This window comes from Trachypithecus francoisi, unplaced genomic scaffold (assembly GCF_009764315.1).
Source record: "Trachypithecus francoisi isolate TF-2019V2 unplaced genomic scaffold, Tfra_2.0 Lachesis_group6, whole genome shotgun sequence".
Classification (NCBI taxonomy): domain Eukaryota; kingdom Metazoa; phylum Chordata; class Mammalia; order Primates; family Cercopithecidae; genus Trachypithecus; species Trachypithecus francoisi.
Genome location: NW_022681471.1, coordinates 42,986,684 through 43,130,862, shown reverse-complemented (window position 1 = coordinate 43,130,862; position 144,179 = coordinate 42,986,684). Strand labels below are relative to the sequence as shown.

The 144,179-nt window shown below is 40.0% G+C and overlaps 1 protein-coding gene across 1 annotated transcript; it reads right to left on the bottom strand.

Moving 5' to 3' along the window:
- Positions 1–34,741: 34,741 nt before the first annotated feature.
- On the bottom strand, positions 34,742–131,743 carry GUCY2F (guanylate cyclase 2F, retinal). The gene is given in 23 exon segments (XM_033201145.1): positions 34,742–34,829; positions 34,922–34,994; positions 34,997–35,009; positions 40,947–41,041; positions 43,980–44,078; positions 47,263–47,437; positions 52,118–52,310; positions 53,107–53,254; positions 53,257–53,269; positions 55,497–55,645; positions 58,760–58,906; positions 64,547–64,703; positions 69,185–69,339; positions 69,342–69,360; positions 91,175–91,264; positions 99,678–99,809; positions 104,077–104,173; positions 108,006–108,090; positions 109,487–109,841; positions 120,614–120,915; positions 131,016–131,189; positions 131,192–131,227; positions 131,230–131,743. Coding segments are annotated over 23 exon segments (3,309 nt in total).
- Positions 131,744–144,179: the final 12,436 nt, after the last annotated feature.

Here is a 144,179-nt window from a genome sequence, read left to right as displayed (position 1 = left end):
TGGCTTCCCACCACAGTGGGGTTTTTTTTTTTCTCTCTCTCCAGGCCAGCAGTGGTTTGCAGAAATGCGTGCTTCAAAGGCTTTTTAAAGCGAGTCACACTTCCCGTGCTAGTTTCCTCTTGATACAAGAAGCTCTTGTGTTTCTCAGTGGAAGAAGGAATGAGAAAAATGTCAGAATTCTATTCCATTTCCAGAGGCCCAACAGCTTCTCTCTTTTGAAGACAAGGAATCCCCTTGGGAACTCAGGAGCCTTGCTTTTGAGTTCAAGCAGCCAGTATGCCTTTCACAGCAACTCGAGTTTGTATGTGTTATTGAATCCCCAAGATGAACTATTAGAGAACTATGTTTCCATGGGGCCCAGAGCACACGGTCTTGATTATAATGTGCAAGAGCAAAGCAAATTTCCGCGTGTGAACGTCTGAAATAACTTGAAATCCAGCCAATATTGTTCCAGCAGCCAATGCCTGGCTTCCAGCTGCTGCTTGGTGAAAATTCAAAACTCAAGATGATGCGTGGAGGGGTAGGTAGAGGTACAGAAAGCCAAATTGGGGAACAGAACCATAGGAGGACTGTGGTCAAAAAAGTACTAGGTCGTAGCTTCCCCCAGCTTCACCTCTGTCCCATTTCCAGATCTCAACAAACTCAGGAAGAGCTGATTGCAAGCCCATCCCAGTAGGGGTTCTATAGTGAGACCCACTGGACACCAGATCAACTCCTACCTCCTATATAAAGTCTTTCCAGACTACTCTAGCTCACAGGAAACCCTCTTGGCCTCTCAGCTCTTTCAACAAGAATATGATTAATCACCAGGCACGGTGGCTCACACCTGTAATCCCAGCACTTTGGGAGGCCGAGGCGGGTGGATCACAGGGTTAGGAGATGGAGACCACCCTGGCTAACACGGTGAAAGCCCGTCTCTACTAAAAATATAAAAAATAAGCCGGGCTTGGCGGTGGATGCCTGTAATCCCAGCTACTAGGGAGGCTGAGACAGGAGAATGTCGTGAACCCAGGAGGCGGAGCTTGCAGTGAGTCGACATCATGCCACTGCAGTCCAGCCTGGGCAACAGAGCGAGACTCTGTCTCAAAAACAACAACAACAACAACAACAAGAATATGAGTACTCACCATTGAGTACATCTTTCCACTATTATATCCAATTCTTTAGTCTCCAGTGGGTGTGTTACCTTCTTCCTTTTCAGCTATATTGCAAGACTCTTGAGATCAGAATCTCTCTCTTCCTTTTTGCATATTCTATAGTGCCTGACTCAATTAAGGCCTTGCAGGTGACTGACCACAGAGAAGAGTTTGGACAAGGCACAGAAGCACAAATGGTCCTCTCATCTTTTGCTGACCTTTTCCATCCAGGTTGCCACTCTGATCTGCACAGCTATGCTGGACATGTGAACTACAGGAAAGGCCAGCCCCTAAAGAAACCACCAGAGATAAGGCAGTGGAGGATAGGTGAGTGCTTTAGTAGGGTTAGGCAGTGAGGCTAGGCAAGTTGGATACAGGGCAGGCAGAAAGACATTAAGAGGAGGAATGTAACTTCTCTCCCCATTTTTATCGAGGGTTGGTTAACTTGCTGGAGGAATATCTGTTGGAGAAGGAGGAGTTAAGAAGAATCTAACTTCTTCTGTCCTGATGTTTGCTAATTCCAGATTTGAGCCTTATAGTTCTTTTTTTTTTTTTTTTTGAGACGGAGTCTGACTTTGTCACCCAGGCTGGAGTGCAGTGGTGCAATCTCGGCTCACTGCAAACTCTTCCTCCTGAGTTCAAGCGATTATCCTGCCTCAGTCTCCTGAGTAGCTGGGATTACAGGTGCACACCACCATGCCCAGCTACGTGTTTTTTGTATTTTTAGTAGAAATGAGGTTTCACCATGTTGGCCAGGCCAGGTATCGAACTCCTGACCTCAAGTGATCCACCCGCCTCGGCATTCCAAAGTGCTGGGATTACAGGGGTGAGCCACTGCACCCTGCCCAGCCTTATAGTTCATATTTGGGTACATCTAGGAGTCCAAGTTTTGCTGCTGTAGTTGTTTATGTAGCGGGGGAGGTGGACTCAGGAGGGGAGGTTAGAAGAGCCAAGAAACTTATGGAAGCATGTCTGTGTGTGTCTATATATTTGCACTCTATTTTTCACCCTGTGTCCTAGCTTGGATGCTACTAGACAGACAAATTCCTCTGTCACCTCTTCTCTAAAATGTCACTAACACATCCCAATCCACACAGCCCCCACCGCCAATAATATGGTATATGTATTATAGGTTAACTGTCACATGGTAAGTGGAAACACATGACCTATTAATCAAACAGGAATGAATTTTTTCTCAAAGATTCAGAGCATTGGTAGAAAACGAACCCCCAGGTAGATACCAAGAACTGGAAATAACTTCTCTACAGATAAACTGGAGAGAGAAGCTGGTTCCCTGTTTGGTTTTGCTTTAGTTGTGTCATGAATCTCTAAAGCACCTGGGAAATTAGGAAGGGCTCTGACAAGGATTTCTGTGAGATTGCTCAGAAACAATGAGGGCAAATATGGTTCCGGACATTTTTTGGGCAAATGTCACATAACTCATGGAGTTTCCTTGCTAATATTTCTTAGCCTGACCTGTCTAGGACAGCCACCTGTGTCATGTCATGCCCTCAGGCTGGAGTTCTGAGCTAAACAAACTGCATTCAGGTTCTCTATAAAGCATTATTAGAGAAAGGCTACCAGATCTTGGAAGTGAGATCTATTTTTTCCTCCCTTGTATACCCCATAGTGCCTCACTTAAGACTACCCAATCATTGCGACCAGCATCACTTGCAAACCAAGAAGTAAGAGCTTGTAGCAGCACACTGACTAAAAGTCAGGCAAAAGGGAGCATTTACAAACAATAATTAAGGGAGTTTCTCAAGAAATGTTTTAAATGAGGGTGTTGTGGCATCTGTCTGGGGTGATTTAAGCTGTTTGTAAAAGTTCCTTCTTGCCCTAGGATTTCACCATCTCTAAGTTTTCCCTTCTAGAGACCCAGATGGAAAACAACTTTCATCCAGGAGCCACGTGGCCCACCCTCATTACCTCTTCCTCTTTCACTTAGAATGTTTTGCTCCCTGTTTTAGACACATGTTTCAGTCCTGACAGCTTTGTTGAAATATGTTGGTACTTGTTAGGGGTGCAAGGCAACAGAAGTAATTACATGTGTGGGCTGGTGGGTATCTTCGTGTCAGGAATTCCTGGAGTTTGAGCCCATCTTGGTGGGCAGGATGAGGTGGGCTGAGGGCACGGATGGAGAAACTGCCTTTGGATGAGTCTCTATATCTCTTTAGGTATCTCTTTTCCCTTGGAAAGAAAGACACACACACACACACACACCACACACACACACACACCCTTCCCACACAGATTACAGGAAAGCTGAATGATAGACCTACATCCTTATCATTGGGGCTAAGAGATCAAGGGAGCCAAGTTTAATCTTTTCTAAATAAAATAGTTTTAAAATGACAGTACTAGTTACAGAATCTTGGGGCTAATAAGGAATCTTGAAAAAAAATCTGTTCTAGCACCCTTGCCCTCAAATCTTCAGAGTGTATTTGTTTACTCTCTGTTCATTGAGGATGCATCTGCTGCTTTTTTTGTGTTTGTGTGACGACAGAACCAACATAGTTTCTCAGAATGTTGGCCTTGATGTCTCTACTGCTGCATTAAGTGTAATGAATACTGGGTCTGGAGTTTCACATGAAATCACAGTGAGGTATCAGATCTCCACAAGCTGCTGCAAGAAGACTACTGCTGACATGGAAGTGGAGACAGATAGTAGTTTTGGCCAATAGGTAACACAGTGGGATATAAGAAATCCAGTGCTCCATCTCCAGGCTGGGGCATTGAAGCTGCATGAGGAAAATCACGTAAGCACTTCTATAAATCTATTTAAACTATACTACTTCACATCTGCTCCGCTTTCTTGGAATTGTCCTAAAGTCCTTTTGGGTATGTTTAGATAGCAGAATGAGGCATACCAGGGCAGGGAGGGCCTCCTGGTTCTTAAGTTCCTGCCGTAATCGCAGTGCTCTGAATTTATCAGTCACACACATTCTGGTTGTCTAGCTATGTGCAAGTACTATCTCAACACAGCTCATTGTCATGGCCCAGGAATACTCAGATGCAAGGTTTGCTTTCTTTTATGTATTCCCTTCTTTCCTTCCTTCCTCCCAACCTCCTCCCTCCTTCCTTCCTTCTTTCATTCTTACTTTCTCTGTCTTTATTTCTTGTCAACACCTCTTTTAGGACCAGAAATTGAAGCCGGTTCCTGGAAGTCTGTCCTGCACTCAGCACGGCTGGGTGGAAATAAATGTGCTAACTTGGCTACAACAACTCCTGCGTGGCACAGAGCTGACTGGCCTTGAGGTCTGGCGAGACCTGATTTGTCAGGTCAGGGAAGCCCTACCGTTCTCGCACTCTGCCCTCCATTGCTCTGGCTCAGCTCAGAGCGGAGCGCCGTGGCTGACCTTGTGTACTTTGGCAAGGCAGCACTGTTGTAATAGGCCAGGATGAGGTTTTTCTCAAGCCACTGTACAGTCCCCTGGGAGACTGTGGATGGCCCAACCTAGCTGAAAATTCGCTTCCTCTTAAGACTTCATAAAGAAATTGTAAAATGTTCAATGACTGCCTTAAAGATTGGAAAGAATACAGCTGCTGTCAGGCCTGGAATACTCACCAAGGGAGGCTTTCCAAAAAGGGAAGAGTTCCTAGGTTAATGACGGCAGTTAGCTCAGTAGTCTAGGGAAGAAGCAAAGCTGGGTGGAGGCAGTTAGTCAGGATGGGTAATATGCATTCTCCGTTTCTACTGACAACAGCGCAAGAGAAAGTGCCCTTAAACTGCAGCATGCAGGTTTAGAGAAACTTTAAGAGACAGTCTGAGCTGCTGGCATGCAATGGCCTAGGCTTAAAGGAAGACATGGAGAGCAGCTCCAGAGTGGATCTTTGACAGCTTGGGGGCTAGATGTCTATACCTTGTGTGAAATGCAAAGACCATTCTCCAACATAACGTTTGGTACCTCTGATCAAGAAGGGGCCTTGAATGGGTCAGGCCATGGTGCCCAGCCAGAAAAGACTTCTTTTTATCTATCCTTGGGATAGAAAACAGAAAAATCCCTTTCTGCTCGAGGAGACTAAAGGAATAATACATGAAATGATCGGCAAAATTGTTTTCATCTCAAGGAGTTGCTGAATATCAGCACCTGCTCAAATAGGGTGCACTTAATACATGAGCCTGACCTAAGAAACTGAAAACGCTCTCTCCCAGCATTGCTTTGTCCTTCTACATGGGGGAGCAGCTTCAGCAAGAGCTAAAGATGAGGTTTCTTTTTGGAAACCTAGAGTATCAGGCATCTTCAGGTGTTCTGATCATTACTCCACAAAAATCTCTGCGCTGGCTTCCCAGCCTATGTTCCCTCTATCCATTTTACCATTCATTTATTCCCTCATCCCTGACCTTCCAAATCATTCTCTCTGCCATCTCTCTCTTTAGAGTGCAGTAGTTTCTGTTTATCCTCAGTTTCCCTGTCTATGGTTTCAGTTATGTGCAATCAACCTCAGTCTGAAAATATTAAATGGAAAACTCCAAAAAATATACAATTCATAAATTTTTAAATTCATGCCCTTCTGAGTAGAGTGATGAAATCTTGCACCATCCCTTCTGTCCCACCTGAGATGTGAATTATCCTTTCATCCAGCGTATCCATGCTGTAGATGTTACCTGTGCATTAGTCACTTAGTAGCCATCTCAATTATCAGATCCAAAAAACAGAGTATACACAGGCATACCTTGTTTCATTGCCTTTCACTTTATTGTGCTTTGCAAATAGTATGTTTTTCAAAAATTTAAGGTTTGCAGCAACTCTGTGTCGAACAAGTCCATCAGTGCCATATTTCCAACAGCATGTGCTCACTTTGTGTCTCTGTGTCAGCCTTTTTTAGCAACAAAGTGTTTTTTAATTAAGGTATCTACATTGTTGCCTTAGACACAATGCTATTGTACACTTAATAGACTATAGTATAGTGTAAACATAACTTTTATATGCACTGGGAAACCAAAAAAATGTGTGTGACTTGCTTTATTGCAATATTCACTTTATTGACATGGTCTGGAACCAAAGCTGCAATATCTTTGAGATATGCCTGTATAGGGCCTGCTACTATCTGTGGTTTTAGGGATTCTTGGAACATATCCTCTGAGTATAAGGGGGACTACCATGTGTATATATTTCTAACTATATATGACAGTTATATGCATCAATCAGAATAATGTTATGCTATGTTGCAATAACAAATAGACTTAAATCTCAGTGATGAGGCACAACTAAAGTTTCTTTCATATACACATAAAATCTGATGAGTGTCATCAGGGGGTTCTCCTCCAATTTTGGCAATTCCAGGCTCCAGGCTCTTTCCATTATGTGATGGCAGCATCTCAATATGACGCCCCAAGTTCTCTATAGTAGGGGGAGAGAGGGTTAAAGACTCCTGTGAGATATTTTAAGGGCCAGGCTAGGAAGTAGCTTATGTCATTTCTTCCAAATCCCATTGGCAGAATGTAGTCACATGACCCCCATATAATTGCAAGGAAGGGTGGGAAATGTAACTTTTCTATGCAAGCAGAAAGAGGAAAAAAACAAGACTTGACGAACACATAAAATTGTCTCTTCCAGAGAGTATGTCTGTGGTGCTGTGCCTCCTTTTCCATCTTGGTGTCCGTCCCTTGAGGAAGCTTGTTACCTCCCAGCCCACACACAGCGAAGTATGGGTGTAACAAAGTATTAGTGAACATGAACATGAACATTATCCCTGAGCTAAACTAGTTAATAGGTAGAGCATGGCACTACCAAGGCCACAGTAGCATGTGAAACTAATCTGTGCCTCTTTCTTTAACAGTAAATGAGGATGTAATGCTTAACTTGCAGTGTTGTCAGCATTAGAAATACCACATGCCAGATACAGATAGAAAAGGACACCACAGTAAAAGCCTTCACTTTGCCCCATAAAGATTCATGGTCACAGGGTGGTTCCAGAAGCATTCAGGCTGGCTTCCTCAAGATGCAGTGAGGCCTGGAGCTAGTCCCTGATATGAGGGCTGAAGATGGCTGCCTGACTGTCACTGTCAGTTTGGGTGTATATATTTACTTTTCTGAAGAAACTGGCCTGTTTTTTCTTACATCTAGCTGGGGAGACTATCCAGCTCTGCCCAGAAGGGCAGTAAGAGCTTCATTACATAGCTATAGAACTGTTATAAAGAATTGCAATAGTTACCATTTATTGAATGTTTGCTATATGCTAACTACATTATATTCTTCTCTAATCTGCATCAAAACTCTCCAAACTTTGCAAATGGAAAAATGGAAGCTCAGAAAAGTCAAGAAAATTGTTCAAGATGGCACAGCTAATAAGCAACAGTGCAGGGCACGGATTCAGATGTGTATGGCCTCTAGTGCTCCTATGGGTGGTATAGCGTGAGGGGAAAGGAGTGCTTGGAAGAGTGGCCACTTCTGTTAAACTACATTTTTCCCTTCTTCTACTTTAGCTCCTTCCTCTTTTTGAAATCCCTTCTGTCCACTCCTCCTTGTCTAAGAGCGCAGCTCCAACAATATCTAATGAAGGACAGCAATTCAGTTTAGAAGCCACCTCCACACCATAGAAACATCCACTCAAAGAGCGTTTCTGGGCCCAAAGCAATCTTGTCTGTCTTTTTTTTTTTTTTTTTTTTTATTATACTTCAAGTTCTAGGGTACATGTCCATAACGTGCAGGTTTGTTACATATGTATACTTATGCCATGTTGGTGTGCTGCACCCATCAACTCGTCAGCACCCATCAATTCATCATTTATATCATGTATAACTCCCCAATGCAATCCCTCCCTCTCCCCCCTCCCCATGATAGGCCCCAGTGTGTGATGTTCCCCTTCCCCAGTCCAAGTGATCTCATTGTTCAGTTCCCACCTATGAGTGAGAACATGCGGTGTTTGTTTTCTCTTCTTGTGATAGTTTGCTAAGAATGATGGTTCCAGCTGCATCCATGTCCCTACAAAGGACGCAAACTCATCCTTTTTGATGGCTGCATAGTATTCCATGGTGTATATATGCCACATTTTCTTAATTCAGTCTGTCACAGATGGACATTTGGGTTGATTCCAAGTCTTTGCTATTGTGAATAGTGCCGCAATAAACATACGTGTGCATGTGTCTTTGTAGTAGAGTAATTTATAATCCTTTGGGTATATACCCAGTAGGGGTGGCTGGCTGGGTCATATGGTACATCTAGTTCTAGATCCTTGAGGAATCGCCATACTGTTTTCCATAATGGTTGAACTAGTTTACAATCCCACCAACAGTGTAAAAGTGTTCCTATTTCTCCACATCCTCTCCAACACCTGTTGTTTCCTGACTTCTTAATGATTGCCATTCTGACTGGTGTGAGATGGTATCTCATTGTGGTTTTGATTTGCATTTCTCTGATGGCGAGTGATGATGAGCATTTTTTCATGTGTCTGTTGGCTGTATGGATGTCTTCTTTTGAGAAATGTCTGTTCATATCCTTTCCCCACTTTTTGATGGGGTTGTTTGTTTTTTTCTTGTATATTTGTTTGAGTTCTTTGTAGATTCTGGATATTAGCCCTTTGTCAGATGAGTAGATTGCAAAAATTTTCTCCCATTCTGTAGGTTGCCTGTTCACTCTGATGGTAGTTTCTTTTGCTGTGCAAAAGCTCTTTAGTTTAATTAGATCCCATTTGTCAATTTTGGCTTTTGCTGCCGTTGCTTTTGGTGTTTTAGACATGAAGTCCTTGCTCATGCCTAGGTCCTGAATGGTATTACCTAGATTTTCTTCTAGGGTTTTGATGGTATTAGGTCTAACATTTAAGTCTCTAATCCATCTTGAATTAATTTTCGTATAAGGGGTAAGGAAAGGATCCAGTTTCAGCTTTCTACTTATGGCTAGCCAATTTTCCCAGCACCATTTATTAAATAGGAATCCTTTCCCATTTCTTGGTCTCTCAGGTTTGTCAAAGATCAGATGGCTGTAGATGTGTGGTATTATTTCTGAGGACTCTGTTCTGTTCCATTGGTCTATATCTCTGTTGTGGTACCAGTACCATGCTGTTTTGGTTACTGTAGCCTTGTAGTATAGTTTGAAGTCAGGTAGCGTGATGCCTCCAGCTTTGTCCTTTTGACTTAGGATTGTCTTGGCAATGCGGGCTCTTTTTTGGTTCCATATGAACTTTAAAGCAGTTTTTTCCAATTCTGTGAAGAAAGTCATTGATAGCTTGATGGGGATGGCATTGAATCTATAAAAACCTTGGGCAGTAAGGCCATTTTCACGATATTGATTCTTCCTATCCATGAGCATGGTATGTTCTTCCATTTGTTTGTGTCCTCTTTTATTTTTCTGAGCAGTGGTTTGTAGTTCTCCTTGAAGAGGTCCTTTACATCTCTTGTAAGCTGGATTCCTAGGTATTTTATTCTCTTTGAAGCAATTGTGAATGGAAGTTCATTCCTGATTTGGGTCTCTGCTTGTCTGTTACTGGTGTACAAGAATGCTTGTGATTTTTGCACATTAATTTTGTATCCTGAGACTTTGCTGAAGTTGCTTATCAGCTTAAGGAGATTTTGGGCTGAGACAATGGGGTTTTCTAAATATACAATCATGTCATCTGCAAACAGGGACAATTTGACTTCTTCTTTTCATAACTGGATACCCTTGATTTCTTTCTCTTGCCTGATTGCCCTAGCCAGAACTTCCAAAACTATGTTGAATAGGAGTGGTGAGAGAGGGCATCCCTGTCTTGTGCCAGTTTTCAAAGGGAATTTTTCCAGTTTTTGCCCATTCAGTATGATATTAGCTGTGGGTTTGTCATAAATAGCTCTTATTATTTTGAGGTACGTTCCATCAATACCGAATTTATTGAGCGTTTTTAGCATAAAGGGCTGTTGAATTTTGTCAAAAGCCTTTTCTGCATCTATTGAGATAATCATGTGGTTCTTGTCTTTGGTTCTGTTTATATGCTGGATTACGTTTATTGATTTGCGAATGTTGAACCAGCCTTGCATCCCAGGGATGAAGCCCACTTGATCATGGTGGATAAGCTTTTTGATGTGCTGCTGAATCCGGTTTGCCAGTTTTATTGAGAATTTTTGCATCGATGTTCATCAGGGATATTGGTCTAAAATTCTCTTTTTTGTTGTGTCTCTGCCAGGCTTTGGTATCAGGATGATGTTGGCCTCATAAAAAGAGTTAGGGAGGATTCCCTCTTTTTCTATTGATTGAAATAGTTTCAGAAGGAATGGTACCAGCTCTCCTTGTACCTCTGGTAGAATTCAGCTGTGAATCCATCTGGTCCTGGACTTTTTTTCGTGGGTAGGCTATTAATTGTTGCCTCGATTTCAGAGCCTGCTATTGGTCTATTCAGGGATTCAACTTCTTCCTGGTTTAGTCTTGGGAAAGTGTAAGTGTCCAGGAAATTATCCATTTCTTCTAGATTTTCTAGTTGATTTGCATAGAGGCATTTATAGTATTCTTTGATGGTTGTTTGTATTTCTGTGGGGTCAGTGGTGATATCCCCTTTATCATTTTTTATTGCATCTATTTGATTCCTCTCTCTTTTCTTCTTTATTAGTCTTGCTAGCGGTCTGTCAATTTTGTTGATCTTTTCAAAAAACCAACTCCTGGATTCATTGATTTTTTGGAGGGTTTTTGTGTCTCTATCTCCTTCAGTTCTGCTCTGATCTTAGTTATTTCTTACCTTCTGCTAGCTTTTGAATGTGTTTGCTCTTGCCTCTCTAGTTCTTTTAATTGTGATGTTAGAGTGTCAATTTTAGATCTTTCCTGCTTTCTCTTGTGGGCATTTAGTGCTAGAAATTTCCCTCCACACACTGCTTTAAATGTGTCCCAGAGATCTGGTATGTTGTATCTTTGTTCTCATTGGTTTCAAAGAACATCTTTATTTCTGCCTTCATTTCGTTATGTACCCAGTAGTCATTCAGGAGCAGGTTGTTCAGTTTCCATGTAGTTGAGCGGTTTTGATTGAGTTTCTTAGTCCTGAGTTCTAGTTTGATTGCACTGTGGTCTGAGAGACAGTTTGTTATAATTTCTGTTCTTGTACATTTGCTGAGGAGTGCTTTACTTCCAATTATGTGGTCAATTTTGGAATAAGTGCAATGTGGTGCTGAGAAGAATGTATATTCTGTTGATTTGGGGTGGAGAGTTCTATAGATGTCTATTAGGTCCACTTGGTGCAGAGATGAGTTCAATTCCTGGATATCCTTGTTAACTTTCTGTCTCGTTGATCTGTCTAATGTTGACAGTGGAGTGTTGAAGTCTCCCATTATTATTGTATGGGAGTCTAAGTCTCTTTGTAGGTCTCTAAGGACTTGCTTTATGAATCTGGGTGCTCCTGTATTGGGTGCATAGATATTTAGGAGAGTTAGCTCTTCCTGTTGAATTGATCCCTTTACCATTATGTAATGGCCTTCTTTGTCTCTTTTGATCTTTGATGGTTTAAAGTCTGTTTTATCAGAGACTAGGATTGCAACCCCTGCTTTTTTTTGTTCTCCATTGCTTGGTAAATCTTCCTCCATCCCTTTATTTTGAGCCTATGTATGTCTCTGCATGTGAGATGGGTCTCCTGAATACAGCAGACTGATGGGTCTTGACTCTTTATCCAGTTTGCCAGTCTGTGTCTTTTAATTGGAGCATTTAGTCCATTTACATTGAAGGTTAATATTGTTATGTGTGAACTTGATCCTGTCATTATGATATTAACTGGTTTTTTGCTCGTTAGTTGATGCAGTTTCTTCCTAGCCTCGATGGTCTTTACATTTGGCATGTTTTTGCAATGGCTGGTACCGGTTGTTCCTTTCCATGTTAGGGCTTCCTTCAGGGTCTCTTGTAAGGCAGGCTTGGTGGTGACAAAATCTCTAAGCATTTGCTTGTCTGTAAAGGATTTTATTTCTCCTTCATTGATGAAACTTAGTTTGGCTGGATATGAAATTCTGGGTTTAAAATTCTTTTCTTTAAGAACGTTGAATATTGGCCCCCACTCTCTTCTGGCTTGTAGAGTTTCTGCCGAGAGATCTGCTGTTAGTCTGATGGGCTTCCCTTTGTGGGTAACCCGACCTTTCTCTCTGGCTGCCCTTAAGATTTTTTCCTTCATTTCAACTTTGGTGAATCTGGCAATTATGTGTCTTGGAGTTGCTCTTCTGGAGGAGTATCTTTGTGGCGTTCTCTGTATTTCCTGAATTGAATGTTGGCCTGCCTACTAGGTTGGGGAAGTTCTCCTGGATGATATCCTGAAGAGTGTTTTCCAACTTGGTTCCATTTTCCCCCTCACTTTCAGGCACCCCAATCAGATGTAGATTTGGTCTTTTTACATAATCCCATACTTCTTGCAGGCTTTGTTCATTTCTTTTTCTTCTTTTTTCTTTTGGTTTTCTCTTCTCGCTTCATTTCATTCATTTGATCCTCAATCGCTGATACTCTTTCTTCCAGTTGATCGAGTCGGTTACTGAAGCTTGTGCATTTGTCACGTATTCTCGTGTCATGGTTTTCATCTCTGTCATTTCGCTTATGATCTTCTCTGCATTAATTAGTCTAGCTGTCAATTCTTCCACTCTTTTTTCAAGATTTTTAGTTTCTTTGCGCTGGGTACGTAATTCCTCCTTTAGCTCTGAGAAGTTTGATGGACTGAAGCCTTCTTCTCTCATCTCGTCAAAGTCATTCTCTGACCAGCTTTGATCCGTTGCTGGCGATGGGCTGCGCTCCTTTGCAGGGGGAGATGCGCTCTTATTTTTTGAATTTCCAGCTTTTCTGCCCTGCTTCTTTCCCATCTTTGTGGTTTTATCTGTCTCTGGTCTTTGATGATGGTGACGTACTGATGGGGTTTTGGTATAGGTGTCCTTCCTGTTTGATAGTTTTCCGTCTGACAGTCAGAAGGACTGTCTGTTGGTCTGTTGGAGATTGCTTGAGGCCCACTCCAGACCCTGTTTGCCTGGGTATCAGCAGCAGAGGTTGCCGAAGATAGAATATTGCTGAACAGCGAGTGTACCTGTCTGATTCTTCCTTTGGAAGTTTCCTCTCAGGGGTGACTCCACCCTGTGAGGTGTGGGATGTCAGACTGCCCCTAGTGGGAGATGTCTCCCAGCTAGGCTACTCAGGGGTCAGGGACCCACCTGAGCAGGCAGTCTGTCCATTCTCGGATCTCAACCTCCGCGTTGGGAGATCCACGGCTCTCCCCAAAGCTGTCAGAGTCGTTCGTGTCTGCACCGGCCCCCGCTGCTTCCCCTATTGGACTTCAGCTGTGGGCTGTCCCCAGAGGTGGAGTCTACAGAGACAGGCAGGCTTCCTTGAGCTGCTGTGAGCTCCACCCAGTTCGAGCTTCCCAGCAGCTTTGTTTACCTACTTAAGCCTCAGCAATGGCGGGCGCCCCTCCCCCAGCCTCGCTGCTGCCTTGCGGATAGATCACCGCAGACTGCTGAGTTAGCAGTGAGGGAGGCTCCATGGGCGTGGGACCCTCCCGGCCAGGTGTGGGATATATTCTCCTGGTGTGCCTGATTGCTGAAAGCGCAGTATTGGGGTGGGAGTTACCTGATTTTCCAGGTGTTGTGTGTCTCAGTTCCCCTGGCTAGGAAAACGGATTCCCTTCCCTCTTGCGCTTGCAGGTGAGGCGATGCCTCGCCCTGCTTCAGCTCTCGCTGGTCAGGCTGCAGCAGCTGACCAGCACCGATTGTCTGGCACTCCCTAGTGAGATGACCCCAGTACCTCAGTTGAAAATGCAGAAATCACCGGTCTTCTGTGTCGCTCGCGCTGGGAGTTGGAGACTGGAGCTGTTCCTATTCGGCCATCTTGCTCCGCCCCCCAATCTTGTCTGTCTTAAATGGACAAATCGATCTATTAGAAAAATGGAATATAGCTGGAGACCATGAAAATGAGTGGAGTGCCCTTGGGTTCTCAGCCCACAAACCCAGCATGAAGCACTCTTTCAGTGATATCATGCACAGTTGAAAGGGAAACCGGCCTGAGCTGACCTTGCTGAGCCTGCAATGGTGCATGAGAAGAGGAAGAACAAGGTAAGGAGGACTCTGCCACCAATCCAACAGAGACCAGATAAGAATCATGCCTCTGTCAGCCCCAGATGAACTAAAGAAATTAACTAAGGCCAGCTTGCGACAGAGGTGGGGTGGAATGGAGAGGATATCAGAGCTACTTGCCCCTGCCGATAAGCCTAGTTCAATTCTCCCATTATACAAGTGTGGAAACCAAGGTTCAGGGAAAGGAGAAAACTTGCCAGAAATCACGCTAGTGTCAGAACCAGGACTGGAACTTGGGTATTTGGACTCTAAGTGGAAGGCGCTTTTCATCTTGTCAATACATATTGTAGGCAACTAGTATTAGAAAAAGAAAGGGTGTCCTAAGTGTGTGTGTGTGTTTGTGTGTTTGGAGAGGTGGGGAAGGGACCACACTGTGGAGAAGAGTTTCCACAAGAAAGTCTTCTGGTGCTACCTTGCTCTATCCAGGAGCTATACCAGATTATTGCTGGAAAACCATCAATTTGTCTGTCCATAAGACATTTGCACTTTTAGCATATCCCCCTGTCTCAGAATGATAGTGGAAAGAATGATCCTTCCATCTTCTTGCTTTCTTGTCCCAGAAGCTTCCTATCTTATGCCTTACATCTGATTATTCTTCTGGGAAACTAACCAACGTTACCCCAGACCAGCTAGTAGGTGCCTCCATAAAGCTGAGATTGTTAGCTCTCATGTAGACCAGAACTTTCCAAAAACCAACGTGTGTACCAGTTCCAGTTTGTGACCGTGTTTCCACAGGAATTAGGACAATGCAGTGCGTTTTTTATGAATTAAATTTACTCTAAATCTATTCTGTCCTTTCTACATCTTTGGAGTTAAAATGTCATTTTTAAGTGAAATGATAGAGCTTCTCACTTGTACAGGTTTTTTGTTTGTCTGTTTCACAAAATAAATGCCAGTCACCCTATATGAGTCCCAAATTACATGATTTTTACTCTTCTACAAAACTCTAAACTCTGAGGACAATATATCTCCCCCTTCTCTGGGCCTTATTACCTCTACTTGCTGCTTATTTTCTCAACTTTGCTTCCTGTCCTGAAAGGTAAATGCAAAGCACACAGCCAGTGTCAGGTGTTAGTGATGATAATGCTAATCACTGCTCTATCAAATGCTTAATGAAGTGCCTAGGGGAAGGCACACACATCATGCATGTTTTTTAATGGAATTAGGGGCAGTCACAGTATTATTAATAAACTAATTGCCTCGTTATGTGACACGCACACACCCCTCAGGCTCATCCACCTAGTCATTGGCACTATCAAAAGAAGCAATTTGTTTCACTGGGGACACCCCAAGGGAATTTTTCAATGCTAAGCCAGGGGGTGGGGGAGGTTAGAAAGGTGCTCAAGTATATCAAAACTTCATGCTATATACCTTAAATATATACAATTTCAATAAATTTTTAAAAGAAAGTTGATTAGGGTTTTTATGACCATTGTCATGCTCTCACCTTAACATTCTAGTTTATATAAAAATCATTCTTTTCATGTTAGAGCTGGAAAGCAAGACAAATGCAGAACCCTTAGAGCTGGAACATGAAAGCTGCAAGGCAAAAAGACCATTCCCATGACCCAAAGCCACTTGATCTCTGAAAAGCATCCACAGAAAAAATGAGTAATATGCCCATGGTCTGATGAGATACTGGTATATGTTTGACTATATGATTTTTGGTCCCTTCCAGCTCTGCCATTCTGTGGGTTTATGCATTATAGGCTGCCTATTATAGTGATCTTGGATCTTTAAACCTTCTGATTAGACTAAGTCCTCCCTGAACAAAGCGGCATGTTTCTTAAACCAGTGAGTTTTACAGCTTCCTGAGTTCTAAAAACCCTAAATATAACACTAGTGGGTTGGTTGTTGATTATCCAGTTTGGAAAAAGAGTGTGACATTCCCTCAAGAAACATTCCCACTGTGTATCAATTTTAAAGGAGAATGGAAAAGCTAAGATTCTTAACTTCCTTGGGTCCTTGGTAAAATAAAACGAGGAGTGAACGAGTAAACGCATGCAAGCATGCTAAAAATCTGACTCTATTGACCCCGGTTCTGAGAAGCAGAAAACAGGGAGTGAAACTCCTGGCTTTCACTAGCCTTTCAGTTCTTTTTCTTATTGCTGGGGTTTCCATTGTCTTTATCACAGGCCAAATATCTGACCTCCACTCTTGCAGTACTTCTTCACTGGCAACCCAAGGACAACTTACGTCGCAGCTTATGACACTTGTGAGGAAATGGCAAGGAAAAGTTCTTGATGGTGCAAAGCTAGGGGATGCTCTGGGTGAATGAATAAATGTAAAGATCTTATACATTCCATAAATCCTTGGCTTACAGACCTTTGTCCCTTCCAAACTGCCTTGGTTAACCACTAAGCCATGAATCTGTCATGTGTGCATGCTATTTTTCTTGGTTGCATCTAGGGCTCTTATACTATGAGCTTTTGATTGACTAAGTTAACAAACTTGACTAAGGCTTTTTGTTTCTGGGAGGGGAGGCAGAGCAAAGCAGACAGTAGGGTGGGAAGGTACCCAGAAAATCAAAATTTCCTCAAAGACATTGGCCTTTTACCTTCACAAAGACATCTTATCTGTTAGCCGGGCATGGATATTTGGCTTCAGCCACAACACAGAGATCACCAAAGAAGCTAAGAATGTTCATCCTGGTATCTAGGCTACTTTAGTACAGCCTGCTGGGGTACAGTGTCTCACATATGTCTCACCAAGCACCCCCTTGATGGGGCAAACATGCATTGGCACCCACTAGCAGGGGTCTCAAAAAGCCATGCCACCCAAGGCTTTTTCACTTACCCTAATTGTCCTATGGTCTGCAGCATCTGGCTTTACCAGGATTCAAAATTGACATTCCCTGGAATTTTTAATAATCTGAATGAGTTGCTTGAGCATACAGTACCTAGAAAATTAAATGAAACTCTACATGTCAAACTGCATATAGCCTTAACCACAGGGTGAAGACTGGGGAATCTTTCAAGTTTTCAGATAGATAGATAGATAGATAGATAGATGAAATTTGTCAATAAGTATGCATGTCTTTTGTAATGTCTGTGAATGTATATTTGGTACCAACTTAAACTGGTTGAAGAGGGAGGGCAAGTTAAGGCCATAGGACAACTGACAGGAGAGATGATGAGAGCACTTACATCCCAGAGCCTGGGGTTGTGTGGTTAGCATGAAGCAAGCCATGAGGCCTCCTCCAAGGTTGGGCAAAGGCTAGGAAGAGCATTTTACTCCTAGGGGCATTAATGGATTCCTTTCACCATTACCACCCACCCCTAGAAACAAAAGATCAAAGTGATAGGTGGTCAAGGCAGAGTTGGAATGGTGTGGGCTGTGAGCAGAGAGGATGAGGAAGTCTATTTTCTGCCCCTTTTCCCTATCTTGGAACCCACTCTTAAGTTATTTTAGACTCACAGGTCTTAGGCAACAGAGGACTCCTTAGATGTGCCTTTTTCTCTCTTCTTTATTCACAAAGCAGCCTCAGCCTCTACCCACCACCTTTAAAGTTCAAGATCGTTCTTGCAGCATGGAGTACTCAGTCTCACTGGGGGCATTAGCCAATGGCTGTGAAGTCAATTCATTTGAAACTTTGGGGAAAAGCAGATTTGTTTTCATATTTCATCAAAGTGATAGGGACAGGAGGTAGAGAAATTCTAGACAGAAAAGGGAGGGGTCCCTGGTGAAGCCCCGCCATCAAGCCTGGAACCACGGCCCAAAGTGAGAACATCCACATTTTCCTGTTCTAATGTTACCTTTTCCAAAACCACTCATGACCTGCCCTGCCCCACATCCTATACCCATAAAAACCCTGACCCAACTGGCAGAGGGCAGAGAAGGAGAGAAGAGAGACAGCAGTCATATGTCAGAGAGAAGTAGCTTGACTTCAGAGGGATGGAATGACAACAGGACTTCCAGGGGAAGATCACCTTCCCATTCCATCCCCCTTCCAGCTCCCCTTCCCACTGAGAGTCACTTTCTTTGGCAATAAAATCCTCCACATTCACCACCCTTCAATTTGTTCATGCAACCTCATTTCTCCTGGACACTGGACAAGGACTCGGGTGCAGGTGCAAAAGGCTGTCACACTGACCGTTCACTGAGCTGTTAGCACTTCAGCCATCCACAGATGGCAAAGCCAAAACAGCACACTGTAACACATGCCCTCTGGGTCTTCAGAGGTCACAGGTACCACCCTAGACGCTGCTGTAGGGCCACACAGAGTTTTGCTCCTGCTGGTACCCAAAAGTGTTCACTCTGGCTCCTGCACCCACTCACCTGTGTGCTCCCTGTCCCATGAGGGGTTGAGAGTTGCTGCAGACAAATAAATGAGGCACCCCTGACCTGAGGCCCACAAAAGAGTCAGGGAAAATTTCCTATTTCAAAACTAACTATTCCAGCCTGTGATCCCTAAAGGCATGCACAGGTGATGGATGGAAAATGAATAAGAATATTTGTATGTACAGACCATAGCACCTTTCACATAAATTTAATTCAGATACATTATCAGCAGCTTGTTGTTTAGCTGTATTGGGTTTGGGCTCAAGGCAGGTGGATACCCACAAGGACACCGAGATATCTGGTGACTTCTGATTACTTGTTCAGTGTATATCCGTGGCAAGCCAGAGGAGGGTAGAACAGGATTCTAGGAAAGAGGCCAACTACTTCCATGGGCCTCGTGGCCCTAGGCCATTTGAGGGACTGATGATTGGCCAAATCTTGAAGGACTAAGGGGCCTCTAGCTTGATTTATGAGGTAGCTGAACTCAATGGATCATTAGCCTGAGTCCCTGCCTCAAATATGTAGCTCATTTCCAGGACCAGCACAAGTTTTGGCAAAGAGAATCAGTTAAGATTCTGGCTTCATTTAGACTGACTTTTTGACCTTTAGGCATACTCTGCCAGGGAGTGGGATTGGCTAGGTCCATTGGCAGGTAGTTTATTTGCTTCTTGTCCCCAGGGGTTTATCTTAGTTTGAGAATGTGAAAAGATAACATGATGTTACATGGGGTTAAACTAGTGAAAATGGTTTCTGTTTTAATAAGGTTATGACAGAAATCATTCTCTATTAAGGTGACATTTCAGCAGAGACCTTAAAGAAGGGGTGAGCAAATTAAGTGAAGGCAAAGTATTTCAGACAGAAGGAATAGCATATGCAAAGACTGAGGCAGGAGTGTGTGTGGTATGTTTGAGGAATAGCAAAGGAAGCCAGTGAACATTTTTCAGTGTCATCATGCGCATCCTATTGTATTTGGAAGCAGACAACTCTCTTCCACCTTAGTCTGCTGCTCATGCTCTCTCAGAACATGGGTGGGTTTATGGGTAATGTGACCCATGGTCTTCAAGACAATGTGGCTGAGTTGTTTAGTCAAGGCAGACCTGGGCTCTCCAAACACAGAGCAGATCTTTAACCTGGAATCTCAGTGGCATCATTAATCAAGGACTGAAATTTACTGGACTATGTATCAATTCCATTCACATGTGTTATTAAGATTATTTTGAAGTTTTTTGTTAGTTTGGGTTCAATCACTTTAGAAAATACACAACATTGGTTCCTGTTTGAATTAATTCACTGTATGTTAAGAAAAAAAACAATAGCAAACATTGGTTCAGGTCACAGTTCAGTAAGAATATTCGGCTTCGGTTGATCTGGGTTTAGCAATAGAATGTGGCTACTTCCCATAGTTTGGTACCTGGCTGGGTTCCATTCAAATTCGAGTCAATATTCAATATCCACCAGAGACTCCTCTGTAGACAAAGGTAGACATTCTTGAAGCACTGATGGTATCAGTGATATGAAACTTTTATTTAAAAATTATTCAATAGATAGTTTTCCTTCTGTCAAATGTTTTGAAACAAAACTTTAAAAGGCTAAAACTCTAGTTAACAAAAATGTTTGGTTTTGTTTATTTAATTTTAAAATTTGAGAGAACTTATTTCCACCTACCAGGTGAGACAAAGCCAAGAGAGTACACACTCTGACTCTGGTTGCTGAATATGCTTGCCGCACCCCCACCCTTTGACGTTCTCCAGCAGCTGCCTCATCCATCAAGTATCTGTTGAACCAAGCCTCAAAGCTAGGAAACTGTTCCCTCAAGTGGGAAATAAATTCAGAATTCTAAATAGTCCAATGCTTTGCAAAGTCTGCAGCAAAAAATGTCATTTTGGTCTCCTTGGATAATTTCACATCATTTGAGTATAGTAGAATGAGAATGGGCCTTGGAATCAAGATGGGTCTGGGTTCGATTTTGCTGGTCACTTATTACCTCTGTGGCCTTGAGCAATTTGCTTAACTCCTCTGAGCCTTAGTTTTTTCATCTGTAGATTGGGGTTGATAATAATACATGTATCCCTGGATTGTTGTGAAGATTAGAAGATATCACACATGTAGTTTTTGCCATACAGTAGGAATATAGTAACAGCTGTAATCATGATGATGAGATTTTCTGCTAAAGGGAATAGATTAGCAATTTCCTGATTGAAACTGACATGTTGTTAACTGGCTCTTAAATTAATGGTGTCTGGAGTTAATAGCTATACAACAAGGATGATGAGCTTAAAAGGAAGTAAAGATTTGGAAATTCCACTGTTATTTGATTTCTCATAGATAATCCAGATCATTTCAGTACTCAAACTGCAAATAAAAACCCACTTTGGAGACAATTTATCTGGTTTGGCTGTTTCTCTGGATCTGATTAAGAAGGTATTTACCAGATCTCCTTGCCATATGTGTCAACCTTGTCTTGATTCCTTGGCTCTGACATGGAATTGGAAGAGAAGCAGAAAAGAAACTCCAAGTCTTGCCCATCTGCACTATCTCTTTGACACTGTGATTTAAAATAAGACTGGAGAAACTTCCAAGCACATACCAAGGACTGCCAGGCTATATGAATACCCAACTGGTCTTCATATAGCATGGCAGGATGCAGATTAGCCAATGAGTTACTCCAATGAATAACACCTAGGACAGAATCTAGAAGATAGCCTATCCCAAATTATCTCATTGCAGTCAGTTAGGTGGATGGTCTATTACGCCTCTGGTCAGTAGTCTGTCTCGCTGGTTAGCATTCAACACGTTAAATCATCCTTCTGAAACCTAAGCTTATCTCTATGTAACTGACCAGAGAGAGAAACAGGTAGAACAGGTCAGAACTAAAGTTCTACTGAAGTTAATGTTTTCATTGCCTACAGCTGACTTTGAATACATCAGGTTTCTCTTTCCTAAGATAGATGACACCACTCTGGTGACTGTCACAATTAAGTGAATTAGCACTCATTGATAGAAACACAAAATGGAATTTTAAAATCAGTAACCTAATACAATGAAAGCATTAGTTTAAAAAGTTAATCTGAAAAGCTGCTATCGAGCAGATCTGGCAGTTCTTAGTAGATACTTGTACTAACTGTAACTTTTCACAGTCAAAAGATTTGGGTCAGAGGAAAAGGAAACTAGTTGGTCGATATGTGATCCTAAACTGATCCATAGATTGGCAATTTCACACCTTTCTCCCAAGGGGGAGGAGAAAGCTGAATAAATATATTACTCATGTAAATAAGTGAATAATATGCTTACTTACTTGTAAAGTCTAAAGACTAAGTCCATTTAAAAAATATAAGTCAGGAAATTCTTCAGATCGTAGACCAAATAATCAAAAGTTGAGGTCTTTCCTTTCTACTGATGTGGTATAACTAACCAACTGAGCTCATCCAAAACATAGTCTGTGTGGCCTTTTCAATCGATGCCAAAGAGGAAGGGATAAAATGCAAGATCAAGGAGCAGGCTACAAATGATACTGCCACATGAAGACCTAATTAGTCACTAATGATTCATCAGTTTCATAATGGAAAGGGTTTGGAATATACTGAACTGAAATACAGAAGTTATTAAGGACACTTAGTGCATTTTCAATAGTGGATACTCTGCTGACAGCCAGTGTTGGAATTTAACAGCAACTACGCACCTGAAACAGGGAGAAAGGAAGTTCTAGTCCCAGCTCTGCCACTAGCCAGCTGTGCAAACTTTGAAAGGGTACTTTCTTTTCTGGGATTAGTTCCCCAGTCTGTGAAATAGGAAGGTTGAACCAAATTATCTTTGAAATCCCTTCCAGCTTTGAAATTCTATGACTCTATTATTGGGACCGTAAAAAGGAATCACAAGGTACAAAAACTAAATATTCGAAGGCCTATCAGCAGGACATTTTGGTAAATGACTAAGGATCTATACTGTCATCATCAACCACCAGAATTTCTGTCTGTTAGCCAGAATTCTTGTCAATTGAGAAGAATGGTGTGATTAGTTACTGAAATGTTTACATTTGGCCTTATAATTGGGGTTGCATTTTTATTTGAAAAGGTGCTCCTAATGCTTCAGGACTTCACACCATAAACCAGAGATAGCCATGTATCACTTAACAATGGAAATACATTACGAGAAAAGCACCATTAGGCAATTTCATCATTATGTAAATATCATGGAGTGTACTTACACAATTTTTTATGGTATAGCCTACTACACACCTAGGCTGTAATGTATAGCTTATTGCACCTACACTACAAAACTGTACAGCATGTTACTGTACTGAATACTGTAGTCAAATGTAACAATGGTAAATGCAGTTGACTCTTGAACAATGTGGGGGTTAGAGGCACTGACCTCCAATGCAGTCAAAAATTCACAAAAAATTTTGACTTGCCAGAAAATTAACTACTAATAATCTGTTGACCAGAAGCCTTACTGAAACATAAATGGTCATATATACACCTACTATGTATCCACAAAAATTTAAAAATTAAAACAGCCAATTAACACATATTTTGTATGTTATATGTATTATATTTTATTATTACTATAAAGTAAGCTAGAGAAAAGAAATGTTATTAATAAAATCATAAGAAAGAGAAAATGTATTTACCATTTATTAAGTGCCCTTGGATCATCATAGAGGTCTTCATCCTCCTCGTCTTCACATTGAACAGGCTGAGAAGGAGGAGGAAGAGCAAAGGGTTGGTCTTGCTGTCTCACATGTGGCAGAGGCAGACGAGATGGAGGAGGTGGAAGGGGAGGCAGGAGAGGCAGGAACACTCAGTGTAACTTTTATCAAAAAAATCCACATATAAATAGACCCATGCAGTTCAAACCCATGTTGTTCCAGGTTCCAATGCATTTGTGTAGCTAAACATAGAAAAGGTACAGTAAAAATGTGGTATTATAATCGTATGGGACCACCATCATATATGTGGACAGTCGTTAACCAAGTCGTTCTTCTGTGGCACATGACTGTATTGAAGCCGCACTGTAGAGGGCAGATTAGGAAGCATTGGGAAGTCCAGCCAGCCCTTCCTTGCTTCCTTTCTGCATGCTGAAGATGGCACTCTTAGAATGGTTTATACCAACAGTCTAAGAGAAGTCCCAATCTTCCCACCAGACTTGCTATCTTTTCTAACCACATTTAACATAAGTTTTTGCCATAATTAACTATTTGTTTCCAAATATCTTTATTTCCAATTCTTGTGGGAAAGCCTAGTTTATAAAATGGAGTAAAAAGGAAAAGAAATTGTGTTAATAACAAAACAGGCTTGAAATTGAGTGATTCTGATAATTCATCCGTCCAAAGAATAGACTAAACTTCTATGAAACAGTGTGACAGGGTGAAAGTTATGAATGTGTTTATGTTCACAGCCTTTTCCCTGCCGAGTGCATCAAGGAGAGGTTGGTTTTTGTTTTTTCAGATTCTCACAATTCCAACCACTCTCTCCTATTATTGGCGAAATTGATTCTTGACCTCTTGGGTGTAGAATCAAGAAGAGAAAACAAGAACACATGAGAGGCAGGGGGAAAAGATTTAAGCTACAACTTAGTCAATATGCATAATAAAGCCCTCAGAGAGGGGGAGTATTGAGAAGAGTAATGTTCAATCTGAAAGTACAGGAAAAGTTGGAGGTGGTGATGAATTGAAGAGGGAGGCACTAGAAACCCCTGGAATATGATGCAAAAATAAATAAATAAATAAAAGAGAGGAAAGGAGATTTTAATGAGTTCTCCAAGGTTTTTGCTTAATGCAAGAATTTAAATTGTTTTAAAATTACTTTTGGTTGCTAGACTATGTCTTTGATCAAGGCACTACTCTGATACTCATTGAGAAGGGTCCTTACTCCATGAAAGCTTTACTGGTTTCATAAATTCATCTCTCTGTGAAGTTGAGTGCCTTGCCCCTATAGATATGCAATGACACTTCACAGTAGATCTGGCAAATTGGCTTTTCCCAATAGCTAACCACCAAAGCCAGTAAGTAATTGGCAGAGACCACACATTCTCCTTGAGGCAACCTTCAGGAAATTCAACAATAAATGTTCTATGACCCAGGAGGATCACTTGATACAGAAGACACTTGAGAGCTTATAAGGGTCATGTTAACTGTCTATTCTTGTAGGTTTTCTGTGCCAGGTTCCTATATTAAGCCAGATCAACAGAAAACAAATTACTGGAGCCATAATACCTTAGCTTTCTGGGTGGGGGAGATCCTTAATGGCTTAAGATTTGACATTTTACAGCCTTTTATTTCTTTTTGAAGAGGAAGAAAAGATATTTCCATTTGAATATTGTGTCTATATCTTTTATAAAACCACATTGCCCATTATAATAAACAATATCTATTATACAGGATTCACATGATAAAGTCCTCCTGGAAATAAGTGGCAGGAAAAAGAAATCTCTCTAGGCAGATGAACTCACAGGCATGTTGTTGTTGTTGCTGTTGTTGTTGTTGTTGTTGTTGTTTTGGTTTTTTTTTACTCGGCAGAGAACTATGCAACTCAATTTTGTTTTTTTCTTCCCTTTTTGCTTTAACTACCAAGAAACTCAGAGTGAGATTTAGTGGGCAAATACAGTGATTTACCATGGGACTGTCTGAAGCTTCTAGTTACGTTTCTTATAACTTTTTCTGGTTTGGGGTTTGAACTGACCTGTTTTCACGTGTTCTTAACACTTGAAAACCACTTAGGTCTGTTTTAAGAAGGTGTGTCAAGGAATCGTAGAACCAAAAGCTCTCGAAGTGGGAATAGAACTTGAGATATCATTTATCCTAACTCCCATACAATGCACAAAATATCATCTACTCTCTTCCCATTACATGATCATTTAACTTCTGTTTGAATATCCCTAATGACAGAGAACTCACCACCTCTCAGACTCTAACATTCATTTTCAGATAGCTCTGACTACTAGAAAGTTCTGCCTTATGTTGATTTTATGTCCCCAGCTTCCATCATTTGATTCAGATTCTATCTTCTGAAGCAACATAAAACCAAAAGAAATCCTGTTCTCCATGGTATCCCTTCATATTTATTAAGAGAGCTATCTTGTCCTTCCTTTGTCCCTTAGTGTCCATTTCTCCTGGCTAAGTATTACAATTCATAAAATCGACTACCCTCAATGCCACAAGTTAAAACCATAGTAAACAATAACTAGATTGTTTTCAATGCACAAATGAGGAATGTTTTCACTATCAAAGGTTAGTGGTCCTCAAGAAAAAAGTTAACCAACTATGACATACTAAAAATGTGACTTAATTTTGCTCTTTAGTATTTTATGAAGGAAATATAAAAACACTCGAACACTTTTCAGATAAAGAGCAAGGTATCTAATATCTAACAAACACAAGAAATACAATATATACTTTGGTTTTAAATAATAGCTATGAAGTTACATTATATATATGTGAGTATATATGTGAGAGAGAGGGTGATAGTAAATAGATGGATGGGAACACAAGAAAAACATTAAATAACAAAAGAAGGGGTAAAAGTGCTCAGAAAAAAGATACATACGCAGAAAGACATAGAAATATTCATTTATTTATTTAACATATATTTATTAAATGCCTGTCATATGCATCAGGCACTGTGCAGAGTACAAAGATGAATTAAACATAGTTCCTGCCTTCAAGAAGCTTGTAAAATTTTTTTAAATCTAGGTCAAATATAGTTGAGACAAGAAGATAAGTAAACAACCGTAAAATAAGTTAATGTTACATAACCATTAAAGAAGTATAGGTAGGAATTTAGAAATGGAGACATATGATTATAGTGAATAAGGAAGGCTTTTGGTGAAAAGAGATATTTGTCTAGACTTTGAAGAATGGGTAGAATTTGGACATGTGGTGGTAGGAGACAGAGAAGGAATTTTAGGTAGAAGAAACAGCATGATTAATGGCATGAAATCAGAAAATGTCAAAGGAAAGAGCTAATAATAGATTTTGACTAGAGAATAAACTGCAAGAAGAAGGGTAGAGAAAGCTAGGTTGGAAACCAACTAAGGAATTTATAAAACTAGAAGAACATCGAAGTTTCTGGAGCAGGAAAATTACAGGAGGTGAACTGTGATCCCAGAAAAATATACTTAAATGCAGAAAAGATATACATACAGAAGGAAAAAAAGTTACTTCTCTGGAGTAACATAACCTTCTTAACGATATGGTTTGGAATACTGTTACTAAAAACCATTAGAATAGTGTTGTACTTTCTAATTATAAGCATAAGTGAGGATATTTTGTATTAATGTTTACCCTGTGGGGTCAGTGACTAAGTCAACCCAAATCTGACCAATGAGGTAGGTTCTACAGTCTCACAACCATCCAAAAAAATTAATCTGACCCTAGATTGCTCCTGGACCAAGGGATGCCCCACCAAACAAGTTGGACTTATTTCTAAACCACATCAAAGATGTCCCAATGAAATTAAAATACTGCCACTAATAGTGAGCCAAAGTGAGTATATAGGTTAATGGTCACCTCTACCCCCAGTCTCTCTTTGAAAGAGATTCATTATTGCTTTACCTACAGCAAACCCAAACTAGCTCCATCAGCTAGTCCCTGAGAGGGCTCATTCTTATTACCAGTGCTGCTTGAGCAATTGTTTTTCCTATGATCTCTCATTCCAGGAAGCCATGGTCATGAGAAGTTCACCTGTGTCTATTCCCCATGATGAGCTCAACCACCCCTGAAGTAAAGCCCTTCTTTGGCTGGTCTATACCCAGTGGATACAAAATTGTACTCACAACTCAGGAAATTTCCTACCTCTGGAGGAGAAAGTTGGTGTCAACAAGTAGTAATCAGATTCAGTTCTTATCTTGCTTTAAAGTTCGCAGGTTTGGTTCTCCCCTGACTTCTCTTACTACATATAGGAGCTACCATTTGGATATTGGGCACATTGAAAATATTCTTGGTGTTCTCCAAAGTCAGGCATCTCCTCATGTATTTCTGAGACTTTAGTTCTATAGGACTTGGGTCCTGTGCTAAAAGCTACAAATGAATCCATAGGGCCAGGCAAAATTAGAGGTTTATTCTCCATTCACTTGGGCCAGATCATCTTAGATAGGGACGTATATGGATTAGATCCTGTCTGCATGGTAAAGCTGATTTAGTGATCAAGGAATCTGCTATCTTCCTTCTGCACTCTATTTCTTTCTGGATTGTGATGTCAGCAGTCACTTAGCTCAAAACACCCCAAACAAGAGTATTCCTGCCAAGCCCACACTTGTACATACATGGTTAGGGATCTTACCCCCAGAATTTCCAAGAAGTATTCCTAAGGGTCAGAGGTTTTCCTTGACAATTCAGATCTGTTTTTGACTTGTTAAAGCAAGTTCTTATTTACTAACTAGATGGTAACTTTAAAAGGATAGCTTCTCCTCTCAGAATCTTCATATTCTCCTTCATACTATAACAGGGTTGATAGTTTTCAAAGGCCCTGCCAGCTCTATGATTCTATGTGCATATTCATTTGCTTGGAATTAGTCACCTTTGAAAGATCTTTAGTGGCAACTGGAGCCACTCTAATTTATAGTGAGCCAAAGTGAATATATAGATGAATAGTCACTTCTGCTTCTCTCTTTGAAAGCGATTCATGGCCTACAGCAAATCCAAACTAGAAAATAAGTAAGATTGCAGGGGTTTTACAAACCACTCTAGGAGAAACACAAACAACACACAAATAACAGACATATAATGTCTTATAAAAGGTAACTTGTGTCCATGTCTATGGTCTACTCACCAATTATCTTGACCCAAGAAAAAGGCATGGACCACGGAAGGGGTGAGAGAAAATTCTATTGCGCAGACTCCACTATTTTAATGGGCTATAATCAACCAGTCAGATGGGAAATGCATTGATTAGGTCCACAAGTTTTGGCTGGAGAAGAGGTTAAAGTAAAATGGTCAATCCTTTGTGGCCTTTTGGCTAATTAATGCTTACTTGATTCAATTGAGTGTTTAAGTTACATTCAATTATTTGATGTCACATAGATGTGACCACCCAGTGCATGAAGTATTACTGTTTGGCTGTTTGCCACCTCCTACTCCTTGCAAGTTGATTCCAGTTGGATTAAGGACAAGAATGTAATTAAATGAGTAGTTTGGTAATAAAGTTGTTTATACTATGTCTAAGACAGGGTAGGAAAAATGAGAGTCCTTGCAACAATACTTCTAGTTAGAGTTGCTTTATGTAGTAAACCAAGTTATGGCCCTCTGATGAAGTAGATAGCCATCTGCTATCTCCTCCTGCTTCACGATCCCAAGTGCAAGAAAGAATGACTGGATCACTGAAAGCTGCCCAAAATCTAAACAGATTCAACCTCTACCATCAAAAATATGAATAATATTGCCAACAATAAAATAAAATTAAAGTGGGTAATTTCAGAATCAGCTGAGTTCAGGTATTCTTTGGCTAGGTAGATGCTATAATGACATGCAGTAATCTATGAAGTGAAGCCAAACAGGGAAGATAGAATAAAGGATCTAAAGGAATTTTGAACAATCCTAACTTCCTGTGTGCCTTTCTGTGTTTTTCTAAATTTTCTACAATGAACATATATTGCTGCTGAGGTCCATAAGGAAAAAAAAAAATCTAAAGAAAAGGACTTATATAATTCCCCATGGGATGATCACTTTATTAAGTTATGTTGTAAAGTACAGCAAAACCTCAAATAAGCAAAACCTAACTTGCAGTTCATTCACATTTGGCTTTGTTTTTCCAATAATTTATTTTTAAAAGATAAATCACAAGAAAAGAAGCAGATATGAGGGATGTGATAAGACAAATTTAAATTTGTTTGAAAACTTTATTTGAATTGTTTTCTAAATAATTTATTTTATACAAGGAATATCAGGGTACTTAGGAAAACAACTGGAAAGAAATTTTTACTCCCTCTTAATGATCAGCTCAAGCCAGTGTGCTAGTAGCACAGACAAATAGAAAAATAATCAGCTGTATGTGAGAATCATGCTGTACCTCACTAAATAAATCAAATAGTATATGAGAGTAGGGAATGGTTTTTCTTCTGATCAAATAATTAAAGCACTAAGAAAAATTGAAGAAAACTTAAGTTTTAGTCAATGCAGAAGGTCTTAATGAAAAAGAATCTAAAAATGGATGGAATAGTTTTACAAAGGGCCTCATGATAAAATCAAGCAAAGGAAGATGTGATCATGAACAAGACAGAATTAGTAGGCTTGACAAGATAAACTTGGTTGACATGCTGGACTAGAGAAATACTAAGGAGGGAAATAGGGAATAGGATCAGATACAAAGTTAGGAATCACTCTCAGTGGGTTTTGTTGCTTAATAAAAGATTTTGGCTGAGCAATGTTCATTTTGCAGGCCCACGCTGGAGCTCTAGGTCCTAGGGCTAAATAACTGAACTGTGTTTGGGAGAATACAAATTCATGGAGGATCTGGAGCTGCAGCCCCACTCCCACTCCCTTGCCCTCAATTATCCTTCCATATGTATACTGCAGGATAACGCTACCATCTCTGGAAGAAGAGAAGCTTTTTTATTGCCTCGCCAAGAGAAGATTCAAATTTTGGAGCCCTTTGCCCTAGGGCGAGAGAAAGAGAAAACAGTAAGTGTGCCTTGTATATCCTAGACCTTTCACAGGATTTCAATATGAATAATTCCAAGCCCCGCACCACCACTATATTCCATAAACAGTTTGCAAATTCCTCAACTTTCCTGGATTGTTAAACAAATAAACATTATTACATTTGTCGCCCAAACTTCTAGTTAGGTCTTAAAAGCTCAGCTTTTGACTAAGACCTTGATAAAAATAGAGGATGATATTTTATGTGTCCTTCTCTGACATGTCTGGAAAAAGGAGTTAGAAACTCAACTCAAGGAAGTTGAAAGGTAATTTAAGCCTTTTCTGTGTCCTCTTGAACAGCTTTGGCATAGTAAAGAGACCACCTGAGGCTGGCAGAAGTTGGATTCTGTTAAGAGATAAGTAGTCCAAGGGCCTTTGACTGAAGGTTGAAGGAAAACTGCTGGGAAGAACTTTTGACTCTAAGCTCAGATTCAGGGTGAGTTGATAGTGGAAAAATTAAATAATAGTGAGAAAGGTATCAAATTATACCTTAGGCATTTATTTCTTTAAAAGGGGTTGTACTAAAAGAATTACCTGCTTTACTAGCTGATATGTTTGGGTTCAGTTGTTTTAATAAAGAGATTTTTTTAATATAATAAACGAGAGGAAAAGCTTGCTTAACTATTTTAAACATGCCTGAGACTTAAGCCTTATTGCTTTGGTCCACGTGACTGCGGCAAGCCACTGCCAATAACCCCTTGAAAGTGGAATCTGGAAAACTAAAAGCATAAAGTAAAAACAAATGTTCAAAGGGATTTATTTTAGGAGAAGGGGTAGAGGGTTGAAAGGCAGGGTGGGCAGGAAAAGGGAGGGAAAGTACAAAACTTTAAGGGAATCGCTCAGTTCAATCCATGATTTTTATATATTTTACCCTGACAATATATCTTATGTTTATTCTGTCATGTTTAGAATACTACCCTGAGTCCCAGAGAAATACTCATCTAGCAAGGACAATCCAATTATGTTGCCTAACTTAGGAAAAGAGACCGTGACAGTTTGGGAAAGATTTTGAAAAATGAGCAATAAGGAAACAAAGAAACTTCTTAGCCTTCAGTTATCCAAACAACACAATTAACCAGACTCTTCTCCCTCCTTCTTCCTTATGCATTCCAGCCAATTGAGGTCACAATAGACTGGGATTCAGATGTATGTTTGCTGAAGGTTTTTTTTTTTTTTTTTCCTGGCACTAATCTTATAGTATCTGAGTTATAAATTATGTTCATTAAATACTTTCTAGAGATTAAAACAAAATGAAAAAGAAAACATAGTGCCTCCTACATTTTTTCTGTGAAAATAGAGAGCTTCTCATCTTCATCCAAGTTGGGCCTGCTACTTTGGAATGACTAAACTTGGAGGTGGCTCTCTACTCTTCAATAAGGTTCACATCTATTGCAGTTTACATTCATACAGCCTTGCTAGTGATAGCTGGGTACTGAGCGAAACTTTTAAAAATACTTCCCAGTGTCCTGCTCACACCAGAATTAGGTCATCCTCAGAGGTGTAGTCATTCACTAATTTCTTGCCCAAGCAGAACAATTTGTTGAACTGAAGTGAGCTTTTCCATTGCCTCACCGAGAGAAGATTCAAATCTTGGAGCCCTTTGCCCCTGGGCGAGAGAAAGAAAAAACAGTAACCATACCTTATATATCCTAGGCCAAAACAGTAAGCATACCTTATATATCCTAGGCCTTTCACAGGATTTCAGTATGAATGATTCCAAGCCCTACGCCACTATTATATTCCATAAACAGTTTGCAAATTGCTCAACTTTCCTGGATTGTTAAACAAATAAACATATTACATGTGTCAGATTTGCATGATTAGACACTGCTATTTACAAGGGTTTTACAAATTTAACAAAAAAAGATGGCATGTTAATATACAGGTGGTCTCAACTTACTAATGAGGTATGTTCTACACATTTATAAGTCGATGATTTGGAACTTGGAATGGCTTCCTCCATAGTAACAGTGCTATATGTGTGGTGGGCAGGTTTCTAGCCAGTCCACAAAGGCTGATTTAACCCACATGGAGTAGAGTTATATTAAAGCTCTCGTGGGGGTCCTGGGTCCTGATAGCAGGAGAAAATGTGCTTTCTCTCCATTCAGTGAGTCCAATAAAGACTCAAAAGGCTTAAAAGAGGTGGAATCTAAGCTAACTTTTCCATCTTCATACTTACTTTCACCCTTTTCCTATTTCCCAGGGATCCACTGCTTTTGTGTTATCCCAAGTCTGCCAGTGTGACCCTCTATTCTTCAAAACTGCCAACTTCGCCATTTCTCCTTGTCCTAATCAAAATAAAACTGCCAAATGCTACTGAACAGTTAGCTCAGTTCACCTTCATTATATGGGTGATTAATTGCTTCTCACCCTCAAAAAAGCACATCTATGATTAAAAGAGGGGGCTTATCAGCCCAAAATTAACCCCAGTTGGTGAAATGTTATGGAAAGTAACCAGATGATACAAAAACCAGGTTTGAGAAGTAGTGGATATTTGGGGACACAAGGTAAGAGTTATCAGGTAGGGCCCTGCTTGAGAGGCAGCCCCTATAATCACTTCACCAAAGCTGCGCCCCCTTTCATAGCAGTTTTTCATCCTTCCTGTCCAACCTCCCGGGGCTCTCTTAAAGGTTTCAAGTTTTTCCTCAACATCTCTTACGATGGTGGCAGCAAGTCAGTGGCATTCATAGGTGTCATAGGTCTTTTGTAAGCTGGGTCTATCCCAGTAAGTGTCAGCTTGTAAATTCATAGAAAGTTGGAAATATTTTGGAATAGGCAGCGTTAGCAAGTAACAGCAACATAGGCATGCTTGGATTTAGGACAAGCCTTCTGAAATTTGTCAGGGGTGTACTTCTTGGGGACTTTTGTGATTTGTATAGGCCACCAAGGCCATGTGGTCAGTTAACAGGCTGATTGAAGTACATGTGTTAATGAGGCCAGGACCAGAAGTGGAATCCTCTCTTGACCCAATGGCTTCAATCTGTTCCATATATCTACAGTACACAGAAGCTGGCCCTCTGTCAAGGGGTTCCAGATGAGTGAATTTACAAATGACCTAAGCAACATTCATCTGTATGTCAGGAAAGCACTACCAAGCACACAACCAATGATGGTGAGTTGCAGTATTTTGTGCTGCAAACTCCAACACATTCTTAGGAATGGATGGGTTCTTGTACAGTGCCTCCAATGCCACACTACCCTTCCAAAGGGATAAATCCTTCAAGAGCTTCCAAACACTTTCCTGAAGAGAAAGAGAGAGAGAGAGAGAGAGAGAGAGGAGAGAGAGAGGAGAGAGAGAGAGAGGAGAGAGAGAGGAGAGAGAGAGGAGAGGGGGAGAGGGAGAGAGGAGAGAGGGAGAGAGGGAGGGAGAGAGAGAGAGAGGGAGAGAGAGGAGAGGGGGAGAGGGAGAGAGGGAGAGAGGGAGGGAAAGAGAGAGAGAGAGAGAGAGGCTAGAGAGTATGTGTCTGGATCTGTGTGTGTATCTGTCTGTGTCAGAGGTTGTTCCTGTGTTTCCCTACTCAAAGGAAAGAATGTTTCTGGAAATTGGAAGACTGTAGAACAAATCCTGGCCCCAGGTGTAAGGGAGTCAGAGGGTGATGCAGGAGGCTGCAGAAGAGCCACACACTCAATACAGAAGCCTTTGTAATGCATAAATGTTTACAACTAGTTCAGGGTACCTGTTATTGTTGCAGAAGTGAAGATGTATGGGGTTTCCTTAGGACAGAAACAGTCACAAAGAATCAACAAAGTCATCAGAGGCCAGTAGGAGAATATGAAAATATGTGGATGCCTTTAGTAGTTGCTGCTAGAATTGTGATTGTTCTGGGACAGGTTAGAGAACAAGGGAGCAGGAGTATGTGGAGATGTCTTCATGTTTACCTTAGAATCTCGTGATTTCCAAGGATATGTGGAGGGAGCGAAGTGTTTCAGGGTCAAAGTTTCCATGGAAGAGAGAATAAGAAAGCAAGATTTTAAAAAAGAAAAAAACAAAAAGCAAACACGATAAAGAAGATAAGAGATACTGAGAAGAGACAAAGAACACAATGGATTCCTCAGAGATAAATATGGATAAATATGTGGAGAGAATTCCTGATAATTAGGTGGTTGTTGCTGCTTCAGAATTGTACCATCCTAGTAGGGGAGGAAGGATGGGAGAAATTGTCCTGAATACAAGCCAGGCAGTTAAAGAGTAGCCAGTCTTATTTTGCTTGGCAAGGCCAGCCGTGAAAGGGATCAGGCAGTGCCTCCGGAGGAAATGACATAAACATCCCCTCCAAGGTGGTCTTGCCAACAGATCCCAGGAATAGCAGGTAGTCCTATTACTATTGCCTAGACAGATGTAAGTCTCTAAAGATCTGATGTGGCTCACCATGTGGCCCAGGTGCTCAATAATAAAAGAGACAGGTGTACCTACCTGATAACTGGATAGCAAGGCCAGCTTTGTTAGCATTCAAATGTGTTGTCAGGGCAGAGGCAAGAGTCTCTCTTGGGCCAGGGCAGACAACTTCCCTCAGGTGCAGTTGACCCTGCAGCAGGCCTCCCCACAACAAGGTTTTCACCCATTTTATTAGAGCGTGAAAATTCGCCAGCTCCATCACACTATACCAACAGAGTGTAGGCTGACACTGGCACGCATGCCAAAGGAAGCCCCAGATTTGAAAATTTGGCAAGCTGCTGTGCTCTGTTTTCCTCCTGGCCATTACCTTATGGCTTGTTTCTCACCAACTGCCTTTCTGCTTTTCTTCTTTGGAAGGCTGCAATTTCCACTGGTTGTAGGCCATGGCCCACTTGCCTGCAGGGCAGGGGAGACATCAAATAGGTAGTGAAGAAAGTGTGGCAGAGTATGGCATAGGAAGACTCCAATTAAATGTGAACTCCACTTACCCATCTTTGTCCACTGGTGGGGGCACAGGAAGTGGCTTCGTGAAGCCTTTTTTCCCAATCAGCCAGAAGGTTCCTCTGTGCCTTTGCCCTTATTATAGAAAACATGAAAAATCTTAAGCATGTTATAATCAATATTCCAAAAAGATACAAGCATTCAGGTTGGCTCAGAAATTGCCTCACCACTCCTGAAGTCTTCCTCCCTATGGGGCTGAGCCAGAGCAGCCAGATGAAAAGTGAACACCATATCAAGCTGTCATCCAGACGCTTTGTCTCGCGCCACCGTATAGCTTCATCATTGGGAATGTGTGGATGTTTGGCTTCACAGCAACCAGATGTCTGGATGCCCAGTTGAAGATTTTGTATATCATTTGTGCCCTGATCTTTTGGCATTAGGCAAGCCATTGTCTTCTGTATCTAGGGTACATATATTCAGATTCTACCTACCTCCTTACCCTCTCATTAAATGGCTCTCACCAAACCCAAAAAGAGAGTAGAAATAGAAAACGGGCTGTTAAATTTTAAGCCTAAATTATCCTGGCTATTTTGAGAGGTCTACATTTGTGCAGTGTTCTTTTCTTCCAGCCAAGGGACTCTCACAGGTAGGGCAAGACCCCAAGTTGGCCTCCATTTATAGCTCAGTTAGTTGGTTGTCAAGAACCACAGGTCTGAGAAGAGAAAAGGAGTGTACACTCAAGCTAGTCACCCCTGGGCCTGAGTGATGACCTCAGAGGAGTCAAATTTTCTGCCTCTGTTCTGCCTTCCTCTCTTTCCAGTAAACTTTCCTCTCAATGTACTTCTCTCTCCTCCTTTCATCTGTTCTCTCATTTCCTCTAATCCATAAGAAAAAAATGTGTTTACCAAGACTGAGGAAAGCAATGGGATGTGTTTCCAACTCATTAATCTGAAATATGGTCCCACTCTCAGCAGCTCTCATTTGGAGCAGTTCTGAATTGTTTAACTTAGAAATTCCAATTAGATTTGCCCCCTTTAAATATCAAATCCACTGTTTCCTATTTTACATCACATATATTTATCCCTTAACAATAATGACAACGACCATAATAATTAGCACATTTAATTGGAGAATCTCAAAGTATTTTGCAAATATTTGATTCAAGGCTTGAACAAGCCTTCTATGAGGCAAGTAGAAAGAGCATACCACTGTAGTCCAACCTCCATTAACTGGCATTAGACTCTCCCTAAGTCTCAAACAGTTCAAATAATTGGACTATTTGAGCCTACTCTGTTTTCAGAAGAGGTAAACAACTTGAAAATATATTCCTTCACTCATTCTTTCATTTATTCCACTCCTTCTGTACCAGGGCTGGAAATACAGAGATGGCTCCATCCTTAAGGAGCTCACAGTACGGTTAAACACAACCATTAGGCCATGTTTTAGGCCCTAAACACATTAAGCCCAACTCTTCTGCTTCCAAAGCTTTTTCTTTTTACACGGTACCTAGTGTAGTGTCTTATACAGACAGTTGCCCAGTAAATAATCAGACTGTTTCATTAATTGAAACTCTCAGCCCTTGTGCGCTTGGAATACTCAAGGTGCCATTGGATCTTATTCTGGAAAAACATACTATTAAAGTTCAAACTCAAGAGTCCCCCACCCTCAGCCATATTTGACTGTTTGTCTTGAGATCTACAGGCTATCAGGACAGCATGCCAATCTCCAAGGGAGTTTTGTAGATGCCAGAATTGTCCAAAGATTTGGGTGGGTCTTAGGACACACTGGGATGCCAAAACTAATGGTTGCAAAAGAGGATGGAAGTGTTATGGACTCAGGCAAGCTTCCAAATCAGAGTATGCAGGGGAGCTCCAGGGGCCCTCTGAGGTTTTGGAGCCCATCCAAAAGAATTCTTAGAATCCTAGTTCTCTGTTTACCTACCTGACTTCCACAATTTTGCTAAAGGGAAAAAAAGAGAGAAAACAAGTATGGCAACAACTAAAGCCTGAAGCAAACTCTTTGACCCAATATCAATCCCTAAGCAATCCTAGAGATCCCCCAAATAATAGCATCTTACTTTGGCATGATGCTTCTGAGACATTTTGGTTATCTCCAATCTTACTTAATCCTCACAAAAATCTAGAATATAGGTTAATTATTAATCCCATTCTGCGAATGGGGACACTGAGGTTCCTGGAGATTAAATGACTTGTCAATAAATAGGCACAACTGGGACTTGAACCCATCTCCTAGACACCAAATTTTAATGCTCTTCCTTCCATACCACAAAACTTCTCCAACACACTGGAGTCAAAAGGCAGATCTAGAGGCCAAAAAGCAACTATTGGGAAATTTGAAGCTTGTGAGATTAATGAGCTTCCTGATAACCACAAGTCAGATGAGGCCTCAATGTGGACAATGAAAGCACGGAGAGAGGGTGAAATTACTTGTCTGATGTCAGACATTAAGTCAGTTATGGGGCAAGAATTTGAGGCAAAACTTTCTGACCTTCATGGATCTGTCAATACAATCTCACCATTTCTTAATTCAGTTGCTGGTGTGTGTGCATGTGTGTGCTTATATGCACACATGACTGCTTGTGTGTGTACGCTAGGGGTTGGGGTACGAGTAGAAAAGATTGGGGAAAATAAAACAAACACTAATACTTAGGAACCTGACAACCAAATACTGTTTAACCCAGAATTCAAAGATAAGTTCAGAAAGTGCCCACCTCTAGAATGTAAATTAGTACAGCCATTATAGAAAACAGCATGAAGATTTCTCCAAAAAGTTAAAGTAAAATTACCATATGATCTAGCAATTCTACTTCAAGATATTTACTCAAAATATTGAATTAGTTTGTCAAAAAGATATCTGCACGCCCATGTTCATTGCAGCACTAGGCACAATAGCCAAGTTATGGAATCAACCTGTTTATCAACAGATGAATGGATAAAAAAGTCGCGTATACACACAATGGAATACTTTTCATCCTTTAAAAAGAAAGAAATTCTATCACTTGTGACAACATGAATGGAATTGAAGAATGTTTGCTAAGTGAAATAGGCCAGGCACAGAAAGGCAAATACTGCATGTTCTCATTTATATGTGGAATCTAAAACAATTGAACTAATAGAAGCAGAGAGTAGAATGGTGGTTACAGAAGCCAAAGGTGGGTGAAATTAAGAGATGATGGTATAAGAACACAAAATCTGTTCAGTTAGACAGGAGGAATATGTGTGATTTTTTTCAGCTCTATTGCATATCATAGTGAATATAGTTAATAATGTTGTACATTTCAAAATCACTAAGCAAATGCATTTCAAATGTTGCTACCACAAAAGAAATGGTAAGTATTTGAGGTGATGGATATGTTAACTGGTTTGATGAATTATTCCACATTGTATTACTAAATCATAACATCACTTTGTACCCCATAAAAATACACAATTATTAATTGTCAGTTTACGATAAAAAAATTACGAAGTATTTATAAAGTGTCCACCTCTGACAACAACAACATAAACTGGCTGAAGAGCAATCATTTGAGAAAGTCTCCCCAGAATGTAACTCTACGTAAAAGCTTCTGATAAATACAGCTGATAAGCCTAGATATATACAAAAATCTCAGCAAGGAGCTCCACACTTGTCAGAAAAACAGTGACTGAAACAGGACTCATGTACGAGAAGAGGTAATACAGTGACTTATCACTAGCCCATCAGGAGAGAAATATTGAAAAAGCAGAACTGGCCAGCTAGGCATTGATAATTTGTTGCCAGTATAGAAGAGGGGGTTGAAGTGAGCAATGGGCAATGGGCACAAGAGGCCGAGCTTCTCATCTCTGAATGAGTGCTCCCCCAAGCTACTTCAGCTTCCTCACTTTGTTCTCTTTCTTGTAACCTCAACCCAGCCAATTACTCAACTGCCCTATGTTCTCCTCTCTCACCCAATTAATCCATGTTTTTGATTCCACTAAGGGGATGAAACATAAAGTGTCATCAACCTAGTGGAGGAGATGGGGTGGGGGGAAGAATGTTCTTACTGGATACAAACCTTGAGCCCAAGAGAAAAGGCTTTAATGGAGGAATTTCAAACATCAGTCAGTTGGAAGGAAAAGACATTTTCTAGCCATCAACTTTGAAATCACACCGGGCTCACCATCAAATGTGATATGTCTGCCCTATGTACTAGAACAACTCTTGCTTCTAGTAGCACAGAGTGGATGAGGAGTGAAAATGTTGAATCAGAATTTCTGAAGTGTGCTGGTGACATGGTCTTATTGGGGTATATTGCATGTCCCTGGTGGACCAGAAGCCCCATGCCCCCCAGCCCCTATGATGCAATGTACGACACCTGTTTCTGGTGGGGAGGTAGAGGGTACAGACACAGAAAGGATCCCCCTGCCTCTCCTGACCTTTCCTTGGGTCTTACTTCCTCTCCTCTTCCTTGTTCTCATTGCCCCTTCCTTTCCTCTGAGGCTCCCTCTTCTCTTCCCTCTTAATCTCTCCTCCTCATAAGGACCCTGACACAATAACCCAGGCCCAATGTGGCATCAGGGAAAGGCTCCTCTTCCAACCTGCTACAAAATGGTCCCAGATTCCCTGGGGTTGAGGAAACCATGAAGCTGCAAAGGGCCGTTTTAAAGTTAAGTCCTGATTTTGTACTTGAAACACCCAAAGATGTGAGTGCTCCTGAACTGAATTTGTGGGACAATAAAAACCATGGGGACAGGGATGCATTTTCGTTTTTCAGTTTCAAAAGTGGCAACTCTTCAGTTTTTAAATGAGGGATCTCTGCCCAGCAATGCAGAGGAAAAGGTCTTCAGGAAACCAAGCTGCATTTCTACTCCTCTGTTGAAATATGACATAATGTATAGAAGGATCACAAAAGCTTTGGACAGTTAGATTTGCTGCCCAAGTAATATCCCTGTCCCCATCATTTCACTGTCTGAGTTCTCTGCAAGAGGTGGGAAAGGAACCTCTGTCCCCTTGTAAGTGACTCATCCAACCTACTGGAAGATACTAATGACCTATTGGAAGGAAAAAACTAGGACTCGCCATAGGAGGAAGTTATCAACTAGAATTAGACCTTCCAAATTTTAACGTCTAAAATCTAGCTACATGTAACTTGCCACCATTTAGAAAAGGAATGCCAAAGTCAGAAGCTAATTGTGCATCACTTAGTGCCCTGCTCTTGCTTTGCCCAAAAATAATCACTGAGAAAATCGTCTTCATGGAGCATGATGTCATGGAAAGGTCGCTAAAAAGGAAGTCAGGCTTCCTGAGTCTTGACCTGATTCTGCTATCAGTTGACGGTGTGACCCTGCTCAAACTAGTTCACCTCTCTGGACCTTGGTTCTTCATCTGAAAATGAGGGAGTTAGATTGTTATATCACTGAGCTCTCTTACAACTGGGTCAACCGGTGGTCTTTGGGTCATTCAGAAATAGATAAATAGAATGTAGTGGAAATGGCAAAAAAGAGAAAACTAAAATTATTGTAATCCTATATCTCAGGTCAAGCGATAACTCTAACAGGGAAAAAGGAGTTACAAAATGTTCATCTTTCATAGAAAACTGACTTTGTTCCTCCTGGTTTCTTAGGGAAAGAAAACGTCTCTCTGCAAATAGTGTGCCAATGGGTGCCTTTCACCCAGGAAGGAGGCCGCTGAGAAAGTGAATAGAAAATCCAAACTAACAAATACTGTGGCTTATTGAACAACGGCTGGCACTGCCAAAGAGTGAACAAATGCAGGTTAGAAAATGTAAATAATAGTGCAGCTCATTGGAAAGCCAAATTCTGTGCAGTTCTTTAAGACAGAAAGATACAACTTACAGTCTGAAAAATGCAGAAAAAATCTCAATACTCCTCCCCCCTGTAGCCACATTTTAAAGAGAAGAAAATTGAGGCAAAATGGAGCCATCTTTTGGGAACCCCAAATGGGGCTGAAGATTCTGCCCAAGTTATAGCTCTGAGTATCAGACTCCCAGGTAAACTCTTTTAGGAGACCATGACCTCTCCAGAAGCAGGTGTATCCAAATAGTCTGGCTCAAAAAACAAAAAGACATTATACCTTGAGCTCTGTTCTTCCTCGAAGCTCCATTTCATAGCCCTCACTCAGATTTTGAAGAATTGTAACAGTGCTGAGACTGACATGAATGCGATAAGCTGCAAAAGAAGGAGAGACATGATTTGAGCTCCTTTCTCATTGGTAAAATTAATGAGAAAATATCAACGTAATAAATGTCTTCACTTGTAAATGGACTGGACCATTAGCAACGTCCTGAGAGAGGTTTAAAAGGGTTTCACAAGAGGTGGAGAGGGAGTGATGGCCTTCCTCACCAGGTCCAAATAAGGCATTAGTTGTAGCACCTATCAGCCTCCTAGACACTATCTCAAATGAAAGGCCATGCAACAGAAAGGTGTTAATTTAACTCAAAGGTTGAGATGGAGAAACCAGCATCTACTGTGCTCTCAGCTGAAACGTGATGTCATTTGAAGAAAGTTTGACTTCAGCAGCTTCTTTCACAGGCTGCTACTATGGCTGAACTCTCATGCTTTACATATCTTAAGAGGCAAAAGGATGTCTTCTTCATATGCATTCTTACAACTATCTCTCAACATTGCTATACTGAAAAATAAAACATCAATGAGAAATATGCCAAGAACTCTTTCAACAAATATTTTGTGAAGACTGTACATTTATAGCTGACCTTTGGGTGGGGGCACCTAGCTGTGTCTACACATGAATGTACTATTTTCCAACCAATGATCTCAATCTGGGATAAGAGATTTACATGGGGAACTACCACATTAAAATTTTATTTAGAACCTAAGAGTAATTATTTGATGAAGAATAATCACTTGTTCACTCAGGTAAGATCCTTGACATTTCTAAAAACTGTCACCCCATGAAGCAAGACCTTGTTGAGGTGAGTCTGAAATAAAAGTCCAAGGCTAGTTTTCACACATGCTTGAGAAAATCATTAAAAAAAAAAAAAAAAAGCTGATTACAACCTGAGTAGGAAGGCATGGCTTGAGAGACCTGCAAGGATTTTCTGCTGCGTATACTCACAATGTCTTCTTTCTCTTGATAGCTCAGTACTGTTGTTTGTTTGTGTCTTCCTCATTAACTCATGATCACCCAAAGCCCTTATTCAAAAAAGGTGTCCTATTCCTAAAATATACATGCCCAGCCAGTATATTCCTAGCCAGTCCTATGTGTGCATCCCACAAGCATCTGGTCTTCAGAGAACCTTTCAGTAATCTTGATAGTAGGGAACACACAGCTTAAAAGAGAGATAGCTCATACCAACGACCATCCACTTGTATGGTAAGGAGAATCACTCCAGGACTGGGTCACGAGTCACTTCCATTCCAGAATCTCAGTGGTTTCAACTGAGCACAAAGGAGATACTGATGAAATAATTTTTTTATTAATAGATGTATGACATGTCCTGATTTCATATCCAATGTGAGGAGAAGCTACCTCTCTACAGATCTCCATTCAGTTGTGGAGCTTAATGTCATATTTGGGTCATAGTCATTAGCTTTTAGAAAAGCACATTAACCAGCTCCTTTAGCACAGAGAGCATGTGTGTATACTTCTTTGTATGCTTCACAATAACTTCCTTGCACAGTCAGTGCTTAATAAACTCCTGCTGTGGGTGATTCACTCCATTTTCTTCTTCCTAGCTGATCACTGGGTAAGGAGCTGTCTAAATCTCAAAATTCAATTTCTGGTCTCAACTTTGTATTTCCAATGTGAAATGTGTGGAGTTTTCCCTGGTTCAGACCAGAATATGACTTCAGCCTTCTACACGCTTACATCAGTCCAGATATTGTGCCAAATCTGCATTGCAGTTCCATGATAAATTTCACTTCATCTTGGGTTGCACTTTAAGAGTAAAATCATATGCAAAGCCATATTCATGCAGCAGTTCCTGGATGGCTACTTCCATGGCCTCTGCCATATCTAAGGAGTTTGAAGACTTTCCCAGATGTCAGAAAATTTATTCTGACAACAGCTTCTAAGTTCCATACTGCCTCCTTAATCATGGCTGCACAGGCTAGATTGACTAAGACTGGACCCATTGTGTAAGCCTGTTTCTACACATGAGTGATGGGAAGTGGGGTCAGACAGGGCACCACCCACTGTTATACAGGCCACCATAACATCAGGGACTAGTTTGAGTATATTGCTGAAGTTTGGGAAGAACTTTTCTTGCCAGAGCCAGAGCTTCTAAGGGCTTAAGTGGTTTCTTCCCTTTTTTGGTATAAAATCCATGAAAACTGCATATAGAATTTGATGTTATTCTCTATGCTCTTCCTATAATAGCATAAAAAATGCTTTGCTCAACCATGATATAAGCAAAAGGCACATTGTGATTCTGTAGTGGCAGTAAATAACCAAGTAAGAGTTGAGCCAGCATCTTACAAACAGACAAATGGCATATGGTTTGTACCGTTTTCTTTTCAAAGAAGCAGAGAAGAAATGGTATCTTTGATACTATGCCTGTTTTGATAGAAGCTAAGGGTTTTATATACAGGGAAGTTGTAATAAATTATTTCAGAATTCCAAGCTACTTGGATTTAGGGATTATTGCTAGCTAAGTTCTAGAGGGCTATTTGATGAAGCCAGAACTCCTGGGGTCCTAACTGGTTCAAAAAGGGGACTGCAACTGGGAGGCAGCTGGCTTCAGTGTGTCTCCACAAACTAGTTGAAAAATGGAAAATGTCAGTCCCTCATGTAGTTCTTTTCTCAACATGACTCCCACAAACCCACAAGCCCGGCCAATTTTTTTCTTTACCCAAAATCCTATTTTAGTTGTTTTTATCAAATTGAGTGGCTGTTTTGGTGTCACTTAGCTACAGCTTCATTTCTAGAACAAGAAAGGTACATGTTCAGTCCAACATCACCCCCTACTGGTTTGCCATTAGAGACCAGGAAAATGTGTGATGAATCTCAATCTTCTCAAATTATCTTTTATTTTCTTTAAAACATTAAAACATCAAGTACCCTGCTCTCTTTCACCTCTGTGAAGAAGAATTACCTTCTCAATAGCAGGATGGTGCCATCCTATCCATCCCTCTATTAGGTACTCACGTAAGCCTGTTGATTCCATCCGAGAAGCTGTGTTCACAGTGTCTCCAAACAAGCAGTATCTGGGCATGGTGAGGCCCACCACTCCAGCAACAACCGGCCCTGTAGAGTAGCAGGGGGTTGGAATTACAGTCAACAGGTACGCACCCAATGCTAATAGAGGAATGGTACAAGAGGAAGGAATGTATCTTTGTAAAAGAATAAAAGTTGCCATCATATAGCTCTGGGAATCTGAAGAAAGACATAATGAGTAATGAACTCTTTGCCCTACAAGAAAGTAAATTTATAACAGTGCAGACATGACTGCCCTTCTGATTTGTACCTTTGTTCCAAGTAACAGTTACACCCGAGATGCTTATATCTGTCAACAGGGACAAATAAGTATCAAACCCAAATCAGAAAGGCCTGGACAGGGACTCAGGGTCCAAACATGTTTGTTGTAAGGAAAAAAATGTAATTTTTCTCGTGCCTTAGTGTTGGAAGAAAGACTTTCATGGGTTTATCTGGCTCCCAAACTGTGTCTATCAATTATTCTAAAACATTTCAAAAATCTGAAAACAAATAAGAGTTCATTTTCAATTGTCTGTGTTGGGGCATGGAAAAGCAGTATGTATAAATAAATAATCAAAGAATATTTTGCATTTAGAATTTTTTTGTTCTTACATTTTAATATGGCTGTGTTAAGTGTTCAAGATAATTGAGAAAACTTCAGCAGCCATACTGAAAAGTCAGTTTGGGAGTATCCAGAAAGTTCTTCACCTTCACCTTTCTGGTTTCTGCTCTGATTTTTTTTCCCTAAAAAGAGATGGGGGTCTCACTATATTTCCCACGCTGGTATCAAACTCCTGAGCTCAAGTGATCCTCCCACCTCGGCCTCCCAAAGTACTGGGATTACAGGTGTGAGCCACCATGCCTGGCTTTCTGCTCTGTTTTTATGGCTAGGCACCAAGGGGAATAAAAAAGAAAAGTAACACATAGTCTCAGTTCTCTAGGAATTTATAGTCTAATTGAAGAGAAGATACTATCAAAGAGGAAGCAATTAAGCAGTAACCAAGACAACACATGGCTGAGGCAAGAAGCACAGACAGAAGTGCTATAATAGTTCAGAAAATGGGGGGAGGTGCTTATTAGGACCTGACTCAATCAAGAAGGATCCAGTGGAGACGGTAGGATTCGATCTAGGTCTTGATGGGTAAGTAAGATTTGAACAGTGGAAAAGAGACATAAATCAAGGCCTGTGGTTGGGATTGAACATGTAATTGGGAAGCTCTTAGAGAGAACAGTCTGCCTAGTTCACATGGCTCGGGAGAAACTGGAGACAAGGTTGGATTAAGTGGGTTGAACAAGATGGAGAATCTTGAACCACTAGAGAATTTTGAGCAAGGAATTACATGATCTTTTTTCTCAGATCAGTGTATAAAATGCACTGAAAGGGGAAAAAGTAAAACCAGGGAAAACCTTTAGATGGCTGCTGCAGTAATCCAAGCACAAGGTACTTAAAAGGAGGCAATGATAAGAAGTGGATGGCCACGAAGTAATAAGAGAGACGTAAAAGAATCAACAGACTTGTTGGCTGTCTGATTGACAACCATGAGAAAATTGTCATGGGCTTGTGAGTTTATGCTGATTTGTGGAAAAAGATGACTTGAAGTTTTAAATATGTTAAATTTGAAATAATGGTGAACGCTTCAAGAAGATGTAGGCTGAGGAGGGTTGGAAATGTGAAACTGAAGCACAGATGACAGATGAGGGCTTTTCTCTAAAAGAAAAAAATCAAACACCTGCCATGTGCTAAGAACTCTGGATACAAACATGAGTAAGATATGCTTCCTGCCACCAAGGAGCTTAAAGCCTAATGGAAGGACAGACAAGGAAACACAGATTATGCTGACGACTATGAGAAGGATGGATGGTAAGGGGCAAGAGTGGAAGCAAGAAGATGCTATTGCAGTTATCCAGGCGAGAGATGTTGGTGTCCTAGGCTTGGGTTGTGAGAGTGCAGAAGAGACAAGATAGATCAATACATATTTAAAAGGTAAACTGTTCAAGACTTAGTAGCTAGTTGAATGTTAAAGGTCAGAGTAAGGGAGGAGTCAAAGAGAATGACTCCCAAGACTAACTGGAGAAACTAGGTCAATGGTGGTACCACCAACTGAAATAGAGAATAAATATAAGAAGAGCAGGAAGTTTGTATGAGTAAAAAATAATTCTGTTTTAGATGTGTTGAGTCTAAGGTCCGTGTGGAACATTCAGGTGGGCATACCAGCAGGAAGTTTGATATAGAAGGCTGAAGCTTAAGTGAGAAGACTGCACTAAAGCTGTGGAGTTGGAAGTCATCAGCATACAAGTGGTAGTTAAACCACAGGTATGAATGAGATCACCCATGAGAGTATGTAGGAGGAGAAAAAAAGTGCATCATGACAGAACACTGGAGAATACCAATATAAGGGACAAATAGAGACACAGACTGTGGTAGAAAATGAAAGTCAGGTTGCTGTGGGTGAGTAATCAATTAGAGGTGATACATGCAGACAGCAAAGAGATCACAAGACTGAGAGCTTTGCAGAAAATGTTAGAGAACAGGAAGAGTCAAGAGAACCAGTAAATAAAGTGAAAAGCAGCATTCACAGAGTGAGGAGCATATCATAAAAGCCAATTGAGAAGCATTTTAGGGAGGCTTGTCATGAATTCCAGATGCCACAGAGGTAAAGGCAGACAAGGATTGGGGAAAGTGGTGAGAACTGAAGTCAGATTGCAAAGGGGCTAAGGAGGGACTGGACAGTGAAGAAATGGCACAGTGGATGCCATTCATTTTTTTTAAAGAAGTTTGGTAGGAAAGGGGTAAAAAGGAGGGGGTAAGGAAGGAGCCTAGAAGAGCACAGCAAAGAGAAAAAGGTAGGGAGTGGATACAGAAGCAAGAGGAGCTAGTAGGTAATGAATATGGGAGGAAAATAGTTCCGAAGTTGGGATTTTAATTAATTAATGAATATCCTAACTACAAGATACACTTGTTGATTTTATAGCATAGTCAAACATGGAAATATTGCCTCTAACCAAAATGGTAGATTAAAAGGGTTTAGTACCTGGAACAAGGAGCTGCTGCCCGCTGTGTTAGTGCAGGTACTGGGAGGAGAGTAAACTTGGGTAGGCATAAAGGAATTATGCAGCCCTGGACACCTGGATAATCCAGTGGCCAGGAATCAGTGGAGAGCTATCTTTTTCCCCTTTCTTTTTTAGTCTTCCTAGAGGCACATGAGAATGTTTCCTTACTTTAACTGGTTATTACCTGAGTGCAGGCCAATTCGAATTCGGACTGGCACCTCTGGCATGTGCCGCATCTTGAAAGTGCCCACAGAGCTCAAGATATCTAAGGACATGTTTGCAATCTCAGCTGCATGCCTACTGCCATTCCTCTTCGGGAGGCCTGAAGCCACCATGTAGGCATCTCCAATGGTCTCTACCTGGGAATTAGGAAAAATAGAATTAGCAAACAACTTATTTGTGCTTTTTTTTTTTAGCACAGAGCTGTAAGGGTATAATGGAGGCCAGGTGGTTTTGTTGTAAAGTGAGAAAGGCAGAGAGGGACTGTCAATGATCCACAAGCCTGGCTGCATGTTAGAATTGCTTAAGGAGCTTTATTAAAAATACTGAAGTCTAGGCCCCACACCAAGAGATTCTGAAATAAGTATAGCTACCTCACAGGCTCCTGATTGACCTTAGAAAAATACCAGGCTCTGAGACATTTGTGGGGAAGAGAAAAGGGAGATTTCTAGGACTGTCCCTAGGGTGTCCATGGGGGAGCATCTTAGGAGAAGGTGGCTATGATGCTTCCCAGAAAACATTTCTATAGATTATTTGGCGTAAATAAGCTAGGGTAGCCTTAAGGAAAATATAGGGAAAGGGAAAGGAAGAACAAGCCTGTTCCCTCTGCTTTGCCTTGCTAATATGAAGTTAGTTTTGCTGGCCTATTGGGTATAAGAAATTAGTTCTCTTCCCACCAGTTACCTCCTCCTCTCCTACTGCTACCTCCCTAAGGAGCAGCAGTACTGGCCCTCAGCTGCTTTGCAGGGGATGGTTAGGACTGGACACTTGAAAAAAAGGGAAATCTATGCTCCTCGCCTTCCCCACAGAAGTGTGCTCACTGTTTTAGATAACCAGTAAGTTGAAACTTTTCAGGTAAATCCAAAAAATACTAAGCTGAAGGGACTTTTTATGAAATGTGCCAGTCAGACTGTGTTACTACAAGTTTGAATCCAGTTAAAACCATGTGTTCCTGGAGAACTGCACCCACAGAATACAACAGTTAAGAACATGAGACTCTGAAGTTCTACCATCTTGGTTAGCATTTAAGATTCAACACTTGCAAACTGTGTGGCCATGGGCAAATCACTTAATCTCTCTGTACTTCAGTATCCTTAGCTGTAAGATAGTGATAATGATAGTAAAAACTTCATAGGGTTTTCTAAGGAATAAATAATTTAATATATGTCAAAGCATTTAAAACCTGCCTATTAGATAATATATACTTAGTTCAAGCTATCATCATCATCATCATCATCATCATCATCATCATCATCATTATCAGATAGGTATGTCTTGAAACCAGCCTTGGAACTGTGGGTATGATTCAGCCCCAGAGAAAGAAGTTTAGCAATCAGCAATAGGCTCCTCATCATGAATTTCTATAGCCAATAAAAATGATCCTTTCAATCTATAGGACTTTCTGTCTCAAAATTTTCCATCCAAGGTCTCCCTTACCTTGTGCAATTTGAGGAACGGATACCTGCCCTCACGTAGGCATGCCAGCCTGCACACAGGAGGAAGGATTACCATGTAAATACTATATGGAAGGGGAAAGTCAGTGGCTGGCCATTATCAGAGATTAGTGGTTGACCCTTTAGCTTTGACGAGTCGGTCACCCAGGAGGCCCCAAGGACATGGATGAGGAGATTAGAAGAGCAGGGAGCATGGGCATGCATGGTCTTGGTGTGCAGACTGCTGTGGAAAATTGTGGGTTTCTGTGGAAATTATCAGTCAACATAAAGATGCTGAGAGGGAAAAGGAGGTTTAGAAAGGGGTGCGATTGAGATGCAGATAGTGGCAGGAGAACGGAAATGGAATCACTAACTTCATAATCTATAGTAGCCTTCTATTTCAGATTATCCATACCATTTCAGATTATCAAGTACCAGGGGAGGTGATTCAAATTTTACAGGTAAAGAAAATGAAAATACAAATGAGTTTGGTCATTTGCTGCTGGTTCAATTTTTATTTCCTTTGCACTGTGTCATTTTTAATAAACAGAGCTGAAAAAAATAAATTTCATTTTTGGATTTATATAGCCTTGCTCTGTTCTGGGAACAGCCCATTAACTCCCTACTGCAACCATTAAGTACCAAAATATCTAATAGCCTATTGCTAAGACCCCCAACAATTGTCTGAACAGAATCAGCTGGATTGATTAAACCGGTAGCTGTGTTACAGCCCACGCTGAATCATCTTTGATTTTAGTTTCAACTGAATTAGCTTTCAGTGATTTGTTTTTCTCTTCAGGCTGCTTGAGTTCAACAAGTTAAGACAGGTACTCTGATTCCATGGATTTTTCCTGCATCGTGGTTTCCATGTGTGCTTCTTGATTAGCTTGTAGCTCCTGCTGATTGACAGGTATGATGTTTATTTCTGAGCCCTATTTAGGTGGCTTGGCCTAGCCCTGAGGCTCCCTACCTGACCTGAAAAGGCCCTGTCTAATCTGAGATAAACACACTTTCTTGTGTGTGATTTGAGAGCTAGAACATTTCAGACTACTGTGAAGAATCCAATGAATGGAGCTACTCATTCTCCAGCTCTACTTTGGTCCTGGGATAGAGAAGCTGTCTAAAGTTTAGGATGCCTGGGGCATCTTTCTTCTTCAATAGACAAGTATCCATGATGCAGACAACGTAGAAATGTCCCTGCACAGCTTTGAGATTTTTAGTCATTTTTTGCCTAGAGACAAGACAACATATGTAACAAAGGTAAGGAAGCATGGCACCAAAATTAGTCAATGTAGTCATTTTGCAAACTCTAATAGAGTGACAATTCACAGGCTGGAGGAGTGAGAGAAGGTGGGAACAGGGGCTTGCCACCCCCCAATTAATCACCTCCCCAGACCTCAGCATGGTACTGGTACCACAACAGAGATATAGACCAACGGAACAGAACAGAGTCCTCAGAAATAATACCACACATCTACAGCCATCTGATCTTTGACAAACCTGAGAGAAACAAGAATGGGGAAAGGATTCCCTATTTAATAAATGGTGCTGGGAAAATTGGCTAGCCATAAGTAGAAAGCTGAAACTGGATCCTTTCCTTACCCCTTATACGAAGATTAATTCAAGATGGATTAGAGACTTAAATGTTAGACCTAATACCATAAAACCCTAGAAGAAAATCTAGGTAGTACCATTCAGGACATAGGCATGGGCAAGGACTTCATGTCTAAAACACCAAAAGCAACGGCCACAAAAGCCAAAATTGACAAATGGGATCTAATTAAACTAAAGAGCTTTTGCACAGCAAAAAAGTACCATCAGAGTGAACAGGCAACCTACAGAATGGGAGAAATTTTTGCAACCTACTCATCTGACAAAGGGCTAATATCCAGAATCTACAAAGAACTCAAACAAATATACAAGAAAAAACAAACAACCCCATCAAAAGTGGGGAAAGGATATGAACAGACATTTCTCAAAAGAAGACATCCATACAGCCAACAGACACATGAAAAAATGCTCATCATCACTCGCCATCAGAGAAATGCAAATCAAAACCACAATGATACCATCTCACACCAGTCAGAATGGCAATCATTAAGAAGTCAGGAAACAACAGGTGTTGGAGAGGATGTGGAGAAATAGGAACACTTTTACACTGTTGGTGGGATTGTAAACTAGTTCAACCATTATGGAAAACAGTATGGCGATTCCTCAAGGATCTAGAACTAGATGTACCATATGACCCAGCCACCCCACTACTGGGTATATACCCAAAGGATTATAAATTACTCTACTACAAAGACACATGCACACGTATGTTTATTGCGGCACTATTCACAATAGCAAAGACTTGGAATCAACCCAAAGGTCCTCTGTGACAGACTGGATTAAGAAAATGTGGCACATATACACCATGGAATATATGCAGCCATCAAAAAGGATGAATTTGCGTCCTTTGTAGGGACATGGATGCAGCTGGAAACCATCATTCTTAGCAAACTATCACAAGAAGAGAAACCAAACACCGCATGTTCTCACTCATAGGTGGGAACTGAACAATGAGATCACTTGGACTCGGGAAGGGAACATCACACACTGGGGCCTATCATGGGGAGGGGGGAGGAGGGAGGGATTGCATTGGGGAGTTATACCTGATATAAATGATGAATTGATGGGTGCTGACGAGTTGATGGGTGCAGCACACCAACATGGCATAAGTATACATATGTAACAAACCTGCACGTTATGCACATGTACCCTAGAACTTAAAGTATAATAAAATAAAATAAAATAATAAAAAATAAAAAATTCTTTAAAATTTGTGAAAACTACAGATCAATACTTTCATCTAATTCCCATCCTACTGATTGTACAGATGATTAAAAAACAAAGTAAATATGAAAAAAAAAAAAAAACAGTACCTGAAGGAGGAGACCAAATTTTTATAGCATGTATTAGATCTACACAAACCTTACCAAGAACTCTGTAGCAGCCACCAACTATGGGGAAAACCAATACTTCCTCTTTATCCCCTTCAGTGCCTAGTACAGTACTGCCTACACTATGAGTACTCAGCCACTGATGTGCAATAACTCTCTTGGTCCCAACATCTTCTTAGTCCCAATTCTAGAAAAAAAGTTCAAAAGAAATCTGACTGGCAATCTTTTGCTGGGTTGAAAGTTGTTATTTTGTAAACTGGGAAATTACATGCATTCTACCTGGCTTTCATTTCCAGTGACATACCAATGGAAGGGGTGTACTATTTAATTTTTTATTCCTAAATAACAATATTCCATAAATTTTATTCTTCAATTTTGGAATACACGTGGATGGGCCTCATGTAAAAATTTCACTATGGAATATTTTTCCTGCTAATTAACCTACCTTGTAGACATCATGACTGCCAATTATTGCATCAAAGAGTGTGTATAGGTCATTCAGAAGATCCACCACCTCAATGGGCTCACTCATGGCTGAAATGGTTGTGAAGCCCACAATGTCGCTGAAGTACAAGGTGACCAAGTCAAAGCCCTCAGGTTCAACTGTGCAGCCCTTTTTGAGAGATTCAGCAACTGATCTGAAAAGCAGACACAGCTATTCCTAAGATGACACTGGTCTCCCTTCATGCCACATCCACCTGCTAAAAATACACCAAATAAACCTCTAAAAATCACTGCTAATAAATGATGAGGAAGAAAGTGTTACATCGATGAAAACATTAATTCGTTCATTTATTCTACAAATAAGTTTTAAGTGCTTACAATGGGTCAGGAACTATGCCAGGTGCTGGAATACAGCACTGGACGAACCTGGTCTGTGCCTTCATGTGGAGGTTTTTCAGCTCTCTAAACACCTAACTCAGACACCTGGGGAATGCTCCCAGGTGACTGCCCTTTCATGAGGCTAGTTTCCTTAATTATCTCCTAGAAGATCACGTTACAACATAATAAGTAAGGTGCCCTGGAAAACTTGGAAATTGTAGCAACAGATAAGGTTTCAGCTAAGAGAGGAAAGACCTGGAAAAACGACCTTGCTACTTTCCTCTAGGAGCTCAAAGAACTGCTTTCTTTTAATCAGTCAACCTCCTAGGAAAGTCACGAAGTGACATACAGAAAAATCAAGGCACAAAAACTTAAATGACCAGCATGATCTACAGGTAGTGGAAAATTAGGATGCGTGCTCTGCTCCCTTCGTTTCCAATTTTACTTTGATTTGAAGGTGTGACTCAAGCCCACTAGGAGGAGAGAGGGTGCAGGACAAGGGGAGGGAGCAGTTAGTTGATGGGTAGTTTTTTCTTTCTTTCTTTCTTTCTTTTTTTTTTTAACAGAACACACTGTGATAAGGATTCACACTCCTCAGGTGTTCTCACATACGGTGGTAGCATCTGTGTTAGAAGCTTTTCCGTTTTCTGTTTTTCAATTTCCAGCTCTTCAGTCCGCTCCCGAATCAAATCTTCCAAGTTGCTAGAATATTGCTCCAACATCCGAAGCATAGAATCAATGATATTGGTCTTCTTCCCTTATTAAAAGTTTTAAACTGGAAGTAAAATAGAAAAGGGAACCAGAAAATGCTTATTCCTCAAACTCAGAGATGATGGAGCAGGTCCCCTTATCACAAATCCATTCCACTAAAATGCCAGGGCAGGAAAGGTGAACCCAGATATAAATAGGAAAAGTCACCACCCATCCTCACTATCACCCTGACCCATTTACAGGGCACTTCCAGTGCACCTCTGCCCCCTCCCCATCCCCGCACACCAGTAGTTCTTCCCCTACACTTCTGGTTCTTTCAAGCCTGAGCAAAAGTGCTCTGAGCAGGTTCCTTCAGTTCTGAGATGCTATTACATGCATAGTAGCCACTTCTAAGACAACAGGATTTGGTCTTGAGCCCAGGCCAGTTGTGTGTAAGGTAAGGGGAAAGAGGGCCGAAAGTGCCATTTTACTCTTCTGGATCATCAGTCTATAAATCATTCTTATCCTCAAACGCCACTGTGTTGCCAGTTTTTGAATAGTGAGAGGTTCCTTGACCTCTTACAGAGGGCTCAAGATCCACACGATAAAATCAACCCCTATGTTTCACCATGGAGGTCCAAGAATAATCCAAGAAGAATCCTGTCCTTCGGTCAGTCAGAGTGATGTAAAATTCAACTGATTTTGCCCCCATTCTATGCCCTGATGCTTAGAGATGTCTGCATGTCACGAATTTTCAATATGCCTTTTTGGGACCTTGTCTATCTACAGTAACAGGGAGCTAGGCATAGTATTAAAATCATGAGGGGTAGCCCCTCTATACTGCTATAGTCAACATGCCACATGACTGTGTTCACAACAACAAAAAATCGGAGGTGGTTTTGCTAAGCAGACATCTAGGGCTCTGTCCCAGTGGACCTTTTATATATAGCCAGGCCACACATGCTCCACCTAGCACCCAATGCCCCAAGGCCAACACTAGGAGTTTCCCTTCTGAGCCTGGTTCACATCCGCAGGTTCATCAACGTCCTGGGGATAACCTTGTAGCCAGTTTAGATCCTATTGCCTGACCCAGGGAACCTCCCTCTCCTCCTCCTCCCACTTAAGTGTTATTAACTGCAGGAAGTTAGGAGGCTAGCCTTGTCATCAGACAGCCTAAACTTCCACTGAAGCATTTTAGTGAGGGCAGCTATAGCAATGTCTTGTTTGAAAGTCTCATGATGTACACTCCCCCTATCTATCACTGGCTTCTCTGCTGCCTTCTGAAATAACATCTCTAGCATCAACACAGGGGCAAATGCTCTTTCTCCTGCCTCATGGTAAGGTTTCAGAAATTTGACCTTCATGGTCCTTCGCCTTTTCCATACTATTGAACACCTGTTTGAGTGTCCTCAAGAAACTTAGCCGGGCTAATGGAGGCATTGTTAGCTGGGGACACGGATGACTTCATAAGCAGGGCCCCTCAGGCTTTCAATCCAACTCTTTCTTTCTTTCCGCCTCAGATACCTGCCACTCATAAAGCATCTCAGTGCTGTACTCCAGCCAGGCACAAAAGCCTCTCTGCCAGAGCTGACACAGCACTCATGGTGAGCACCCTCAGTTTTGGTGTCCTGTAATTTCAACAAAGCCTAAACTGCATGCTCCAACATTGGAATTGCACCTTAGTTTCCACAGCAGGGCTCACTCTGTCCTTTCCTTCACTCCCCTTTCAATCTCCACCTCTAGGGAAAGAATCACCCTCTTTAGAAATTCAGTATCTTAAGGAGGAAGGTTATCACTTTTCATGTACCCCATTGCCTGGGAACTTAAGGAATTTCCTGCTTTTGTACGCCACATTTGCACTTTCTCTTTCTTCCATCTTGAACACCAGAGTTGAATACCAGAGTTGAATACCAGAGTTCTCTGGTATCCCCAAAGTAAACATGGCTCTGTGAGGAGCCCCATGTATTCCATGATACCCATCATCTAATAGTTTCAATGCCATTGCCTTACAAATGCCTAATGGTTCAATTCCATCTCTGAAAGGTTGATTAGGTCAGATTGCGGATGGTCTGGAACAGAGGTTCAGACACAGAAGAACACTAGAACCAATCTTTGGGCTCTTAGAGGATGTGCTGATGACACTCCAGCACCAAGAGCCTCAAAGTAGCCACTCCCAGGCTGTTTCTCCGAGAGAAGTGCCCTTACCCCTTGCAAGAGGTTCCTTCCACAATATGACAAGGACCAAGGAGTTAGCCTTGTGTAGGTTGACTTCAGGAAGGCTCCTGGGCAATGATAAGATTCAGAGTCCTTACCTGGTTAAATATTTCATCAAACGTTGGTCGTTGTTCTGCAGCCTCAGCCCAGCACTGCTTCATCAGCTGGAGACATTCTGGAGGGGCATGCTCAGGAGGAACTACTGGTCTGTACACAGGAGGAGGCTTCTTAAGTCTGTTTATGATTTCTGTCCAGACGCAAGAAGAGAAAAGTTTACAAATCATGGAGAAAAGGACCAAGATCTGGCAAAGATAACTGACTTTTAGCCAAGAAGCGGGGTAGGTTAGGAGTTAACACAGAAGGGCCATCTCCTTTGCTCTCTCCTTAGGTGACCTGAATATAGATTATATTTGAGCAAAAGCTGCATCAGGCAATGGGGAAGGAGTGAGAAATTAATCAGTTGGACTCTTGGTATCATTTAGGCGCAATTTTATTCTGCTTCTGCTAGGTTTTAGATACTGCCTATCTGATGTCAACTCTAATGCTCTAACTTCAGTGACCTGGCTCCCCTCACCCATCCCCAATCATCTAAGCCTTCCAATCCCCACAATAGACCCACTTAACTCTCCTTACAAGCCCAGGCCCAGTCCAGGTCCAGGTCTCTACCTTGTGTCTAGGCAAAGGGAATTAAGAACTGCAGTAAACAGTTCAAGGCCTCATCAAGATCCTCCTGGTTGATGTTCCATGAACTCCACTTCCAGTAGAATATTTCCTATATACCAGTAAGGTGCTGAATACTTTGCATGCATTATTTCACTGGATTCTCACATACAAACAGGTGAGGTAGGCACTCTTATTTTAATTTTATAGCTAGGGAAACTGAGACATGAAGAGAGTAAGTAACTTACCCAAGGTCACATGGCTAGAAAGTGACAGAGTTTAAATTTGAACCCAGGCAATCTCAATCTTGTGTTACACTGTCCTGCTTCCAAATGTCTCAGACTTTAACTGGGAATTCTTAGACTCCCTATTCAGACCCAACAGCCATTAGTGACAAAAGGTCTGGAGCAGTCACACTGACCTTTTTACAAAAAGAAAACTCCCTGGCAGCAGGAAAAAAAATCGTTATCTCTCAATATCCCCAGCAACCCACACTGGGCCTCAAACTGATCTCTCTGCTTCCAACGTACCCTTCTCCAAACCTTCCTAAAACCCAGATCTGGTCATGCCACTTTCTTGCTCAAAAGCCTTTTATGACTTCCCATCACCCACAGAGTAAAATCCAGGCTCTTGTCCTGACTATCTCTTCAGGCTCATTTCTCATCTTTAGTCCCCTCCCCACCACCTCCAATTCTAACTTTCTAACTGCCACATCAGGAACCAAGCTTTACTTGCCCCACCAGTGTGACCTTCCCATTCCTGAATTGGCTATAACACTCCAACAGTGCCGCTTTATCCCTGATACGAGCCCCTTGCCTCCATGAAAGAATTCCATTTGTTGCCTCTGACTTCTCAGTTCCTTGTGACATCACACATTCTGTTCCTCTAACCCAGGTCAGGCTGTACCAGTAATGGTTTCTCCATTACAGCATTGTGCTCTCAGTACAACAGATTCCATGAGAATGTACTCCCTGAAACTTGACTGCCTCATCCATTCTCTGGCAGATGGAGTCTTTGTCCCTTTCTCAGAACACCATCAAGTTGAATGGGCCACCTCTCTGCTTAGGCACAGCATGATTCATGCACTTGAGGATCTCACAGTCCAATTGCAATAAACAGTGGCAAACAATATAAGTGCTCTAGCTGAAACAGGCACTTGTGAGTACAGAAAAGGCACCTGACCCACACTAAAGAAGTCAGAGAAGGTTTCCCAGAGAAGGTGACATGAGTTGGATGAGGCAAAGTTGGGAGGAGGTGGGAAAATTCCACCTCCTAGTATGTGAAAAGGCACAGAGATGGGAGAGACCATGATACTTGCAGGGCCCTGCCAGTCATGGAGAGACTATAATACTTTCAGGGCCCTGCCAGTCATGTGGTTTAGCTGGGATATAGAGGGTGACAGAAGATAAGCCTCGAGAGGTAGCTAGGGACCAGATTGTGAAAGGCCTTGTATGTCATGGGAGGAGTCTCACCTTCACTTAACAAGTGATGAGGAACTGTTGGAGGGCTTTAAGTAGAGGAATGATGTGGAACCCTGAGTGGGACACAGCCTAGCTAAGTGGTTTTCGTTTTTCTTTCTTTTTCATTTTTAAAAGATTTTATTCTGAAAAAAATTAAACTTCCAGAAAAGTTTTAAAATAGTACAATTTCCTGTACACCTTCACTCAGCTTCCCCTATTGTTAATAACTTACAGAACCATAGAACAAAGGAAATTAACATTTGTACAATAATATTACTAAGGTTCTTATTTGAATTTCATCAGTTTTCCCTTAATGTCCTTTTTCTGTTCCTCAATCCAATTCAAGATCCCATATTGCATGTAATTATTGTCTTTGTCTCTTTCGGTCTGTGATAGTTCGTCATTCTTTTCCTGTCTTTCCATTCTTTCCTGTCTTAGATACTTTGGATTAGTCCTAGCCAGTTATTTTGTAGAATGTCAGCTGGGGTTTGTCTAGGGTTTTCTCATTATTAGACTGAGGTTATGTATTTTTTTTTTGTCAAGAATAACACCAAGGTGACATTGTGCCCTTCTTAGTGTATCATGTCAATGGGTATATGACATGGGTGTGCTGTATTACTGGTAATAGCTTATTATTGGTAATCTTGATCGCTTGCTTAAGGTGGTGTCTACAGGATCCTCTACTTGTAAACTCTATTTTTTCCATTTGCAATTTGTAAGTATCTTGTGGGTTCATACTTTGAGAATATACAGCTATCCTGTTTCCCCTCAAAGTTTTGTCTACTGATTTTGTCATTATTGATGGATATTGCCTAATAGCCAAGTGTCTTGGTGAGAGGTTAGGATGGAAGCCTGGGGCATGTCACAGGGAAACAGTGGTAAGGCCTTGAAATCCAGAAGCATCATGAGGGATACTAAAATACTTAGCAGGGAGTGTCTCAAAGGAGTAGAGCGGACTGTGAAATTAAAAAAAAAAAAAAGAAAAAAAGGGTTGGGATCAGCCCTGTAGGCCCTTGGCTTATGTCACCGTCTGAAAAAAGACCAGCTTCTTGGGTGGGGGAATTTCTTCCAGATGCCTAAAGCTGTCTGGCTATAAGTCCCACCTGTACATAACTTGAGCTGCTTGCAGACTATCAGGCTGTTAGCACTAACACTCTTCTGGAAAATCATGACAGCCTGAGTTGGTCTGATGATCTTGGCCATGGTGGATCCCTGGGGCCCTTTTCTCACCTCCCGCTTACCTTGAGCAGGCAGATCCATCATGCAGAATGGGGTACCCCGGACCATCACTTCTTGCATGATGATGGCAAAGCTGTAGACGTCTCCTGCAAAAGAACCTAACCTGCCTCTTGGGGCTCTCAACAGTTCAGGGGCAGTCCACAGGAGCTCTAAAAAGAAAGCATTGTGTAATGAATGCAGGGAGGATTAACTGACAACATCTGCAATGCCCTCAAGGGCTCAGAGGGTACTGTTTTATTGACTGCCTTATATTTTTATTAGACAGACTGCCATGCTAGTGCCCCCCATCCTCCCAGTTCTGAATCTATTCTTCTAAGGAATTATGAACAGAGAAAACATACTACTCTCTCTACCCCAGAACCACGCAGGCAGACACAGCAGCAATGTGGGAAAGGACGCAGAAGCTAAAAGTATAGAAATTCTCTGGTGCTTGCTTTCTTGAGTCTGCAAGTAGCAGTTGGCAGGTTTCCAGGGAAAGGCAAGTGTGCTACCACACTGGTTGCCATGGATTTGCTATTTGCTGAGATCTATATGTGTCTGGTAATTTGATTGTGCTGGGGCTAAGAGATTCACAAGTTGCTTTCTCTAGGTCTCCTCTAAAAGGATTAGAGGAACACCAACCTTCCTGTTCCTTGCAGTGCAAAAAGGTGCAACAATTCCTTCAACTCAGTTCTGCAAATATTTATTGACGGTCTACTATGTACCACACACTGTGCTAGGTGCAGAGGTGGTGCCAGAGATGAATCAAACTTGAGGAGTTCACAGACCAGTAGGAAACACAGACATATGCACCCCTAACTGCAATAAAAGAGAGGGAATGAGGAGGGCCACTCTATAGTAAAGGGAAATGAATCCAGTAAAGGTCAAAGTCAAACACCCATCGTGTGCTCTGCTTCATTTCAGGCCCCATCAGGGACAAAAGACTATTTCTGCGTTCAGAGTTTATGGCAGTGAGAATGTCAGAAATTTTTCTGGGGAGGGGGCACTGTAAGCAATATATAAAGAAATATAATTTAACAATAGAAATACAGTACTCAAAAGCTGGAAGAAGAGTGTTTTAGATTGAATTATATAAAGTTACCATTTCTGTGAATCAAAAACAGTTAGATATCGGCAATTTCATCAGGTTCAAACTAATAAAAAAAAAAAAACTGAGCTGAGCAAATTAATCCAGAAAGACTTCCTGGAAAAGTTAAATTTTAAATGTGCTTGTTAGGAAGGTCAAGGATGCAACTTTCTGGAGCTGAGAAGGTAAGGGCTTTTCAGGGAGAAAGAACAGCATGTGCAAAAGAACAAGAGGCAGAACGGAGCAAATTGCGGCGGGGGGAGCGGGGTGGTGGTAAGCAGATTAGCTTGGCTGAAGAGAAGCGCTCTGTTAAGGAATAATGAGAAATGAGAAGTGGGGTTGATGAAGTGGGGGAGGGCGGGTGGCTGGAAGAATGGCAGCAGAAGGTGAGAGGGCCTGAGAGCCAAATGAAGGCATTTGGAGTGAATACAAAAGGCAGTAGGGGTGCTGGAGCTGGAGAGGGATTTGATGAAAGCCCTGTTGGGGAAGATTAATCTGGCAACATGCACAAGCTGGATTGAAGGAGAGAGGCTGGAATCAGGGAGACCAGCTAGGAAGTCATTGCAGTAAGAGCAGGTAGTGAGGTGAGAGGGGCCTAAATGGGGCTGGGGGTAGCAGCAGCAACACAAGGAACCAGAAACATTGGAAGGCTACAATGGAGAAAGCAGTGACAGGGCTAAGGATAGGCTCCCTGTGCCTTGAGAATGAGAGGGAGTTGGAGTAAACAACAAGGTGACATCTAGATAGTGAGGCTGGAGACAAATGTCTGCTAAGAGTGAGGGTATCAGGGGGAAAGTAATGGCTAACTTTTCATCTTGTTAAATTTTGGGTATTGGGAAGAGAGTCCAAGAAACAAAGTACTATGAAATAGGAAGAAGGGTAAAAGGTGAGATATTATTTTTGGTTTGTTAGCAAAATCCAGGAAAGAGAAATCCACCATGGAAATTCTTATTTTCAGCCAATCCTGATCAAAATGGTGAAATAAGAAATTCCAGCTTCACCACCAATCATGCACTCATCTTCTCTCTTTGCTCTTCAAGCGTCCCCAGCCTTTGTCCCCCAACCAGGCCCTTCTGAGCGTCCACCCACCATCCACTACTCACCTACACCCATGAAAGTCTCCAACACACTCACTATAGTGATTTTGCCCCTATGGCTCCCTGCCTAGGAAGATTTATATTTACAAATCAAACGGAAAACAATGAATGATACTTTAATGACTGAATGTCAAAGGAATACATTTATAGTCGTGGGATTTTAGGCACCATGGTTTTGGAGAGGAGTGCAAGGGTGAATATTTGAGAGCAAGAAAAATGGCATGTGGCTGTTTCTTTTTGACATCCTTTCTCCCTGCACATTTAAAAGCACAAGATGGAAAAAGAGGGCAAAACTCTCTGGTAAAAGCTGGGTGATTAAATACAATCATTACCAAATAGTATTTCCAAAGAGCACTTACATGTATGTTGTTAATGGCTATAATGAGGCTTTTCTGCACTATACTTACATAATTGAGAGTGGACAGTAATGAATACACTTACAACCCACCCCTATTTCCTCATCTCCACTCCAGAACCAAGTAAGAGCCACTAACTACCATTAGAGTTGAACTCTCGGGAAAACTAGAGAAATTACTTTGGCTTGTTTTTTATCTGCTGGAGCCAGTATTAACTCTGACCTTTGCTAGGGTGATAGAATTGACTTTGGAGAGCTACTGCGGTATAGTATAAAAGAACACAGAACTGGAAGTCTAGAGACCTGAGTTCAAAATCTTAGCTTGGCCACTAAGTAGCTTACCTTTCTGAACCTTGGCTTCCCTATCTATAAAATGGAAGTTGAGTCAGATGACATCCAATGGCCTTTCAATTATAAGATTCTTTTAGCCTCATCATCTAAGGTAGGGAGACAAGTTCCTTTATTTCATTTTATTTTGTTCCTTTGTTGATTCAACAAATATTCTGTCAGGAACTATGAAAGGCACTGAGAGAGGCAAACCTGTTTCCTGCCCCCACAGAGCTTATAGTTTGGGTGGGGGGAGAGAAGGCTAATTGAATGAGTAATGCTAATGGACTATGGTCTCACAACAAAGTTCAGGGCCCTGAAGGATCATAAAGAGGGCAACCTAGCCCAGCATAGGGGTCATGGAAAGCCTCTTGAGGCAGTGGTACTTAAGTTGAATGCTGAAGAAGGAGTAGAATTTAGCCAGACCTGGAAGAGTAGATGAAAGAGTGGGAAGAGAAGAGTGTCCCAGGCAGAGGACACAGCTTGTGTGGAAATTTGGTAGTAAGAGACAGCCCGGTGTAAATAAACAACTAGAAGGAGTTCAGCATGGCCAGAGCATAAAGACAGAGGGGGAGTGGTTAGCATGGGAGGTCAGCAAGTTCCAGGCCATGCAGGGCTCAGCTCGTTAGCCATGTAAAGGAATTTGAACTTTATCCTTAGAGCAATGGGAAGCCATTCAATAGATTTAGGCACAGCTGTAATATGATCAGATTTGTGGTTTGGAAAGCTCCTTCTGGCTGCAGTGTGTGAAGAATGGACTGACCATCCATACTGCCACTGCCATTTGGAGAATGGAGTAAAATGATAAGAGGGAGAGACAGAGACAGAGACAGACAGACATAGTGCCCTCAAAAGCACAAAACCGGAAAAGAGAGTCCTGCAGCTATCCTTTACCCACCTTAAGACTAGATTTTCTTAAGTTTCAAAGCTGCCAATCTGGAAATTAAACGGAACTCTGAAAAGCTAGGCATTGTTGTTTCTTTGTTTGTTTGTTTTTGAGACAGAGTCTCATTCTGTCACCCAGGCTGGAGTGCAGTGGCACAGTCTTGGCTCACTGCAACCTCCACCTCCCGGGCTCAAGCGATTCTCCTTCCTTAGCCTCCCAAGTAGCTGGGATAACAGACGCGCGCCACCATGCCTGGCTAATTTTTGTATTTTTAGTAGAGATGGGGTTTCACCAAGCTGGCCAGGCTGGTCTCAAACTCCTGACCTCATGATCTGCCCGCCTCGGCCCCCCAAGGTATTGTGTTTTATAGAGAATTGATTTTGACAGAATGCTAAGTACTTGCCATGTCTACAGGATAGGGGTCAGACTTCAGAAAATCTGAATTTGAAGTCCTAGAACTGCTGCTAAGTCACTGCAGGTTTGGAGGAAATCATGAGTTTCAATTGTCTCATCTGTAAAAGGAGGAATTGGACTAGACGACTCCCTAAATTTAATAACCCACAAGTCTTATAAAGAGCAAAGATGATACCACCAATGACTGGATTCTCTGTCTATGCACGTGTGTCTCCCTCTCTGTGTGTCTTTCATTCTTCTTTTCTTTTACGTAGTAAAGTCAGCAGTTTAAAAACTTATGCCAAAGATAATTTTAAGAATATGGATATATGATGTAGTTTTGCATCTCTCTCTCTCTCTCTCTCTCTCTCTCTCTCTCTGTCTGTCTTTTTTGGGCTGTTTGCTTTTCTGTCTTTTTGTGTCACTATCTCTCTTCTTTATGCTTGCAATATTGGTTGAAACATTTAATGCCCACATTTCCTATATGTATTTCATCATGTTTGTTCTCTTTCTTTTTTCCTCTTTCTCTCTCTCATCTATCTGCTCATTCCTCCCCGGTTCTCACCCACCCACCCCCCATCTCAGATTTCTCCTATTTCTTTGATCTGTTATGACTCCTACAGGCATTGTTTAGTGCTACCATTGGTGCACTAGACAGAAGACAAAAACACAAAATGGACATTGTTAGTGTGAAAATTGATGATATGAACTGGAGTTATCTTATTACATCCAATTAAATTGGAGTCCAGAGACCACAGGAGAAAAAGAAAAGCACTTGGGGTACAAGTGCCTGCCCAGGGATAATCTTGCAAGCCAGATGTCGAAATGACCTTCTATAATCTTAACATCAGTTTTACCTAGTAGCTGATGAAACAAACTGCCATGACTCTAAGACTAGTTTTACCTACAGCCATCACTTACCAATCGGAGCTTTCCTGCTCCCCAAACTTTGGTAGTGCCAATGAGTTTTCTTTAAAAAACATATATAACATTTCTCTTTCCAACAGAACCCCCAACTTTTCTGTGTTCTTTGGACATACCAAGGACCACCCTGGTCTATGTGCATGCCACAAATTGAAATACTGTTTTCCCAAATAAAATGTTTCATTTAAAGATTTGTCTCTATATTTTTATTTGACTTTGAGACAGGCATGGCTACTTATTTGCTAGAAGGCCACAGTTCTGCCTGAAGCCTTCCCACATAACCCACAGAGCATTTATTTGCTGAGAGATCACTCCTCAATTCTTCCTCTCTGACAGAGACAGTGCTGGTATGCTCTAGCGACATCCCATTCTAAAATGTACTTTGTGGGGGTCCAGCTTCCAAATTACCCTCCATTCAACTTGACAAGTATTTATTGAGTACCTACTGTGTGCCTAGTGCTCAGCAAGTTTTTCCAGGGACTGCTGGGGTCTCCAAACAATACAGCCTAATCCTGCCACAGCAGGAACCGAACATTATTACACTGGCTTTGTTCAGAAAGCTAGGCTGGGCCGAAGTTACAGCGGGCCTACTTCATTCAAGTCCCTTGGCTTGGAAATGAGTCTGGATTTTCAACAAAAGTGGAGAGTTGAAATCAGCCTGAGGCTTTAATTCAGTGCATATTTTCATTTGAACTTTGGAGTTACCTCGTGTGCATCAGAAGGGTACAATTCATCGCTTACCTTCCACACAAGATTCCCCTTCAGAGAGTCTCAGCATTTCTAAGATGTCGTTAAAGCCATAATCTGTCACTTTTAGTACAAAACGCCCATCTACCACACAGTTTCGAGACTTTAGCCTCCCATGAACAAACTCTCTGTGGTGTAAGTACTTCATGCCCTGTAGATGACATAACAGGATTTATTTAGCAACTCATTTAACTATTTTGTGCTTTTAACACCAATTTCTGAGATTGTTAATGGCATGAGCTATTATGATCCAGAACTCAGCTTTTTTTCTCTTCTATGCAGGCAAAGTAAACCTTTGACAACATGAGTCAGTTTTCAGATCCCTTGTAGCTCCAAAATTTTATGTTTTGGTGAAGAATGTCATCTTGTGTATGCAGAGAATTACGTGTTACTAGGAGATTTATTAACATTTCAGATACAGAATAGATCCATATACATATAATTGCCAGGAATTTGGAGAATTTCCCCCAGAAGTTCTAACCCACTCTCACCCATTATTGGCAAGAATGGAAACTGGGACAAACTTGTACATGGGCAGTTTGGCAATAGCTATCAAAATTTAAACGATGTGTACCCTATGATCCAGGGGTTCTACCTCTCCTCCAGAGAAATGCTTGCATGTATACACAAAGAGACAAAGATGAGACTGCTTGTTGTAGCTTTGCTTTTATAATAGTATATAATTAGAAATGCACTAAATATCAATAAGGGACTGGCTAGAGTGTGATACATTCACACTAGGGAATATTCTGCAGCACTTAAAAAGAATAAGATAGACCTGTATGTAACTGACATAGAAACAACTCTAAGCCATAAAGTAAGTGAAATATAGTAATTGCAGAACTATGTGAGAGCATGTATATTTAACAAACAAAAAAGTCATCTATAATGCTATAATGCATATAAATACACATGAAATTAATTACAAGGTGGTTGCCCAATTGTTAGCAGTAGTTAACTTTGAGGGGAGTATGAAGAAAGAGGGTTGAGTAAATGTGAGTATTTTTCCAGTATATATCATTTGAGTTTTACACTTATATATACTTTGTAGTTAAAAACAGGCAACCAGAAAGAAGAAAGCTGTCTAGTACTGATCTCTGCACCTGCTGGCAACCTTCATAAGGTGTTCAAATGTGACCAGGACTCTCATTCAGATGGATTTATTCATTCTGCATATACATACATTTATATTCTAGTCCAGTCATTTCAGAACTTTGTTTGCTAAAAGTCCTTTTAAGTATCTGGCTCTTTTGCAGTGTGACACCCCTTTGGACTTGGAATTCTTTTCACCCTGTGCCCTTGGATAGTCTGCACTCTTCAGTACTTCTGAGTAGAGTCTACAGTGGGCAAGATTCCCCCCATGTTGTCTAATGGTTGCTTTTCATTTATCATGGCCTTGAGAGGATTGTCATTTAGAGGCTCCTCCCTTAACTCACTGGGCTTAGCTTACAGTGTGAGCAGAAAAAGTACTAGAATAAGAATCAGGAGATTTGGATTTTATTATTAGCTCCACCACCTAATAGTTGGCTGAGAAACATTTATTGAGTACCTACTATATGTGCCAGACACTCTATAACAACGTGTACCTCATTTAGCCTCCCTGAGTCTCTGTAAAAGGAGGCTAATCACACCTATCTTAAAGGGAATTGGCATGAGAGAATGTCTTTCCCTTTCAAGGCCCTGAAAAAGGATTAGGCTAGCAGAAAAAGGTCAAGACTATGATCAATATGCAAGAAGCCCAAAAAGTCATTGATTATGCAGATCAGCCCTGTAAAAAATGCACGTATACACAATTTGCATATCATTCTGTGGCATTCATGGGATCCCCAAAAACTCCTCCATGGGATTCATCTATGAACCCTACCTTGGCTGTCAGGAGTCTTTGGCTCAGAGAATAAAGGTGATCCCTGATAGATCCACTGGTCTTTTGGTTTTCCAGTGGCACTGAGTTCCACATACAAAGCCATGGTGTGTAAAGACCTGTCACCTAGTTCTAGACTGAGCCACCATTTAGAAGGGTGAAAACTAGGAGGTAGAGCTAAGTAGCACCAAATAATCTGAGAATGAGCACTTTCTCACACCCACAAAGCAGAGAAATTGGATGAAAGAAAGGACGGCTTAAGGCAGAAGAGTGCTCAATGACAACAGGAAGTAAATAAAAATCTGGACCTCAAATTGGGGAGAGGACAGGCAAACCTTTTCTGTATCTGTATCATATAACAGATACGGACAAAAGAACTGTGAGAAGGGTGGTGGGGGCAAAACTTGGGAAGGAAAGTGATATGGTTTCACTGGGTCCCCACCCATATCTCAACTTGAATTGTATCTTCCAGAATTCCCATGGGTTGTGGGAGGGATCCAGGGGAATGTAATTGAATCGTGGGGGCTGGTCTTTTCCATGCTATTCTCATGATAGTGAATAAGTCTCATGAGATCTGATGAGTTTATCAAAGGTTTCCACTTTTGCTTCTTCCTCATTTTCTCTTCCTGCTGCCATGTAAGAAGTGCCTTTTGCCTCCCATCAAGAACCTGAGGCCTCCACAGCCATGTGCAACTGTAAGTCCAATTAAAACTCTTTTTATTCCCAATCTTGGGTATGTCTTTATCAGTAGCATGAAAATGGACTAATATAGTAAGTTGGTACTGGGAGTGGGGCATTGCTGAAAAGATACTCGAAAATGTGGAAGTGACTTTGGAACTAGGTAACAGCCAGAGGTTGGAACAGTTTGGAGGGCTCAGAAGAAGACAGGAAAATTTGGGAAAGTTTGGACCCTCCTAGAGACCTGTTGAACGGCTTTGACAAAAATGCTGATAGTGAGATGAACAATAAGGTCCAGGCTGAGGTAGTCTCAGATGGAGATGAGTAATTTGTTGGGAACTGGAACAAAGTTGACTCTTTTTATGTTTTAGCAAAGATACTGGTGGCATTTTGCCCCTGCCCTAGAGATTTGTGGAACTTTGAACTTGAGAGAGATGATTTAGGGTATCTGGAAGAAGAAATTTCTAAGCAGCAAAGCATTCAAAAGGTGACTTGGGTGCTGTTAAAAGCATTCTGTTTTAAAAGGGAAACACAGCATAAAAGTTTAGAAAATTTGCAGCCTGACAATGCAATAGAAAAGCAAAACCTATTTTTTGAGGAGAAATTCAAGCTGGCTGCAGAAATCTGCACGAGTAGCAAGGAACCTAATGTTAATCCACAAGACCATGGGGAACATGTCTCCAGGCCACATCAGAGACCTTCATGGCAGCCCCTCCCATCACAGACCTGTAGGCCCAGGAGGAAAAAGTGGTTTTGTGGGCTGGGCCCAGGGTCCCCATGCTGTGTGTCCCAGCTGCTCCAGCCATGGCTGAAAGGGGCCAACATAAAGCTTGGGCTGTGGCTTCAGAGGGCAGAAGCCCCAAGCCTTGGCAACTTCCATGTGGTGTGGAGCCTGCAGGTGCACAGAAGTCAGGAACTGAGGTTTGGGAACCTCTGCCTAGATTTCAGAAGATGTATGGGAATGCCTGGATGCCCAGGCAAAAGTTTGCTGCAGGAGCAGGACCCTCATGGAGAACCTGCTAGGGCACTGTGGAAGGGAAATGTGGGGTCAGAGCCCCCACAAAGAGTTCCTACTGGGGCACTGCCTAGTGGAGCTATGAGAAGAGGGCCACCATCTTCCAGACCCCAGAATGGTAGATCCACCGACAGCTTGCACTGTACACCTGGAAAAGCTACAGACACTCAATGCTAGCCCATGAAAGCAGCCAGAAGGGAGGCTGTACCCTGCAAAGCCACAGGGGCAGAGCTGCCCAAGACCATGGAAACCCACCTCTTGCATCAGCGTGACCTGGATGTGAGACCTGAAGTCAAAGGAGATCATTCTGGAGCTTTAAAATTTGACTGCCCCACTGGATTTCGGACTTGCATGGCCCTGTAACCCCTTGGTATTGGCCAATTTTTCCCATTTAGAACAGCTGTATTTACCTAATACCTGTACCCCCATTGTATCTAGGAAGTAACGAGCTTGCTTTTGATTTTGCAGGCTCATAGGCAGAAGGGATTTACCTTGTCTCAGATGAGACTTTGGACTGTGGACTTTTGGGTTAATGCTGAAATGAGTTAAGACTCTGGGGGACTATCGGGAAGGCATGATTGGTTTTGAAATGTGAGGACATGAGATTTGGAGGGGCCAGGGGTGGAGTGATGTGGTTTGGCTGTGTCCCCACCCAAATCTCAACTCGAATTGTATCTCCCAGAATTCCCACATGTTGTGAGAGGTAATTGAATCGTGAGGGCTGGTCTTTTCTGTGCTATTCTCATGATAGCGAATAAGTCTCATGAAATCTGATGGGTTTGGCAGGGGTTTCCACTTTTGCTTCTTCCTCATTTTCTCTTGCCACCACCATATAAGAAGTGCCTTTCACCTCCTGCCATGATTCTGAGGCCTCCCCAGCCATGTGGAACTGTAAGTCCAATTAAACATCTTTTTCTTCCCAGTCTCAGGTATGTCTTTATCAGCAACATGAATATGGACTAATACAGAAAGTAAGGAGTGAAATGATCACAACAATCTAAGGAAGATAAAATATCCCAAAACATTAAAGTTCTAATCTACAGAGAAAATCCAAGATTTCCTCAGTCTTCCCATTAACCTTTATGAGATCCAGCAGGAGTGATGATTTAAACATCCAGTCGAGTTTCACATCTTGGTTTGTCAGTATGTCTTCTAGGCTCCCTCGGGAACAGAATTCTGTCACAATGGCAAACATCCCCGAATCATAGAAGAAACCCAATAAAGGGTTAATATCTCATGACGCAAGTCCTTCATCTGGAAATGAGAGGGAGAAATGAGAGTCACAGCTGTCCTGTCTCAACTGGGGACCAGAGTTGAGGGCACATAACTTTCTCTTGATCCTTCTTATGATTGGTTGTGTGGCTGACAGAATTTTGACTCACATGATCTTCAACCCCTAGTGTTACTCCTGTGATTGTGTTTTGTTATATAACAAAAAGGAGATTATCAGGGTGAGACTAATCTAATCACATGAGCCCGTAAAAGCTTCAAAAGAAGAGTGCAGAAGATAAGTTAGAGAGATTCAAAATATGAGGACTCAACAGGCCATTGTTTGCTTTGAAGATGGGGGGAAGGAGGCTATAAGCCAAAGAACGTGGGCAGCCTCTAGAAGCTGGTAACCACCCTCAGCTGACACCCAGCAAGAAAGTGGGGACCTCAATTAATATGGTTTTGCTGTGTCCCCACCCAAATCTCATCTTGAACTGTAGTTCCCATAATTCCCACATACTGTGAGAAGGACCCACTGGGAGGTAATTGAATCATGGGGACAGGTCTTTCCCATGCTGTTCTCATGATAGTGAATACGTTTCACAAGATCTGATGGTTTTATAAAGGGGAGTTCCCCTGCACACGTCCTCTTGCCTGCCACCATGTAAAATGTGTCTTGCTTCCCCTTCACCCTCCGATATGATTGTGAGCCCTCTCCAGCATGTGGAAGTGTGAGTTCATTAAACTTCTTTCCTTTATAAATTACCCAGTCTCGGTATGTCTTTATTAGCAGCATGATAATGGACTAATATATCGAACCTGTGACCCCACTGAAGTGAATTCTGCAGGCAACCTGAAGGAACCTAGAAGTGGTTCCTCCTCACCCCAGCCCTGACCCCTGCCACAGGTCTCCAGATAAGAGCACAGTGCAACTGACACCTTGACTTCGGAGTTTTGAGATGCCAAGCAAAACACCCAGCTGAGTCGGCATTGACTGCTGATCTACAGAACTGTAGGATAATAAATCAGTGATGTTTTAAGCCACTAAGTTTGCACTAATTTGTTACAGCAGCAATAGAAAACAAATTCAATGGCCAAAGGGGAAAATTTCAGAAAGGGATCTCTTTTAGCATAATTATAAGTGAAACTGAAGCTGCAGATTTCTCCCTAATTCCTTTGGGACTTTCTGGAATGGAGCTCCGTGGCTCAAGAGGACTAAAGAGAGATGATACAGTAAAATGTAGAATAGATTGTCTTTCTATGAATACTCATCTACCTAGCACCTATTAAATAGTTTCCCTATATAAACATCAGACCAGAGCTTATACAATTTTTTTCAGAAGAAACATTTAGAATTTTGGCCACACTTTCTCTTTGCATTCATTCATTTTATTTCACTAATGTGAGAAGCATTCAGTGCATGCTCACAACATCCAAGACACTGGAATGCATGCTAGAGAAAAAGAGACAAACAAGGTAACGTCACTGTCCTGAAAAAGCTTACATTCAATGAAGGGTGATAGACAAGTAATCCAACAATTGTATTTCATTGTGAATGTGTTCTGAAAATGGGGGCATGGGATGCTGTGAGAGCTCAAATGTTAAATATCTAATTCACCCTAGGGTAGTCAGAGAAGACTTCCCTAAGGAGGTAATATGTGGACTCTCTCAAAGGACAAGTAAGAGTTGACCAGGTGACGATGACATGATGAGAGGGGTTGAGAGTGATAGCACATTATGTTGAGAAATCCACAACAGGTTTAGGTGGTCAGAATAGAGTATAAGAAGAGGATATTAAATACTAGACTGGAGAAATAGACAGGAGCCACATCCCATGGGACTTTATGAACCATGCTATGGAATTTGAAATTTATACTGTGGGCACTCAATAATTATCATTTATTATTATTACTATTTAAATGAGGGATGAGAGAGGGGAAAAAAGACTCCATGATCACTCCCAGATTTTTACTTGGATACCTGGGTAGACAGTGGTGCTACATATTAATATAGGGAACTCAGGGATGAGGTAATAGTGGATATGTTCATGCCCTACACATAAGCCTTTAACCATGCATCCCCCAACTGCTGTGAATGTTGACTGATAACTCATAGTTGCTCCATTAAAAAAAAAAAAAAAAAAAAAAAAAAAACTGTCCTAGAGCACAAATTAATGGTGAGCCACCTTACCTGAGAGGTTAGGTCCCACCCACAGGCCTCAGGCAATATTTACTCACTGAGGACAGTACAAAAGTCCAGCTTCCTAGCCTCAAGTAAGATTCATGATATAACTTGTACTCCAGCACTTCCCCATAAGATCATACTATTGCTAGTTTCCAGCTGAAATCAAATGCTTGCTTAACTTTTACCCTGTCCTATCCTACTTCCCTCACTCTTTACTTGAAAGCATTTTCTCCATTAAAAATTTGAACAAGAATTTCCATCTCAGGCTCAGATTTTGGGTAACCTCAGCTAAGACAGACGGAAAAGCACATTTGGTGGAAAGGCTGATAAATTCAGTTGAGACATTTTGAGAATGAGGTACCTACAAAACATCAAGGTGGAACTATTTCAAAGACAGTTGTATATTCAGAGTTTGAAGCTCAGGAATGAGTTCTGACCAGTATAAATACATGTGGGAATTGTAAGCAATTAAATTTTAGGTAAAAACAGTGGGAACAGATGAGATTACCCAAGGAAAGTATAAAGAAAAAGAGAAAAAGGAAACATCAACATTTGAAGGGAGGGAAAAGGAAGAACAGCCTGCAATAAGACTTAGAAGAAAGGCCAGGAAGTAGGGAAAAGCCTATTTAAAACAATATCGTTAAAAACACAGGATTAGTTTCAGGAAAGTGAGAAAAATGCCTGCCAGAAAGAATTTCAGGAAAGTGTGATAAATACCAGAGAGGTCAGGTAAGATGAAGAAAAGTGTCTGGTGAATTTCACCATTAAAATTTATTAATTATAGAAACTTACAAGTATGTTTACACAGATATGTATATCTGTATCTATCTAAATAGATAGAGAGATAGGCTTAGAATGGTAACAGTGTAAATGAACAGCAAAAGGCAGATCTGAGATGTATTTTGGAGCTATAAATCACGTGACTTGTGTGGGGGGGGAGGAAAGAATGAAATCAAGAATTATTCTATTTTGAACATTGAACTGATGGTGGCCCATTTATTGAGATGAATTACACTATAGGACTTAGAATATGAGCTTGCTTCTTACAATATGATACAAGCAAATGTTAAATTATCCCTGGTGGGAATGTTAGCTATTGACCACCAAGGTTGCCTTCTAAGCACAAGAGCCTGGCACCCATGACAATTCTCTTCATCCACTGCAACCTAAACTAGTTAAGGTGGACAGAAACTCAGCCCACAAACAGCAAAATAGGCACTGCTACTAAAGTTCTATTTTCTTATGAAGCAAGCAGCCAAAATTACTGGGCTCTGGAACTCTGTTGGAAGAAAAAGTAAAAAGTTGTCATATTCAATACTACTAGCTGTTCAACACAAATCTATTTTCTCTTCTTCTTGGGCAGAGAGCTAATCCATATTTTCCAGTCTTTCTTGGAGCTAAGTGTAGCCATATGACTGAATTCCAAGCGATGGAATAGAAGAGGATCGATATATGCCACTTCCTCTAGGCAATTAAATGGGAGAGGAAGTGATATGTGCCATTTCTAGGCTAAGGCTTTTATACCCCCTTCCATATTATTTTCCCACTTCTATGGATGAATGCAGATGATGATATGGCCCTAAGACATAGCAGAGCCGTGAGATGGTTATAGCCTGGGTCCCTGAGTCATGATATTGGAAGAGAGTCACCTGCCAACAGTACAAGAATACCCACCTTGTGCTGTTATTTGGGTGAAAATTAAACTTCTGCTGTGTTTGAGACATTACATATTGAAGGTCTATTTGTTAAAGCATCTAGCATTACACTAATGGTACTAGCATGGGAAAAATTCTATCTAGATCTTTGATAGATCTTTATATGCACCCATCCTCAGCTGTAACCAATAGAGAAGATCCTGTATAAGGAGCAGGTAGATGCCTACATGCAGTCATGTCCTACCAAGATTCTGGACAACCTCAGGACGCAGAGAAAGTTTGCAACATCAGCTTTAGCAAGATGAACATTTACCAGGTAGACGTGTACTTTACCTCTCCCATAATACCTATCTGGCTGGCTACCATCAAATGTTTAAGAGTTGAATGTGTCCGGTCTCTCAAGGATTTTGTTAGCTTCATATTTGACATGACATCTTTTTTTTTCTTTTTTTTTTTTTTGAGACAGAGTCTCATTCTGTCACCTAGTTGGAGTGCAGTGGCACGATCTCGGCTCACTGCAACCTCTGCCTCCTGGGTTCAAGCGATTGTCCTGCCTCAGCCTCCTGAGTAGCTGAGATTACAGGTGCATGCCACCACACCCAGCTCATTTTTCATATTTTTGGTAGAGATGGGGTTTCACTATGTTGGCCAGGCTGGTCTCGAACTCCTGACCTCAAATGATCCACTTGCCTTGGACTCCCAAAGTGTGACATGACACCTTTAAGCATACAGCCACCAGAGACATCTGTTCCTAAGTCAAATACTGACCTAAGTTATCTGAAAGACTCCTTCACCCACTTGAAAAAAGTTCCTAGGATGTCATAACACCAGAATTAATCTCTCTGTGTCCCTCTTCCACAGCAGCTGAAATTTCATCCTAGAGGTGGGTATGTATACCTTTATGAAAATGTCCTTCTCCACACAGGTGCTCATCCACAACTATATCAGCAATTGGTGACTATTTTGACAAGAAAATGTTCTTTTTTTTTCTTTTTCCTTTGGGTTTTTTTTTTTTTTTTTTTTTTTGAGACAGAGTCTCACTCTGTCGCCTAGGCTGGAGTGCAGTGGCGTGATCTCAGCTCACTGCCACAACCACCTCCCAGTTCAAGTGATTCTCGTGCGTCAGCCTCCCAAATAGCTGGGATTACTGGTGCGTGCCACCATGCTCAGCTAATTTTTGTATTTTTAGTAGAAACAGGGTTTCACCATGTTGGCCAGGCTGGTCTCGAACTCCTGACCTCAGGTGAGCCGCCCACCTCGGCCTCCCAAAGTGCTGGGATTACAGGCACCAGACAGTGTGCCCGGCCTCAACAAGAAAATTTTCTACCTCTATGAGTTAACTGGTGATTCATGTCTGTTTCCTGCATTTATTTTTCTTTTTATTTTGTTGTAAAGAGCTATTGTTCAAGACCTCCTATCCCTGGATCAACCTACCCACTATCTAACACCCAGAGGTCAATTGTCATATAGAACACATTAACCAGGTACTAGTGAAAGACTTCTGATCCTATATTTCCCACTAGCAATATTTTATTCATTTAACAAAGTTTTTTAGTACCTATTATTTGCCAGGTCCTGAGAGAAAGACTGGGGACAAATGATGAACAAAATGTTACATGGTTTCTGACCTCTTGTTTTAACCAGATGATTACACAAGATACAAAATTTGTGACTCTGACAAGTCCTATGGAGGAGAGTTACATAATGTGAGTATGTATAATTGGGCTTTGACCAATCAGAGAAGTTGGGACAGGTTTCATGGGAAGTGAGAATTGATCTGGGAGTTAAAAGATGAGTGGATTAACCATGCAAAGCAGGGAAGAAAAAGTATTTGAGGGATTGTAATAGTACAGGTAAAGGTTTTGCACTGGGAGCATATCATAATCCAAAGACTAAGTAAACGCCAGTGTGCCTTAAGCAGAGTAGTTGAGGAAATATGATGGTGATAGAAGACTGAAGAGACAGGGAAGAGCCAGATTATACAGAAATAATAGGTCTTTTAAGTTGCTAGTTATTTATTTAAAAATGATTATAGGGACATTGAATACCAGCAGGGTGTAGTAGGTTATGGCAGACCACCATTCCTGATGCTACAGCTTTTAACAACTAGAAAAACTGAAAAAACATATTTTAAAAAAAACCACTGGGGATATGCAGGTGCAAAAAAAAATCTAAAATTCAAAGATGCAAGAGCCCTTCTAAGATAACCAGGCTGTTGTCAGCCATCTTCTTCCCTGAGGACATTTGCTGATTTCCAGCACAAGCCGAAGATTGGGCTTAGCTTAACAGAAAGAATTTGCCGGGAAAATGCAAAAACTGGTAATGCTTTTGGCAATTGTGGAAGACTGGTATCACAATTAATAAATTTCAGGAGACTAAATGTGAGCTAGTTTTCTCCCCACAGCATTTTTCTGAGTCTGGGGGCTATAGAGGAGACTAGAAAGCTTCTATAAAATTGTTTGAGATCTTCTGTTATTTTTCCGATATTTAGGAGACAAGTCTCACTGAAAATAGGGCCTGCGACAAACATTCGGTTGGTGTCTTCCTCAAGAAATTTGCCAAATCTGGAAGCAGCATGGATTGAGAGTAAAGGAAAAAGTTATGAAGTACAGTCTGAATATCCCAATCTTTCAAAGTGGAGGAGACAGACTTGTAGACTCTGGGAAAGATATGCCTGAGAAACAGGAGAATTCGTGGTGGACTGAGTCTAACTAAAACTGCAACACAGCTTCAATCCAGCTCAATCTTTGATTCGATTAATGTGATTAGTCCCTTACCCAATCCACCTAACACCTGAAAAGAGAAAAATCCTTGCTGGTAGAACATATGACCTGGAGCTTCTACAGTTTATTTACATAAATATCTAGCAAAAATAAAAAACATTAGATATTTGGGAATGCAGAACAAAGTCAGAAGACAATTGAACAATGTCTTTAATACTCAGTAGACAAAAAACCTATAAAATATGAATCAAATATTCTAAAAACCTGAGACAGTGGAGCGTGACTGAAAGCAGAAATGGAGGTAGAACTATATTTGAAAGACAACTAAAATGAGTAAAATTTGGTTTACCTCCAAGAACAACAAAATAGTTCTTCAGAGCTACACCACAGAATCCAAGTTTCTAAAATGTATTATTCATAATATTCAGTAATGAACCAAAAGCCTTAGATGTACAAAGAAATAGAAAAAATGTGACCCATACTCAGGCTAAAAAAAGGTCAATAGAATTATCTCAAAATGACACAAATGTTGTGATTAGCAGAAAAGGCCTTTAACAAAGATTTTATAAATGTATTTGAAGATTTAAAGGATAACATATGCAAAATGAATATATGGGTATAGAACATGGCAGAGAAAAAGAAACTATAAATATGAACCAATTGAAAATATATAGCTGGAAAATAGAATAACTGAAGTAAAAAATTTGCTAGGTGGGCTTAGGAATTGACATAAAAGTAATGAACTTGAGGAGAGATCAATAAAAAAATACCTAAGCTGAAAAACAGAGGGAAAAAGGATAAGTGGGACAATATCAAACAGACTAACACATAAGTAACTTGAGTTCTAGAAGGATCTAAAGAAAATGGGGCAAAACAATTTTTATAGAAATAGTGGTCAAAACCTTTGTAAATTTGGTAAAAGACATCAACTTAAAATTCTAAGGAGCTCATTGAACTCCAAACAGAATAAACACAAAGAAAATGCCCTACATACATCATATTCAAACTCCTACAATCCAAAGATGAGCTTAAAATCTAAGAAGTTCAGTGACCCATCAAAGAGATTAAATACAAAGAAAGCAATATCTAGACATTTAACAGTCAAAACCCTGAACTAGGATAATAAACTTTTGAAGGTAGTCAGAAAAAACAGTACACACTACATACAAAGAATGAATAATGGCTGACTTCTCATCAGAAACAAAGAAATACCAAAAAAAAAAAAAAACCAATGAAAGAATATTTATATGCCAAAAAAAATAAATGCAGCTATCAGGGCCGGGCGCGGTGGCTCAAGCCTGTAATCCCAGCACTTTGGGAGGCCGAGACGGGCGGATCACGAGGTCAGGAGATCGAGACCACCTGGCTAACACGGTGAAACCCCGTCTCTACTAAAAATACAAAAAACTAGCCGGGCGAGGTGGCGGGCGCCTGTAGTCCCAGCTACTCGGGAGGCTGAGGCAGGAGAATGGCGTAAAACCCGGGAGGCGGAGCTTGCAGTGAGCTGAGATCCGGCCACTGCACTCTCCAGCCCGGGCGAAAGAGCAAGACTCCGTCTCAAAAAAAAAAAAAAGAAAAGAAAATAAATGCAGCTATCAACTCATAATTCTGTACCAAGCAAAAGTATCATTCAAAATTGAAGACATTATCAAGTAGACGAAAACAGAAAATTTGTCATCAGCAGGCCTGCAATACAAGTAACGCCTAAGGGGAGGATCTTCAGGTTGAAGAGAAAAGATGCTAAATGGTAACTTGGCTCTATTAGGAAATAATTAAAGTTATCAGAAATAGTAAATATGTTGATAAATATAACAGAATATATTTTCATCTCATTCTCTTAATTTGTATGAAATGCATATGAATGCTTAAAATATTTTAACACTATATTATATGGTTCACAATAAATGTAGGCATATATATGATAACAATAGAGCAAAGAATAGTAGGCTAGTAAATGAGACACTGCTGTTACAAATTTCCTATGTTTTAGGTAAAGAAGTGGAATATTAATTCTGAGTAGTTTGTGATAAATTCAAGATGCATTTAAGCAATTCCTAGAACAGTCATTAAAAAGTGCAAAAATGTATCGCTAAAATGCCAATATAGGAAACAAAATGGAATATATGAAAACACTTTTAGCCCAAAGGAAAGCAAGAAAAGGGAAACAAGGAACAAACGGAGACATAGATGAGTCAAATAGAGAACATACAGCAAAATAGATGATGAGAAATCCAACTATGTCAATAAGTGCCTTAAATGTAAGTAGCCTAAACATTTCATTAGAAGACAGATCGCAGAATTGGGAGATAAAAGAAAGAACCAAATGCCTGCTCCCTAAATAAGATGAACAGTAATCCAAAGACACAATGCATTGAAAGAAAAAGTACAGAAAAAGCAAATCATGCAAAAACTAATCAAAAGCTAAATTGGCTATGTTATTATTGGAGAAAATAGAAATCAAGAAAATAAGTCTTATCAGACATAAAGAGGGACATTTCGTAATGATAAAATAATCAAGACACATAATAAAATGTGTATGTGCAAAGATGTGCTGGATCATAAGAAGAATTTCTTACCATCTCTGTGTTCAATGACATCACATGGGTAGTCCCAATTAGTTACAATGGAGGTACTTACAGCACAGAAATCAGGAAATGCTCCAAATTAGGGATCTTTTTCAGAAAGCCTGTTGTTAAACATTTACTAGATGTACTTAATAATAGAACTTCAATGCACCTGAAGAAAACACTCACAGAATTAGAAAATAGGAAAATTTTATGGTAATTGATAAAACATATTGACAAAATGCAGTAAGGATATAGAAGATCTGAATCACACTATCAACCATCTTGACCTAATTGATATTGATAGGACTCTACCCAAACAACTGTACAATATGCATTAATTTCAAAGTATGTGGAATGTTCACCAACATAGACCACATGCTTGGCTATGGCCAATGTTTTTGATACATTTCAAGATTAAATTTGCAGATAATATTCTTTGACCACAACAGAATTAAATGAGAAATCTATTAATTATGGTATCCAGAAGGGCCACAAATATCTGGTAATGAAGCATATATTTCAAAATATACATGTGTCAAAAAAGAATAATGAAATTATATTATTTCAAGCTGAAAGGTCAATGAAATATAACATATAAAATTTTGTGGGATGCAGCTACAGCGGAGCTTAAATGTAAATATGTCACTTAAATTAAAAGAAGAATGTTCGAAAAATAATGAATAACCAAAAATAAGCAGGAAGAAATAACATAGGGCAGAGATCATAAAAGAGAAAACAATCAAAATGTAGAGAAAATTAACAAAATTGAAACATTGTTCTTTAAAACAAAAGTAATACATTTAATAAATCTCTAAGAAGACTGATCAAGAAAAAAAGAAAAAGAAAAAATTATTAATATCTAGAATGAAAGATATGTATCACTACAGATCATACAGATCAGTAAGGTTATAAAGGAATTTATAAACAACTTTATGCTAATAAAGTCAATAACGAATTTGACATTTCTTGAAAAACACAACTTATTAAACTTGGCACAATATGAAATAATAATCCTAAGAGCCCTATATTTAGCAAAGAAATTGAATTTGTTTTCAAAAACATCCCCACAAGAAAATCCAAGGACCAAATGATTTTATTGATGAAATTTATTTAAAAATTTAATAATAAATAATACCAGTCTACACAAACCTCAGAAAAAGACAAAGACGTCCAAACTTGTTTTATGCAGCCAAACATAGCGCTGACAAACATTAAAAGTATAGACTATTCTTCTTAAAAACATAGATGCAAAAATTCTTTTAAAAGATTAGCAAATATCGTCTAGCAATAATTAAAAAGATAATCTATCGTGACCAAGTGGAATTCATCCTGGGAATATTAAGATGTGCTTAATATTTCTTTTAAAAATGATGTAATTCACCACATTAACAGAATAAAAGAGCAAAACCATAGAATAATTGCAATAGGTAGCAATATAAATATAAAACCTCTTTATGATTAAAAGAATCATAGAAATGCAGAAATGTGAAAAACTTTCAGGTAACATCAAACCTAAAAATAAAACATTGATTCCTTTTCCTCTAAGGCCAGGAACAAGGCAAAGATGTCTGCTGTTACCATTTCTACTCAACTTGTATAATAGTATCAAAACTTTGATAAGAAAAAAGTAAGAAAACTTAAATAAATGGTGACATATACCCCATTAATGGACTGAAAGACTTAGTATTGTTAAGACGTCCATTTTGCCTAAATGTCTCTATAAATTCATTGCAATCCCCATCAAAAATTACAGAAAGCCTTGTGGAAGTAATAGACAGGCTGATTTCAAAATTTATTTTAAATTTAAAGAATTTACAATGTCCAAAACAATCTTGAAAAAAAAAGTTAGAGGCTTACACCACTTGACTTTAGGAGGTACTCTATAGTTATGATAACCAAGGGAGTGTGATATTGGCATTATGGTTACACTAATGAGTGAAGGAAACAGAACAGAGACTCCAAAAATATATGCACACATATATAGTCAGTTAATTTTTCTCCAAGTTACAACATTAATTCAATGGAAAGCTTTTTAAAAACAATTGTTACTGGAACCCTGGGTATCTATATGCAAAAACTGAACCTTAATCATTGTCTCAGTCTGTACACAAAAAGTAATTCAAAATGGATCATAGGCCTAAACACAGAATCTTGGAGGGGAGGGGGAGAGAGAGAGAGAGAGGAAAGAAGAAAGAGAGAGAAAGATGAAAGAGAGAAAGAAGAAAGAAAGAAAGAAAGAAAGAAAGAAAGAAAGAAAGAAAGAAAGAAAGAAAGAAAGAAAGAAGGGAAGGAGGAAGGAGGGAAGGAGGGAAGGAGGGAAGGAGGGAAGGAGGGAAGGAGGGAAGGAGGGAAGGAGGGAAGGAGGGAAGGAGGGAAGGAGGGAAGGAGGGAAGGAGGGAAGGAGGGAAGGGGAAGGAAGGAAGGGAGAGAGAGAGAGAAAAAGACAAAGAAAAAGAAAGTAGGAGGGACAAAGGGGGAGGACAAAGGGAGAAGGAGGGGGAAAGGGAGGGGAGTTGGAGGGGAAAATAAAATGATAAATTGGACAATTGGACTTCCTTAAAACTAAAAATGTTGCTCAACAGAAGACATCATAGACAAGCCACAAATTGAGAAAAATAATTACAAAATAAATAGTTCAGCAAAGGCTATTCAGGATATATAAAGAATGCCTGTAATTTAAAAATAAAAATACAAAAAATTCCCAATGTTAAGAACGGGCAAAAACTTGAAAAGGCTCTTCACACAAGAAGATATACAAGTGAATTGTAAACACGTTAAAAGGGTGCTCAACAATTTTAGTCATCAAGAAAATGCAAATTAGAGTATAAGATACCATTTGACACACACTAGAAAGGCAAATATCAAAAAGACAAATGTTGTTAAGAATTAGAGCAACTGGAACATTTCCGATGGGAATGTAAAATGCCAAAACCGATTTGGAGAACAGTTTGGATGTTTCATATAAAGCTACACACACAACTACTCTATGACCCAGTTCTATTCTTATGTATCTACTCAAGAGAAGTGAAAATATATGTTCACAAAAGATATATATAAAAATCTTTATAGTTTTCTATGAAAAGATGGCCACCACCACTAATGAATAGAGAAATGCAAATCAAAACCTCTGGGAGATATCACCTTAACCCCATTATGATGGCTACAGAAAATAAGCGTTGGCAAAGATGTGGAGAAATTGGAACACTTGTGCACTGTTGGTGGGATTGTAAAATGGTGCAACTGCTATGGAAAACAGTATGAAAGTTTATAAAAAATATTTAAAATAGAACCATCACATTAGCCAGCAATCTTACTTCCAGATATATGTACAAAATAATTGATAGCACAGTCTCAAAGAAGTATTTCTACAACCATGTTCCTAGCAGCACTATTCACATTAGCCAAGAGGTGGATGTAACCCAAACATTTAACAATAAACAAATGGATAACATACATGGAATATTACTCAGTCTTATAAAGGAAGGAAATCCTGTCACATGCTACAACATGAATGAACCTTGAGGACATTATGCCAAGTGAAATAAGACAGTCACAAAAACACAAATACTATATGATTATACTTACATGAGATATCTAAAGTAGTGAAACTCATAGGAACAGAAAGAGTGGTAGTTACCAGGGGCTGTTGGAAATAGAAATGGGGATATTTTCAAGATCAGATTTGCAAGATGAAAAAGCTTAAGATTTGCAAGATGGAAAAGTTCTGGAGATATGTTTCACAACAATGTGAATATGCTTAACACTACTGAATTGTATACTTAAAAATGGTTAAGATGGTAAATTTTAGTTATGTGAGTTTTTTACCATAACGAAAAATGTTTATAGTTGCCTCATTCATAAAATCGTCAAAAAAAAACTCTTCTAAAAAATTAGAATCAAGCCAAATGTTCAACAGGAGAATGATAAACAAATTGTGATATAGTCATAAAACAAACTACTACTAGGCAATTTAAAAAGTGACCTACAGGTATATGCAAAATCATAAGTTAATCTTAAAAAGCATTGTGCTGACAGAAAGAAGGCAGGCACAAGATACTGTATCATTCCATTTACATAAAATCAAAGAACAGAAAAAAATATTAATTTATTTTAATAGACATCAGAATAGTGATTGCCTATGGGATAGGAGAAATTACTGAAAAGGAGGACAAATGAACTTTCTGGTGTAATGAACATATTAGTAACTTTTTTGGAGAATGGTTACATAGATACATGCAATTGTCAAAATTCATTGAACAGAACATCTAGCATGTGTACATTTTATTTTATATTACACCTGAATAGAAAACATATTTTTATAAACACAATGAAACATTATGCTAAGTGAAATGAGTGAGTCACAAAATGACAAATACTGTATGATTCTACTTATACAGGATATACAAAGTAGTGAAAATCATAGAAAAAGAAAATAGAATGGTGTTTACCAGGAACTTCAGGAAGGAGGAAATGGAGAGTTGTTTAATGGGTACGGAGTTTCAGTTTTCAAGGTGAAAAAGTTCCAGAGATATGTTGTACAACAATGTGAATATACTTAACACTACTTAACTGTACACTTTAAGGTGGTAAATTTTATGTCTTTTTAGCACAATTAAAAATAAAAAACACTATGAGAGAACCTCATCAACACACTAGAATGACTAAAATTAAATTAACTGACAACATCAAATATTGGCAATGATGTAGACCAAAGGGAATTCTTATAACTTGTGTGCAGGAAAGTAAAATGAGAAAATATTTCACAGGGTGTTATAGAGTTAAGTGTACACTACTCTTTAACCTAGAAATTCCCTTCCTGGTATTTCTAGGAGAAATTCTCGAGAGAAATTCAAATATGTGTCCATAAAAAGACTGGTCCAAGAATATCCATCGCACTTACATTGACAATAGCCAAAATTGCAATCAACCCAAATGTCCATCAGCGGGAAAATGGATAATTAAATTGTGCTATATTTATGCAATGGAATACTACTTAGCAATACAAAGGAACAAGCTACTTATACATGGATGAATATCACAGTCTTTCTGTTGTCTGTTTCCACTTATATGATGTTTTAGAACAAGCAAAATTAATGCAAGTTAAACAAACAAACAGAAAAACAGAACTGTGGTTGCCTCTGGTTTTTGGTGAACACAAATTTACTAAGGGACACAAGTGAAATTTTGGAGAGAAGGAATGTTTTATATCAGGGGTCAGCAATCTTTTTCTATAAAACTACAGATAATAGATAACTTGGGCTTTGCAGATAATACATGGTTTCTGTTGTTTTATTTTTTCATAACCCTTTTTAAAATGTAGAAAATATTCTTTGCTTCCAGACTGTAAAAACAGGCTATGGGCCATAATTTGCTAATCCCTACTTTATATCATGATAGAAGTCTAGATTGTATGGGTATGTCATTTTATCAAAATTATAGAGAAATGATATGGGCATTTCAATGTGTGTAACTGCACCTAAAAATACAGAATTAAAAATTAATAATAACTACCACAAAATTAGGGATGTGAGAAATGGGTGAAGGTATAGATGAAAAAATACAGGATAATGATGATTGTTGAAGGTGAGTTTTGGACACATAATGTTATACTATTTTGTTTATTTTGCATATGTTTCTTCCTTTCCTACTTTTTTTTGGTAGCAATGGGGTCTCTTTATGTTGCCCAGGCTGGTCTCGAACTCCTAGGCTCAAGCTATCATCCTTCTTCAGTCTCCCAAAGTGCTGGGATTACAAAAAGTGTTTTTTTAAAAAAAAAAAAAAAAAGAAAAGAAAGAAAAATTTCTGGGTTGTAGCTGAAGCAGTGCTTAGAGGAGATTTTCTAGTTGTAGGTGACTAAATTAGAAAATAAGAAAGGTTAAAATCAACCATCAAAGCTTCTGACTCAGAAACTAGTAAAAGAGCAACAAATTAAATACAAAGTAAGTAGAAGGAAGGAAAAAAAAAGATAAGAATATAAATCAATGGGACAGAAAGCAGGCCTACAATAGAGAACAATCAACAAAGTTCAAAGTTGATATTTGGAAAATATGAATAGAATTAATATCCTCTAGCAATGCTGATTAAGAAAAAAACATAAATTATCAGTATCAGGAATGAAACGGAGAACATCGTTGCAGATCCTAAGGATATCTAAAAGATAGCTTGAGCATATTATATATACACCTTTGTGCCAATAAGTTTGATAACATATATGAAATGAACAACTTCCTTTAAATCCATAACTTACCAAAACTGGCACAAGAAGAAATAGAAAGTTTGAATAGTACAATATCTATTAAAGAAGTTGAATCTATAATTTGAAATCCCCACACAGAGGAAAGAACAATAGGAATCTATTAAAGAGATTTAAGCAGTGATAAAATCGGACTCAATTTTGAAAAGAGTAGTTTGCAATGTGAAGAATGGATTTGAGAGTGGATGTGATTAGAATAGTTAAAAGGCAGTCGCAAGGCGCCAGGGGTTAGAGGGAGACAGGTGTGAATAGGTGGAGCACAGAGGATTTTTAGGGGACTGAAACTATTCTGTATGTTGCTATAATGGTGAATACATGCCATTATACATTTGTCAAAACTCGCAAGATATATAACACCAAGAGTTTACCCCAATGTAAACTATGGACTTTGGGTGATAATGATGTGTCAGTGTAAGTTCATTATTATAATCAATTAGCCACCCTGTTAATAGTTGGAGAGGCTGTGCATGAGTGGGGACAGGAGATACATAGGAACTCTCTGTGCTTTCTGCTTAATTTCCTGTGAACCCAAAACAGTTCCAAAAAATTAAGTCTAGATGTTGGAGTGGATGCAGTGAACAGGGAACTTTTTTTTTTTTTTTTGAGATGGAGTTTCACTCTTGTCACCCAGGCTGGAGTTCAATGGCATGATTTTGGCTCACTGCAACCTCTATCACCCAGGTTCAAGCAATTCTCCTGCCTCAGCCTCCAGAGTAGCTGGGATTACAGGCGCCCACCACCACGCTCAGCTAATTTTTGTATTTTTAGTAGAGACAGGGTTTCACCATGTTGATCAGGCTGGTCTCGAACTCCTGACCTCAGGTGATCCACCTGCCTTGGGCTCCCAAAGTGCTAGGATTACAGGCATGAGCCACCATGCCCAGCCGAACAGGGAACACTTCTACACTGCTAGTGGGAATGTAAACTACTACAACCACTATGGAAAACAGTATGGAGAGTTTTTTCTTTTTTTTTTTTTTTTTTTTTTTTTTTGAGATGGAGTCTCACTCTGTCGCCCAGGCTGGAGTGCAGTGGCGCGATCTCGGCTCACTGCAAGCTCCACCTCCCGGGTTCATGCCATTCTCCTGCCTCAGCCTCCTGAGTAGCCGGGACCACAGGTGTCCGCCACTACGCCTGGCTAATTTTTTGTATTTTTAGTAAAGACAGGGTTTCACCATGTTAGCCAGGATGGTTTCGATCTCCTGACCTCGTGATCCGCCCGCCTCAGCCTCCCATTAGCCACCGTGCCCGGCCAACAGTGTGGAAATTTCTTAAAGAACTAAGAGTAGAACTACTCTTTGATTCAGTTTTCAATCCCACTACTGGATATCTACCCAGAGGAAAAGAAGTCATTATGTGAAAAAGATACTTGTACACGCATGTTTATAGCAGCACAATTTGCAATTGCAAAAATATGGAACCAGCCAAATGCCCATCAGTCAACAAGTGGATAAAGAAATTGTTGTGTGTATGTGTGTATGTGTGTGTATATGATATATATGTGTATATATCTATTGGTATATATGTGTATATATATCACGTCATATATACATATATTTATACATATGATGGAATACTACTCAGCCATAAAGAGGAATGAATAATGGCATTTGCAGCAACTTGGATGGAACTAGAGACTATTAATTCTAAGTGAAGTAGCTTAGGAATGGAAAACCAAACATCGTATGTCTCACTCATAAGTGGGAGCTAAGTTATGAGGATGCAAAGGCATAAGAATGATACAAAGGACTTTGGGGACTCAGGGGAAAGGGTGGGAGGGGGGCGAGAGATAAACGACTACAAATTGAGTTCAGTGTATACTGCTTAGGTGATGGGTGCACCAAAATCTCACAAATTGCCACTAAAGAACTTATTCATGTAATCAAATACCACCTGTTCCCCCCAAAAAACTATGGAAATAATTTTTTTTTTAAGAAATTAAGTCTATGAAAAGAAAAAAAGACAATCTTAGTAGCTCTAGCGGGAGATGATGATAGTTTGGACCGGAATAGCAAGAGTGAAAATTGAGAAAGAGAAGGACATTGGAGCTTCAAGGAAAATGGAGAAGCTTTGATGTATGGGTTGTAGGAAGTGAATTCACCAATAAAGTATAATGGAATTATGAGGTAGTAGTAAGGACATTTAAATATAAGAAACCATGAATTTATAGTGGAAACAATATACTTTGTTGCATAACTTTCTGCTATAATATTTGACTGTTTAAGTGCAAGCACAAATAAAGTTAAGAGTTGGGATCATACAGAACTAGAGTTTTGCAAGTGTGTCTGACCAAAAAAACAGAAATATTAATAAGAGCATGTTCAAATGATGGATTATAGAATCTGAATTGGACAATAAAGCAAATAAAACAAGGGCTTGTGAGTTTGGAGAAAGCAGAGGTCAGTAGAATGGAAGACCTGATATAGTCAAATATAGGCACAGTTGGGATAAAAGGAGGTTATAATCAGAGAGTGTGATGAATTCATAATTGGGAGGTGAAGCTTTTTTTTTTTTTTTTTTTGAGACGGAGTCTAGCTCTGTTGCCCAGGCTGGAGTGCAGTGGTGTGATCTCAGCTCACTGCAAGCTCTGCCTCCGGGTTCACGCCATTCTTCTGTCTCAGCCTCCTGAGTAGCTGGGACTACAGGCGGCCGCCACTACAACCGGCTAATTTTTTAATATTATTAGTAGAGACAGGGTTTCACCATGTTAGCCAGGATGGTCTCGATCTCCTGACCTCATGACCCATCCACCTCGGCCTCCCAAAGTGCTGGGATTACAGGCTTGAGCCACCGCGCCCGGCCAGGTGAAGCATTTTCAGTAGCAGTTATAGAAGATGGAAAAGCAGAAGGTATTAATATAATGGTAGCAGTGTTTGACCAAAGTAGAATGGAAGAGAAGATTATTAGGATGATACGACAAAGAATGAAATAGTCAAGATATATAGGTGTCCACAGTCCATGTCCAATTGATGTCACCAGCATAACAGCAGGTCTTGGAGTAGAGAGGAGGACCATGATCCATATCCCAAAATATTCAATAAATTGGGGTAGTGAATATGGAGAGTAGATGGAAGTAACAGGAGGTGTAGAAGATTCTAAAACAGAGAGTGGCATTAGCCTCAAAAGCTTGTGAGTGTGTTTAACAAAGGCAAGAGAATCATCGTTTGGGAAGCATCATCAGTAATCAAGGGATACAATTTCACCACATGATCATGATCCTGAGGTACTGAGGCATAATAACAGCCACCACTGGAGAAGAAGTGGCTACGGGGAAGATAATATTCTCAATAGAGGCTCTGGAATGGCCCCAAATATTTTTTCACAAAGTAAACACTTTGTTTCACAGTAACTGCAGTTTACTCCTCTTCACATTTCTTAAAGAAGGAGATAATCTCTAACAACTGAGAATTTCCTTTAAAGAACTCCAGGATACTTTCCATTTGCCTTTAGAGGAGTACAGGGAACATGCCAATCAGTTCCACATTATGGGGAAGAACATGAGACTAAGAGATACAGCCTAATTTTTCTGCACACAATTTTGCAGAAGTTGTGATCTTAAAAGATGTTGAAAAGTATCAGCTCTGTGGCCTTCTGACTCCAGCTGCTTGTTTTTCAAGGACATCCATCCCATTGTGCACTGCTCCTTTCTATATCTGGCTCAGAAAGATCTGCTTTCCATCTGGATCCTGGTACCCAGCTCTAACGTTTTAAGGTCATGAATACATATAAGTAGTCAAGGCAGTGCTGGACTCACAGTAACAGTATGATCAGATCCACCTCCAGCTTCAAAAAAGCATTCAATTAAAAAGCATTAAAGCACGTCTACATGGTAAATTGGTAAATTCTAGAAAATCCTGGCTTTCTCTCTAAGTTTGAGTTACACTCTATACCTGACATGGCAACACAAGTCAGTGAAGGGAACACATAAAGAGATGTCATGAGGATAATGGAAGGGCAATTTCTTCATTGTCAGAGAAGGAAATTACAAATACAGAAAAGTAAGAAAAATAAATAAAATAAAATAAAACAGAATTAACCCTGTGGCACTGGATTAGAATTAGAGAGTTTAGTATGAATTTATGGTTTTAGATAGACAGATTTATTGATATGAATAATATAGATACTAATTGAATGAAATAAAAACCCATATGTGCACACTGATATAAATAAATGAATGAATAAATAAATGAGGAAGAAGAGAAGCTTCTTTCTTATAATAAAATGTCAACCAGTAAATGTAGAAACAATGATGGAATATGACATTTATCAATGGATGTCAAAATTATTGGGTAAAACTTTGACGAAGGACAGGATATTTACATAGATTAAAGTATCTCTTCAATATTATATATTAATTACAATAAGATAAAAGCAGTTACTCTCCAGTGGAGGAACTTGGCAGACAGCACCTAAATTAAGTAATCAGGTTAACATCACCAATAATGGGATGATCAACATCATCCTCATAAAGTGCCTCCTGATAAAGTACACTGAAAAAGACACATAACTTCTGTAGTATTCTGGCTGAAGATGCATAGTTTAAATCAATCTTGAGAAACACAGGCAAACTCAAATTGAGGGACAGTCCATGAAATAATTGATCTGAATTCAGCAAAAATATAAAGATGAAGAAAAACAAAGAAAATCTGAGAAACTGTTACAGATTAAAAGCAACTAAAAAGATACAACAGCCAACTAAATGTGTGAGTCTGGATTAGAAACTGATCTGTGGGAATATTAGCTGTATTGTATAAGACCATTAGTAAAATTAGAATATGGGAAGTAGTTTAGATAATAGTGTTGTAGCAACGTTAAATTTTCTGATTTTGATCATTATACTGTAGTGTTTTTAGGAAGTACACACTGAAGTGTTTAGAGGTAAAAGGGCATAGGGTCTACAACTTACTCTCAAATGGCTCAGAAAAATAATGTACATAAATATATAAATAGATAATAAAAAGCAACTAGGTAAAATGTAAATAATTGCTGAATCTTTGAATTATTCTTGAAGTTTTTTGTAGGTTTGAAATTATGTCAAAATTAAAAGCTACCCCAAAAAAGATGTCATGGACACACTCTACCTTGAGTCAATACTTCTAGTGTATCAGCTGTCCCAGGTTTGGCCTGTTTTGGCTCCATAATTTGGACCTAGATTTCTGTTTAGCATCCTGGATTATCAAACCAGTGTAGAATTGTCTATTTTAGTTCTGACCTTGATCCCCCTTCTGGACTCATGTCTCATTATCTTGCCTTCATCTCCGGGCATTACAATCACATGTATGAAAAATACCAAATTGGCCGGGCATGATGGCTCACGCCTGTAATCCAAGCACTTTGTGAGGCTGAGGCGGGAGGATCACCTGAGGTCAGGAGTTCCAGACCGGCCTGACCGACATGGTGAAACCCTGTCTCTACTAAAAATATAAAATATTAGCGGGCGTGGTGGTGGGTGCCTGTAATCCCAGCTACTCAGGAGTCTGAGTACTCAACTATACTCAGGAGAATCCCAGCTACTCAGGAGAATCGTCTTGAACCTGGGAGGCAGAGGTTGCAGTGAGCTGAGATCGTGCCATTGCACTCCAGCCTGGGCAACAGGAGCGAAATTCCATCTCAAAAAAAAAAAAAAGAAAAATACCAAATCATAACATCTCTTCCTAACCTCTAGGACATGTCCTGTTTTCTCACTTGTTCCATTTCCTTTGTTTTCTCACTTGTTCAGTGCTCTGGAAGTAGTAGTTGCCTCATTCAGATTTGTTGGAATGATTTGAAATGGCCCGCTTCATAAATGTACAGCAATCTATGATTGCCTTTTAAAATCCCACTTTCAAGAACCTGAAGGAACCCAAGATAGTATTCACAAGTCTTGTATGGACTCAGTCCAAGGAGGAGCCAAGATTTTTAAATGGCTTAGGAAGGATCATCAGTATCCTTGCCTTATCTACAGGCTGCTTTCTTAAGCAAGCCATCCAAGGTCTCCTTGAACATAATTAGTGGGATTAGGGAAATAACCACTTTTGAAATAGAATGACCAGGTGACTGGAAAATGAAGATTTGGAATGATTATGGGATATTTAGTTGATAATAATCATAATAGTTACCACTTGATAAAGCTATGCGCCAGGAAATGCACAAGATGCTTTACGTGTATTGTCTCTTTAAATCCTCATCCAACCTAAAGGGTAGACATTAATATAACCTTTTATAAATAAGGAAACTAAGGCTTAGGGAGTTTAGATGACTTGCCCAAGTTAATACAGCTCTTGCATGGTAGAGCTGAGATTTGAGTGCTTCATGTCTCTTTGACTCCAGAGCACATACCTTTGCCATTGCATAAGATGATCATGCCAACCCAGTAGCAACCCTGCAGTTTCCCTGAACTGATTTGTTAAGGGGTCTTCCTAAACAGCTCTGATGTTAGTTACTTTGGAGAACAGATTGATTTTAGTGGGAATTTACATAAATGAAGGTTTCTCATACCATTTCGAACACATCACTTGCTCTTGACTTGATGGACTTAACGTCTCCAAAATCTCCAGGGGGGAACTTTTTCAGCCACACCCAATCACCCTAGAAAGAAAAGGAGGAGAATGAATAGTGGTTAAACTTAGTTCCCAGCAGTTTTAGAAAAATGTCTCTTCCACATAAAGGTTTTATAGCTACACCAGCAATCCAAATAGACATTTTCCTTCTCTCCCACCCTCCACCTCACAGACATTCTGTATTCCGAGCTGAAATGAGGTCATGCACAGAAGTTAAACTTAAAAATTACAGTTTCTCAAGACAGGGAAACAATTGCAGGTATGTAGACTCCAGAAAAGGAATGATACCACTCTTTGCAAAGCCTTTCTTAACTAACTGCAGGAAGTTCTAGGTCATTTCACTTTTTCATAGCTAAGTGATGTAGCACCAGTTTCCCCGCGATTAATGGTGATGGTTAGTGGTTGCAATTCCCACTGCCTTGAGGCGTCTGTGGAGGGAAACGTAGGGTGGGAGATGTAGTGCAGCAAATGTTTCCTGCATTTACCTTGATCCATTTTTCTCTCGTGGGACAGGCCATTTGTGTGTGTGTATGGGGGGGGGTTGTCTTATGCTTTAGTCATAATCCAATTGGCTTAAATCTAGATTAAACATTTCTTATTTGAATGCTCAATGTACTACCATAGTAATGTGAGTAATCTAGAGTCTTCCAAAAGTCTATTTCTGACTTATTAAGTAAAAAACTGCTATTTTAAGGCTTCTGTCAAGTTAAAAACAACATTATTTTATTGTTTTCACTTCAACACCAGCGCCTGATAATTTTTTTCTATGTGCATAGCCTCAAGGATTCATCAGTCATAAAGCCCTATTTAGTTTCCATCCAACCCAAATTTAAAAAATACAAATATAGATTCTTTCTTCTCCATAATAGTAATAATGCCTTACATTTGCCCAATTCTCTCTACTCTTCAAAGTGCTTTCACATCCATTACCTATAGCCTGGAGATTCCATTTCAGGCTGCACCAACTTGTCATCAAGTAGAGATAATAAAGCAGAGAGCTCTGTGAAGTCAAATTCCAAAAATAAAAGAGGGTAACCAGGCCAGGTGCATGCCTGTAACCCTAGCACTTTGGGAGGCCAAGGCGGGCAGATCACGAGGTCAGGAGATCGAGACCATCCTGGCTAACACAGTGAAACCCCATCTCTACTAAAAATACAAAAAAATTAGCTGGGCATGGTGGCGGGCGCCTTAGTCCCAGCTACTCAGGAGGCTGAGGCAGGAGAATGGTGTGAACCTGGGAGGCAGAGCTTGCAGTGAGTGGACATGGCGCCACTGCACTCCAGCCTGGGCAACAGAGCGAGACTCTGTCTAAAAAAAAAAAAAAAGAGTGTAACCACTCTCTTATTAAGGAATATATCTGGCTATGGCAGTGCATCTGGAAACCTGTCAGAGGCAAAGGCTAATGGAAACTGCAGGCTTCTGAGTTACTTGCCAGCACTTTGTATTATCATTTACTACCCAAGGAGCTCAAAGCCCTTTAACTAAGAAATAGCCCTCTGAGACCTTCAGCAACTGGAAAAAACGAACAAACAAACAAACAAAACCCAACAAATGCACTGGCCAGGCTCAGTTCCCAGAGAGTTCAGAAGGGTAGTTCGGGATCAGTGCCTGCCTGCAGCAGAATGGTCAAAGCATTCCATCCACTAAATCTCCAAGTGTGGTCCCTGGACCAACTGCATTAGCATCACCTGGAAACTGGTTAGAAAGGCCAGTTCTCAAGCCCCACCTAACACTTAATGAAATCAGAAATCATAGGGTGAGGTCCAGCAATCTGTGTTTTAACAAGTCCTCCACGCGACTCTAATACAGGTGAAAGTTTTGATCCACCATCCCAGCCTTTGCCTTTTCCTCATATTTATGGAACTCCCCTCACTCATACTCTCTCATTTACCTCTTACTAAGTTTCTTTCCTCAAAATCTGCTCTCAGTCAGGGATCTAAAACTCGTTCACAGAAGTCAGGAGGGCCTGACACAAGCTTGAAGTTTTACCCTTCAGGGAACTTTGCCCTTTAGAGGGACCAAAGGCTAATATTAAGCTGAAAGAATAAAACTCTAACTGAAAATTTATGGAATCAACCAATGTGTGGGAAAGACTAGTGAACAAAAAAGCCTTCCCGGCACCTTTGCAGTTATGTTACTGAGCCCACGGTCACTGCTAGCCACTATGGCACTTTTGTGCTAGTTAGAAAGGGTATTTTCTCTCAAATTTAAAAATCTTAACTTTGTGAGTATATTATCATACAGCCTGTGGCAGCCCTGTGATGTTAGGCAGCACACCCTGGCTGTATACATACACATACCATACTCTCACTTATGGACACATCCCCCAGACACCAGGGAGCACATTCCACTAGCAGCATGGATGCTCTGCACATCACCAAATTCTATCTGCCCAGTGAGGCCTCTTTGTCAGCTTTGCAGTCAGGCATTAGGAGTGGGGGTGAGAAGTCGAAATTGGTCCTCTGAGAATATTAGGCAGGAGAGAAAAGCAACCTCAAGAAACTTCTGGAAAATAGTCAAGATAGTACATACCCAGCTACACATGAGTTTACCAGTGACTATGTATGTGCATAGCTGGGAGTGCCAGTATAGATGTAGATGTGAGAAGGCTCTTCTACCACCTCATTCCAGAACTAGGCTGGGAAGCCAGAATCTCTGTGCCCACTTTGGTACCACTCACACATAAGTTGGCATATGTTACAATGTGAATATTACCCTCTTAGATGTAGTTCCCTTTTGCAGAGCACAACCTGAACATCAGTACTCACAGTCCTGACTCTGCCTCATACCTAGTACCCCATACCTTCTTCCTAGAGCCAGCCCTATTGCAAACATGGGCTAGCCTTCTGTCTGGCTTATTAACTGCCACCAGCAGCTAAGCAGAGGTTTTTCCTGCCAAATTAACAAATGTGAGAGCTGGAAAGGGTCATAGGTATCCCTAACACAATCCCTGCATATTTTGATAAAGAAACTGAAAACTTAAGAGATTAAGTGACTATTCCAAGGTCAGAAAACTAGGTAGTAACAGAGCCACAATTGACCCAAGGTCTTCCATCTCCTACTTTGTTGCTCTTTCCTCTCGTTGGTGTTTCTTTGGTTTGGGAGATTTTTTGTGTGTTTGTTTTAAGATTTAAATAATTCTCATAAAGTTTGTAAGCAAATTTTTGAGTCTGTGTGCATTCTACTTCATGAATAATGAGGAAAAGGGAGGAAATGGGCAAGTTTTATCTTCACCACACATGCACTATTTGTTTTGTTTTTTTCTTCTAAGAGAGAATGATAAAATACTTCACTCATCACTCACTTTTTAATTAAGAGCAAGAAACATCAAACTCTATTCACTGAACTTTTTAGAAGTAATTTAATGTCCATCAGTTTTGAACTAAAGCCATGGTGTATTAATAAGGGAAAGAGCACTAGATCCTAGACCTGGCTCTGCTTCAAACTCAAGGGTGGCCTTAGAACAGCCACTCAATCTGCCTGAGCCTCAGTTTCCTCACTGATAAAGCTGGACTTACTAGATGATTCCTTAGGACTTACTAGATGATTTCTGGACTTACTAGATGATTTTTTTTAGCTCTGATGATCTGCGATTCTGTGATAAGAAAGAAAAGATGGTTGACGGAAGGGAGTGGGCAGGGAGAGAGTTACAAGGGATATAGAAAGTGAGAAGACAGAAAAAATGCTCTGAGAAAGAGAGATGAATAGAGAGAGAGAAAGACGAGACAAAGAGGAAAACACAGGGAGAAGCAAAGGGGACAAAGTAGTCAGAAAATGAAGAGGGAAGATGAATTCAGTGGGCTCTCTCTGAATGTGTCAGGGTTACACTGCTGCCCACCACACCTCGTCTCACCCAGACTATAACTATTAGAGCAGATCATGACATGTCCCCACTGCATCTGCCATTCGCAGCTCTTTCTGCCTGGCAGTCAGCTCATCTGGCTTTCCTTTCACATTTCAAAGGCTATCTGTGAAATAAGGGTTGATTTTCCCACACAATTCCAAAGGTTATGCATGTGTGTGTAAAATAAAGTGTGAATTTGTGAGTGTAGTACAATGTGATAGCATGTCCTAGGGAAACTTGTCTTTTGCTATTAGATATCTGCTACTCCAGGCACCTTATCTGGAAATTCCAGGTTTTCCAATGACAATTCTTATGAAAATCTGATTTATTTTAAACAGAAACTAGACAACGAGTCTTCTTTAAAACACTCCTAATAGAGTACTGTTTCAGAAGACACACTATGTCTTTGTTTCATCTGTTAATTCTATTGGCTTATGTCCCCTCTTTGAGTCCTCTTTAACCTCTTCAGTCAGTCCTCTTTAGTCAGGGCAGTTTTCTAGCCTCACTGCCTTCCTTCACACCGTGCCATCAGCCTAATATTGACTTCACCGTGTAGGTATTATTCTCATAACACCCTCCTTTTGTAAAAATAAAGTCCCCATTTGGCCTACAACATTTAAAAACACTCATGATCTGACTGACCAATAGTCATTCTTAGCTCTCTGCCTCCTTCCAAAATGAGAAAATACCTGACAGACTGTTAAAGGCCGGTTACATATAGATGTTAATTTTTTTCCCCTTCTCAATTCTACACTATAACCTTCCAGCCCCACCAAATAAAACATACCACAATTTCACACATAAATTATTCCACAGAATCAGAGAATGATAGCATATTCAGCCAGAAAAGGCCTTAGAGGTCTGTTAGACCAGCAATTCTCAACCCAGGCTGCACATATCAGAGAACTTTTAAAAAATACCAATACCTGGCCCCACCTCATGCCAACTGAATCAGAATTGCTGAGGGTGGGGCCTGGGAGCAGGTATTTCTTAAATTTCCCCAAGGAGAGTTCAGTAAGCAACCAAGGTTGAGAATTTAGTTCAACCCTTCATTTTACAGATAAAAACCAAGGTATGGAGATTTACTTCAGAATCCCAGAGGTGTCAATACATTTCTAAAGCCATCAGTTCATTCCATTTGACATTCAAAAGCCATCTGGTTACTCTATCTTAGGTCTTTGAGAGAGTAGAGCTGACAATTCCCCAATACCTCAAGTTTACATTTGAAGCGGTCTCCTCTTTGATTGAATTAAGTTCAAAGCAAGATCCAGAGGTTTCTGCCACTAATTTAAGTCAAAGCCCTCACATAGACTGAACAAACATACACCATGCTAATGTTGGTGTGGAAGGCCTATAGTCCATTTGTGCTGCTATAACAGAATTCCTATGACTGGGTAATTTATAAAGAGAGGAATATATTTCTCATAGTTCTGGAGGCTGGGATGTCCAAGATCAAGGTACCAGCAGGTATGGTGGTCTGGTGAGGTCTGCTCTCTGCTTTCAGGATGATGCCTTGTTGCTGCATCCTCCAAGAGGAGGAATACTATGTCTTCACATGGCAGAACACAGAATAGCAAGCTAGCTGAAGGCTGCATTAAGCCTCTTTTATAAGAGCCTTAATATCGTTCACAAAGCAGAAGCCTTGTGGCCTAATTAGCTCTTAATATCATCACATCAATCTGTGAAATCAAACAAATCATATGCTTCCAAAATACAATGGTGGGATATGCACAAGATAGACATTTCTATTCCAAAAGTGAGAAGTAGGCAAGAAGAAAGAGGTAACAGGTCCAAGTAAGTCCAAAATCCAACAAAACAAACAACATTAAGTCTTAAGTCTTGAGAATAATATTTGACTCCATGTTCCAATTCCCAGACACATTGGGGTGGGCGTTGGGCCCCCAAGGCCCCAGTGGATTCCACCTTCATGGCTTAACTGGGTACAACCCATGCCACAGCTCTCACAGGTTGGAGTCAGTATGACTGCAGCTCTCCCAGACTGGTGTTGCATTCTGGTGGCTTTACAGGTCTGGGGTGTCAAGGGTGGCCGTGCACCAAAGCCCCACTAAGCACTATGCTACTGGAGGATCTTTGTGGCGGCCCTGACTCCACAGTTTTGCTGAGTATTGCCCTAGTAAGGATGCTTTGTGGTGGCCCAGACCCCACAGTTTCACTGGGTATTGTTCCAGTGGGGACTCTCTGCAGTGGCCCTGCCCCTGTGGCAAGTCTCTGCCTGGGTGCTGAAGCTGTCCAAGACATCCTTTGAAATCTAGATGGATGTATCCATGCCTCCATACCTCTTGCACTCTGAGAGCCTGCAAAGTTGGCACCACGTGGATACTACCAAGATTTATGGCTTGCATCTTCCAGAGCAGTAGGCCAAGCCACACCTTGGACCACCTGAGTCACAACTGGGAAGGTCAAAGAGCCCTGCACTGAAATATGGGAAGCAGAGATTTGAGTCAGCCCCAGGCGGCAAGCCCTGGCATCTCACAGGTGCCCTGGACCGCATCAGTGTCCTTGGCCTCTACTTTGAAACCAGTTCGACGCTCAAGGCCCTGGCTCTCTGGGCCTGTAAAGGGCATGACAGCTTTGAAGATCCCAAAATGTCTTTGGGGTCATTCTCCCACTCTCCCGTCATCTTGATGAATAGCATCTAGCTTCCTTCTATCCATACCAATCTCCTTAGCAAACTTTTTTTTTTTTTTGTCACACTCTTGGTTTTCTCTCTAAACATGCTTTTTCATTCTTCACATGGCAAGGCTGAGAATTTTACAACTCTATATGTTCTGTTTCCCTTGTTTTAAAAAAAAAAAAAATACATTCTGTCTTTAAGTCATTTATCACTTTTTGCATCTTACTATAAGCAGTTAAGAAAAGCCATGCAGCACCCTGAATGCTTAAATGTCTAGAGATTTCTTCCACCAAAAATCTTCATTCATTGCTCACGAATTCTACCTTCCACAGGGTCCTAGAATATGGACATAATTCAGCCAAGTTCTTTGCCAATTTATAAAAGAATGGCTTCTTTTCCAACTTCGTTCCTCATTTCCATCTAAGACTTCCTCAAAATGGTCTTTAATGTACATATTTTTACCAATGTGGTCGATTGTTCACGACCACTTAAGTAATCTCTAAGAAGAATCAGGCTTTCCATACAGTTCATCTCTTCTTCCAAATCTCAACAGAATTTCCCTTAACACTCCATTCTCAGCAATCAAGACTTTTTCTGGCACCTTACCCAGTTCCAAAGCGACTTCCACAGTTTTAGGTATATTTTTTGTAACAACTCACTGCTCTGGTACCAATTTCTGTCTTAGTCTGTTAATATTGGGTAATTTATAAAGATCAGAAAATTATTTTTTACAGTTCTGAAGGATGGGATGTCCAAGATCAAGGCACCAACAGGTTTGGCTGTCTAGTGAAGGCTGCTCTCTGCTACCAAGATGGTGCCTTGTTTCTGCACCCTCCGGAAGGGAGGAATGCTGTGTCCTCCCAGAGCAGAATGTGGAAGGGCAAATTAGCCAAACACAGCATGAAGCCTCTTCTATAAGGGCTTTAGTTCAATTGATGAGAGAGGAGCCTTCATGGCCTAATCACCTTCTAAAGGCCCCATCTATTTATACCATCACATTGGCCATTAAGTTTCAACACCTGAATTTTGAGACGGACACATTCAAACCATAGTAAGGTCCCTGTCAATTATTTATCTAATGGAGAAGAGTATTCATTTGAAAAATCCAATGTGGTTGACAATCTAAAAACTCATTCTGTCCTGTTTTGGACTTTATTTGTAGTTAAACTGTTGAAGTTGAGAGTGTTTGCTGCTCTTGGGAGTATCTTCAAACAAAACAAGGAAACCACACTGAGAAGGCCTCACTTAGAAGGAACAGAAAGGCAGTCTAGTTTCCCTTTTACCCCCTGCTTAACTCATTCATGCTGAGAAGAAACAGTTCATCTCTCTGATGCAAGATTTGTTCTGGTTGCCAAATTCTAGTATCTTAGATCAGGTGGTACAGGGTGGCCTCTTAAAGCTTGAAAGACAGAAACCTCAGTGGAATGAAAAGGATTTCTATTTTCAGCAGCAGAAAGTAACTTGTTACTCCAAGAGGCAGAACAGGTGAAGGAAAATAAATAACTGAATAATTTTTAAAGTCTCAATATCAGAGGATAACAAGTACAGAAAGAACAACTAGAATTTGAAGAGAAGGGTACCCCAAACTCTGCCATGCACACGCATGTCTCTAGACATCTCATTACAAACAATAGACTCAGGGAGTCATTTCTTCTATTATTATCTATATATCTTCTGGAGTGAGTGACATATTTAAATGTTTGGGTCTCAAGAACTTTTTTCTACATGCATAGTAAATATATGGAGTTGAAAGATCAGTGAAGTTATAAATAAGTAGATTTGTTGCTGAGGAAAATAATTGCCAAGAATGTCAACTAAACAAGTTCATAAGCAAACACAGACACCAAACTGGAAAGACTTGCCAAAAGCCCCAGTATTTTCACCCAAAGACTAGTTACTAAATCATTGCCTCACTTTAAAATCCAAGAAAGCAGTAGATTAGACAGCTGTTAAATATCTTACCTCATAAATCGCTACGTTGGAGTTTTCATAGGTAGCTGGAGTTAGACTCCCGGAAGAAAAGGAGAGTCTTGGGGACCTCCCACTTTGGACCTCTGAGGTAATCTGGAAGCTCACACTGGCACGACTTCCTCTCTGTGAAAGGATTAGGAAAGAAAAGTTATGAACAAAATACTCATGATTTAGCACAGAGCTTATCTGAATTTTCTTTTTATTCCTAAGAAAAGAACCATATGAGTTGAACCCTGTAAACATGAGGATGATTGATTTTCCTATCCTTCTGAACTTTTATTTTTTTTAGTTCAGGGTTGGTACCTTGTTAACCACCATGTAGCACCAAAAAATTATAAAGGTGCTTCCATCTCCTAGAGAAGATTAAAATTATAGATGGGGGCAAGAAAGAATGACAGTCATAATTTAATCTGGGACCCTCACTTTATAGACAAAAAGTAAGACCAAAAAAGATAAAATAAGTTTCCTAATATCATACAGCTAGTCAATTATTTAGTTACAAGAATTATTGTTTCTAAAAATCTAACATTAAAAAAAGTCAATAGCAGACCTAGGACAGCATCCCACCTCAGGAGTGGCTCTTTTTGTGATACTATCCTGAATGGCATCCTTCTTTGTGCAGGTAAAATTAATGGCAGAGGGATCCCAGAAAGCAATAATAGTAGAGAGTGAGCAGATCACATGCCTATATATAATTTATGAGTCTGATGCTTAAATGGGTCAAATTCTCTATTCCTGATTTTTGAACTTGCACACATAAGTCTGGTAGGAAAGGGCTGGGAACTGCACAGTTGAATGACAAGAGGAAGAGTACCTGCAATCTGTGTTAACCTTTAAAATTGAACCTCTGTCTCTTCAATTGAACCAGTAGACTTATTTCACATGAAGACATATAAATCAACAGGTTCCTCATATTCTCCATACCTCCAAATGTGCCTTTCTTAGAATTAAAGCAATCCAGAGCTAGCAGTTACATTTTGGTATTGTCTAGGAGTGCCCCACCCTCAACTCCAACATCCTTGTTTTATAATTAGGAAACAAAAACCCAGAGAGGTACATAGGGACTGGGACAAGATCTTGGTGTTATATCTGGTCCTGTGCTCTCTCACAACTACATTATGCTTTATTTTACTTTGCTTGCCAATAAAAATTAATCTTAACTACTTCCCAACACTCTACCCCTTAATAGTCTTTGATCAACTAAAGATTACAGCTGAGTTAGCCCTGAGTTAAGCTCCTTCTATGAAGACTATCACAAAGTTCCAAGACAATGGTAAACTCCACCCAGCCCCCAATGTGCTGAAATCTCAACAGCTCAAAATTCAGACAAGATGGAAAACTTGACTCTTCACATAACCCCAGCATCAACCTGAACACTCCCCAACAGAGCAAGGTCAGGGAGGAATCTACTTCCCTTTCATTCTTTATTTTCATATCTCAGCAGGAGTACCTAGATCTGTATATTGAGATATAGACCTCTCCGTGAAGGGCAAAGGAGAAAGCAAGAGAATTGCCAAAATCCACACACATTTTGACTTCAGCTTCATTTTCTTCTAAAAACTTCCTTTCCTAACCTGACTTCTCCTGACCTGCCAATTTTTCTAGACGGAATTAATTTTATATTCACTAAGAGTTTACACTTTCAGACATTCCATTTGGATGGAATTCTTGGCTTGGCTTCTTGACTGATTAGGCACAGCCAGCTGCAAGTTTGTGACTACACAGCAATTAAGGAAAATGTATGCTTCCCCTATCTCTTCCCATCAGAACCTCCGATACAAGCCAAATGCCAAAAGGGATCTGGAGGCCAAGAGCTATGTTCTTCTAGGGTAATGCCATCCTTTTCCACCTGGGCCAAAATAGTAAAAAAATAAAATAAAATAAAACAATCTTTTTTTTAATTTACAAAAGAACATTCCCTACTATAAGGCTACCAATCCCTTATAACGGTATACCAATCCCTTAGTAACAGTAATAGCCTGTTACTATTCATTTTTGTCACTCATATGGTAAAAAGTGATGACGTTTTATTCTCATGTCAAAATGTATGCACAAATGAAAAAAAAAACTATCAGGATGAGCAAGATTTTAAAACCCTAGGTACTTTGTTTACCTGAAGGTAGCACTGCTCAGCTATTTATGGTGATTTTGTGAGGCCTGGTATGCTTTAGTCACCAAATATGGCTTATGTCTCAGTACAAATGAGAGGAGGAATAGGTGGAGGTCTTATAGACTACACTGGACTACTGCAAATCCTATACAAATTAAAGCCTCATTCAGTCCAAAATTGAGCTATGTGTATCATTTTGATAGGTTAGAGCTAAAACATCTAGGCAATTGATATGAACTGTCATTTTGACATGGATACCACCAAAGAAGTGGGGATTTTACAAATAGGTTTATTGCTTTTGACTGAAACTTTACTATATTTTGCAACATTTAGACAATAATTTCTAATCATCTACTTTTACTACTGAACATCCATTTCTGGATAAAACATCTTGTCACAAAAGTGAATACTTTTTTCTTAGTATTGGGTTATATATTAGGATTGCTTCAGAGCTTGTATTTCAACATCTATACTTTCTACTTAAAGCAGGAAATTTTATGCAAGGCATATTGAGTATGGCAAATCCAGACAAATTCCACTACCATGAGTCCCAGGGTCCTTTGGTGGCTCCAAAAATGGGGACTAATATCAATAAACTTTTATGCCACAAGGGTGGAGTGTAGGCTTCAGCCACAGTGACAGTTTTGGCTTTCAGCAATACATTTCCAGGAACACAATATCAACCTTACGAAAAGATCTGATGATTTAAACAAGCAAGAATTAGGGTTATAATTGAAAATTAAATCAAACAGCTGAACAACTAATTTGACTCCAACTGCTCAGGGTAGTACCATGTAAATCCATTCTCACCCAGCCAACTAATTAAAAATACCTTTCAATTTCACTTTCAGGCAAAAGACCAGTTTGGTCACTGAGATAACAATTAATTCTCAAATCTGGCACAGTTGTGTAGCAAGAGTAAATGGCACATGAAGACAATATAAGGTGTTTGTATACTCTTCCTACATCCACTACCATACTATAAATTACAGACTAGTGTCTTTACTGTGGCTACATATACTAGCACAAGGAGACACACTAGCTAGCTTTGACAGTACTCTTCCCCACATGTTCTCTTCTCCAAGCTTCTATTTATGCTGTTTCCTCTGCCTAGGATGCCTCACCTATGGGGCCAGATAGGTAATATAAAGAGGCGAAATATGCTGAGTATAAGACAATGTAGAGTGGTAGGAATGTATCAAACTGCAAAGAACATGCCTTTTCCACAAAACACAACTACTACTGAGTTATAGCCAATTGTCAGGATGAGATCCAAGGTTGACAGATCTTCCAACTTTTAAAGAAAACTCAGAAATCCAGATTTTTATATGTAATTTCATAATTTCAAAATTCTGGTTTTTCTCTTAATAACTGTGAGGGTGAAACAAAGGTGGTTACCAGTTTGTGACCTAAACAAATCCTATACTTCCTTCATTAAGACTCAGTTTTTGTGCTGAGTTTCTGAAAAGCCTCCCTCCACTGATCTGCCTCCTCTGAAGTTCTACCACACTCTAGTTTCTTTGTACAACATGGCGCTCATCGTCTCTCTTGTATGGTATGATTTGTCTCTCTAACTTAACTGCAGTCCTCTTGAAATCTGGGACTACATGTCATCTTTCACAAAGCCTAGCCCCAGGGGAGGACATAGTAGCAGGCCTTTAATGAAGATCACCAATTACATTACAATCACAACCAGTGAAGATCTTTGGTGAAATGCAACTCTCTTTCACTAGTTGATTAATTCACCAAACTTTTACAAGCACCTACTATATTATAAGCATTATGTAGGCTAACATTTTAAAAGATATATTGCTGCCCTTGAAGAAATTACCATCAAATGTTTAGCCCATATATACAAACAACTACACAAAGTCAACGCTAAACTACTGCTCAAAGTGCACTCATTCACTTGCACAACAATGTTCTAAGGTTGCACTATTTAATAAAAATGTAACATGAGCATATATGTAATTTTAAGTTTTCTAGTAATCACAATTAATAAAAGGAAACAGGTAAAATTAACTTTAATAATATACTTTAACCCAATATATCTAAAATATTTAATTTTGACATTTAATTAACTTTTGTAACTGTTTAAATATTTTTTTAAATTTAATAAGATATTTTACATGTTTTTGTACTGTCTTCTAAACCCACTGAGTATTTTACTCCTATAGCATATCACAATTCAGACTAGCCACATGTCAAGTGCTCAATAATTATCTGTGGCTTGTGGCTACCATATTGGACAGGGCAGCAAAAGAAAAGGATATGCCTTACCTTACTGCCAAAGTGGGGGTTGATAAACGTTACATCCTCCAAAGTCAGTAGAATTCTATTGGGTCCTTTGATCAACTGGATTTTATTTATACGACGCCTAAAACAAACATGAAATCAGAGGGTCACAAGGGACTGGGTGTTTTGGCAAAGCCAGGGTTAATTTGCCCTAAGATAACAGTTAAAGAATATACAAGGTATACAAGGTAATTGGGAGGATAATCACACATGGATTTTTACCATAGTACCCACAGGAAAAGAAGGAAGCAACCCGGCCCGCACAACTTGCAGTTACAAAGACCAAAAGAGAAAAATTGAAATGCTCTTGAAGACGCATCAAAAGAGAGGTGCGAAGGCACTACATGGGAATGGTATCTCAGGCTAATAAAATGGTGATCCCACATCAAGGGCACATTCATAACACTTCTGAATACATTTAAGGAACTCAATACTCTTTCTCATATGCCATAGTATTTATCCTGATAATACCAGGGCCAAGAATCATTAATCTCCATTTTATAGACAAAAACACATTAGAGAAACAAAACAAAATTGAGCAAATTGGCATGAGATCCCCTAGCCTGAGGCAGAGCTGGAACTTGAATCCTTGCTCCCTGGCTGTGGGCCCAGATTTCTGCCCATAAGACGCTTGTCTTGTAAAGTTGCCAAAGCAACAGGTTGAAAAGTGGAAAAATTCAATCAGTTGGTTGCTTTGTCTACATGATTCCAAACAAGTAGGCTGACTGAGTTTTCTTCTTTACTGAATTGGTCTCTTGTCTGAGCATTACAGACACAGTTTAAACCTGATTCTCTCTAAACATGCCCATTAATTTATAGTGAATGTAATTATTTTCTACAAATCAATTACTAGACACATAGGAGTTTATGATGTGTACTCACACAGTCAGGTAGGTCTGACTGGGCAACTTGAAGACCTGGGGGGAATCTTGATTAGTCGGTATACTTGTTTTGTTGTTTTGTCTTGGGGGCTCTGACAGCTACAATTTGGCTTTGCTTTTTCCATAACCCCATAATGGTTACTCTGTGGAATGTGTTAAAGCCAAGAGCCATCGTGGAGAAAACAACCACTGAATCAAAATGCTTTGTCAAGTTGCTTTAAGAAGTTTGCAATGTCACTGTAGCTTTAAGTATCAGCAACTCAGTTTTTCTCAGTGATTCCACTGGTTTGTAAACAAACAATTAATGCGTTTCTAATTGTCTGCCAACAAATATGTCCCTTATCACTGTGGGAGCTGCTGCCCTGCAGAGAAAATTAAAAGAGTCCTGTAGTGGATTCTTGGGTAGAGCACATGAATCTTTTGGCAAAGTAAAGCATCACTCCCTAACTTATCTGTTTCATATGTGTGGTGAATTGTCTTAAAACAGGCACACCTGTAAAAATAATCATGCTACAGAGTACACTCTAGTAGAAAGCAAACTGGACTCCCAATCCAGATACCTGGGATGTGGTGCAGATTCTGTCATTAATTAGCCAGGTCCAGGTGACCTTGGATAAATAATTTAACCTCTTCACGGCTCAGTGTCCTCATCTAGCAGGATAATAGTCCTTGCATTACCTGCTTTATAGAGTTGTTTTGAAAATCAAATCAGATAATGTATGTGAAAGTGCTCTGAAAAGCATAAAGCACTATGAAAGTATGAGGGCTCATTATTATCATTATCATCATTAGTATAACAAAGCACGGGAGAGCTTTATAGAAAGGCGATGCAATCTGGTTCCGGAGGAGTAGAGAGAAAGGAGGAGTTCAAAGAATCCTTTGTTTTGGGGTGGTTGGGTTCTTTGCATGTCTTTCTTTCTGAAAAAAAACTTAAACAATCAAAACATACAGAAAAGGAAGGAACAGAGAGTTACTCTCCTGCAAGTAATCACTGTCTATTACAGAATCTCATCAGCCGCTCAGCTCTTCTGATTGCAGCCGTGGTGGGCAGAGAGGGAGGAAGGCAGCAAAGAGGGGGCATCTTTTGTGCTTTGTTAGCTGAAGAACCAAGGACCAAGTGAGTCTGGGAAATGATGTACCTCTTTCCCATCTCTGAGTTTTCTGTGACCACTTGAAGTACCAATTGTCTCAAACTCATTTTCCTCTCCAATCATTTTCCTCTCTAATCAGGTCCCTCTCCAATAATTTTCCTCTCCAATCTTTGCCCTTCAGCCCACAAGATTCAAACAAACCCCTCCCCACTGTTTTTTTTTTTTTTCTTTTTTCCTTCCTTTTCCAAGAATTGCAGACTAGGCTCACTCAAAGCCCAAAGAACCAGTCCATACAGTGGGAAAGATGAGTGAGAACTGTCAGTTGGGGGGTTGACAAGTAACATAAACAGCTGAGTAACTACATTTTCCACACTGCCATGGGATGTTTTGGCATTAGGTAGACAGAGTCTGTTACTCCTCAAATCTCTCTAGACAGGGAAGCTTTTTGATTGGATAGAGTTTATTTTTGCTAAGTATCTAATGATGTTAATTAAATACTTTATTCTTTGGCAGCAGCTAAGTTAAAGATATTGAATTTCTATTCTTAGCAGGAATATATCCAGTTACAGAAATTAAAAAGAAAAATTCCTTTGAACTAGTGTCTTTATCAAGTGTGTTTTAACAATTCATAAGCTACCTACGACTCTGTGTGACTTTATCAAATTTCTAATACTGGGGAAATTGGATAATAGAAGTTTTTCACAGCTATGCCAACATTTTAAACACTAAGAGTAACACCTGTTATGGTTGCAATCCAGGATTTCACAGACTTATTAAAATATCAGAGCTGGGAAGGCTCTTAAACATCATCTAATCCAATTTCTTCATTGTGCAAATGAGAAAATTCTGGCCAAGAAAGGTTAGGTGGCGTGCCCAAGGTCACATAGCTATTTAATATACTATAGAAATTTTTTCATAGAACTCAACAAAATAGCCTCACTCTATTCCCTACCAATCCAGGCCATATTGTTGTCAGGACCACCCTTAATAAGAGGTGACAATGATGTGATTTGCAGGGTGGCAATGGGAAAATGAGATGGCTATAATTTACTTTATTTTTCACTTTCCTCCAATTGTTCTAGTATGGAGAGGGTCCAAGTGTTAAAATGCAAAGTTTATAAGAAAGAGCTGTCATGTTAGGCCATCTTCAGCCACTTATCCCTGATTCTGTAGTACCTCATTAGATTATTTGGTCATGTACTAAGGGATCTGAGGGAGGAAGGCAAAACTTGATGATAATAAAGATGTTGATGATTAGACAGGATAACTTTTGCCCAAGGAAGCAAGATGGTAGAAATCTGGAATGTGATACCCTGGACAAAAGGCATGAATATCAAAGTGAAGATCCTGAGCTTCCAACAATCAGCAAGAGACTTCCTTGGTCTTGGGAAGCGGTTGAGATTTTACCATTTATTGAGCACCTACTATGAGTCACATACTGTTCTAGGTGCTTTACTTATTTTAGTTTACTTAATCCCCATTATAGTCCTATGAGTTCATATCATTATTCCTAGAGCTTGGATTTTAGCAAAGTCTGCCTAATTCTTGGAATTCATTAAAATATCTCAATTCCATTCCCTATCATCACATATCATTTGGGCAAGGAGATGGTTACAGGAGACTCTGCTAGGAGAAAGGAGAACAAAGATAGGGAGTACACAGGCCCTAAAGTACTAGTTCTCTTATTTCACCATTGTGTTGAGAGCCAGATCTATTCACAGACAACAACACTGACAACACAGCTGAGGAAGTTATTCTTGGCATCATGAAAACACTTCACTCTAAATGGGGCCTGTAGGAATGGTAAACCATTGTGGAAAAAAGAAAATCAGTGGGTCATGTAATGAGGCAATTGTACTGAAACAGGACTTCCTGGAAATCAATATTAACAAGGCTATTATGGGCTTGTATTTTTTATATACAAAAAGAACAAAAAATGTACCTTATAAAGTAAGCAAATCCATTAATAGACAGCAGGGCTATAAGCAAAGTAAGGCAGACCATCATGGCAAAGGCAGCGTCGATGCCTGCAGAGAGTGAGAGGAAGAGGAAGAATGGCATTATCAGAGAGAGGCAGTAAATAAAGGGCACCGCAGAGTGACTCCTCATGCTTCTGGTGACTCTAAAATCAAGCTACATCTACCTAACCTAATTCCATTTTTTCTCAGCACAGTCTGTCTTGTTGACTTTATGGACACAGAAAGCAATTTCACTGTTCTGAAGCAAAACCACTCACCACTCTGACAATAACAAATCACATGAATTAAGGCTTACCAGAGTGTTTCTTTGGAGGAAAAGTCCACGAATGGAAAACTTTGAGTACCTTAATTTAAGTTGGACAGCAATAGAGTTCTTGAGAATAAATATGTTATCTCACCTGTGAAGGGAAAGTATTACCTTGCCTTCATAAAATAAAAGGCCTTTTTAATTCACCTGAGCCCATAGACCTTGCAAGTTATAGATGAAAAATACAGAACTTCTCCTTCAAGCGTGAGGGTAAGTCTGGTTTTGATAATTAGTGCTTTCATCAGAATGTAACTTAGCCTCCACAAAATCTAAATATTTGGATAGATTAGTAAGATTTTTGAGGGAAATATGATGTGAGTGAAGAGGTAGCTGGATATATCATGCTAAAGCAAAGTAGAAATCAAAGCCCCTTTCAAATAGATGCATTTGGTTTTAAGAGTATGGTATACAGTTGCATAATAATATGGGTCCTTCCAATGATCCCCTCTGGCTCTCAGAGATTTGACCAAGTTTCCCCTCTTCCACAAGCTAGAGGAGTTCCACCAGTCAATCAAACTGCAAGTATTTACTGGATACCTACTGTGTTGGGCAGTTGGGCACCATAAAAATTATTAGCTATGGTCCCTACCCTCAAGGAGCAATATATTTGGGAGTGGGGGTGGAGACAAAATCAGTACACAAGAAACAATGAAAAGCAATTTTGTGCTAAGCTGTGAGGCACAAACTTTTATTTCAATGGGAGTTCAGAGAGGAGAGAGTATAGATATGGTATTTCTGTGGTGGGACCTCATTGGCAGGATTTGGAAATATCAAGGGATGGATAGGGGACCTTGAAAGCAGGAGAAACAATCATAGGTCATAGCCTACAAAAGAGTAAGAAGAAGGCTAATGTCTTCCTCTTTTTAGAGTAAACTCTTTGGGAAAGACTGGGATTCTTTTTAAAAAGAGTGGTGGGGAGGCTTTTAAATTGTGGATGATTATTCAGGGCTGCAAAGTATCTCTCATTGTTCTTATTATTTTAAATTAACTAGATAGAGTGCCAAGAGATGTACGTCACTCGAATGCAAATGACTGATTTTATGCATGTTTCAATATTAAAATACGCCTTCTCCTAAAGAGGTTCCCTTGTAACCCAAGCTGAGCCAAATTGACTACTAGCGATTTTCCATTCCTTACCTCCATGGCAGATCTTCCCTTCTGCAAACCAGCATTTTGCATCTGCTCTAGGGGGCCTGCCACCAGGGAAGTGAATAGGGATCCCTCCGAAACGTAGCAGCTCCATTTCCATGTCCACAGTGTAGGTGCTATGGAGTTCCCATTCTTTCCAGTTGGTGTCCAGGATTACATATTCTGAAATTCCATTTCCATTTGAATCTGTCCTTATCAACTGGTTGAATCCATAGAACTGCATGTTTCTGGAATGCTGAACCAGGCTGGCAGCACCAGCCTGTCCATTTTCTTTCATAGCATTATTCATGGCTTGTGCGATAAAGTAAATTGAATTGTAGATGGTTCCAAACAACGGTGAAACCTATTTTTAAAAATTACAATTATCTTGAGCCCTGGTCACCCTAGAGCGATCTCAGAGTATATTCCAAGCCTGTGTTCATTATTATGGTCTGCACGTCTGAGTGAAGTAGAGCTATGAAGACCCAGAGGAAAAAAATTGTTTCTAAGGACTTGCTCAGTTTCTCCCCTGAATTTTCCTATTTTTCTCCCCAGGCCGTCACATCTTTAAATATATCAAATATGACAATTTTATGAGCAAACCAGGTCATACACAATATTTTTTATGCTTCTAAACTAAGGAAATGATTTAGAATTATAAAGGGCACTTAAGAAAAACAAGCATAGAATACACAAGGGTAATTCAAAGGAAATATGCCAGGTTAATTACTGGTGCACTGTGCATGGTAAAATCATTTTGCTGGCACTACTGGAGTGGTAGGTGTGTGTGGAAAGACTGTAAATAATGTGTCTCCACAGTTCATGTCTGTATCCTGTCTTAGTTCAAAATGGCTATTTTTCTGGACACATGCTCCCCAGAGAAAGTGAACATTAGAATTCAGTTTTAAACACATACCTACACATACACACTCACATGTATGCACACGCAAACATCCACCCTGACACATATGCACCCAGCTATCTAGAACCAAAGTTTGTAGAGTATAGAGAATGTGAATTTTAGTCAGAAAACCTATTGGTGTGCAAAGTGGCAAAGCTTCAACTTAAAACAGTAGGACTGCTAGGGTGGATAGCATAACTATGCCTGCTAAATAAATATGGTAAAACCAACAATGTTTTTGTATACTATGCCCAGATGCACTGCCCATTAACCTTGTAAGTTTATTTTTGTATAAAATCTTGTATCTTTTTTCCAAAAAGGTAGAGGATGAGAAAACAATTCCTCTCTTCTCTGTACCTCCCCCCACATGGCCCCTCACACACGCGGCCATGGCTTCATGGTTTTCCATGTCACTTCATTTCTAGGATGGAGTTCAAGAAAGCTATGGTCATGCCATTTTTCTGAGCATCAGGGAAAGCTGATACTTGCTACTTTGGTTTCACAAGGTCTAGAAAGCTAAGCTCCTGTAACAACCTTCATGTGAAAAAAAAGGGCTTAAAATTGAGTGAATCATTTTTTATTAGAATAAAAGTCAAGATGCAGAGAGGTGTAGCAGATAGCAAGACACTGCCATGTCCTGTTAATGTAGAGTGGGGGTTTTCAACACCAGCTGCACATTAGAATTACCTGAAGAGTGTCAAAAATAGCAGTGCTAAACCCAACCCAGACCAACAAAAAGAGATGCTTTTAGTTTGATACCCCAGTAATCAGCATTATTAAAAGCTCCTCAAATATTCTAATATACATGCAGGATTTTAAGACATCAGTTTCGAAGATGATACCCTGTCCTGTGATCAGTGCCTAATGCCAGAATGTTTGAGAAAGTCATTTATCAGCTTTCTCTGTGCTTCCATTTCTTCCTCTGTGAAAAGAGAACACAGAATCATGAATGTCTAAACTTTAGAAGTCATCTTGTCTAACTATCTTACATTATAGGTAAGAAAGGGAGACACAGAGAAGTTACATGATCTGTCAAGTTCACATACCTGAGCATAAAATAAGGAGTAAAATCCAGGTCTCCTGTTTCTCAGTTTAGCATTCTTGATTGGAATATATGTCCCCTGTGGTCCCTTCTGGCTCTGAACTCCTGTGAAAATTCCTAATACTTGGTATAGTTCAGGGACAAAATTTAGCTTGTAGACATTTTTATAGCCTGTTTAAGGGTTCTTCTTCATCTCGCTGACCTCTCTCTTCACGTTGGAGTGCCCCAAAGCTCAGTCTTTGGTCTTCGTCTCTGTCCACACTAACTTCCTTGGTGATCTCTTTTGTTCTCGTGGCCTTAAGTACTAGATCTATGCCACAACTCTCAGATTTATACTTTCAATTCAGACCTATAGCCTAAATTCCAGATTCATATAGTCAATTGCCTACTTTTATATCTCCACTTGGATGTTAAAAATCAACATACTCAATGTTGAACTCATGATATTCACCCCAAATCCTCCTGATCCATCTACAACTAGTCTTGTCAATCTATGTTAATAACTACTCCATTCTTCTAGTTGTTCAGGCCAAAACCTTGCCCCACATAACAGAGCTAACTACTAGCAGAGCAGAAATCAATACCTCCATCTCCAGAGGGTTTTATTCCAATGATCTTCCCTCATCACCCTGTCTCAAGATGTACTCTGTAGAAATAGATCATGAATGGATGGCATGTGCTGCCACCAAGGTATCCACACTTAGTTGCCTAGCACACGCTGAGCTCCCTTAAGAGGTTTTCACTAATTCCCCCTCCTGACATTCTTGGATGCTCTATTTGATTGTCTTTGGAATTTCTGCAAAACCCTGACTGTTTTCTGGGGGCTTTGGTAGGTTATGACAATAAGTGAAGGATGGAAAGTGGAGTATAAAATCAATACTGGTAAAACAAATAAGTGAAAAAAAAAAAAAAAAAAACAGGGCAGCAAGCTCCTGAAAGCAAACAGAATGCTAGTGTTCTGTTTTGAAAGGCACAGAGCCTTCTGGGAAAGAAAACTGCATCTACCTACAGCCAAAAGTGAAGATTAAAACTCAAAAACAACATTCCCAACTCTGAGTTGCTCCAACACACTGGGTTTTCAGCTGGCCAGGCTGTGCCGGCTTTTGTGCTCTGATTGACCTATTGGAGCTGACTGACAGAAACTCCCAAAGACGACTGAAACGGAAGCCTGTTCTTCAGGATTCTCTAGCCTAGACAACACATGTACTCACAGCCACAACACTATGGTAGAGAGACTTATAGCATAGCTATAGTAACAGCATTCACTTGCAAAAGAGGGGCTGTCACAATGGCCCACTGTCACTTTGAGGCCTTGGAGTTGTGCTGTAGTTGGTATGAGTTCCTGTTTCACCCATTGTGCCCTTCAGCCAAGGGAATTGCCTCTTCCCATACATCAAGGGCACACTCTGTTGGCATCATTCACAAAAGGTCTCTAGTTGCACTTGCCACAAATAATGAGAAAGAGAAAAGGTAAAAGGTGGAACACGGGAAGAAGAGGCATTCTCTACAGGCCTCTATCCAGCTTCTCACTGAAGCTCCAAAAAAATAAGACAGAATTAGCGGGAACTTCTGTCAGAGAGATGACCTTGTTGACATCGCAGTCCAAAATGGTGAGACCACTGATGACTAAGCCTATTGTTTTTGCCTGCTGTATAGACCTGAACCTGAAAGAATTAATTATGAATGATAATTAAAACGTATCACTGGTTTTTATTCTGTTACTTTAGATAGCTCTACCCTAGGCTTTTAAAGTTTTATCCAAGAGAATAAGGTCTGGATCAGGAACAGTAATATCTGAATTTGTTCAGTATAATGGTTCGTGCTGTTGTTAAGTTGACTACCATCAGTTCAGATTTACTGTGTCTGAGAAGACACAAAACCGGCTTCCAAAGAATTTTGTCCTCAGAAGTGTACATTAAAACATGCCTAGCTTGAAAAGCCATCACTTGAAGGACAAAATGGCACATCAATTTTGAACAAAAAGTCAGGCACATGCACAGATCAAGAAACCAAATGATAATTGAATTCTTGTTATTAAAGGCAGCACCTCCAGTAATGCATGATCTCAACCCTTGGGCATAGCCAAGAGATGGATAAAAGACTAATGTGTTTGATGTGATGCACATCAACACAAAACCCTTATTTTGTAAAGAATGGGGTAGAAAGACACTCTTAGCCACTGTGAGCTGCAGGCAACCTTTTCTGACAACCTTGTTTGGTGTGCCCCATTCTGGAATGTTCCAGTCCTAAACACATCTGCTGCAGCCTAGCATCCCCCTGCCAGGCACCCATATTTAGGGTAATGGAAAACAATAGCAATAACGAGCATAAGGTCCCCAAGTTTGCTAAAAAATCCTGAGGATTTCCTTTGCTTAATCAAATAACTGTACATTTGAAAAAATATCCAAAATGTGTGTTCCAGCCATATATATTTGTGGCCAATAGAATTTAACTGAAAACAAGCATTGGGAATACAATGAAAAGGAAGAATGCAGGCATCAAACCCTAATTCAGAAGTCTAACTTGTGCCAAAATTTAAAGGTACAAAGTTATAATCCTTGCCCAATCATCCTGAGACCAAATTAGGAAGTTCATCACTGGTGTGCCCACCCCTCAAATCTCTCTATTCTGATTTATTGTTCTCTTTTCACAGGTCCTCATAAGGCCCTAGTACCACCTACATTACAGGAAAACAATTCAATAAATCTATTCAAATCAAAGTATTAGTCACTTAGCAATGTTACTTTGCCTGAGTAAAGCATTGGCATTAGATATTATTAGCACAGTGGAATAAAACATAAGCCTAATGTGTGGTTAAATGATCAGGATCTGGTAGCAGCCCTGGGTTGGAATCCCAGCTCTGCCACTTGCCAGCTGTATGACCTTGAGCAAGTTACCTTGAGCCTTAGTTTCCTCAACCACAAAATGTAGATGTTAATATATCTAATTTGTAGGCGTTGTCTGAGGATTCCATTGGATCATTTATGTAAACGACCTGGTACAGAGTAAACACTGAATATACAACAGCTGCTATTGTTTGCATTTCAGAAGAGGAGCACAGGGCTCTGGTAACATCATCCTGGAAGTATAGTGTTCAAGTCCCTTGTCCTAGTTTTGAACTGGTGACAAGAAGTACTAGAGTCCCAATTTTAGACCCAATTTCCTTAGCACCTGAAATGCAAAAACTGTTCTCCTTCATTGGGGGAAAGATCTCATTTCTATTTTGATCTCTATTATATCCCCTGCAGAGTGCCTGACCCACAATAATATAATAATAATAAAACTTTAATAATAATAATAATAATGGCTAACATTAATTGAGGGGTTATCAGGTGCCAGGCAAACTTTTGTGACTTATTTTTCCTTTATGACTTTCCATATTCTTCCTGATTAAACAAAATGAAATCAAGATTTGTTTTTTTACTTCACTCTCTTTCTCCTCTCAAACATCACTCTCAAACAAAGAGAACAAGGAACAGAAACACTAAATCTCCATATCTAATGGTATCAGGAAACATCCGTAACCCTGTACCACAGAATCTGAAAATAAAAATTTGCTACAAACATGGCAACTGATTTAGCAAAGTGGAGAACAGTCAAACCTAAGTGCCTGTAGAGGGAATTATTGATAAGCAACAAGCAGATCTGCCCCGTAAGAATCCTGGAAAGACTTAGTAATTACAACCACCAAGTACTGTAGAAGTGAAGGTGAGGCCAAACACTAAAAGAGGGAGAGCTCTTTGAATGTCTGCGTAATAAACATGTAGACATCCCCCATACCCGCCTCTACTGGGAGGTGCAGATGTCTATAGGAAACAGATTTATGATTCAGAGCAGCTCCAGAGCTGGGGCACTAGACAAAAAGGAAGTTGGAAATGAGGTGGAGCACAAAAAAACAGTGATGGAGTTAAAGTTTTCATTCTTAATGGTGAGAATCCCAGTCTTCTCCCAACATTGCTTCTGGAATACTGACAGCTATGATTATGACTCCAAGAAGATTAGAAGACTCTTCTCTGAAGAAAAAGACTACCTCAAAAGCCAAGGCCTACAGACACTGACCAAAAGAAGCAAACAAAAAGCAACTGGTTGGCCAACTGCCCTGTACTGAAGCCACTTGTCATATATCCATCATGCGCATAAACCTTCAAATCTGCGGACATCTAAGGAAAACTTTCAACATGAAATAAAAACATGAAAAAATAGGAACTGAGGAAAAAACAGATAAAATAGAGAGCAGAAGGAAACGTCAAAAGAACTATAATGAGTACCTCAGTGAAATAGGGAAAATACTGTACTGATAAAACAAAAGCAGAATGCTATTAAAATAATCAAACAACAAGAATGAACTCTTGGAAATTAAAAATATAACTAAATCATTCTTAAGAATTAGTAAAAGCGTTAGAACACAAAGATGAGAAACTCTCCCAGGAAGGAAAACTAAAAACAAAAATATGGACCATATAAGATAAATAATAAGACAATTAAAAGATCAACCAAGGACATCTTATATCTTGTATATCTCATAGTATTCCCAGAGAGAAGAAAGACAATGTTGTTCAAGAAATAACAAATAAACAATAGAAGAAAATTTCTCATAAGGAATCAGCTTCTAGATTGAAAGCCTCCACCAATACAGCATATTATGTGTCAAAGACTCATACGTCATCATGAAATTTCATAGCATCAGAAATAAAGAGAACATTTTAAAAGTTTCTGAGGGGATAAAGAGGAATGAAAATAGGTTGTATCAAAAGATTAGGAATAAGAATGACATCGGTGTTCTCAATACCAACAGTGGAAATTGGAAGACAATGTGACGTGTCTTCAAAGTACTGACGGAAAATGATTTCTATCCTAGATTTATATACTCATTCAAACTATCAATCAATAGTGAAGATGAAATAATGACTTTTCGGACGTGCAAAATCTCAAAAATTTACCTCCTGTAAAAAGCTACTTCAGGGTGTGCTCCACAAAAATGACAGATTAAACCAAGAAAATAGGACACGAGATTCATAAAACAGTAGATCCTGCAGAGAAGAGAAAGAGACATTTAAGAATTATGAAAATAGAAAACTAGCATATTAATAGTTATGCAGCAGCCTTAGGGAGCAACATGTTTAGATTGGAATAGGAAGACAGAGAGCCCCAGCAAAAACAAATGAAATTGATAAGAGATTTAATAGGCTTTACTATGTATAAAATGTTTTGAGAGGATTTTACAGCCTTATCAGAAAGTATGGAAAGACTTAGACATTCAAATTAAGGTAAGCAGATTAAAAAATAAAGCAATTATTAACCTGGTAAAAATGAAAAGTTACATGTGACAAGAATTATAACCATAGTATATCATGTGGATCAGCAATAAATGATATTTACCTAGGTACTATGTTAAAAATACTAAATGTGGATTTAACTATAAATCATGACATAACCATATTTAAGGTTTAAAGGAGAGTAAGGAACTACAAAAAACTAAGAGTGCTCCTCAACTATAATAGTAATGCAACAAATAATGCTCAAAATTGATTAATTAAGAGTCACCAGTAGCAGCATAGCATTTAGAAACATAGAAGTAAATACCAGAATAAAGAGCTAAAAACTATGAAAGTGGTTGCTTCTGATGAAGGGAAGAAGGAAGGCCTTATAGACTGCTTTGTTATTTATATAAACCTTTTAGCATTTCTTGACTTTTAAAACTATGTGTATGTATCACTTTGATAGCTTTTTCTTCATTCATTTTTTATTTGTTAAAGAAGCAAGGGTATAAATTAAGAGATGTTGCAGACCACTGCTGTAGGCAATGCTCCTTGTATATAGAAATCTCCATTTCATTGAAAGTTATTGGGCAAGGAGAAATACAGTGATCCTGTTAATGCATTTGCTTAACCATTTATTATCTGTGTGTCTCACTAAAATTAAGGTCTATAAGGGTGGCAATGAGTGATGTGCTAGTAAGTGTTTGACAACAGCTATATGGAGAGGGAAAAAAAACTCTTATTTGTAGCATTTGCCCGTTTCTGTGGTGTAACTACTACTATCATGCCTGATTTCAAGCTACCAATTGATGTCACTGAATGCAGAGCTGGGAAAAGATGCACAAAATCAGCTTTTCTGGACTGGTTCTAATATACCATTGCTAGAAACCCGTCTGTCTTGTTCAGTGTTCTACCTAGGGTTCAGCATAGTGCCTAGCACATCACAGGCGCTCCATAAATAGTTGTTGACCTGTTGACCAAATAGGGAACAAAAAACAGAAGCCGGGGATAGGCAAATATCAAACTACATAATTTGATCTGAGAATATGCCATTTATAATTTTGAAAGCTGGAAATACTGAGAGACTCTCTGCCAGTAAGCAGAAAACTTCAAGAGAGTAGGAAGCTAAAGTCAGATTGTAACTTAGATGCTAGGTCACCACCAATCAATAAGGTCATCCTAGCCTCAAAGGAGAAAAAGTGGAAAAAAAGGTAGCTGTGAGCCAGGCACTCTAATAGTCACTTTTTACATGTTACTTGTTTAATTTTCACAGTAGTCCTAGAAAATATAGCTCACAAATCCATTTTACATATGGAGAAACTGAGGCTCAAATGTCTAAGTAACTTGCTCAAGGGCACCCAGCTAGTAAAAGTGAGAGCTGGAATGTAAACCAAGTTTGTCTAACACCTTAACATTTGCAGTTTCTGCTATACTGACTGCCTTCTAAAGTACCTTTGAGCAAGATAATTTAGGGAAAGTGGGGGTTTTGTTTATCAGAGATATGAAGATAATTATCTCGCCCTTTTATCATTCTTCAGTTATGAAGGTCCAGACTGGGCACCTGCAAACTGAGGGGTACAAATGCATCCAAACTGGCTTTTTCATAAGCTCTGGATTCTTTGTTGTAGCTATTCTATTTCCTTGTGTAAAGCAGAGTGCAGGCTGCCTAGCAACCAAGCTAATGGCATCTTTTTTTGCCTTAATTACCTTATGTTTTCCACAGGCTCAAAAGGATTGACGCAAATATCAAGAAAAGAAGGTCTGACTTTTTATATCAAAATACCTGTTCATATATATACGAACAATACACAAACACATACATGTGCGCGCGCACACACACACATACACCCTCTCCTTCCTTTGATTCTTTGATTCAAATAGAAAGATGACTTTAATTTTATCTATGTGATGCCATATCATTGGCTAAAAAGTACAAAAATTCACCATCTAGTTGCTTGCCTATAAACACATCAAACTGGTTTGACCAACCATTCTTAGCAATTTGAGGAGTTTTGCAATTCTTGACTAAACTGACCAGTTGTTTTCAGCTATGTGTGTGTGCGCATGTGTGTGTCTCCTAAAAGAGAGTAATACTTATTATAAACTTATCAGTAACAATCAAGTCCAAATCCAGCATTGTTAATATCTCTGTTATTAATTTGTTTATTAGAACAAGAATCGGCAAAATATTTGATATAAATCCCCCAAGCAGAAAGAGATACATAAACCTAAATTTCATTTGAATCACTATTCAGACAGAGAAGCAGCCCACAGGATGATGAAATAAAGGACAGATAAAAAAGAATATGAACATCAGATACAATCAACTGCCTACCTAATAGCCTTCTTTCTTGCTAACAGAATCTCAATTTTGTTCACATTTTTCCAGCAGCTATATATTTTGTTCACACTTTTCAATCACAGTTGTCACATTCCTCCTTCCAGATTATTGGTTTAGGCACGGGCATGGGACACAATTGTGACAAAGAAGGTATGGGAAAAAGTCTGCTTGGGAGATTCTGGGAAAGATTTCCTCACTCTTAAAAAGAGATGCAAGGGAAAGACAGCCTCCACTTTCACCTCTGGACATTTCCACCTGTATGTGATGTCTGGAACTGTGGCAGCCACCTTGGGACCATAAGAGGAACCAGCTCATGAGGGCAAGTTTAGCATGCTATGGCTTGTAAAGTGGAAAGATGAAAAGAACATGTTTCATAGATGACATCATTGACTGCTGAATTAACCAACCCTGGGGCCCTCCTATCTTCAAATTTTGAAAAAGAATTATTACTTAAACCATTTTGTATTGAGCTATTACTTACAGCTGGAAGCAATATGGCTAATACAGTATTCTAGCAAATGCCAGCGCTTTTAAATTTACATGTATGTTGTTCTAAGTACTTTTGAAAATGCCTACTTTCTACATCTGGCCTCCAGTGTACAGAAACGTCCCTCTGTACTTTTTCCCATCTAAATGGCTTTTGTCTCCCCATCTTCCTCTCATATTCCTCGTCTTCTTTGTATTCGTCCTCTTTGTTTTTGTCTTTGATCTCCATTGTTTTCTCTACTTTCTTCCCCTCCTCACTCCTTTTTTTTTCTCTAAGCCTTCAGTGGCTATGATTGGAATCTGAAATATGCCTATACATACATTTATCTACACATATATAAATACTATTTCTTGTATATCAGAAGGAGGACTTCTTCCCCATTCCAAGTGGCCTGTCTTCATCCACTTACTCGTTCCTCCCCACAAAGGAGAAACGAATTAATCTGACTGGTTAGTTTGGAAGGAGAACTAAGTATGTGCAGCTCAGCCCCTCCTGTCTTCTTTCTCTTGGGAGCAGACTACCTACAAGAAGCAACTGCTCTGCTGTTCCTCTCCAGACTACACATTTTACAAAAGGCCTGCCCTCGTGGGGCAGGACTGCAGTGGTCCAGCAATGCCATTGACCAGATGGAGAAGTTTGTTTAATCCTTGGGTTCAGTATTGGGAAGCTCAAATGCCTACAGGTAGAAGCCATATCCTCCAATACCAGAGTTATCAAAAATAAAGGTGATAGTTTATTATATACTAGCTCTTTTGCCTTATTGTTAAATTAATTCAGAACTTACACCACAAACAGGAGTTCTTTTTATTAGGCTCCCTTGAACAGCACCAGTATATATTAAAGTTTTGTTGCTCTGTTCTTAAATATATTTATTTTTCCTGACTATATAATGTCATCATGGGCTGCTTAAAGATAAAAGAAAAAATCTCAAATAATATGCCTTTGTTTCACAAATATTTTCAGCAAACTAAAGATGTTTTTAATTTGTCTGTGGTTGCCTGCCATTGATTGGATCTCCTATGGAATTGAGACTATTGGTATGAAAATAATTTACCATGCTGATGTTTTAGGTTCTCAGCTCATGGTAACTTATGAATGTTTACTTACTTGATCAAACTCCAGCTTCTCAGGAATTTCACCTCTTGCTGCTGCCTCTGTAAAGGCTTGATAGAAGGTCTTTTCTTGGGACTCCACTGTAATGGTCAACACTGCATCATAGGCTTCCCGGAGCTTTGGGTTGTTCCTTAGGACCTGGTAGGGAGTGTGCTTATAAGGTAAACTGTAGAGCAGGGCATCATAGGGAACAAAGACGTAGGTTCCATCAGTCATTTTCAGATCATGAGCCCATTCCAAGAGATGCATCTGAGTCTCTCCCCCAATCAAAGCCGAATGCATACACATGATGATTACTGAAACCAACAAAGCAAGGAGGTTGTGGAAGCAATCTGCTAGTAAAGCACAGTACCAAAAACTACAGAGAGGAAAAATAAATGTGTTCTAACCAATTTGTAAGTGGTTTCTTATGCCTCCAAGATAAGCAAGATGTTGTCCTGAGCTGAGGCTGAGGTATGTTCATGGACTCTGGATTGGGGACAGTGACAAGAGAGAGATGCCTACAGGCTGCAGAGCCTAATACCTAGACAGGAAGAAGAACTAGTATAATAAATGGGGGGTAACACAAAAAAGAGGCTTTAAGGTTGGAAAAATCAGCTTTACATCACAACACCACCAGTTTTAACTGTGTACCCTTTTTTAAATTACTTAACCTCTCTCTGTCTCATCCATAAAATGGAGATAACAATATGTACTTAGGGGGTGGTAGTGATGATTGAAGAAAGGAGACAAGTCATTTACTTAGTACATAGCACCCAATAAACAGTAGCTACTATATACATAAGAATCAGAAGAGAGAATAGTAAGAGAGGATGGAAGATGTTACCACAGCCACTATTGCTTTTTATTGTCCATCTCCTACAAACATGCACTCTAATACATTTTGACCAACTGTTCTCATCCTTACCAAGGTCATTATAGACAATGAAAAGCACTAACTCCCTCACCTATAAATGTTACTACAGGTTGAGTACTCCTTATACAAACTATTGAGGACCAGAAGTGCTTCAGACTTCAGATATTTTTTGGATTTGGGATATTAAGTATAATATTTGCATTATACTTACCTGTTGAGCATCCCTAATTCAAAAATCTGAAATCTTAAATATTTTAATGAGTATTTCCTTTAAGTATCATGTTGGTGCTCAAAAGTTTTCAATTTTGGAGCATTCTGGATTTCAGATTCTCAGATTAAGGATGTACTCTCTGTAATATTATGGGTGAGCTGTTCAACTTTTTAAAACCTAACTTCCCTGTAATTGGAATTACTATGCACTCAATTTAATTCTTCCTAGACTTATGAAACTATGTTGTTTGGCAAGGTTATGCTAGAATAGAGTGGATTCAAGGGGGCCACGGTTGAAAAATGACAGCTAGATCATGAGACTGAAAGTCTTATATCCAATTTTGCCCTTGGCATGCTAAATAAGTTTAGTTTAAGCCCACTTGTGCTTCAGTGCCCACATCTTTAAAATGCAGATTCCAATGCATTTTACAGGTACACTGACTAGTTTAATTAGATAGTGCCTGGCAAGTATTCTGAGCTCCTTGAAGAAAGGCAAAGACTCTATTGCTACTGGTAAATATTAATTATACATGTTTACACGGAACCTTTAATCTCAAGAACTAAGGGTGCTTAACTACATTCAATGACTTGTCTTTGCCATTTACATATTGTTTCATCTATTTTCAAACACCTTTTTGCACTTGTTAAGCACCCCTAGAAAGTTTCCCTTTGAGCTAGAGCTGGTACCTTTTATTTTGTAAAATGTAACTAATAAGTTATGAAGTTGATTTAAACATACCACACACATATGCACATACCACAGCATGACATGAGTTTTCAAATGACCATTAACTCCTTCAAAATAATTACACTAAGAGGTTCTACATGTATTCTGATGCTCAGACCTTCCTTAGAATTCTCAAAGGATATCTTTGGAGCTAGTGCATGAGCCACACAAGGAATTCAGCCTTACTTATTTATAATCACACATTGTATAATGGGAAAATGGAGTGCCAGAGATGTTTGACAATGCAAGAGTTGGATTTAGAAAGAGAAAGTAGAACTGAAAACTTCTCACTCTCTACATTTGGCTGAACCATTAAAAATAAATTAGTTTGGTCAAATTAGCATAGTCACAAGGAGTTTAGTCAGAGGCTTCAGTTGGCCAGTTTGTCTAACAGTATCCTCAGCAAGTAGATCAGTATTAGTATCTTTCTTCTGCAAATCAGAGATTGAGTGATTTGTTCAAGGTTACTCAACAGTGATACAATTTGATTTAATTTACTTAAAGGGATACTAAAATGACTTTACTGCATGGAAAATGTTAAATAGAACTAGTGTTTGGTGCTGATTGCAATACAGCAAATACTTTACCATACATTACATGTAGTAGGTGCTATTATGATGTGCCATCAAGATACACACTTCAGCACTGAAGCACTCATTCCACTAGCTGCTGGGTGTGTTAGCAGCTGATAGGTGATTTTTCTCTGAGAGTTGGCCTCAGCTAAGGAAAATCACCTCTCTCAAGGTTACATGATCTCAGTAGTGTGTTGGGGCTCACTTTTGCTGGTTCAACTTCCAGAGATTTTGTGAGCCAGTTAACATCATGTTATTAGCTTGAAATTGACCATTGTGGGAGTGACTACACTATGGAAATCAGCAAACACTACAAATCAGAACTTTTTTCACTCTGAAGATCTGACTGTCAAACAATTATTATTACACACTGTGCCCCTTTCTGTGGGTGCAACTGAACCTAATGACTATTCCACATGGAGGTAGAACAGCCCAGACTCCTCATCTCAATTCTGGACAACTCTGAAGGGTCATACCAGCTCTAGAGCGCCCCCTAAGACCGGCTGAGGCCTTTGTTGTGGCTGCACTGCAATTCAATTATCTCTGCCCAATCCTACTGTCGTCTCTTCCTCACAGGTGTTCTCCTTGAAAATACTCATTAAATAAGCTTCCTGCACTCAAAGCTCCATCTGACAGGCTGCTTTCCAGAGAAACTGACTTGTGACACTGGATTAGAGCCCCCACCTTACCCTGAGATGATTTCTACCCTGGTACTTACAAGATTTATTGCTCTTATTTACCTATATCAGCTTCTACTACCAAACTGTGAGCTCCTTGAGGTCAGGAACTGTGTCTTATTTATTTCCATATCCTTGTACATATTATGCACACAATGAATGTTGTTTAGATGAATGTTTGTAAACTAACAGCCTCTTCAGGAGGAGAGCTTGTACACTTGGGTATTTTTTGTGCGTTCCTTGAGATATGAGATATGAGCATATATCGATTGTTAGGATGGAGGAACAATTGGAAGTGATATTTGCTGGGCAGGTAGATACTGCCATACCTGTTGTTCATGCCTACTATCATTAACTATGCCCAGTACCTTACCCTCAACCCTGAATTTCTCTGCTTTATTTTTCTTTCATTGACCCACACTGACCATATTTCAAAGGGTCCAAAGTTTTATGACTGAAAAGACCCTTTAAGACCAAGTAGACCAACCTGTCCCCATCATTTTATAGAAGAAGAAATAGGAAACTCAAGAGGGAATAATCACAGGCTCCTCTATTTTTTGCCTAGCAAGATTTTGCCATTGAACATGATTAAAGTAGAAAGCATAAATACTGAATTCAAACAACAGCATCTTAATTTAATAGATTGAGTGCTTCGTGAACAGGGATTTGTAGATACATCTGTTCTACAAGATAATTTTACTAAATAGTTTTATTATGTTAAAATTACATTCATTAAAATGGGATTTGACCTGTAAGTTGTTGTCAGGAAAAGATTAGTGTACAGAAATCTTAAATCCTAAACAAGGCCTGGGTCAACAGGTGGTCATTGAATAATACTAATTTGTAAGTTTCCATCCTGTCAAGCTACTTTACAGTCAAAACAAGGACCAGGAAATACACCCTTCTGAGATCGCATCTCACCAGGATATGACACCAGCACTTTCTCTGAGCTACTTGAGCTGTCTAGAATCTATGTCTTCATATTGTGGCACCAACCATAGCAGGCTGTCTAGGACCCTTTCTTTCACTAGCAGCAGGAAATGTCATGAACTCTAGGAGAAGTCAATTTCCATGTCACTCAATTCCTATTTCTCTTCCTAATTTAAAATATTCTATCAAATATTTTCTTGAGAGAGAGTAACTGTGTTTTTGAAAAGGCAAAGGTCACTTTATTTCTCTCAGATTACTGACTATGGTGTCCTCCATGGAGGAAACTGGGCCCAGTTTCACACCTTGCGAGATAGAAATGATTCCACTTGCTGCTGCTAAAGAAGTCCTTAGGAGCCATATTCGGGTTTTTTTGTTTGTTTGTTTGTTTGTTTTTCTGAGACGGAGTCTCGCTCTGTCACCCAGGCTGGAGTGCTGTGGCCGGATCTCAGCTCACTGCAAGCTCCGCCTCCCGGGTTCACGCCATTCTCCTGTCTCAGCCTCCCGGTAGCTGGGACTACAGGCGCCGCCACCTCGCCCGGCTAGTTTTTTGTAGTTTTTAGTAGAGACGGGGTTTCACTGTGTTAGCCAGGGTGGTCTCGATCTCCTGACCTCGTGATCCGCCCGTCTCGGCCTCCCAAAGTGCTGGGATTACAGGCTTGAGCCACCGCGCCCGGCCCATATTCGTATTTGTGAGCCATCGACATTGCTCACAAACCACAGAGACACTCCCCATTGTACTGTCTTTGCTCTTTATTGTAACCCCTTTGTGATATTTCCTGTCACTGTCATTCATTTTAACAGTTGCTAAGAGGGTGGGGAGGGGAGGCAGACCAGAGGAGGAGGGCAGCATGCAGATTTATCCCAAGTCTCACCTTCTCTCAGGATTCTTTCCTATCTGGCTATATTGTGAAAGAATACATTCCTACCCTCTCCCTCTCAGTTTTCTCCCACCCAGCCTAATAAATGGCTGTGTAAGAAGAAGGTGGGAGGCTCTGGAACATGCCTATTCCCCAGGCCCTATCCCCAAGTGTGACTCAGTGCAGGAGGCCCTCAAAGTAGACTTTTAGAACACTACACTAGGGAATGTGTGGCTATCTCTATCAGCTAAGGACACCCCACACATTTTTGGCCATAAGTCCTGAAGCTACCACTTACTTAACTACCACTGGTGTTGAACTGGTCCAAGTAGCTCAGCATGATGGCACACAAATATAACATTCAAAGACTATTCCATCTACATCAGACTATGCTTTTTCCATACTCAAACTTATATTGCAATTGCATTTGTTGCCTTACATTGCTGCCCAGCTTGAGATAAGGTTTTATATTTCTCCATACCTTGAAACATATGTTTTCTCCTGTTTTTCCTAAACAGCTATATACATAAGGCCTCTCAAATGCAAGAAGTCTAGATGTTTAGAGATTTCCTCTTGTGTCAAGTCTTCAATAATTTGATCATTAGTGATCATTTGCCAGTCATGAAAGCAAGTTGTCCTCTTGCCATTTATATTTACTTACATTTGGTGTTACATTATAGCAAATCCTATACCAAATTCCCTATTGGTGCAAAGACTCCTAGTCATAGTATTATCAGTATCACTGTTGTTATTAGCATAGGAAAACAGGGATGACACCTGTACATTGAGGCACATGAAAGAATTTTATCTATGGGTCCAAACGTTACGAAAGAAAGGTGGAAGGGCTGAATTATATGCCACATATAGAATACAGGATCTCAAGTGAGTATGCTTCAGGAGCATACCACAAGTGGATGGGAGGTAGTATAGTATTGGTCTAGCATTAGACCAGTGGTTCTCAGTGTGGTCCGTGGACCAGCATCATCAGTGTCACCTGAGAATGTGCAGTATTAGAAATGCAAATTCCAGGGCCCCACCCCAGCATTCCTGAACCAGAAGCTCTGGAGGAGGAACCCAACAATCTGTGTTTTAATAAGTCCTCCAGGGGATTCTGATGCCCACTGAGATTTGAGAGCCACTGCTTTAGACTACTCCGAATATATATCCTGGCTTTCTCATTCACCAGTTGTGTGACATTGGGTGAGTTATTTAACCCCTTTTAGCTTCAGAAGTCTTATTCATAAAGTAGGTAAACAATAATTGCCCTTACTTAATAGGGGTGATGCAATTATTGGATGACATAGTCCATATAAAGCCCTTGAAAAATTACTAGCACATAGTAAACTCCCAATAAATATTAACTGTTATCATTATTTTTATTGCTATCTTTTTCTTATACACAAGAATCTTCAATAAATGAGAAGAGGCCATTCTGTCCCAGGCAATAAGATAGCAATCAGTATCTAATTTTGGAAGAACAAGAGAAAGCTATTCCAATGGTGTCATATTTACTTAACATCATGTTGTAATGAAGCATTCCCAATTTGGAACGATTGAAAGGAAATCCAAATGGTCCAATATCCTGGTAAGCCCAAATTGAAAGGATTACACAATCAGCCAAGCACAGGGCTGATCAGCAAGAAGATGAGGAGAAAAGAGGGCTTAGAATAGCCATTTGAAAAGTTCTCTAAAGAGCTGCAGGTAGGGCCTCCTGCTAACCTTTGCAGGAATTAGAAGAGGAACCCCTTCTGAATGAATGCAACCCTACAGGTGCCTTGCTTGGTGAGTAAATGCCCTTTTGTGCCATTGGACAAAAACTTCCAACAGGGCTCATGGTTTGAGGAGCGGAGAGTGGACTGGATTTTGGCCCTCAAGTCTAATCAGCTAGGTTTCCTTGTGCAGGGCACAACCTACATAGCCACATACAGCAGCCCTGACTATAAATTAAGGCCTTTGTCTTTGATTAATATCTCTCCTATTTGACTTTGTCAGAAGCAAAGAAAATTGGTAGTTGCTCCCAAGGCTTAAGAGAGTTGAGTTGAGAATCTGGGAGAGACTGAATCTCCCTATTCTGAGAATTTATTTATTCCTTCTTTGGTGTTGATAGTATTTACACCTATGTACTTATTACTGTGAGACTCGCAGATATTGTAAAACTTGAAAGAAAATGCCTATCTCCTGGATAATCCTGAGAATTAAATGAGATCTATGTGCAAATGTCTTGTAAAATGTAGAGAGCTGTTTACATGTAAAGTAATAGTATGGTTGCTCTTATTGTCTATATGGCAGCATATAGTAACACCTCTGCTGTTTCCCCACCCAAGAGCCCATGGCTGTTATTATTGCTATTATTACCTACTATTAAATATATCATTGCATTGATATTATGTAAGTGCAACTTAGACCTGTCTCTGAGAAAGACACTTCCTCTAACTCCAGTAAGGTGCCAATGAGAGTTCCTAATTGGAAATATTAATTTATAAGAATCAGAAGTGTCATACCAGCCAGTAATAGGCTGCTCTTCTCTCCCCTCCCACACCACTACCAACATCACTACAACCACCACTGCCACTGCCACATGGCAATGCCATCACTACTTTTGCGAACAGATCAGAAAAAATAAATAAATAAATGAAAAATTTTTAAAAACCTTTCAATTATTTCTACTACTTCCAAATATTTCTAGGCCCTTCCAAAGGAAGGGGTCCCTTTCCACTGTATTTTGTGCGTCACAAAGGCTCCTCTCTGAAGGTTTGCTTGGGGGTCCACAGTGTTAAAAAGCAGCCTCATATCCAGCAAAATAGGGAAGAAGTCAGGCTCTGCCTTCTTCAGCCCTTCTCAGATGAGGTCACACAAAAACTTTATCGTCTGTTTAGTTCTTCTCAGTCCAGATAGATAACATCCAGGAATACTTAGCAGCCTCAGTCCCAGCAGTTGAGAAGAGCTGGAAAATTAGCTAAAGCTGTGATCTGGTATGTGCCATGCATGGTGTGTTGCAGTCTTCCTCACTGCTATGTTGACCCAATCTGTACTCATTGGCTTCTGGCGCAGTTTCTCACCAAATCTCCAATTTTCTAATGGGACCAAAGATGTGCCCTGAACTTTAGGCCACTTAATTAAAGCTCTGATAATCTATTTTTGTTCATTCTCTGTATCCTGCTTTACATGTTCCCATGGGCTGGGGCATTGTTTTCAACAAATGATCAAGTGGACAACAAGGGCAATGTCTATCTTACTTTAACACTCACTCCACTTCCACCATTCCCTCTGTTACACCTCACCCACCAGTTGGCATGCCCTCAGATACAGACATGTGCCTGTACCAAGTATGGGTATTACACACTCCTTTGAACAAAGTACAATGAGCTGCCTGAGGTTGTACTCAGGCCACGGCCCAACCTATGGCTCAGTTCCCCTGCCCCCACCCCACCCACATTCTGACTCATGTCACTGAGGTCCCAGCATGCCTCATCTGAATCTGCCTATGTTTTGTCAAAAAACAAAGGAAAATCCTGCAGTGCAGAGCTTTTGTCTTCACTCCCTTTTATCTCTCTTTCTGAATCCCTCCTCCACTTCCTGTTGCTGTACTTGCTATTCAAGGTCTTCCTTTGCTCCATAACTATCCTCTCTAGGTTTTTTTCTCCGCATCCTCAAAATTTCCATTCCCTTAGTGAGCAGATCTGTACTGTAATAAAGAAAACAATCTGACTAAGCGAAGTCATATTAAAACAATGGGAACTTAAAGTGAGAAATATTTATTTACATTATTATTAAGTTAAAGCAGCGTTTCTCAACTCTGGCTGCACGTTACAAGCGCCTGGGAAGCTATTTAAAATACCTTTGCTGGGACCCACCACAGACCAATTCTAGTAGAATTTCTGGAGGTGGCGCTGTGGCACCAGGAGTCTTGAAAAGATGTCCAGGTAATTCTAGCGAGCAGCCAGACTGAGAACCCTTGACCTAAAGGAATCTCTAATGATAGGGCAATAATATGTGTATTTGCTTCCTCCCTGCTTCAAAGGGGTTGTGGGTGGTTAGCACTGAATCCTAATTCTTCTCAGTCTGGCAGCCCAAAGAGCTTCAGGGCCTGTATTTATTTAACATTTTATAGTAGAGGCCAAAATGTCATTTCAAAGTATACAAATGGGTGGGATGTGAAACATTCATGGAATACAAACTTGCAGGAGACATTGGGTTTCAAGAAGATTTGTAACGTATTATAAAGTTATGATACTAAATATATTAGCCTGTTTCTGGCATGGCTCCTCCCTGCAAATGATTTTATATCTTTCAAAATAATTCTATGCTCTGCTTTGAAAGTATCAAGCTCTATTATGACGTAATCAGAGCCACACTGATTACTAAACATCACGGAATCTTGTCGACTGGAGCTGGAGGCAGATTACGGTAGTTCTGGAACTAAAAACTCCTCTTGCCCTCATCCTCTTGTAATCATCATAATTAAGGTCCAATACTGAAGCCACTTGAAACTTAAAACAGGCTTCTGGTTATAGGCCAGGCCAAAGCTGCACCATTCTCTAACAAACTCATTGTTAAGGAAATTACTGGGACCAGGACTAATCCTTGAAGGAATCAGTTTGTCAAATAGTTTCTGAGGTATCTGTCCTAAAGTGGTAGAGTGGCTGCAATGGGGGAATGAGCAGTGTTTCCATGAATCATAGCCATCTCCAGAGGAAGGTAAAATGGAGGTTAAAAAAATTGGAATAGAAAAAAATCAAAACCAGGTGTCACAAGGGCTTGCCATAAGTGTAAGTAAAAGAGATCTGATTCAAGAGGACCAGGAAGGGCCCCCTTTTGCCAAAATCCACCCAACTAACTTTGAGAATGATAGCTTTAGTGGGTCAAGTCCTTTGCTTCACATTTGGTCTATTGTCTCTGCAAGAATCATCTTTGAACATTAAGCTTCCATTGGAAGGGGAAACTGTTAAAATTTAGACAGTCTTCTCATTTTAATATGCTTTCATTCATCAGCTAGGTTCCCTCCATATCAACTAGCTGTGTGCTGCAAAAAGAAAAGCCCTGCTTTGAGAAGAGGCAGAGGGCATGGACATTTTGGAGTCCAGAGAAGACAGATTCTAAGTAAGTGTCCCACAAGGACACTGGGTACCTTTGAAGGAAAGTATCCAGAAAGGAGTCAAAAGTAAACCTCTCCTAGCGACTAGAACAAACAAAAATGAAGCCATAAGAAGACCCTCACCTCCCCATACCATTTTGGCACTTTTGAAGCTACCAGGGTCCTAAGGGCAGAAAGAAAGGATGTATGGCTACAGTGCTCTTGACACCATTGTTCACTCAGGCGCTAAGAGCAGGCACTAGCATCCACAGGCATACGAAGCACAGAGTTCTTTGTACTTTTATTCAGTTCATAAAATAGGCTCTGTTGAAGCAGGGCAGTCTTGGGACCTGAGTGTGAGTGAAAAAGGGCAAATGTGTGAAGAAATGGGAAGAGATGTGCTACCCTAGGGTGTGAGGGTAGGAAACCTTTTGGAGATTGTAATCTCTTTCCCTGAAGTCACGTTTAAATTTCAACCGGAGAAAGCACTCACTGCGAATTCGGTCTGCCTGGTGAATCCTCTGGAGAGCTTTCCGAATGCTTTGGCTGTCTTGTCCTGTGGTCAGGACGACACCTACAGGTAAGCCGTGGCTCCGCAGAGCACTTGCGACTCGATTGGCTGTATGCACCCAAATGTCTTCATCTGAGGAAATGATTCCAGCATGAGCCACTGGAAATATTTCATGACAGTTACAAGCACCCGATGGGAGAAGGGAGTGTCCGAGAAAAGGTCGGGTAGCTATTTTTATTGTCTAATTCATAATTCACACAAGCCCAAGAGAAAATCCCTTTGTCCCAGCTGTTTCCCAGGAGCGAGGCTGCCTCGCAGTAGCCAGGGTTGGTAGGTCCAATAAATCCTGAGGCCATCTGGTGGTGGGAAATGAAACTGGAGAGGGCCCTCGAAGTCTGGCAATCTTCATTGAGAATCACATATTCAAAAGAGTAACTCAGGTCAAAAGATGGGTCCCGGTTGATTCGCTCAATGGCTAATCGCGCAGCAACCTCAGGCAGGGCCTTTGAAAACAGCGAATCACAAGCCCAAGGGCCCACCACCCCTATCTTGTAGGGGAGTGTCCACACCTGTTGCGGAAGGTACATGACAACCAGGAGGCACAAGCACCACAGGAACTTGGAGGACGCAAGGCCATGGTGTCCCAGCAGTTTCCTGAAAGCCGCAAACCAGAGCACAAGGCGAGAAAAACGCCAGAGTCCCAGGAACATAGCCCTGTTCTAGCTGCTTCCAGCAAGCTAATGACGAGATACTGGAGAGTTATTCTGTTTTCCCGACACGGACAGTGGTGTTTCCAAATGCCTGTCAATCAGAGGAAAAGGTTTGTTACTCACATTATTTCTGAAACTTCTGGAAATAATCGGTTGTGAAAGAATGGCAAAGAAATGGTAGTGCCCAAACTAAAAGTTTCTTTCCCCCATCCTGACAAAACTCCTCCTCTTCCTGTACCCCTTATCTCAGTACATGGCACATCCATCCACTGTTTGCCCACTTACTTCTTTCAGAAAACTGGAAATCACTGAGACTCCTTCTCTTCCCCCACATTGAATCACCAATTCCTATTTACTCAACTTCAGTAAGAGCTGCCCACCTTACAGTGTTGTGAAAAGCACATGAGTTAACACACAGCAAGTGCTTATAACAGAGCCTGGCAAGTCATTGGCATTATATTAGACATAGTATCATTATTATAGTTTTAAATATGTCTATTTTTCTGTCCCATACAGTTCTCTTGGAGAGAAACAGATGTAAACAGATAATGACAATGCAGAGTAAAAAGTGCTTTGATTGAGGTAGCCCAAACAGAGAGATAGGGAGGATCACCTAAACCCAGATTTCAGGGGAGGAGAGGAGGGAGTAAGAATAGTCGTTCTGGATTGAGTACTGAAAAAAAGTTAGCCAGGTGAATGAGGTTGCAGGAGTAGTTTGGTGCTAAGATGCTAAGAGCCTTCCAAACAGAAGGAACAACATGCAGAAAGACCCAGAAGTAAAGAGAGAGAGAGAGAGAGAGGAAAGAGAGAGAAAGGGGAGAGGGAGAGAGAGAGGGAGAGAGAGAGAGAGAGAGAGAGAGAGAGAGAGAGAGAGACATTATATATATATGGATTCTTAGAATTCTAAAGCATTTGTTCTGCTTGAGTCTGTGATGTCAGACAAGGCAAAGGCCAGATCACCAAGATATGCCATGATTTAATAGTGTACCCAATGGCTTTAAGCAGAGAAATGGTATTATCAGATTTCCATTTTAAAGGATTTCTCTAGCAACAATGTGGAGAATGAGTTGGAAGAAAGCAAGAATGGAGGCAGAGAGACCAGTTTGGAGTGCGTCATAATAATCCATATGAGAAATGATGACAGACCAAGAGAGTGGTAGTGAAGACCTAGAGGAATGGGATCATTTCCTCCAAGATTACAATATCAAGGAGATTAAGAAAATAGAAATAACAAGAACTTGGTGACTGACAAGATATAGAAGGTAAGTGAAAAGAAAGCAGGACTCTAGGATGATTTTGAGCTTTTCAGACCTAGGAAACTGATTGGAAAATGGCACAAGTCTCTGAGATACGAAACACTGGAGGAAGGAGGTGGGAGAGATGATGCATTTTGATAGAGATCTTGAATTGGTCAACAAGTGGCAATATCCAGTAGATAATATCACATACTGAAAGGCCTAGGAAAAAATAGAAAGCTGAACAAGAGTTATAAATTCTCAATAGAAAGCTGAACAAGAGTTATAAATTTGAGTGTAATCAATTGATAGAGGGTAATTTAAAACATGCCTTTTGTGGAGTAAAGAAAGAAGACAAAGGACAAAACCCTGAGACCCCACAACACTTAAAGATAGGTCAGGGAGATGTTAATAAGGAGAGTCCTTAGTAAATCCTTAATTCTAATCAAAGATCAAAATAATGGCATAGCTTTCTTCAGGGCTGATCATCAGTGCTGGTGTGCACCAGTCAGGTCAAACTGGTTCTTTATGGGCAGCAACAATTCTATCTGTGCCAGCCCTGTTGGTTATTATCTTGACTCTCACTCCTAATTTTATGAGAAACCTTGACTCCTGAAAAGACCAATCTGAGGCATATCTAGTGAATCTTAAAGACCTACCACAAATATATGCCCCAACATTCATATATTGGTGAAAGCTGATTTGAACGAGAGTCACGAAAGTCTTGGGGGAGCAAACAGTTCACAAAACAACATAAGCCAGTGGCTGAGGGGTGTGTGGGATGGCGGAGGACTTCTAACTTTGCTTTGGGGACAGTGGAAAGATGATTCTGGGCTGATTATATGCATAAAAGCCTCAAATTTATTCCTAGGCCCTCAAAGATAATCTAGTCTAACCTGCCTCCAAAAAATTAAATCTATTCTCTGCGCTATGTTGAATGCATGAGAGTGAGATACAGGATGGAAGAAGTCTGAGGTGTTGACTCAGGCTTCAAATAGCTCACAACCCAGGCTGAGCTCTAGTCAAGAGCCACATGCTTCTCCTCCCAGCTTCTTCCAGCTTCCCTCTTTTCTCTGCTGTGGCGAAATTTGGGAGCCAGGACACTGTAGGAGCCACTCATTATCTGGAGTAATATAGGAAGGGTCTCTATTTCTGGTCTGTATTGTGACAAGGATCTTGAAATTCATAATATTTCTATCCTTATAGGCCTCACTCTTTTGACCACTAGGAATGGGCAACAGTGAGGACAGCTCTATATGGGAAACAGCCCTATTCAGGGCAGCAGGGCCAGAAGGCTGACGTAATGCATCTTCTTCCCCAACACACTAGTTTCCTGGGTTCTTCCCCAGTATCTGTGCATTTAATCCAGAAATTAGCACTTAGAATAACAAAGTCTAAGATACATACCAAATTCTTGCTATGTGTCAAACTCTGGGCTACACTCTTTCCATGTATTGTCTCATTTTAAAAACTGAATTTAAAAAACTCATCACAGTCCTTTGAAGTATGTGTTATTATCATCACTATTTACAGATGATGAAACTGAGGCTCAGAAAGGGTAAGTAACTTGCCTAAGGGCAAACCATGGTAGAATGGAGATTTTCACCCCAGTTGATTGAGCACTGTACTAGATAGAAGTTCTGCAGATAGCCCCTCATCTATGAAGTCAATGAGACCACCATTATTATACCTGCTATATTACTCAAACTGAGTTTGAATCACTCATTTGCAGTTTAAAGAAGTTCCCCCAGTCACCCATGAAAGAATAAATTAGGTAGAGTTGGGGAGGGGCAGAGTAAATTGGGAGGAGCCACCAGAAATTCATTATCCAACCAGAAGTAATTTGCTACTAGTGTTCAAGCCTAGCCCTGGGACTGCCCACTTACTCTTCACTCAGTGCACAGTGCTGCACAGCTGGGGGTGGTGAACACCAGTTCCACTGCATTCTATATAAAGCTAATCCTAATCTTTGAGAATGGAAATCTTGAGGGTACACCCTTCAGCATATTAGCCCCAATTTTCAACTTCCTCATCTGCAAAATGGGGGTAAATTTAATCATTTTGAGATAAAGAATTAAATAAGTTAGAATCCTAAGCACACAGTTGTCTTTCAATCAACACTGCTTCTTCCTTGCTATTTGGAAAGAGGACTGCACTGGGAATCAGAAGGCCAGGGTCCTGGACCCAATTCTGCACCGACTCATTGTGTGACCCTAACAGATTGTTGCCTACTCTAGATCTCTCCTTTTTCCCCTTTAGCTGGACTAGCAGATCAGCAAGTCCCTTTCTTCTCTGACCTCCATCCATCCTGGGATTGTGTACTTTGTCTAGGCAGTTACTTTTCTAAACTTCTGCACTTTGAAACTGCTGAGTTAATTCAACATTTTCTAACATTTGCTGCTCGAATTAGCTTCTCACTGGAGTTGGATTCCCCCAAAGTAGTTTGCTCTTGCTTCTATCTGGTAGATCTAGTTCCTGATCATTTTAAATTTTGGCCTAGAATCGTCTGTCAAGCATCTGTGATGTGAAGACCCCACTCCCCCACAATGCTGGAGTTATGCTACACTGAAAACCTGGGCTCCTAAAATCACTGGTTATCTTATTATCATTAATAACAAACACATGTTGAGAAGCTGGTCCGTGCTAAGACTAACTACAAAAAAAAAAAAATGGGAGAGTATAAGGGCCTGGCCAAGAAATCTAAACAAGAAAAGCAAGCACATACCTCAGGAGGGAGAAAACCAAGTTAGTAAGTTCCCTGCTTGCTTTTGCTTAACATTAAATCTCCAGTGCCCTTCGCAGTGCCTGACACATAGCAGGTGCCCAAAAAATATTTGTTGAATTAATACTGAAGAGGAGATATGGAGCACAAATAAAATGTTTTGTGTTACCATGTTATTTAAAATGCTCTATTTTAAGCCTTAATCAGGACCCACCTTTGGCAAAATTATCAAGGGATAAAGTTCGTCTTCAAAATTCTAGTACAGCTCTCTCTGCCCTCTCATTAATGGAGAGAAAAACAATTCTAAAGAAACTCTTTAAATGATTTGCACTAATATGTAAATGAATGATAATATTTGACACTCTCCTCTATTGCTCCCCAACCAGTGGTGTTTGTTTTCTCATAAGGGGTGGGGAGAAGTTTATGCCAAAATAATTAATCTCTAATAATATAATGTCTATTTCAAGCATCAGTTGCAGGTAGGCAGAGGAGGATGGACTACTTTTTGAGTAAAAAAATGAAACTTTTGGTGCCCCTCAGATCAAAGTGATTAACTCTCCATTCTAGGTCTAAGGCTGGCATTTTTATGTTATAATCCAGGTCACTCCTAAGCACAATGCCCACCCCAAATTCTCAAAAGTTGGCTTTTTTATACCATTTCTCAAATTCGTACAACGTGGGTCCCTCCTCAGGCCACATGCCACAAAGTGCCCCTTGACATTCACTCTCAGTTGTTGCTCTTTTCCCTTTGTTAACTGCAAGATAAACATTCCCCAAGCTGAAGGTCTGCCCTTACATTTTTTTTCTGGTACCGGTGTGATGTATTTGGTGATATTTCTAGCTCTGTTAGGACTCCCTGGACAACTAGAAAGTTTTATGTTGCTGTAGGATTTAGTCTTGATCTCCCAACTCAAGATTTCACAGAAGGAAACTTATTCTTTAAAAAAGAAAAAAAAAGGAAGGAAGGAAGGAAGTGAGGGAGGGCGGGAGGGAGGGAGGAAGAGAGAAGGAAGGAAAAGAGGAAGGGGGAGGAAGGGGGAGGGAAGGAGGAAGAAGAGAAAGAAGGAAGGAAAGAAGGGGAGGGAGGAATGGAGGGAGGGAGGGAAGGAAGGGAGGGAGGGAGGGAAGGAAGGAAGGGAGGGAGGGAGGGAAAGAAAGGGGCAAGATAGGGGGAGGATGCCTTAAACCTCCACCTGCTGATTTCAGTTTAAGGAAAAAAACTAGCTCACTAAAGGCTTTCCTGGGGTTAATGGGAAATGTGGATATAACTAAAACAAAGTTTGAAGGTATGAAATTTTGGAAATAGAATACTAGTGACCCACAGTTGTTCTGGGGCCATTGCCTAGGTTACTCAGGTATGAACACCTGCACGGGATCAGGCTTCTATGGAAAGCGGCTAGAGCATAGGGACGTGTAATTTCATTTCAGGTAGTTTTCACAATCTGGTGGGAAGCCTGGCTTCACACAGAAAACCACTGTTCTTTAAACATGTACAAAGAAAGACTATGACAAATAGCTCTGAGGAAATGGTTCCTCACACTAGCTTGTCAAGCCGAGGACTTCTATGAAAGATTGATTTGTCTTTCTAGTTACAGCCTGAATCAAGTTAACAGCTTGTATAAGACAACATCAGGAAGAAATAAAAAGGAATCATGAGACAAAACGAAAGCTTGGATGAGAGCCTTTGAGCTCAAATCTTGACTTAAAGTATCTCGAAGGCTCTCTTTGACCCGTCTTTCCTTCACTCTTTAATTTTTTTTTTTTTTTTTTACTACATATTGCAGTAAAACGAATGTATCTCAATCAGAGTCTCAGCTCCCAGGTGGGCTGTGTTTTATTTCCCCCATTACAATCTTTCTTATAAACAAGGACTGTCAACTACTCACCAAGTAATTCACCGCTCAAATGTCTTCAGTTAACTGCCTGCACATGCAGACCACTGGCATAGCTACCTCAGTGTGCCCATTTCTTTGCATCCTCTATGCATTCACAATCCTGTCAAGGACTCCAGTCTGTTGATAAATTCCATTAATGGGGTAAATAATTGAAAGCATTAGTAAACGTTTTGAAAATCACTCTTCAGCATCTGCAGACCAAGACTTGGATTAGGATTTAGAGTGACACTTCTAATCCTTTAAATTGATCCCACCTGTAGCAGAGTTAGTGCTGACCTAAATGCAATGACCCAGAGATTAACAATTAGAGTCCTCTGGATAAATATGTCCTCCACAGACTACTGCCTTCTTTTACCTTTCAAAGTCAGACACAAACTCTCAGATTTTGCCTCTGTTCTTCCTTTTTCCATTTTTTCTAATAACCACCAATCGCCCTTTCTCCAGGACAGTTCTAAATGCCAAAACATTCATCAGCTGTGATTCCAGCCCAGCATATAAAAGGTGATCCAGGCTGGCTCCCTGCAAAATTCAAAGCAGGTGAATTTTGTCTCCTTCTCCTATTCCCCTTAAGTGCCTTCACTGCCTTTCCTTCCAAGAGAGATTCCTACTTCCCTCTACACCTTTGTACAGAGACATCATTTCCCCCATACTTTAGATGTATTCCTTTTCCTTAATAAGTTCCTCTCTGTCCTGGGCATCATTCACTCAGGGCCCTGTTCTGGATTCCCCATGTGAGAACTGGGATGTTAAGGGCTAAAAATGACTTCTATTAATGAGAATGTTTTTTAATAATAGTTGCATTGAGATATAATTTATCTACCACAAAAGTATACAATTTAGGGGTCTTTTAAGTATATTCAAACACTTGTGCAACATTTTCATTATCCCCACAAAGAAATTCTATTCTTGTTTAAAAGTCACTCCCCATTTCTCTCCTCCTCCTAGCCCCAGGCCACCACTAATTTACTTTCTCTATGGATTTTCCTATTCTGAACATTTCATGTAAATGGAATCATACAATATGTGATCTTTTGTGAGTGGCTTCTTTCACTTAGCATACCGTTTTCAAGGTTCATGCATGTTCTAGCATGTATCAGTACTTCATTTCTTTTTTTATATATACTTTAAGTTCTAGGGTACATGTGCATAACGTGCAGCTTTGTTACATATGTATACTTGTGCCATGTTGGTGTGCTGCACCCATCAACTCGTCAGTACTTCATTTCTTTTGTGGCCAAATAATATTCTACTTTTTTGGATATACCACACTATCAGTTGGTGGAAATTTGGGTTGTTTTCACCTTGGGCTATTGTGAATACTGCTTTTATTACCTTTGTGTAAAAGTTTTTATATGGACATATTGTTTTTATTTCTCTTTGGCATATACCCAGGGAATTGCTGGGTCATATAATAACTCTATGTTTAACATTTTTTGAATTAGCAAACTGTTTTCCAAAGTGTATGCACCATTTTTCATTCCAACAGCAATATATGAGGGTTTTTTACCTACATTCTTACCAACACTTGTTATTATCCATCAATATTTTTACTTAAGTATGACAGGTATTTTATATGTACATTATCTTACATTATATTCACAATAACCATGAAGGTAGATATACCCATTCTTTCCATTTGATAAATGAGGATGCCAAGACTGAGATAAATCAGGCAATAATCATACTTACTGAGTGCCGATGATGTGACAGGCATTTTTGGAAGCCCTGTCTCCTTGGATCTTCACAGTGACCCCATGAGATAGATACTATTTGAATTCCCAGATGTCCAGAGACGTTAAAGTAACTTACCAAAAATCACACAGCCACTGGTCAGTAAAGACAGAATTTGAACTCAGACACTCTAATTCTAGTAGGTAATAGAGCCAGAAAATTTAAACGCAAGACTATTTGGCTCCAAGAAAGCTCACGTCTATCCTTGATGTATTCCACTAATGCACCTTTGTGTTATCCCTCCAGAGACTGCTTGCACTCTAACAGGGTCTCCAGAAACACACCATGACTACCCAAAGGAAACAAGCCCTAATTGTAGAATTTCAGGTGACCTGATGGAAATACTGGTGCAAGTGAGGGCCCCAGTTAGCATTCTCTATCTACTGCTGCATGGTGCCATGAGCAACTCCAGCATGGATTTTACGAGAAGGTTCTGATGAGGACTAGGATGTTCAAGGGACTATCATTCAAGGAATGTTCCAAAATCCTGAATAGAGATAACATTCTAAATTTATAGGTAGAAGTAGCTGGGAATTGGCACATAAATAAAATCTCTAAAGTGAATTTGCTTCTTTTGATTAAGAGTTCCACAAACACTTGTTGCTGTATGGGCTTTACATATACTGACTCAATGGATCATCACAACTGTCCTATGGGGTAGGTATTATTATCATCCACATTTTGTAGATGAAAAACTGAGGCACAAAGAGATTAAGTAACTTGCCCAAGGGCATACAGCTAGTTTGTGGTGAAGCCATCTGTGAAAATAAGTAATCTAACTTTAGAGTCAGAGTTCTTAACCACTGCCTCTTAATCACAGTATGGGGCTCATTGGATTTATCCATAAACTCAAAAATTCCCATTGGATCTCTAAGTTTTAGTTACAGTATATTAAAGATGATTTTAGAACAGAAATCTAAAACCATTTGGGGTCCTCATGAATCTAAAATTATACAGATACTTCAAATCCATTTGCGAGTACAACTTAAGAATTATTCCTACACACCTTTTAGAACTGCTATCAGAAACATCAGCACACTGTATGATTAAGTATTGACCTTAGTGTTCTCACAGACTCACAGCACCGGAATGTTCATGGATTCTACTAGATGTTGTTGGAACTCGTATCCGTTCCTCTCTATGTTTCCAATATCGAAGCCTAACAATTTACAAAATTTTCATCTTCTCTGGATGATCTTTACTTCCTCAGGTGCCATGGAATGAAAGAATCCAAAATAGCACCCTCTCCCTCCACAAAACTGTGAAGCCAGTCACTTCCCTTTAGCTTTCCTCTTAACATTAGCTGCAAAGAAAAAAAAAATGTAGCCCTTTTACATTTAATATATATTACTACTAAACACTACAGGGAACTCCTAATTACATACATCATGGGAAATGGCCTTACATAATGTTAGCCTAGGATCCTTGTATTCCTTTGGAGACTAAGATGCAGGGCTGGGACATGAGGTATAAAAATGATTCAGAATGGTGTGCTTCTAGTTAATCATCCAGAATAAGGCTTGGACAAGTAGCTCTTTGTCCTGGGGAAAGTGAGAACCTGGGGAACAAGGGAGGTGATGGACGAAGACAAATTAGAATTAGAGAGAGAAACTACAAGAAAGGATGTTAGGCAAACTTACACATTTTGCTTCATTCCAGTGAGGGCTCTGAAATGTGGTTCTCGACCTTCCTTTAGGTTTTGCACCTAACCCTACCTGACAGCAAGTTATTTTTCTAATTCAGTAGTAATAACAAAATTTTCTGTCTGCTTATAGTACTCAACAAATACTTATAGCACTCAGCAAGACATATATTGTTTCATAAAAGTAGAATAGCTTTGGGCAACAGGCAAAATGATAATTTCCGGTTTTTGAGCTTCTCCTTTCAATTGGCACTGTTAGCATTACTTCATTTATTTCTCACACCATCCCTAAGAGGTAGGGAAAATTCTTATTCTCACTTTAGAGATAGAGAAAAAAAAAAATAAAGCACAGGAAGTTTATGTGCTTTGGCCAAAGTCACACAGCTGATAAATGGTGGAGCCATGATGCAAATTCAGGTAGCATGGTTCCAGGGCCTGACGCTGAGTAACTTTGCTATACTGCTTCAGGATGCAAAGAAGTTATTGAAGTGTATTACGCTTGCATATTTACAGTATACGTTATTTTGTTTACATATATGTGTGTGTGTTTGTGGCATTATAAATGAGTTTGCTTTTCTTCAGTTTTGAGTGGAGAGGTGACCCAGCTTTCTGCCACATTCAGCCCAGAAAACGTGACCCGAATAGATCTCAGTGCTGCCCTCTAGTAGTCAGCTCCCACACTGAAAGTAAAACGAAGGTTGTAATGACACCCTATAGCCGCAAGATGTCAATATTTTACCACTATTATCAAACTCCTCTAAGATCAATTTTTTAAGAAATTAATACAGGTTGCCTGATTGTTGTAAAAATATGTTAGAAAATTCAGAACAGTAGAAACCAGAAAAAAATTTTTGTTTGTCTTGAATCCTGTATTTTTCCAAGGTTATACTCAAACCAGGTATACAATTTTGTAAACTTTTTTTTAATTTGACATTAAAACATACCTATGTTCTCACTAAGGGCACAGGATTTGGAGTCAAACTGACTTGCCTTCAAACCCCATTTCCATATTCCCTAGCTGTGTGACCTGAGGTTAATTACTTATTTCCCTAAAGCCTTAGGTTTCCTCAAATGAAAGAAATTATGATAAACAGAACTATTCCCAGCACGGTTTGGGGGATTAAAAAGAATGATGCATATTAAGTGTCGCACACAGTGGGTGCTCAAAACATGGCATTTCTTTAGACCATGCTAATCCCATGGCACTCTTGTTTTTAGAAGCTCCAATCTACATTTTATCACATATACTTTGACATGTACACACCCCGTATCCTATGTTAAATAAGTATATTTTTTGCTAAAAATTTGAGACGATTTTAAAATTTTGCCTTTGAAATTATTATCAGTTATGCTTCTTAGCAGAGATATATATATTAAAGAATCTCACAAACTGATACAATCTAACCAACCATTTTCCCAATGTGTCAAAATTGTTCTGAACACAAAATGTAATAATCTATAAAAATGATGAGTTACATTTGTTGACACTTAAACATTTATAGACTTTGATTTTGCAGTTATCTTCATATTTTGAAGCCAATAGCTTTTGTCAAGCTTCAAACCCCTTTGGCAGATCCTTGGGAAGTCCATAGGCCTTAGGTATTGTCCTCGTAGTGCTCAATGGATTAAAATAAAAGAATGTGGTTAACATTATTATCATTTCACTTATGCATTATTTTATGGCTACAGATATTAAATTTTATATATGTTCCAAAATGTACTCAATCATTCCTCTAGTATTATATATTTAGGTAGTTTCCAAATTTTCCCTATTATAAATGATGCTACAATGCATATCGTTAAATATAAACCTCTTTTCAGTATATTAGGATTATTAATTTAGGATAGATTCCCAGAAGTAAAATTACTGAGTCAGAGTGTATGAATATCAGTAATGGTGCTTAACATGTATTGTCCAATTACTTTCCAAAATATTTGGACCAATTTATGCTCTCACCAATGGTCAATAAAAGTGTCCATTTTGTTGCCCTGTCACCAGCTGCAGGTTGTCTCAAATTTATATTTGTCAATTGTATAGGCCAGAAACAGATGTTTGGTGTTAACATCTATTTTTCTATTACTATTGAGTTATTTAAAATTATTTTCTCATAATTTTATAAGTCATACACATTTTCTGCTTTGTGAATCTTCTCTTTGTCTCTTTCCCTGCTTCTAAGGTCCAATGGTAGACAGAGGATTCCCCAAAATTAGTGTTTTCGCACAGTCTTATGCAGAAGCAGGTAGTTAATACTATCTAGTGCTTATAAACTGTGCTAATACTATGGATTGGCTTGCTTCACTTCCATTCCACCCCGGAATCTTCTGTACCTAAGATTTTGCATGTGTATTAGATGTCACCAAGTAGATGCACTTATATGAAGTTTGGCAGTTAAAAGTGGGCTGAAAAACTATCTGTATACATGAGGTTTTCTGCAGTGTTCATTTTCCACCTTCCTAGGTATCAAGAGGAAGTGATGTGCTATCCCCACCAAAGTCAACAATAGCAGCATCCTGATCTGGTTTCTAATCACGGGGTCACAGATGCTCTTCATCTAGCTCCCTAGGTATTCGGAAACAGCTGCAGATGCTGCAAACGAGAAAATAGCAGGTTCTTGATTCTGGCAGAGCTCTACAGGTGACATCAAAGGTAGTAATTCCCTTAAAGTTTCAGTTCCGTATTTTTCTGGAACTACGCTTGTGAAATAGACCTGTAGACCTTCCAGCAATCTTATAAGTACTCAGTACCCTGTTTTAAATTCCTTCCTGTAAATTGTTAGGAACTTTTTGGAACATGATCTAACTGTATATATTACAATATAAAAATATATATACACTTTGACCTAGCAATTGTACTTGGAAAATTCTCTTGCACGGAAATAAAAGCATTAGCATGCATTGTCACAAAGATATTTATTGCAGTGTTATTTTAGTGGCAGAAAACAACCTCAGAAACCCTGAATGCCCACCAATGAGGGAGTGGTTACATTCATTACGGAACATCCATGCTGCATAATACTATAAATCAAACTAAAAAGTTCAAAAATTTTTTTTAAAAAGAAAAGATTGTCATTTATTGATCTGAAGTATGCCATGATACATTTAAGGAAATGGTCTGTATAATTCCATTTTTTGTAATTAAAGAGGCAAGCACATTCCTTTCTGCTTAGAAACTTACAGTGGTTTCTGTTTTCTGCCCTGAACCCTGACTGGT